The 144,179-nt window shown below is 41.9% G+C and overlaps 1 pseudogene; it reads left to right on the plus strand.

Moving 5' to 3' along the window:
- Window positions 1-62,166: 62,166 nt before the first annotated feature.
- Window positions 62,167-62,568, plus strand: LOC142430762 (DET1- and DDB1-associated protein 1-like; annotated as a pseudogene).
- Window positions 62,569-144,179: the final 81,611 nt, after the last annotated feature.

Consider the following 144,179-nt stretch of genomic DNA (forward strand, 5'->3'; position numbering starts at 1 on the left):
GAGCAAGAAGGTGAAGCAGAAAGAGAGGGTAGCCCAGCTCCAGGGAAAAAGAGTAGAAATTCCCAGAATCTACATGAGAAGGTCATGCCCACCAGGAGGCATCATCAAGCTGTGATCTGATTGACAGGCTACCCTCTACCCCTAGACTTATTTCCCAAGTTGAAATGAAACTATGTAGCTACTACATCTGTTTTCATGTGAGGTTTCCTGTTTCTGTGGATAAATCATTAACTTCCCTTTCCCCAACCTCCACCATAAAAACCTCATTGTCATCGAGTCAATGCAGACTCACATAGATACTATAGGACAGGGGAGAACTTCCCTGGTGAGTTTCCAAGAATGAAAACGTTTGCTGGAGTAGAATGCTCATTCGTTATCCTGTGGTGTAATAGGTGGTTCCAAACTGCTAGTCTTAAAGTTAGCAGCCCAGCTTCTACCCTCTTCACAAACGGGTTTGTTCATTCATTGTAGAGCCACCCACAATAGCATGCAACTAGAGTCCAAACAATTTCTTAGTTATACAAGCCACTTTCCAGTGGGTTGCTCACCAAAAATTAGTGATTGATCGGCAGAACTGGATGTGCCCAGCCACCGCTACCAAGTGCTCCAAAAGGAATCCCTTTAGAAAGTCCTGGAGAGAGTGGGAGAAAAATGGGGACCCAAACTCAGACTCACAAAAAAGACCCTCAAGGAAATGGCCGTTGGTCACTTTCATGTCCAGAACTGAACTCACCCCCTGCTAGGCTAACCAGTCATGTAAGTAAGATCAAGGACAGGATTTAGCTGATGGGGAAGATTGGAAACAGGAGAGTCTTGGACAAAGTGGATAGTGTGTTGTTGTTGTTAGTTGCCCTCAAGTAGGTTCCAGCTCACAGAGAACCTAGGTACAATCAGATGAAACACTCCCAAGTCCTGCTCCATCTCACGGTGGATTTTATGTTTGAGCCCATTGCTGCAACCAATGATCCACAAAAGGCTCTTCCTCTTTTCATTTGCCCTTTTACTTTACCAGGCATGATATCATTTTCCCAAGATGGATCTCTCCTGATAACATATTCAAAGTACATGAGACAACATGTCACCATCCTGATTTCTGAGGATCATTAGCATGTGTGGTCAATGCTATTGTTAGTCTTGTTAATTTCTGTACAAATCTGCTTGAAACAATGGATGACTACATGAATTGTGATAAGAGGTGTAAGGGCCCCCAATAAAATATTTAATAAAATAAATAAAATTCCATGAGACACTTCTAGCCTAATTGTAAGATTTTTACAGGTGCAGATTCTGGCAGTTATGAATAAATACCATTTTATTGTATTGTTATTTAAGTTCAAGTTATTTGGGAACTGAGTCAGACAACATATTAAATGTTGTCTGCCTCAGTTCTTGATATTAAAAATTTTTTTTCTTGTAGCTCCATTGTCAATATTGGTCTACAGTTTCTTGAAGTATCATTATCTGACCCTGGTATCAGAATATTACTGGACTCATAGAATGTGTTATTAATTGTTGTCTCTCAACCATTGTTATGTTTGTACCCAATTAACTTGAACTTAAATAACAATACAGTAAAATGCCATGTTGTTAGAACAAAGTGATCTGGTGTTGAGGGCGGGCTGGAGCAGAAGCCCAAAGTCCATCCACTTCCTCAATGTATGGCCATACAATTATATGTACATAAGTCAATATCTCTATTTTATGAATTAATATATTTATATATGTACACCCTTATGTTTATACCTCTATCCATAGTTTTGCTTCCTAGATCTTTTCTGTATTTCGTTTTACATTCCCCCTGTTCTACCATCACACTCACGCCTTTTCTGCCTCTTAGTAATGCCTCCCAGTTAAATTGCTATTGCTCCAACACCCCCAGAATCTCTAAGTCCTCCTCATTATTGATTTAATTTCCTAATTGTTCCTCTACCTATGGAATTGTTTGATAAGCACTCCCTTCCCCCACACTCCAGAACCAAGGCCCTCCAAAACCATTGCCTATATGGGTAGGCAAAACAACAAAAGCCGAAACAAAACTGAAAGAATAGATTGAATTATAAAGGGTGGAAAAACTAGCAAAAAACAAACAAACCCAATCCTAAAAACATACATAATCCCAGATCTGTCTGCTGACCTTTATGACTCTCTCCCCGCCGGTCCTGGGGAGTTTAGGGAACTTCTCCTCCTAGCCTGAAGTCTACTTTTGTGGCTCCTCAGGGCCTTTATGGCTTGGCTTGGCTCACATTGCTGACCTGTTCTGTTCCCTTATTGGTCCACCCCACTGTGGAGGGAGATGGGGGTCAGACCAGGCTCACTCCACACCATGTATCCCCAGTATGGTCCTCTGACAATGTACTCTCCAGCCAGTGGACATCATTTCTCAAGCTGATGTTGGCCTTACTGTCTTGTCTGTGTGCCCAGGCAGATTTTTGCAAATAATGGTGATAAAAAAATTACCATTCATTGTTAATCCCATTCATTCTATTTATCTCCAAATAAGACACACATAATTAAGGAGACATAATTAAGCTAAACAATCTTTATAATTAATTAATTTGCTTTAATTGGTAATTATGCCCTGTGGTGATGCTGTAGTGCCCTCTTAGAATTCAAAAATTACAAACATGAAAAAATTTAAGCAGTCTACACTGAAAGGAGGAAGAGAGAGAGATCATTTATAATATTTAAGGGTGGTTATGGTTGAACAATGAACAATGAAGTTTGACAAGAGTTTATTTACTGTTGAAAAAACCTTGTTTGATAAATGAGATTAACTGGAAAAAAAGTGTCACCAAGTATTACATTTTATAAATGCAACGAACACGCAGATCACGATGCTAAGCTCTGGGTTTTTGGGTGAGCTCTTATTGTAAGTTAAATATTGTACATGGTCTCTTACTTCACTTGGCTTTTGAATTCTCTCTGCGTACATTTTAGGTTCTTGTTTGCTAATATTTTCATGTGTTCACCTGTGTGCATGTGTGTCTGTGTGTGCAAGGTGTTCCCAGAGGTGCCAAGTGTTTCCTAAGAACACCTCCCACAGCAACTTCACCCAATCCACCCCGGGTTTATTCTGCCTTCATCTGGAACAGTAATTCTCAACCTGTGGGTCGCGACCCCTTTAGGGGTGGAACGACCGTTTGACATGTTTCTCCTGATGCATAACAGTAGCAAAATGATAGTTATGAAGTAGCAATGAAAATAATTTTATGAGGGATCAGTTATCAGGCATCAAAGAACAAAAAATCATATCATTGGCTTCACACCTCCATGACACCATCGTCGAAGACAAAGAGGTGCATAAGCAAATGTGGTGAAGAAAGCTGATGGTGCCCGCTATCAAAAGAGATAGTGTCTAGGGTCTTAAAGGCTTGAAGGTGAACAAGCGGCCATCTGGCTCAGAAGCAACAAAGCCCACGTGGAAGAAGCACACCAACCTGTGTGATCACGAGGTGCCAAAGGGACCAGGTATAAGGCAGGCATCATCCAATATATCATAGTGAATGAAGGGGGAAGTGCAGAGTGGAGACCCAAGGCCCATTTGTTGGCCACTGGAGATCCTCTCACAGAGGGGTTTAGGGGAGAAGATGAGTTAGTCAGGGTGCGATATAGTACCGATGAAGAATACAGCTTTCCCCCAGATCCTGGATGCTTCCTCCCCACAACTACCATGATCCGAATTCTACCTTGCAAGACTGGATAGAGCAGAGGATGTACACTGGTGCATATAGGAGTTGGAGGCACAGGGAATCCAGGGTGGATGATACCTTCAGGACCAGGGGTGTGAGGGGCAATACTGGGAGAGTAGAGGGTGAGTGGGTTGGAAAGGGGGAACCGATTACAAGGATCTACATGTGACCTCCTCCCTGGGAGACGGACAGCAGAGAAAAGGGGGAAAGGAGACAGGGCAAGATATGACAAAATAATAATCTATAAATTATCAAGGGCTCATGAGGGAGGGGAGTGGGGAGGGAGGGGGGGGAAAGGACCTGATACAAAGGGCTTAAGTGGAGAGCAAATGCTTTGAAAATGATTAGGGCAAAGATGGTAACAATGAGCTTTATACAATTGATGTATGTGTATGTATGGATTGTGATAAGAGTTGTATGGGCCCCTAATAAAATGATAAAAAAGAACAGAATTTTATGTTTGGGCATCACCACAATATGAGACACTGTATTAAAGAGTCGTGGCCTTAGGAAGGTTGAGAACCCCTGATTTTCTGGACTCACCAAAGGCTGGAGATTCCAATAAGGAAGGCTCCTGGAGTATAAATTACATCGATTTATTAATGATGCTGAAGTATTACAGGTGATTACCCTTTAATCTGTCCCTCGCCTTCCCTCCTTTATTTCCAGCTCCTGCTCAGGATCAGGACTAGTGCCTGGATGGACCTTATTTTAATTCAGGGTGCCTGTTGGGTCTCAAGTGGGTGTCTTTTTGTTCAAAACCTGAAATATCATTATTCTTATTCTGTACCCCTGGTGACTTAAATTTTCACTCACTTCTCTGTTATGTATTTATCCTTGAACTCCTGACTAGTTTTGCCCTAATGTTGCATGTGCTCTGGCAAACCAAGGGACTGTCATCTCAGTCTTGCATCAGTTAGAAGTTACAAAGTTGAAACTATTCTTTTCTGGGGCCCACATTCCCCAGTTGGAAACCTCCTCCCTGAGGCCCTATGCCACTTGAATCTCTTTATTTACACTGAGATTGGCCCTAGTTATCAAAACCTGAGATGTGTTGTTTGTAGGAGTGCTGGTGTTGGTGATGGCAGTGGCCCAAAGAAAACCCCTGAAGACTTTGAGGAGGTTGATACGGAAGTGTTGAAGTGGAAAGAAAAGATGTTTGGAGACTGTGGGTGATGACGATACTCTGGTGTCCACCTGATGTTTTCAACAAATGATAGTCTGTCCACTCTCTGGGGTACAGTAAATACAGGAGCCCAAGGCAGGGCAGAGACGTTGAGGGGCTGGAGGGAGAAAACACTGAGCTCAGAAATACTTGGTTTTCCTTTGATCTTTAATACACACCACTTAGGTCAAGTTCTCTCTCTCTGTAGACTAACATGCATATGAGTTCAAACAAAGAGCTACCCTAGCATGGGCTCAGGAGGAAAAGGGTTGTCTGGTCTCTATTACTATCTGTTTATAAGGACAGGGCTCCCTCACATGCAATCATTCTTCAGGCACTAGGGTAAATTTCACCCTTGGGTGGGAAAGCTATCAGTGCTCTACAGACAGGGCTCTAGGTCTCTTGGGAAAGCAGAGTTGTGGTCTAAAGATGCTATTTCTGTGTGTTCTCCTGTGCCTGGTAACAGTTCCCCAAGGTGGAGATTCAGATATCTGCCCTGGGTCTTTGGGAATTGTTGTGAATTCAAGTGACTGACGTGGACCATCTGTTTTTTCTGCAGGCGTCTTGTCCCAGGTGAAGCTTCAGGTGTCGGGTCCAGTACTGGTGAAGCCCTCCCAGAAGCTGTCACTGACCTGCACTGTCTTTGGTTTCTCCATCACAAGCAGTGGTTACTGCTGGCACTGGATCCGCCGGCCCTCAGGGAAGGGTCTGCAGTGGATGGGACTCATATGCTATAATGGCGGTACAAATTATGACCCACCCCTCCAAAGCCGGCTCTCCATCACTAGAGACACATCTAAGAATCAGTTCTCCCTGCAGCTGAGCTCGGTGACTGCTGAGGACACAGCTGTGTATTACTTTAAGTGCAAGGGAAACACAGTGAGGGGAAGTCAGTGTGAGCCCAGACACAAACTTCCCTGCAAGGAAGACACTGGGCAGCAGGGGGCATACAGGACTCACTGAGCACACATCCCCAGCACTAGACAGGCAGAGATGGATGACAAGGAGGACTCAGGTTTCCTTCCCTCTTTCATCTCTCAGCATGTCCATGGACAGTTTTTGTTTTTCTTTTTAAATCATTTTCCTGGGGGCTCGTACAATTCTTATCATAATCCACACATACATCCATTGTGTCAACAACATATGTACATGTGTTGCCATCATCATTCTCACATTTGCCTTCGACTTGAGCCCTTAGTATCTGCTGTTCATTTTCCCCTCCCTCCCCACTCTCCCTACCTCATTAACCCTTCATCATTCATAAATTATTATTATTATTTTGTCATACATTACACTGTCTGATGTCTCTCCCCACCGTTTTCTCTGCTGTCAATCCCCCAGGGAGGAGGCTATACCTAGATTCTTGTAATCAGTCCCCCCTTTCTACCCCACATTCTCTCCACCCTTCAGGAATCACCACTCTCACCACTGGTCCAGAAGGTGTCATCTGTCCTGAATTCCCTGTGTTTCCAGTTGCTATCTGTGCCTATGTACATCCTCTCATCTAGTCAGATTTGTAATGTAGAATTTATTACTCTCTAAATTTTCTCCTCACTGCCAACTTGAAAGGAGGAACTAGCATTGTCTGTTCACAGTACAAATATTAAAGTTACTCTAATATTTCATTGCCTTCCTATGGAACCCAGCTTCCTTCTTGAAAAACAGGTTATCATGGTAATTCTCACCCTATCCATGACTCAAAACCTTTGACAATAAAATACAGGCATGCCAGATTCATGCATGCAATGCATGATTTCAAATGTACTCAGTGACCTACTATCGCCCAGGGTCAGGTCTGTGAAGGTTTCCTTCTGTTTTGCTCCCTGTGCACTGTTGGCAGTGAATCGTGCAGTGAATGACTAATGATCTCTATGTCTGAGAAAACAATTGTGGTGACTTCTGGGGCTAAATTTGTGACATGTCCTTCGTGATGCTTGCTACCCATTGTCTCCCTGTATGCAGAAACAAGGGTTCCAAACATAGAGAGACTCCTGACACTGGGAACAGGTGAACTGGAATGACCTGTCCGGTGGGCGGAGTCATTAGTAAGATCACTCATTGGAGTCACAATAAAGGGAGCACTCATTGGAAGGACAGCTTTGATTCCAACGGATAGTAAATATGTCACAAGGGGAGGAAATTGCAAACTAATTTCTCAAAATGTTCTTTAGGCCGTTTTCAGCAGATGCCAGGGAATGAAGTCGTGATTATTTCCTCTCAGAAGCTGTGGTTTCCCCACCTTGTCAGCACCTTTCTAGGGATACCGTGCACAGTGACTCTTGGGAAACTTCCTGCATTGGCACTTGCCTTCTTTTCAGTGGAATGGGCTTTGTCTGTCTGTCACCAGAGATCCAAAGGCAGACTTCAGAATAATAAGTATAGATGAGATCTCAGTTTACACTCCAGGAAACTAACTAGGGCCATTTGTTGTCAAAGTTATAAATAGTTAATGCAAAAAAAATATTCTCATGCTGAGTGGAAATTTTCTTCACACCCTCTGATGTATCTTGAATCTTTTCATCCTAATAAATACTCAAAAATGCATATTTATTCAATAAATTTCCCTTAGAATGATCTAGAAAATATTTTCTATGCCAATATTATTGTCTGGAATCATATAATTATTAACAAAATTCTCAAGTAATATGGAAAGGATGAAGAAGAAGAAAAGATAAAGCTAATCCATAAGAAAAACAAGAACAAAGCATGGAGTCTTACAAAATAATAATGAAAAAAATTAACAGAAACTTAAAAAAATGAACTCAGGGCACAAAATTTGAGGGAAAAAAATCAATAACTCCACAAAGGGGAAAAAAAAACCAGAAATGCAATGCATTATGACAGCAATAAATGCATACACATCAATAATGACATGGAATGTAAAAGGACTCAATCACCTCTCAAGAGGCAGTGAAAAGCATAAATCTGCTTGATCCATAAATCTGCTGCACCGCGACGGCTTCATCTCCGACTGTGTCCCCGCCGACCGCACTGCCATTTGCATCTCGTGTTCTCCCCGCAGCCCGGATACATAGTATGACCAATAGGTGTTCCATATCTCAGCTATTTTCTATGGAAAACCAAAGAGATCAGATCCTGATCGCCACTGTTGGCTTTGAAGAACGGGACGTCTTTAGAGAAGCCTGATCTTCGGAGGCCTCATCGTGAGACCTTACAAGTCCGGATTCCGGCAGAGTTCCTCTATCTCATCTTGTTGCTGATTGAAGGTGCCCTCCCCTTCTCCACCAGTCTTCATCACTGGGAGGTAGCAGGAAGTCAGCATCATGGTTGGGTTCAAGGCTACCGATGTGCCCTCGACCGCCACGGTGAAGTTCCTGGGGGCTGGCATAGCCGCCTGCATTGCGGATCTCATCACCTTCCCCCTGGATACCGCTAAAGTCCGGCTGCAGATCCAAGGAGAAAGCCAAAGGCCATTGCGGGCCATAGCCAGCGCTCAGTACCGCGGCGTGCTGGGTACCACCCTGACCATGGTGCGCACAGAGGGCCCCCCGCAACCTCTACAACGGGCTGGTCGCCGGCCTCCAGCACCAAATGAGCTTCGCCTCTGTTCGCATCGGCCTTTATGACTCCGTCAAGCAGTTCTACACCAAGGGCTCTTAGCATGCCGGCATCGGTAGCCGCCTCCTGGCAGGCAGCACCACTGGTGCCCTGGCTGTGGTGGTGGCCCAGCCCACAGATGTGGTGAAGGTCCGGTTCCAAGGTCAGGCCCCGGCTGGAGGTAGCCCAAGATACCAGAGCACTGTGGATGCCTACAAGACCATTGCTCAGGAGGAAGGGTTTAAGGGACTCTGGAAAGGGACCTCACCCAATGTGGCTCGGAATGCCATTGTCAACTGTGCTGAACTGGTGACCTATGACCTCATCAAAGATTCCCTCCTGAAGGCCAACCTCATGACGGATGACCTCCTTTGCCATTTCATTTCCGCCTTCGGGGCCGGCTTCTGCACCACAGTTATCGCCTCCCCGTCAACGTGGTCAAGACAAGATATATGAACTATGCCCTGGGCCAGTACAGCAGCGCTGGCAACTGTGCCCTTACCATGCTCCAGAAGGAGGGGTCCCGGGCCTTCTACAAAGGGGTCATGCCCTCCTTTCTCCGCCTGGGTTCCTGGAACGTGGTGATGTTCGTCACCTACGAGCAGCTGAAGCGGGCCCTCATGGCTGCCTACACTTCCCAGGAGGCTCCCCTTTGAGCCTCTCCTGCTGCTGACCCGATGGAGCACCTCTGGTTTGTATGTCAGCCCCAGCCAGGCCCTGCTTTTTGTCTCCTCCTTGCCTTCCCTTTGTCTCTCTTCCTACCCCATCCCCTTGTCACCCCTCCCTCCTTCCCCACCTCTCCTCGCTCTCTCTGCCGCCTCTTCTCATAGCCCCTCCGTCCTGAAGGAGTTGATCCCATCCTGGCACCAGCTAGGACGCCATGCCCCAGTCCCTTGATAAGCTCAGTCTGAGTCTTTGCCCTGCCCCCACAACCCAGCCAGCATGCCACCCATAAAGCAAGCTCAACTGTGAAAAAAAAGAAACACAATTAAGACACAAAGACAAATATAATCTAAAAATCAAAGGTAGAAGAAAATATATCAAGAAAATGTAAATTAAAAAAGCAAGGGTAGCAATATTAATCAATTACAATTTTAAAATGTGTTACTGTCTATACAAATTAATAATAAAATAGGACCAAATCTTTAATGAGAGACAAATAAGGGCATTATATGATAAAAGGAACAAAAGAGCAAGATGATAAATAGTAATAAGTATATATTAATTTAGTGGCAGACCCTCAAAATATATTAATCAAGCTCTTATGGACTTAAAGATAGAACTACATAATTTTACAGTAATAGAGTTAAATACATCCACACTGGGTTTGACAGAACAACACTAAATATCAACTGGATAATAAATCAATACAGAAACAGAAGAACTAAATACCACAATTACTGACCTCTTAGACATGGAGGAAACATACTATCTGAGAAAACGTCAATGTACCTTCTTCTCATGATCATATGTACCATTCTTCAGAATAAACCATACGTTAGGCTACAATGCTAGCTTTAATACATTTTTAAAAATTGTGATATTACAAATAAATTTTACTTCACCGCATTATTAAATTATATATGAACAAAAGGAAGATAAAAGAATAAAATCTAACATGGAAAATGAGCAATTGTGTGCATTAAATTACTTGGAAATGGTAGGGGTTAAGATTTTAAATTCCTTACAAAAACAAAAATAAGCATACCAAAAGCTTTGGTATACTTCAGAAGCAATACTAAGAACACACGTTATGAACAATATATGAAGATATCAAAAAATAAAGCAAAACTCAGCATGGTAACACACACCTTCAACAATTAGAACAAAAAAGAGCTAAGTAAAACATCAGTCACCAGAAGACAATAAATATTAAAGAATAGAGCAGAAATAAATGAAAAGGTGAAGATAAACAAGCGGCCATCTAGCTCAGAAGCAACAAAGTCCACATGGAAGAACACACCAGCCTGTGTGATCAAGTGGTCCCAAAGGGATCAGTTACCAGGCATCAAAGAACAAAAAATCATATCATTGACTGCACACCTCCATGATAGGATCGCTGAAGACAAATGGGTGCATAAGCAAATGTGTTGAAGAAAGTTGATGGTGCCCGGCTATCAAAAGAGATAGTGTCTGGGGTCCTAAAGGCTTGAAGGTGAACAAGCGGCCATCTAGCTCAGAAGCAAAAAAGCCCACATGGAAGAAGCACAACGGCCAGTGCGATCACGAGGTGCCAAAGGGACCAGGTATAAGGCATCATGCAAAAAAAAAAAGATGTAAGTGTGTGTATGTATGTGTATATCTGTGTATATGTATATATGTATATGTATATATATACCATATTAAATGAAAGGGGAAGTGCAGAGTGGAGACCCAAGGCCCAAGTGTCGGCCAATGGAGATCCCCTCATAGAGGGGTTTAGGAGAGGAGATGGGGTAATTAAGGTATGAGGTAGTACCGATGAAGAACACAGCTTTCCCCCAGATCCTGGATGCTTCCTCCCCCCAACTACCATGATCCGAATTCTACCTTGCAGGGCTGGATAGGACAGAGGCTGTACACTGGTACATATGAGGGTTGGAGGTACAGGGAATCCAGGGCGGATGATACCTTCAGGACCAAGGGTGTGAGGGACGATGCTGGGAGAGTGGAGGGTGAGTGGGTTGGAAAGGGGGAACTGATTACAAGGATCCACATGTGACCTCTTCCCTGGGAGAGGGACGGCAGAGAAGGGGGGAAGGGAGACTCCGGATAGGGCAAGATATGACAAAATAACGATGTATAAATTACCAAGGGCACATGAGGGAGGGGGGAAAGGGGAGGGAGGGGGAAAAAAAAGAGGACCTGATGCAAAGGGCTTAAGTGGAGAGCAAATGCCTTGAGAATGATTGGGGCAGGGAATGTATGGATGTGCTTTATACAATTGATGTATGTATATGTATGGATGGTGATAAGAGTTGTATGAGTCCCTAATAAAATGTAAAAAAAGAAAAGAGGAGAAAAAAATGATTAAGGCAAAGACTGTACAGATGTGCTTTATACAATTGATGTATGCATATGTATGAACTGTGACAAGAATTGTATGAGCCCCAATAAATTGTTAAAAAAACAAAAAAACAATAAAGAGATCTTTTGCAGCAAAAAAAAGAGAAATAAATGAAAAGGAAACAGGGAAATAATCAATAAGACAAGTTAATTCTTTTTTTATTTTTTTTTATTTTAACAATTTATTGGGGCTGATACAATTCTTTTCACAGTTCATACATATACATATATCAATTGTATAAAGCACATCTGTACAGTCTTTGCCCTAATCATTTTTTTCTCTTTTCTTCTTTTACATTTTATTAGGGACTCAAACAACTCTTTTTTTTTTTCACCCTCCACCCCTCAAACAACTCTTACCACAATCCATACATATACATACATCAATTGTATAAAGCACATCCATACATTCCCTGCCCCAATCATTCTCAAGGCATTTGCTCTCCACTTAAGTCCCTTGCATCAGGTCCTCTTTTTCCCCCCCCTCCCTCCCCATTCCCCCCTCCCTCATATGCCCTTCGTAATTTATACCTCGTTATTTTGTCATATCTTGCCCTATCCGGAGTCTCCCTTCCCCCCTTCTCTGCCATCCTTCTCCCAGGGAAGAGGTCACATGTGGATCCTTGTAATCAGTTCCCCCTTTCCAACCCACTCACCCTCCACTCTCCCAGCATCGTCCCTCACACCCTTGGTCCTGAAGGTATCATCCACCCTGGATTCCCTGTACCTCCAACCCTCATATGTACCAGTGTACAGCCTCTGTCCTATCCAGCCCTGCAAGGTAGAATTCGGATCATGGTAGTTGGGGGGAGGAAGCATCCAGGATCTGGGGGAAAGCTGTGTTCTTCATCGATACTACCTCACACCCTAATTAACCCATCTCCTCTCCTAAACCCCTCTATGAGGGGATCTCCATTGGCCGACACTTGGGCCTTGGGTCTCCACTCTGCACTTCCCCCTTTATTTAATATGATATATACATACATATATACACATACATATATACATATACACATATATACACATACATACACACACTTATATCTTTTTTTTTTTTTTGCATGATGCCTTATATCTGGTCCCTTGGGCACCTCGTGATCGCACTGGCCGGTGTGCTTCTTCCATGTGGGCTTAAGACAAGTTAATTCTTTAAAAGTATTAACAAAGTTTGACAAACTACTGGTAAATTTATTAAATTAAAAGGAATAAGAAAAGCAAATATAAAGAATAAGTAATCAAAAGGCCAATATCACAACAGAACCAAAACTATGAAGATCACAACAGTGAATTTGAAAATTTAGAATAAGTGGACATATTTCTAGAAAAACACTACCTATCTTTATTTTTTAAAAAATCATTTGCGGGGGTGGGGTGGTGCTCATACAACTCTTGTCACAAACCATACATCCATCCATCCATTGTGTCAAGCACATTTGTACATTTGTTGCCATCATCATTCTCAAAACATTTGCTTTCTACTTGAGCCCTTAGTGTCACCTCCTCATTTTCCCCTCCCTCCCACTTCTGCCTCACTCATGAACCCTTGATAATTTATAAATTATTGTTATTTTGTCATATCTCACACTGTCTGATGTTGCCCTTCACCCACTTTTCTCTTGTTCATCCCCTAGGGAGGAGGTTATATATAGATCCTTGAAATCGGTTCCCCCTTTACATCCCCCAAATCCCTCAACCCTCCCAGTGTCGCCACTCACTCCTCTGTTCCTGAAGGGATCTTCTGAACTGGATTCCATGCATTTCCAGTTCCTGTCTGTACCAGTGTACATTATCTGGTCGGGCTGGATTTGTAAGGTAGAATTGGGATCATGATAGTGGTGGGGGGAGGAAGCATTTAAGAACTAGAGGAAAGTTTGTGTTCCATATTTGCTACACTGCACCCTGCACTCTTTTTCTCCCCAAGACCCTTCTGTAGGGGCATGTCCAGTTGCCTAGATATGGGCTTTGGCTCCCAAATCTGTACTTCCCCTCATTCACAGTGATATGAATTTTTGTTCTTTGATGCCTGGTCCCTGATCCTTTGACACCTCGTGATCACACAGTCTGGTGGGCTTCTTCCATGTGGGCTTTGTTGCTTCTGAGCTAGATGACTGCTTGTTTACTTTCAAGCCTTTAAGAAACCAGACGCTATATCTTTTGATAGCTGGGTGTCATCAGCTTTCTTCACCACATTTGATTATGCACCCATATGTCTTCAGTGATAGTGTTAGGAAGGTGAGCATTATGGAATGCTAGTTTAATAGAACAAAGTGTTCTTGCACTGAGGGAGTACTTGAGTGGAGGTTCAATGTCAATTGGCTACCTTAATATAAACTTATAAATATATGGACATAGATTTATTCCCCCATCACCATATATAAATATATTTACATATGTACATGCCTGCATTGTGACCTCTATAAGTGTCCTTTGCCTCCTAGTTCTTTCCATTATTTCCTTTTACTTTCCTCTTGTCCCACTATCATGCTCAGCCTCCATTTTGGATTCAGTAATCCTACTCAGTTACATTGTCCTTGATCAATCCCTATCAGGCGTCTCACATGCTTATTGCCACTGATTTTGGATCCCTTCTTGTACCCTTGTTCCCGGGTTTATTAACACCATTTCCTTTCCCCAACCTCCCCCTCTCCTTTGACGCCCCCCCCAGGACCATCGGTCACGTTGTTTTCTCCTCCAGATTGTTTATCTAGCCTATCTTACCTAGATAGACCTGCAGAGATAATAATACACACACAAAATAAGACAGAGCAAGACAAAGTGACAAAAGAAAACAAAACAGCAGCAAAAACAAAACAAAGACATAATAGTTCAAGGTCTGTTTGATGACGTTTAGGAGTGTTTTCCAGTGGAGTTTGATGGGGTGCCACGGCCTGGCCCCAAAGTCTATTTTTGGTACTCCTTTGGGACTTCCTTGCTCTGTACTCTTGCTGTTCTATTGCCCGGCCTTAGTGTTTTGCCTTGTTGCGGTGGGGTCAGATCGGGTGCCACTCCCACACTGTATCTCCAGTGCTGTCCCCTGTAGGGCTTTGGGTTCGTGAGGGTTTTCATGTCTCCTAGTGGGGCCGGTCATATGGTTCTCTCTGTGCATTGACTACTCTGAGCAAGGATATCAGTCCTCAAGGCTTGGTGGGTCAGGATGTGCTCCACTCCCTCTTCCTCACCCTTCATTGCTCCCATGTGCTTTGATCAGACATATCCCTCTCTCTGACCTGTAGCTTCTGTGCTATCTTCTGAAGTAAATTCTTCTGGGGGGAGTGGCGGCTTTCCATGTAGTTGGGATTGGGCCTGGGCCCTGAACACTATCTATCTAAGTTTAAAAAGTCTGATGTCCAAGATGTCAACTGAAAATTAAAAAAGAAGAAATAGATCATATGCTATAAAAAATGTTCAAACTATAAAAATGGTAGACCTCTATGACTGCACTGGAAAACAGTAATCACTGGTTGCTAGATTAATTTGACTCAAACATGCCCTAAATATGAATACACATATACATGTGAATATGTATGGAAGTACAGATATTAAATATCAATACAAATAAGAACATGAATATTAGTGTAAATATAATTGAAAATATAAACATGAATAACAATTTGAGTGTGAACATGAATATGCATGTCAATGTAAATATGAATCTAAATCTAAATACACATATGAATCTAAACATATATGTGAACATAAATATGAATATAAATATGAAAATTACTGTGAATATCAATATAAGTAAATATATGTTAAAGTGAATAAATAAATACAAATATCATTATATAAAATAAAAATATTTCATGATATGATCGCTGAGGACAAATGGGTGCATAAGCAAATGTGGCGAAGAAAGCTGATGGTGCCCAGCTATCAAAAGAGATAGTGTCTGGGGTCTTAAAAGCTTGAAGGTAAACACGTGGCCATCTAGCTCACAAGCAACAAAGCCAACATGGAAGAAGCACACCAGCCTGTGCGATCACGAGGTGTCGAAGGGATCAGGTATAAGGCATCATCAGGGGAAAAAAATCATACCATAGTGAATGAAGGGGGAAGTGCAGAGTGGAGACCCAAAGCCCATTTGTCGGCCACTGGAGATCCCCTTGCAGAAGGGTCTAGGGGAGGAGATGAGTCCATCAGGGTGGGATGTAGCACCGATGAAGAATACAGCTTTCCTCCAGTTCCTAAATGCTTCCTCCCCCCCAACTATTATGATCTGAATTCTACCTTGCAAGTCTGGATAGAGCAGAGTATGAACACTGGTGCAGATAGGAGCTGGCGGCACAGGGAATCAAGGGCAGTTGAAACCTTCAGGACCAGGGATGTGAGGGGCGATACTGGGAGGATTGAGGGTGAGTGGGTTGGAAAGAGGGAACCAATTACAAAGATCTACATGTGACTTCCTCCCTGGGGGATGACAACAGAAAACGAGGTGAAGGGAGACATAGGATAGGGCAAGATATGACGAAATAATAATTTATAAATTATCAATGGCTCACGAAGGAGGGGAGAGGGGGAAGCGGGGAGGAAGGGGGAAAAAAGGACCTGATGCAAAGGGCTTAAGTGGAGAGCAAATGCATTGAAAATGATGAGGGCAACGAATGTACAGATGTGCTTTACACAATTTATGTGTGTATGGATTTTGATAAGAGTTGTATGAGTCCCTAATAAAATTTTTTAAAAATATTTCAATATATTTGTAATATATTATTTGAATATATACTCAATATATTCAAAGTATGAGTATATATGTAAAAAGAAATACTTTGAGGGTCCCTTGTACATGTACACCAGATTTATTACTGATAAAAAACAGAAATCTTTAAAAAAAAGCTATTTCCTGACAGTGTATTTTAATGTAATTTAATGTTCACGTCAGTGTTTTCCTTTTCGAACATTTTTTGAGAACTCTAATCATGTTCTTTTAAATACCCTTTGCATTTGGGGAACAAAAATAAGACTGAAGGAGAATATCAGGGATGCCGAGTCGATAAAGTAAGGTTTCCTTACTTGCAGTCACTGATACTTTCAATATCTTCCCCCAAACCATAATTTTGGTCATCGACTTTTCAGCAGTCATCCCTACCCATTGTACAGATATCACAGGCATTTGAGGCAATTGATCCTCAAAGTGACATCACACTACCCTGTAATACAGGTTCCCTGAAGCAGATGTTTATAAAAAGGCTGCATGGTGCAGTGGACTAAGTATTAAGTTACTAACCACAGGTTATGGGTTCAAACCCAGCATCCACTCCTTGAGTCAAAGATTAAATTATGTGTGTCATAATATTGAGAGCCCTGGAAACCTTCTCGGTCTTTCACTTGCCTGCATCCCACTTGCTTCAGGAACCAGCTCTTGGGGAAACCTTCCTGTGGAGTTGTGATCCATGAGTTTAGCAAGCTGTTCCCTGTTCCCATATTGTATACCATTCACAGTGACACTCATATACAAATACCTGGCATCTTTAAATGCAGCTTCTCCACCAGGGGACTCCAGAACCTTCTTAGCCAGGGTGAGCTTTCAGAGGCAGCTTTATCAAAATTATTGGAAATAAACTTCCATGGGACTTTTGGTAGTTTTTAAAACAATGTTAACATTCCCAGTGGTAAAGACTCTAAATGTCTATAATAAAGGTCTTTAGGCTAAAGTACATGAGAGTTCACCTTTACAGTGAACTTTTAAACAAATGGCAGAACGCTGTTCAAGGATACAGAACAAAGGGCAAAAGACAGGTAGCTGTTTCCCACACTGCTTCAAGAGGAACCATATGAGCAAAAACCAGGATCACTCAAGAAAAAGGTAAAGGTGCACTAAGAGCATCAGTGAAAAAGTAGGTCCAGGGAGCAGTGGAATGCCTACTGAAATGCTTCAACAAGCAGATGAGGCACTGGAAGCACTCACTCACCTTTGCCATGTAATATTTAACACAGTTGTGTGGCCAACTGACTAGAAGTGATTACACACACACACACACACACACACACACAATGTCATGTCAAATTGAAGATATAGAAATGAAGAGGTGGATTTTGGAAGCCTGATGATAGCTCCTAGTGGGTGTGGCCTTATCACAAGGATGATCCTGGGAACTTCCTCTCTCTGTTTTCACCTTCTTGTTGAGGGGCCACTGGGAGACCTGCCAAAGCCCTGGAGATGCGTCCACCACAGAACTCTTCACCCACCAGGCTGTGCTTCCTGCACTCTGCATCGTTGCTTGTGGCTGTGTGAGTTTGACGAGGGATTCCTGGACTAGTACTGGACTAATGGACTTGATCTGGACTGGGATGTTTGTTTGATATACAATCACTCCTTGATATAAAGCTCTTTCTTATACCTATAGGAGTGTCATTACATTTTTTTCTAGTCACCCTGGCCTAACACATATACACACATGTACACAGACTGAGTGAAACAATTTTTCACACAGACACAAATCTTGGAATGACAGCTACAAACGGTGAAAACAATTTGCTTTAACTAAGATCTTTTTTTCAGGGCTTTCAGTGCTAGGGCCCTAAATATCGATGAGACCGGCCATGTATACAGGTGCCAGATCTTAACAAGTAGGGACAGAAATGACACTAAGGTAAGAATTAGGTCTTTGACTTAGCTAGCACCCATGACAACTCATGCCTACACACAGTCACAGGAGAATCAGTGAGACAAGATAGAGGGGGTTAACCTGGGTCAGGGCTATGGAGAAGTTCTTGCAAAGTTACTGCTAAACAAAGTATAAAATTCCCCTAACTAGTTTATATTTCTACCATAAAATCATAGCAGTTTGACACTTTAAGTTCAGACTCAGCTAAACTCAGCTTCTATCTCCACATAGTCAGCCTCTACTGAGTTATTTCTGGTCCCTGACTTGCAATGTAAAGCAATGTAAGGAGTGTCAGACAGAGCGAGGTTGCTGAGAGCACCCTGGCCAGTGCAGGGAGACACAGTTAAGAACGCACTCCCTGGTTATGTCCTAGATGGATATTGGGGAGCTAGAGTCATATGCTCTTAAGTCATACTTGGACATCAGAGATTTCTGCCCCAATTTTGTAAGCTATTCAGTTTGACAGTAGTGTACCTCTCCCAGTCAGGGTCCTTTCCCTGCTCCTGTAGTCCCACATGTGATTGTGTTTAATTGATCTGCCACTAATTGTTTGTGAGTTTCTTTTGAATTCTGCGAAGGAGCTCAAAAGAACTATGTGGGCAGCATAAGGAGATGCTTTCTGCCAAAGATATAGGTCAGACCTCATTTTTGTTGTTGATGATGTGTAGTGTTTTTGTAATTACTTTCCAAAGTTGTCATACTTCAAGAAGCCTATGAGCACACCTATTTATATATAATATATATACACACTTATATATATATATAATTGTGAAATTACTCAAACTTTATAAATTGCCAAGCAATCAGAATTTTCTTGTAACTTCCCAGATCCCTCTGTATGTATACTCTCTGAAAATTTCCTTTCACATCAGTACTTTGGATCCTTAGAGATACTACTGCCACTCCCTGGATTGTTTTGTTACTCAAATAAACTCTTTAATTTTTAACAGAAACCCCAGTTTTCTCTTTGACAGGAATGATGGAAGAGGAAATGGTATGCACATTCTTTCTCAAGGCTGTCTATCAATCACTGCTACATCCTGAAAGGAAGGAAGGAAAGAAGGATGCGAGGGAGGGAAGGAGGGAGGGAAGGAGGGAGGGAAGGAGGGAGAGAGGAAGGGAGGAAAGGAAAATAAGCAACAATATATGACAATAGATTTACCATCTTAAGGAAATTTTATATTTATTAATGTTGTAAATAATCTTTGGTGAAATTTTACCAATATTTATCACCAATAATTATTACCAATAATTTATTGCCAATAAAGGAACCAAGAAGAATCAGATTCCAGAATAAGAACAATGAAGTCATTGGACATTCTGTGTGAGACCACTGCCCAAACTCCTTGGCCCTGTGTAACACTGCAAATTTCACACTTCCCCAAGGAATTTCCCCTGGGAGATGACATATTGACACAAGATTATGAAATATACATACCTTATGTATTGCCGATACTTATTCTGCATTTTACTTCCTGATACCCTCTCTTTGTTGACCCATTTCCTCTGAGAATGGGTCCTACTATCATTTAGGACTAAACCTGCTGGGCACACATGCAGAGGAAAGACATTCCCAACCTCCAGGTCACCATGAAACAGGACTTTGGCCAAGGATCCAAAATGTGCTTGAAAGACATCAGATGAAATGGAAAGACATTTAGAAACAAGAAGTACAAAAAAGCCATGTCTTTTCAATAATCACAACCCCACCCTGTGCATATCCATGATTGTTCCTGTGAAACTGGTACATATCCATTAATCCCTAAATTTACTTACTGATCCTTATGCCTAAAAGTATAAATTAAAAAAATTCTCCTTCTCTTTTTATATTCCTTTTTTTTCAGGATCTTATCTTGAGGATTCTCCTTTTGGATCATTCCTTCCACTTTCCAAGTAAAGCTTCCCCATTTCATTGTCATCCAGCCCCTGCCTTTGTTTCTCAGCAGTAATTGGGTTGGAAACTTGGAACACATTTCCTTTTGATGAGTACATTTCTTTTAAAAAAATTTTTATTAGTTGGTTCTTCTTTTTTTTAAAATATCATTTTATTTTGAGCTCTTACAGCTCTTATCACAATCCATACATCCATCTATTATGTCAAGCACATTTGTATATATGTTGCTGTCATTATTTTCAAAATATTTTCTTTCTATTTGAGCCCTTGGTGCAGTGTGTTTTTCAACATGACATTACATATTCATTTCCAACCCCCTTCCCCAAACAATCATTCTACCAGGGCCTGTGTAGAATACTGTTGTGTGTTTTAACACATTTTTGCTTATTTCAGGTACCTTTGAATCTGTTCCAACTGATACCAACCTTCTGCAGAACAGAGCACGGTCTGATGTTGCGCCATCATCACACTGGTTATGCTTGGTCTCATGGCTACATCTGTTGCATCAATCCATGTCATTAGGGAGGTCCCTGTTTTTCACTGACCCTCGACTTTACTGAGCATGTAGTCTTTTTATCCAGGTACTGCCCTCTCCTCATAGCATGACCAACGTGTGTGAGGTGAAGTGCTACCATCCGTATCCTTACTTCTAGGAAATTCCATGCCTGTACTCCCTCTAAGATCAATTTATTTTTATAGTACCCCATGGTATTTTCAAAATTCTTCTCCAAAACCACCATCATTCAAAGTCCATCAAAGTATTCTCCAGCTTTCTTTACCCATCGCCCAGCTTCACTTGTATGTAATGTGAGCGAAAACTCTGACCCATGGCTATTTTCATGGGCTCCTTCATCCTGAATGTGACATCATAATGCCCTGTAATATATTAGACCCCTTAGGGAGGAGATATGAAGAGGCAAGTGACATTTTGAGGTTATGTATCTGGTTATTAAATGAAAGCTCGATGATTTAAAATCACTAGTTAGTCCTTGCAGAAATAGGAGGTTATCAGACCCAGGGTACATTTATGAACTGTCAAACTGTACCAAGAATCCCACAGAGAAGTTCTGTTCAACCATACAGGGTCTCTATGAGGCAGAAAAGACTCAAGGAGAGAGGGTTAGGTTTTTGAGGCAAATATTTCTTTGCTTGCTTGTTGACTTGCTTGCTTGATTCAATGATTTTTTTCCTCAGTGGAGAAGAGTTCCTGGTGTGTGAATAGCTCTCAGAGCTCACAATGAACAACAGAAAGAATAAGTGAATGAAAATGTGAAGTGTTCATATCAAAGAACACAGATACACCAGGACTCTGATTAATTTCAGCGAGCACACACTTCGATCTGGCAAGATGTGAAACTGAGCCTCTGCTTAGGCATCTGATAACCTCCATGTCTGCAAGCTGCCTTGGTCCAGCATGCGGCAGGAGCCAGTCTTGGAGAAAACTCCTTTTGGAGCAGCAGGACCTATGTGCCCATGGACTGTTCACAGTCTCCAGACCTTATCCAGCCAATGGTGTTCATAGGCAAATCACTAATGTGATTTCCTGTTTAAATGCTGTCTCCCCACCAGGGACTCAAGTGACTGCTGAATAAGGGTGACCTTGCTCCAAAATGTCTGCTTCCTTCCTCCTCCTCATAGTGCTGTGTCTCCCATCAGGTCAGTGTTGGGGGAAGATGGAATCCTACAAGGCATATTCACAGAGGTAGGGTGTTTTATGTTTATTTCCTATGTCTCCAGGTGGCCTGGTGCAGGTGCAGCTTCAGGAGTCTGGCCCTCAGATGGTTAGACCTTCACAGACCATCACTCTCACCTGCACCATCACGGGGGACTCTGTTTCCAGTACCAGTGCTACTTGGGATTGGATCAGGCAGCACTCTGGAAGCGGCCTTGAATGGATGGGAAGGACTTACTACTACAGCTCAAAATGGTACATAGAATATGCGCCATCTCTAAAAGATCGTCTAGTCATCAACCCAGACACATCCAAGAACCAGTTCTCCCTGCAGCTGAGCTCCGTGACTGCTGAGGACACGGCCATGTATTACTGTGCAAGGAGCACAGTGAGGGGAAGTCAGTGTGAGCCCAGACATAAGCCTCCCCTGCAGGGAAAACAGTGGGCAGCAGGGGGCGCACAGGACCCACTGAGCATAGACACCCAGCCCTAGACAGACACAGATGAAGACAGGGAGGATTTCCTGTTGGAATCAGGGCTCCACGGAGAGTTTTTCTTTTTCTTACCCTAAATTTTCTCCTCACTGTCCACTTGAAAGGAGGAAATAGTATTTTCTGTATGCAGAACAAATATTAAAGTGACTCTCATACTTCATTGTCATCCTATAGAACCCACTTTCCTTCTTGAAATACAGGTTATCATGGTAATTCTCACCCTACAGGCATAGCCAGATTCATGCGTGCAGTGCATGATTTCAAATATACTGAGCTCAGTGACATACTACCGTCCAGAGGCAGGTCTGTGAGGTTTCCTTCTGCATTGCTCCCTGTGCTCTGTTGGCACCGAATGACTAGTGATCTCTTTGTCTGAGAAAATAACTGTGGTGATATCTGGGACTAAATATATGCCATGTCCTTAGTGATGTTTGCTACCCATTGTCTCCCTTTATGAGGAAACAAGTGTTCCAGGCACAGAACGACCCCTGACACTGGGAACAGGTGAACTGAATGACCTGTCTGGTGGGCGGTGTCATTAGTAAGGTAATTCATTGGAGTCCCAATGAAGGGAGCATTCATTGGAAGGGCATCTGTGATTCCAAAAGATAGTAAATGTGTCACAAGTGGTGGAAATTGTAAACTAATTTCTCAGAATTCTCTTTAGGCCCCGTTTTCAGCAGATGCCAGGGAATGAAGTCAGTGAGGCTTTCCTCTCAGAAGCTGTGATTTCTCCACCTTGTCAGCACCTCTCTAGGCACACCGTGCACAGTGACTCTGGGGAAATTTCCTGCATTGGAACCTGCCTTCTCTTCATTTGAATGGGCTGTGTGTCTTTCAACATCTATCCAAAGGCAGACTTCAGAGTAATAGATATTGATGAGATCTCAGTTTACACTACAGGATACTTACTAATGCCATTTGTTGTAAAAGTTAAAAATAGTTAATGCAAAAAAAAATTCTCATGCTGAGTGGAAAATTTCTTCACACCCTCTGATGTATCATGAATCTTTTCATCCTAGCAAATATTTACGTCTTTATATGTCCGTATTTAAATCTCTATGACTACCCTTTACCACCTAGTTATTTCCTCTGTTTCTTTGTACCTTTCGCTTTTCCGACTACCATGTTCTGCCTTTATTTGGGTTTTAGGAATTCCTCTTGTTACATTGCCCTTGATACAGCCCTGCCAGACCTCCCACACCCTCCTTGAGACTGATTTTGGATCACTTGTTATTCCCTTGTCCCTGGTCTTTTTAAAACCCGCTTCCTTTCCCCCGACACCCCTACCCCCATGTCCTCTTGGAATTGTCATCCTCTTGTTCTCTCTTCTGGCTTGTTTATTCCACCTATCCCTTCCAGGTAGACATGCTATGTACTATCACAAGATCGAATATCACAGAGCACCAACAGAAAGTAAAACAATATCTACAACAACAACACGCATACACACACATACATGTGCACATAATCGTATGAAGAGTTCAGGGTCTGTTTGTTTTCCTTACAGGTGTTTTCCAGTCAAGTCTGATGGGGTTCCATGCCCTGGCACCGCCTCTAACCCTGGGGACTTCATTGCTCTGCTTCCCCCGCTGCTCTGCCTCATGCCCCCAGGGGCTGGCTTTGGCCAGGTGAGCTCATGGCGGGCACAATTCCCACTGTGTGTCTCCAGTGTTGTCCCCAATGGTTCTATGGGTCAATGAGTAACGCTGTGTCCCATGGTGGGGCCGGCCCTGTGATCATCTCTGTGCGTTGCTTTTCTGAGCAGGAAGGTTGTCCTCAGGGCTTGGTGAGCCAGGATGTGCGTCACTCTTTTCTTTTTTTCCCCTATGACCCCTCGTTGGCTCCTGTGTGCTCTGACCAGACCAGTCCCTCTCCCCTCTTCTTGAGCTGTAGCGTCAGTGCTGTTCTCTGCAGTGGATTCTTCTTGGGGGGAGGGTGGTGCTGTCCACTTAGTTCGTAATGGGGCCAGCCCCTCAGGCCTCTCTATCGGTTCTCTGCTTCATGTCAGTGTGTTGCGCTCTTGTCTTGGAGCTCCGGGTTGAAATCTTGTCTCTCTTTCCCTATGGAAATGCAATCAACACCCTCCCACTATGTGGGTTAGTTCCCTGTCCCCCCGGCTACCAATACCTTTTTTCCATTCTCCCTTTTAATGGGCTACCATATGTATCCCATGTGTATCCCTGGGTTTAGTCGGGCCCCTGCCATATTACCTGGGCCTCATTGCAGGGACGTATGTATACAACATCTTCTTCCCTATGCCCCTTTTGAATTTTTTTTTGTTGAGCTTACCTCAGAGGACTCATGTAGTACTTGTCCTTTTGTGCTTGCCTTACTTCACTTCGCATAATTTCCTCGAGTTCTTCCCATGCGGCGATGTGCTTCATGCGTTCATCATTGCTTTTTTAGGGATGCGTAATACTCCATTGTATGTATGTACCAGAGTTCTTTAATCTATTTGTCTGTTGATGGGAATTTGGGCTGTTTCCAACTCTTTGCAATGGTGAAATGTGCTGCGATGAACATTGGGGCACAGATGTCTGGCCGTGGTTTGTTTTTGGTCTCTTCTGGGTATTTTCCCAGTAGGGGGATTGCTGGATCATAAGGCAGCTCAATTGCGAACTGTTTTAGATATCGCCAAATTGATTTTGATAATGGTTGTACATACCTACAGGTCCACCAGCAGTGGAAAAGAGTTCCTATCTCTCCGCAACCCCTTCAACACTTGTTACTTTCTGATTGCTTGAATTAGGCTATCTTTGGGGGTCTTAGGTGGTATCTCATAGTTGTTTTAATTTTCATTTCTCTTATGGCTAGAGATCTGGAACATTTTCTCATACATTTATTGATCATTTGAATTTCTGCTCTTGAGAAACTCCTGTTCAGGTCCTTTGCCCACCTCCTCAGTGGACAATTGGTTTTTCTCTTGTTGTAGTTTTTAGTAATAAGGCCTTTGTCTGATGTGTCATTGCTAAAGATGTTTTCCCATTCTGTAGTCGCTCTTATTACTCGCTTGGTGAATTCTTTCGAAGTACATAAGTGTTTTATTTTTACTATGTTCCATTGGTCAATTTGTGCCTCCTCTGTATTGCTGTCCTTCCTGATTCCTGATAGTGTATTTAATCCCTGTGCCAAGGTTCCCAGGTTTGTCCTAATTCCCTAATTGATGGTCCTAATAGTTTGGGGTTTACCTCAATGTCTGTGATCCACCTTGAGTCTATTCTTGTGCACAAAGTGAGGTAAAGGTCTTGCTTCTTTCTTCTGCAGCTCCATATACATTTTTCCAGCACCATGAATTAAAGAAGGCATCTGCTTCCCATTTGATACCTTTGGGCCCCTTTTCAAAGATCAGTTGTCTGTATGCTGATGATTTTATTTCTGAGTTTTCAATCCTTTTCCATTGGTCTGAATATCTATCGTTATACCAGTACCACACTATTTTCACCACTGTGGCTGTGTAGTAGGTGCTAAAGTCGGGTAAAGCAAGCCCTCTGACTTGTTCCTTCTTCTTGATTTTTGTTCTTATGAAGCCTGATAACTGATCCCTTCTACACCTCGTAATAGCACAGGCAGGTGTGCTTCTTCCATGTGGGCTTTGTTGCTTCTGAGCTAGATGGCCACTTGTCTACCTTAAAGCCTTTAAGGCACCTGATGCTGAATCTTTTGATAGGCGGGCACCATCAGCTTTCTTCACCAATTTTGCTTATTCACCCGCTTTGTCTTCAGTGATTGTGTCGAGAATCAGTGATTGTGTCGGGAAGGTGAGCATCATAGAATGCCAGTGTAATAGAACAAAGTATTCTTGCACTGAGGGAGTATTTGAGTGGAGACTCAATGTCCATCTGTTACCTTAATACTAAACCTATAATATATGCACATAGATCCATTTCCCCATCTTCATATATAAATATATTTACATGCCTTTATTTAGACCTCGATAAATATCCTTTGCCTCCTAGCTCTTTCCTCTATTTCCTTTGACTTTATTCTTGTCCCACTATCATGTTCATTCTTCATTTGGGTTCAGCAATTTCTCTTGGTTACATTACCCTTTACTATGCCCCCCAGGCATCCGTACACCCTCCTCACCACTGATTTGGATCATTTGTTGTTCCCTTGTCCATGGGTTTGTTAACACCCCTACATTTCCCCTGCCTCCTCCTCTCCCATGTTCCCCTGGAACTGTCGGTCCCATTGTTTTCTGCTCCAGATTGTCCACCCAGCCTATCTTATTTAGACAGACCTGCGGAAATAATAACATGCACAAAAACAAGACAGAGCAAAACCAAGCAACAACAACAACACCAACAAGCCAATGACAATAAAAAAAGACAACTACAAGGGAGAAAATCTTGTAGGTAGTTCAAGGACTGTTTCTTGGCCTTTAGGAGTGTGCTCTGGTTGAGTCTGATGCTGCACCAAGCCCTATTTTGGTATTCCCAGGGGACTTTGTTGCTCTGTTCCCTTTACTGTTCTGTTGTTGCCCTTAGCATTTTGCCTCAGTGTGGTGGGATCAGATCGGGTGCAATTTCCACACTGTGTCTCCAGTGTTGTCCCCTGTAGGGCTCTGGGTCAGTGAGGGATGTCGTGTATCATAGGGAAGCAGGCCATAAAATCTTTGGTGAGGGTTAGCTGCTCTGAGCGGGAATTGGCATCCATCTTAAAGGGGCATTTTGAACCTATTTCTGAGGTGTGGTCTTGCAAGCATGCCCTCAGGTGCAATCATGGACCCAGGAAAAATGGCTGACCCCTTCTAGGAAATAGCTTCTCTCTCTCTCTCTCTCTCTCTCTCTCTCTCACTCTCTCTGTCATATATATATATATATATATATATATATATATATATATATATATATATATATATATAACATAGTTTATATATATAATAGTATATATCTATATCTATATATATAATAGTTTACCACCTGTGGCCATAATTTCCTGTTTTACTGTCATTTGCTTGTATACTTAGGCATTTATATCTTATGGATGAGAGGGATTATATTCTGGTAAAATCCTTATGGATCCTTATGGTTCCCATGTTCCTCTTAGTCCTTATGAGGTTTCACCAGTAACTTGTATAATAGGAAATCATATATATTTCCAAATATTATAATTGCCCACTGCTTTCCTCAGGAAAGTATATCTGCCCCTCAGTTATTATTCTAATAGATGGATACACAAGAGGGCACATTGCGCTGCTGATGAAAACCAGCCTAGGCCAACCCTCAACTCTAGGAGAGAGGTCACAGGCATGGGCTGCCCAGGTCTCTTCATTCACCAAACAGCTATGATTATACTCAACTAGCAGTGGAGTTTGCTGGCCATAGATTCCCTTGTTTCAATCTCAGTAATGAAAACAATATGATAAACAATGGATATGAGGCTGGGTTCCTGGGCAGGATGTCTTTACGTTTGCAGATGTCCAGGGCAAAGTGCAGCTGGTAGAGTCTGAGTGAGACATGAGGCAGGCAAGGGCCTCTCTCAGACTCTGTTGACCTGTCTCTGCATTCACCACCAGCAATTTTGCCATGAGCGGCATCGGCTAGTGCCAGGGGAGGGCTTCCAGTGTCTCTCAGTTACTGGTACTAAATCCCATATAGATTTGATGCATGGCTGAATTGCAGTCTCCAGAGAAAATGACAAGAACATTCCCCATATTCAAATGGTCAGGCTCAAAATGAAGCATATACCCTTGGATCAGAGTAACAAAGCAGCAGGAAAGGGCATAATTAAGCATCTGTATGCAAACCTCCCTATAGGGAGAGACTGGACTTCAGTGAGTGTTCAGGACCCTCAGCCCCAGGGCTCAGTTCCAGCAGACAGAGCAGAGAGGAGTTAAAAGCTGGCTTCCTGCAGTGTCTGGGGCTTCCTCTCTATCTTACCATTTCCCTTGAGGACTTCTCTGGAAGTGTGGGTTTGTATCAAACATTGAATTTGAAACATTTCATTGTAACATGAGGAAATGTCCTTTAACTTCCAAAGAGCAGAAAGCCACACATGAAGGCACATCATGCAGCGGGAACAAGGCAAAGCTGGAGAACCTGTCAGCCCTGATGCAAACCTGTCCCAAGTAACTGGTATACTGGTATTGGGAGGAGAGGATACAGGACGGATAAGATGTCTCTAAAATTTACTCAGTCTAGGGTAGACCAGCAAAAGCATATTGGTATCCTCAAGCCACAATTGTTCATCACCGTTGTCATGTGGGTCTAAAAACTAACCTGCCTAAGTCCTGCTGCCATCCTCAGCCACTGACTGAGAGTCAGGACAGAAGAGGGGATGGGCTTCAGAGGACACATTTGGGGCTTCTGGAGTAGTGTGCTCCTGTGTTTGAAGCAAGGATAGATGTTTTCTCTTGAGTAAAACTCTTCTGTACGGTTTCCCTTGTGGTGTTGATGCTATAGCCCACCAAAGTATTTACAATAGGTCAGGTTTTATATAGTATATTCATTTAAATAACTTTATTTCCTAATTTTAATTTAAATAGAAATGAAAATCAATAAAATTCAATGCAACTTTAACTTTATTGATTTTCAGGAGACACTCAGGCACCATGTTGTGAGGAAGTTCCATCCAAAGGAGAGCTCCAGGTTCTAGAACAAGGTCCTGGCCCTCAGTCCTGTATGCATTCCTAGTTGAAGCCATGGAAGCTAGTCAGACTTAAGACAAAGCCATCTTGGAAGAAGAGACTTGATCCATCTGGTGAGATTTTCAGTCGGGCACTAGATAAGATCTGGAATGGGACCTTCTTCTCTATGCCATCTTTTAGTCATAGAGTCAGAAATTTAAAAAGAAAGCAAACAATAATAAACTAGATATAATCTTAACCAACAATGTTTTATTCTTGTTTACCAATTAACATAGCACAACTTGAGCAAATTGGATTGGTTTTTCCCTGGGGTCATATTTTCTATTATTTCCACATTTAGAATATTGAGGTACTTAATTCACCTTGATTAAATGACTGACAAATCTCATCCCATGGTTGGGACACTGGAAAGCAATTCCAGTTCAACTGAGTTTAGAGTTCAAAATGTTGGTCCTTCACAGTTCAGCGAGTACTCATGAGCTCATTCAGGATAAGTTTAGTAGACCTGATAGGGACGTTATATACGGAGGGATAATGTCATCAAATGTCACAGAATAAGTCCCAGCCAAACCACCATCATGAAATGACCATGGCAGTCACATTCAGACAGGACGGTGACTTGGACTCGTGTGCAGCTACGTCACAGTGTGGAACTTACCCTGCTCAGCTAACAGGTAGCAACAGAAACTGTGAGTGTGGAGTTGGCTGAAATGACCATGATTAAGTGATACCATATCAGTCTGCAGTGGAGAAAGAAACTAACTCAATGATCTCTAAGTGATCAATGTGAGTGTCCTGTGATTGTATCCTTGGATTTTGGTGAAACCAATGATTCTTTGTTGGAAAGCGGTAACTGAGTGCCCTCTGCAAATTCTGGGTCGCAAACTTATTCTTGAATTTTCATGCTGCTTAAATATATATATCTATGTATAAATTAAAATATTGTAACCAATCAGAAAAAATGAGTGTGGTCAACCCTAATCTAGGGAGAAATAAATTTTTCTTTGAGGGAGGGAAATGAGGAAGGACTCTGAATGGGAATCGAGTGTTTTAACTGCGTGTTTACAAAGAGTGCTACTGCTTCCCGAGTCAATTTTTTTTTCAAGGATTTCATCTTATTTTTAAAATTTTTAAAAACGTTTTATTAGGGCTTATACAACTCTTATCACAATCCATACATATACATACATCAATTGTATAAAGGACAGCTGTACATTCTTTGCCCTAATCATTTTCTTTTCTTTCTTTTCTTTCTCCTTTTCTTTTTTTACATTTTATTAGGGACTCATACAACTCTTATCACAATCCATACATATACATACATCAATTGTATAAAGCACATCCATACATTCCCTGCCCCAATCATTCTCAAAGCATTTGCCCTCCACTTAAGCCCTTTGCATCAGGTTCTCATTTTTTCCCCCCTCCCTGCCCGCTCCCCCCTCCCTCATGTGCCCTTGGTAATTTATACATCGTTATTTTGTCATATCTTGCCCTATCCGGAGTCTCCCTTCCCCCCCCCTTCTCTGCCATCCCTCTCCCAGGGAGGAGGTCACTTGTGGATCCTTGTAATCAGTTCCCCCTTCCCAACCCACTCACCCTACATTCTCCCATCATTGCCCCTCACACCCTTGGTCCTGAAGGTATCATTCACCCTGGATTCCCTGTGCCTCTAGCCCTCGTATGTACCAGTGTACAACCTCTGCCCTATCCAGCCCTGCAAGGCAGAATTCGGATCATGGTAGTTGGGGGGAGGAAGCATCCAGGATCAGGGGGAAAGCTGTGTTCTTCATCAGTACTACCTCGCACCCTGACTGACCCATCTCCTCTCTTAAACCCCTCTAGGAGGGGATCTCCAGTGGCCGACACTTGGGCCTTGGGTCTCCACTCTGCACTTCCCCCTTCATTCAATATGGTATGTATATATATATATATACATATATACATATATACATATATACATACACATATTCTTTTTTTTTTTTTTTGCATGATGCCTTATACCTGGTCCCTTGGGCACCTCATGATCGCACTGGCTGGTGTGCTTCTTCCATGTGGGATTTTTTGCTTCTGAGCTAGATGGCTGCTTGTTCACCTTCAAGCCTTTAGGACCCCAGACACTATCTCTTTTGATAGTAGGGCACCACCCACTTTCTTCGCTCATTTGCTTATGCACCCATTTGTCTTCAGCGATCCTATCATGGAGGTGTGCAGCCAATGATATGATGATTTTTTGTTCTTTGATGCCTGATAACTGATTCCTTTTGGAACACTCGATCACCCAAGCTGGTGTGTTCTTCCATGTGGGCTTTGTTGCTTCTGAGCTAGATGGCCACTTGTTTATCTTCAAGCCTTTAAGACCCCAGTCACTATCTCTTTTGATAGCCGGGCACCATCAGCTTTCTTCACCACATTTACTTGTTCACCCCCTTTGTCTCCAGCAGTTGTGTCGGGAGAGTGAGTATCATAGAGTTCCAATTTAATAAAAGAAAGTATTCATGCATTGAGGGAGTGTTTGAGTAGAGGCCCAAGGTCCTTCTGCCACCTTAATATTTAACCTATAAATATAGACACATAGATCTATTTCCCCATCCTCCTATATATATTTGCATGTACATGTCTTTGTCTAGACCTCCATAAATGCCCTTTGACTCCTAGCTCTTTCCTCCATCTACCTTGACTTTCCTTCTGCCCCACTACCATGCTTCGTCACCACCTGGGCTAGAGTATACCTCTTCTCTAAGCAAACTTACTCTTGATCATTCCCCACCAGGCCTGCCACTCCCCCCTCTCTACCATTTTGGGTCCCATGTTTTTCCATTGTCCCTGTGTTTGTTAATACCACTTCCTTACCCCCCCTACCCCCCCACCCCAAGTCCCCCCGGAACTGTCGGTCCCGTTGTTTTTCCTCCAGATAGTTCATCCAGCCTGTCCTATTCAGACAGACCTATGAAGGCACTAACATGCACGAAAACAAGACAGAGGAAAACAAAGCAACAGTATACAACCAGACAACAAAACAATAAAAACAAACCCCTGACAAAGAACAAAACAAAACACTTCACAAAAGAAAGTCTTGTAGTTTGTTCAAGGGTCATTTGCTGGCCCTTAGGAGCGTTTTCCAGTCCAGTCTGTTGGGGCACCACGCCCTGGCCCCAAAGTCCACTTTCAGCATTCCCTAGGGACCTTGCCACTCCATTCCCTTGCCGTTTCACTGCACTCCCCCAGTGCTTTGCCTCGGTGTGTTGGGATCAGGTCAGGTGCAATTCCCACACTGTGTTTCCGGTGCTGTCCCCTGTATCGCCCTTAGTCACTGAGGGGCATCATGTCTCATAGTAGGGCCAGCCATGTTGTTCTCTCTGTGGACTGGCTGCTCTAATGAGGAACATCCTCCTCACGGCCTGGTGGGCCAGGCTGTTCCACTATCTCCTCCTGCCCCTTCATCTGCTCCCGTGTGCTCTGATCAGATATGTCCATCTCCCGGAGCTGCAGAATCAATGTCATTCTTTGAAACAAATTCTTTTGGGGGGAGGGGAAGAAATCCACTTAATTTTTGGAGCTATGGCCAGCCTCCCAGACCTCTCCTCTGGTTCCCTACTCCACGCCAGGATATTGCATTCACACCTTGCGGCACTGGGTTGAAGTCTGGTCCCACTTTTCCTGTGGAGATATAAGCAATACCCTCCCCTTGGGTGGATTAGTGCCCCATGCCCCCAATTCCCTTTTCTTCCTTATATTCATCCTTTTATTTTCCATTCCCAACCTCCTCCACCATTGTCTACCGTGTGCATCCCTGGGTTTGGTCTGGTCTCTGCCATATTACACAGTCTTCACCCCAGAAATGTATGTATACAGCAGCTTTTTCCCCTATGCCACTTTTGCATTAAAACAATTTTTTTTAATACTTACCTCAGCAGGCTCATGTTGTACTTGTCCTTTTGTGCCTGACTTACCTCGCTTAGCATGATTTCCTCCAGTTCTTCCCATGCCGCTATGTGCCTCATACGTTCATCACTGCTTTTTAGTGATGCGTAGTACTCCATTGTATGTACATACCACAGTTCTTTAATCCAATCGTCAGTTGATGGAAATTTGGGTTGCTTCCAACTCCTTGCAATTGTGAACTGTGCCGCAATGAACATTGGAGCACAGATGTCTGGCCTTGGTTTGTTTCTTGCTTCTTCTGGGTATATGCCCAGTAGGGGGATTGCTGGGTCATATGGTAACTCTATTTCCATCTGTTTTAGGTATCGCCAGATTGATTTCCATAGTGGCTATACATACTTACAGGCCCACCAGCTGTGGATAAGAGTTCCTGTCTCCCCACAGCCCCTCCAACACTTGTTGCTTTCTGATTTTTTGAATTGGGCTACCTTTGAGGGTGTCAGGTGGTACCTCATTGTTGTTTTAATTTGCATTTCTCTTATGGCTAAAGATCGGGAACATTTTCTCATATGTTTGTTGGCCATTCGAATTTCTGCCCCTGTGAAACTTCTGTTCAAGTCCTTTGCCCACCTTTCAAGTGGGCTATTGGTTCTTTTTCTTTTTGGAAGCTAGCAGTGTACTGTAGATTTTAGTAATAAGGCCTTTGTCTGATGTGTCATTGCTAAAGATGTTTTCCCAGTCTGTGGACTCTCTTATTACTCTCTTGGTGAATTCTTTAGATGTACACAAGTGTTTTATCTTCAGTATATCCCATTTGTCGATTTGTGCCTCCTCTGCGTTTGTTTCATTCCCTATTTCTGATAGCCTGTGTATTCCCTGCGCCAAAGTTCTCAAGTTGGTCCCAATTCCCTCATTGATGGCCCTAATAGTTTGGGGTTTAACTTCAAGGTCTGTGATCCACCTTGAGTTTATTCTTGTGCATGGAGTTTGATAAGGGTCTTGCTTCATTTTTCTGCATGTTGATATCCATTTTTTCCAGCACCACTTGTTAAAGAGGGCATCTGCTTCCCATTTGATCTTTTTGGGGCCCTTGTCAAAGATCAGCTGTGTGTATGCTGATGCTTTTATTTCTGGGTTTTCAGTTCTTTTCCATTGGCCTGAGTATCTGTCATTGTACCAATACCATGCAGTTTTGAGAACTGTGGCTGCATAGTATGTGCCAACGTCAGGTAAAGCAAGCCCTCCCACGGTGTCCTTCTTCTTGAGGAGTTCTCTACTAATTCTGGGCTTCTTCCCTCTCCATATGAAGTTGGTAATCAGTTTTTCCATTTCTCTGAAGAAAGATGATGGTAATTGTATCGGGATAGCATTAAACTTATATAGTGCCTTTGGCAGAACTGACATCTTAACTATATTAAGTCTCCCAATCCAAGAGCTTGGAATATTCTTCCATTTGTTGAGGTCGCTCTTGGTTTCTTGTAATAGTGTTCTATAGTTTTCCCTATATAGATCTTTTGTTTTTTCAGTCAAGTGTATCTCTAGATATTTCAGTTTGTGTTTGGCTATTGTGAAGGGTACCACCTTTTTGATCTTTTCTTCTGTGGTCTTATCCGATGTGTATAACAGTCCGATGGACTTCTGTTTGTTGATCTTGTATCCTGCCACTCTGCCAAACTCCTCTATTGCTTCGAGTACTCCCCTTGTGGAACTTTTGGGATTTTCCATATATAAAATCATATCATCTGCACATAACAATATTTGTACCTCTTCCTTCCCCAGACGAATACCTTTGATGTCACTTCTTTGCCTTATGCTGTTAGCTAAAACCTCCAGCACGATATTAAATAGGAGTGGGGACAAGGAGCATCCTTTTCTGGTCCCCTTTTTCAGTGTGATCGTGTTAGTCTTTTCTCCATTGACTACCACTTTGGCTGTTGGTTTTTCATATATAGCTTGTATTGTCTTGAGGAACTTTCCTTCCATTCTTATCTTCGCTAGTGTCTTAAACAGGAATTGGTGTTGGATGTTGTCAAATGCTTTTTCTGCGTCTATTGATATAATCATGTGATTCTTATACTTTTTCATGTCAATGTGATGAATAATACTAATGGTCTTTCGTATGTTGAACCATCCCTGCATCCCTGGTATGAATCCCACTTGGTCATGGTGAATTATTTGTTTTATATACTTTTGTATTCTGTTGGCTAGTATTTTGTTAAGGATTTTTGCATCAATGTTCATTAGGGATATTGGTCTGTAGTCCTCGATTCTTGTGGAATCCTTGCCCGGTTTGGGTATCAGAGTTATACTAGCTTCATAGAAGGAGTTTGTGAGTTTGCCATCTTTTTCTATGTTCTGGAAAAGTTTGTGTAGGATTGGTATTAGTTCTTTTCTGAATGCTTGGTAGAATTCTCCAGTGTATCCATCTGGTCCAGGGGATTTTTTTTGTTGGTAATCCCTTGATAACCTTTTCTATTTCTTCTATTGCTATGGGTCTGTTGAGATTCTTGATGTCCACCGAGGATAGTCTAGGGAGGGATTGTTTTTCCAGGAACTTGTCCATGTCTTCCAAATTGTTGAATTCATTGGAGTAACATCCTTCATAGTACTGTGTAACTATCCTTTTGATTTCATTAGGGTCTGTTGTAATGACCCCTCTTTCATCCCTTATTCTTGCTATTGGGATTTGTTCCCTCCTTTCTTTGGTTAGGTTTGCCAATGGTCTATCGATCCTGTTTATCCTTTCAAACAACCAACTTTTAGCGATATTAATTTTTTCCATAGTTTTTTTTATTTTCCCTCTCCTGAATCTCAGCCCTGATTTTTATAATTTCTTTTCTTTTGCTTTTAGTAGGGTTGTCCTGCTGAGTCTGCTCTAGTTTTTGTAAATTTTGTGTCAGCGTATCCATCATGAGTCTCTCTTCCTTTCTCAGGTGTGCTTGTATTGCTATGAACCTTCCTCTGATGACTGCCTTTGCTGTGTCCCATAAGTTTTGGTACGTCGTGTGCTCATTTTCGTTGGTTTCTAGAAATTTACTGATTTCGTCTCTGATCTGCACCAGTATGCACTCCTTTTGCAGTAGAGAGTTATTCATCCTCCAATTATTTGCTCTTATTTTCTTTGTCTTCCTTTTGTTGATTTCCAGTCTTCTGGCACAGTGGTCAGAGAGAGAGGTCTGTATTATTTCAATGTGCTTAAATTTATGTAGATTTGCCTTATGCCCCAGCATGTGGTCTATCTTCGAATATGTGCCATGGGGACTTGAAAAGAATGTGAATTTTTTTTATTTGGATGAAAAGCTCTGTAAATATCTATTAGGTCAAATTGTCTAATTGTGGAGATTAGCTCTCTAGTCTCCTTGTTGAGTTTATTTCCCTGTGATCTATCTTTCTCAGTGAGTGGTGTGTTGAAGTCGCCCAGTATAATTGTCGAGACTGTGATTTCTTTCTTAATCTTTTGGAGTGTTTGGTTCACGTATTGAGCTGGTCTCTCATTCGGGGAATATATGTTTACAATGCTTAGTGGTTCATTGTCTATGATTCCCTTGAGCATTATATCGTGTCCCTCCTTATCTCTTTTTATGGTTTTCACTTTGAGGTTAATTTAATCGGAAATTAGGATTGCAACCCCAGCTTTTTTTGTATTGCTGTTTGCTTGGTAGGTCCTTCTCCAGCCTTTGATTCTCAGCCTATTTTTGTCTGTAGCCTTGAGATGTGTCTCCTGTAGGCAGCAAATTGATGGGTTGTGTTTTCTAAGCCATTCTGCTAGTCTCAGTCTTTTAATGCCTGAGTTCAGGCCATTGATATTCAGGGTTATTACCTCAATGTGCGGACTCTGTGATGTCATTTTATACCTTTGTGTTGGGAGTTTTCCTACTTTCCTTTATCATTAGTATGTGTTTTGTGTGTGTTTCTTTCTTGACTTCTTTCCATCCTTAAGCCATTGCTATCTTGGGGCCTGTTTTCTCTTTGTTGTGCTCTGGGTGAAGTTGTTCTATGTGTTGGTCTCTTATTTGTGCTTGGTGAGTGTTGTTCTTCTGCCCATACTGAGTCGGCAAGGATCTTTTGTAAGGCTGGTTTTGTTGTAGCGTATTTTTTGAGTTTTTCCTTGTCTGGGAAGGCTTTTACTTCTCCATCGATCTTGATCGATAATTTGGCTGGGTAGAGTATTCTTGGATTTGCGTTGTTTTCCTTCAACTTTTGGAATATGTTACTCCACTCTCTTTTTTTTCATAGTTTCTGCTGATAGGTCTGAGCATATCCTTATGTGGTGACCTTTATATGTGATTGCTTGTTTTGCCCTAGCTGCTCTCATGATTTTCTCCTTTTCCTCAAAGTTGGATAGTTTAACTATTATGTGCCTTGGTGATTTCTTCTTGGGGTCCCGTCGTGCTGGTGTTCTTTCAGCCTCCTAGATGGTTGCTTGGTTTTCATTCATTAGGCTGGGGAAGTTTTCCTCCAAGAATTCTCTCGCTATTGTTGCAGATGACTTCTTTGTTGTGTCTTCCTCTGGTAGGCCAATAATTCTAATGTTGTTCCTTTTCATAGCATCAGACATAGCTCTTAGGCTTTCTTCAGCTTCTCTGATGCTCTTATTAGATTTTTGTTCACGTTTATTAAAGTCTGCTTGGCTGTCCTCCAAGACACTGATGCGGTTCTCTGATTCCTCCAATCGATTCTCAAGGAACATGATTTTGCTATTGTTTTTCGTTATTTCCTCCCTAAGCTCCTATATTTCCCTTTGGTGTATGGCTTTTATCTCCTCTATTGTTTCATCCTTTTTCTGTATTGTTTCCCTTATATCCTGCATGGCTCCAAGCAGAATTCTGAGAGTTTCTTTATATGGCCTCTCCATGTCTGCTTCTTCTATGTATGTTGATATGTTCAGCACATCTTCTGCCTTTGTCTTTTGTTTCTCCTGTTTTTCCATTGAGGTCATTGGGACTGATGGCTGTTTGCGTTGATTTGTTTTTGAGGGGCCAGGTGCCATTTTCTAGTCTCTCTCTGGAAGACTTATAGGAATGCTTCTTCGAACTGCCTACAGCTGATTTTGCTAGGTTATTAACATACCACTTTATCTTCCTGTGGCTTCCCTATCAGTAGAGTTCCCCAGATGGCAGGTCAGCTGCCTGCCCCAGTGTTGCAGAAGCTGGGCTGAAGTTCCTGCTATTGGTTTGAATATTGATAAGTGTTGGCTGAGCTGCCTTATGTCTCCAGGTACACAGGCCGGAACTCCCTGGTGAGGAGTCTGAGGAGTATCCCCTGGAGAGCAAGCAGGCCTTCCCCCCCCCCACCCCCCCCCCCCCCCGCCTTGGCCTATCTATGCAGGGTGGAGCTCACCTAGCTGGGTGTGACCCAGGCGCAAATACCCTAGGGCAATGGGAGTGTCCCGTAAGTCTGCATTGGAGTGTGAGAGAGCAGTTCAGGAACAAGAGGGGGAGAAAAATTAAAAAGTGAGACCAGACTGTGCCGGGGTACAGGGAAGCGAGGGAAGGAAAAGCAACTATGCAGCTGAGTCCCACTCCCTGCCTGTGGACCTGCAAGGGCCCACTCACTGCCCCAAGCCCCAGCGGCAATCCACAGCTGAGCCCCAAGAAGAGTCTCAAGAAAGCTGCTGAGCAGCCCCCAGAAAAGTAGGGGGAAAGAGAGCAGAGATGTTAACCGACGCCGCGGTGTAGCTGAAGCTTGATCCTTGCCTATGGAGCTGTGGGGGTTTGGGTTCAGTCCCTGCTCAGCCCACGCGGCGCGGCAAGCTGTGGCTGTGCCCCGAAAAAGCCCCTGCGCAGCCCTCCAAGGCTGCGTGGGAATATAGAGCAGAGACGCAAACAGAAGCAACAATGCAGCTGAACACCAATCCCTGTCGGTGGAGCCTCAAGCGTCTTGTCCCTGCCCTGAGGCAGGCAGGGGAAAACTGTGGCTTCACCGAGGCCGAGCCCTGCTACAGGCTCCAAATGGTCCTGGCTTGGGCGGACACAGCGGCTAGGCTAGTGTTGAGCCCCAGCCGGCTTCCACTGAGGTAAGCCAAAAGCCCCCAGCCCCTCAAAACCCCGTGGATCTGTGTCTACTTATCTTTTTGATGCGCCTCCTGAGATCCAGTGGCGTTGAATTTCCCTCTGAGCAACTCTCCTGGGGTGGATTCTGCGGAGTCCCTCTGGTATGTCCCGAGTCAATTTTATAATAGGTTATAAAATGAGTGAATCTTAGAATCTAGAGAATCGATTTGAGGTTTAGATCCCAGAGCAGTTATCAGAAGTCTGGACCCAGGGTACAAGTGAGGAGGCTGAATTGGGTTGGCAATGCTCACATTTTAGATGGACCAGAGTCCCCTGAGAAAGGAACATTGAAAACAGTGTCTGTCCAGGTATAAGGCATCATGCAAAAAAAAAACCAAACGATATAAGTGTGTGTATGTATGTGTATATATGTGTATATGTATATATATACCATATTACATGAAGGGGGAAGTGCAGAGTGGAGACCCAAGGCCCAAGTGTCAGCCAATGGAGATCCCCTCATAGAGGGGTTTAGGAGAGGAGATGGGTTAATTAAGGTATGAGGTAGTACCGATGAAGAACACAGCTTTCCCCCAGATCCTGGATGCTTCCTCCCCACAACTACCATGATCCGAATTCTACCTTGCAGGCCTGGATAGGACAGAGGCTGTACACTGGTACATATGAGGGCTGGAGGTACAGGGAATCCAGGGTGGATGATACCTTCAGGACCAAGGGTGTGAGGGACGATGCTGGGAGAGTGGAGGGTGAGTGGGTTGGAAAGGGGGAACTGATTACAAGGATCCACATGTGACCTCTTCCCTGGGAGAGGGACAGCAGAGAAGGGGGGGAAGGGAGACTCCGGATAGGGCAAGATATGACAAAATAACGATGTATAAATTACCAAGGGCACATGAGGGAGGGGGGAAAGGGAGGGAGGGGAAAAAAAAGAGGACCTGATGCGAGGGGCTTAAGTGGAGAGCAAATGCCTTAAGAATGATTGGGGCAGGGAATGTATGGATGTGCTTTATACAATTGATGTATGTATATGTATGAACTGTGATAAGAATTGTATGAGCCCCAATAAATTGTTAAATAAATAAATAAATAAGTACAACAAAAAAGAAAAGAAAATAGTGTCTGTGTGGTCCACTAACTTTTGAGGACTGGTTGCCTGGATGGATCTTATTTTAACCCAGAGTTAAAATAAAACCCAGACTTTTCAGTCACAGAGTTGAAACTTTTCCTTCATAGAGCCCCAATTCTCAAGTTGGAAACCTCCTCCCTGACTCCATGGACCCTTGCATCTGTTTACTTACATCAAGATTGACCTCAGCTATCAGGAGCTTGGAGGTGGTGTCTGTGTTATTTGTAGGAGTGCTGGAGTTGGTGATGACAGTGGCCCAAAGAAAACCCCCAAAGACGTTGGGGAGGTTGGTAAGAAACTGCTAGGGTGTAAAGAAGAAAAGGCGTTGGCAGAGTGTGGGGTGATGAAGATACTCTGGTGTCCACCTGTTGCTTTCAACACACTACATCTTGTCTACTCTCTGGGACACAGGACCTATAGGAGCCCAAGGCAGGGCAGGGGCTATGAGGGGCTGGAAGGAGAAACAGTGAGCTCAGAAATCCTGGGCTTTCCTTTGACCTTTCCCACACACCTCCTAGGCCAAATGATCTCTAATTATAGACTAACATGCATAAGATTCAAACAGAGTTACCTTCAATTGGATCTGAGGAAAATGGGAGTCTGTTCACCATCATTCTCTTTTCATAAGGACAGGGCTCCCTGATATGCAAATCAATCACCAGGCACTAGGTTAAAATCCCACCCTTGAGCACTGAAGACTATCAGTTCTCTTCTGATAGGGCTGTTGGTCTCTTGGGAAAGCACAGCTGCGGTCTAAAGATGCTATTGCTATGGATTCTCCTGTGCCTGGTGACAGTTCCCCAAGGTGAGGGTCTGAGACATCAATGGGGAATCTATGGGGATGACTGTGACTGCAAATGACTAAAAGAGAGCAGTTATTTTCATTTACAGGCGTCCTGTCCCAGGTGAAGCTTGAGGAGTCGGGTCCAGGACTGGTGAAACCCTCCCAGAAGCTGTCCCTCACCTGCACTGTCTCTGGTTTCTCCATCACCAGCAGTGGTTACTACTGGAGCTGGATCCGTCAGACCTCAGGGAAGGGGCTGCAGTGGATGGGACAGATATATTCCAGTGGTGGTACATATTATAACCCATCCTTCCAAAGCCGACTCTCCATCACCAGAGACACATCGAAGAATCAGTTCTCCCTGCAGCTGAGCTCCATGACTGCTGAGGACACGGCCATGTATTACTGTGCAAGGAGCACAGTGAGGGGAAGTCAGTGTGAGCCGAGACATAAACCTCCCCTGCAGGGAACACATTGGGCAGCAAGGGGCATGCAGGACCCACTGAGCACAGACACACAGCCCTAGACAGGCAGAGATGGATGACAGGGAGGATTTCCTGTTTTTCCTATTGGAATTAAGGTTTCCTTTCCTGTCTGTCGCCCCAGGGACAGTTTTTCTTCTTCTTCTTCTTCTTCCTCTAAATTTTCTCCTAGCTGCAGACTTTAAAGGAGGGACTATCATTCTCTGTTTGCAGAACAATATTAAAGAGATTCTTACCCTTCACGATCAATCTATCTGACCTGTTTCCTTCTTGAGAGACACATTATCACGGCATTCTCATCCTGTCACTCAAAATCTGTTGACAACGAAATACAGGCATGTACAGATTCATCTGTGCAATGCATGGTTTTAACAGTCCTGAGCTCATTGCTCTATTACAGCCCAGGGTCAGGTGTCTCACAAGGTGTCTCTCTGCATCGCTCCCTCTGCACTGTGGGTCGTGATTGACTATTCTTCTCTGAGAAAATTATTTTGGTGAATCTGGGGCCTAAACTTGTGATATGTCCTTAGTGATGCTTGCTGCCCATTGGCTCCCTTCATGCTGAAGCAAGGGTTCCAGGCACAGAAGGGTCCCTGACACTGGGACAGGTGAATTGAACAACCTGCCTGGTCAGTGGAGTCATTAGTCAGGTCATTCACTGGAGTCACGATGACGGGAACTCACAGTTGAAGGACAGCTTTGATTCCAAAAAACAGCAATTGTGTCCCAAGTGGATGAAATCACAGACTAATAGCTCAGAATGCTCTTTAGAATTGAGAACAGGGAAGATTTCACACACATTGTGCACATGTGTGCAGGAGGACCACTCTGTTTAGAGTGTCAGCAAGATAGAGAAATACCCTGAATCAGATGCGCACCCAGAGTGGCTGCCAAAAGGGTCTCAAAGTTCGGATCAAGAGGGGATGGTTCAAACTTGCAAGTTTATATATTTGTTCTATAGTACAGAGAGCCATTATGAGCAAAACCAACTCAAAAGCACTTAACAACATGTCTGATAGAGTGAGGTGCAGAAAATTGAGTTTAAGTTTGGTCAGCCAGGTGTAATTACGAAAGAAATATATATTATGCTATTTTTTAAAATTCAGAAACGGTTAAAATTTTAACATTTAAAATTCAATAAATATATAATTCCTAATTAATTTACAATTATATGGTTATTAAAAATTCGGGAGAAAATGTAATAAATAAGTAATAAATGATATATACAAATAAAGATCATGTACATATCCACTTTCCCTGGTAGTTTAGTGGATTTTACATTTGGAATGCTAATGGCTAGGTTGGCAGTTGAAAACCACTAGCCAGTCCAAGGAAGAAAGTTGAGGCTCTAAAAAGATTTACAAGAACGGTAAATTATACAATCCAAATCCATGGAAAGGGAAGTATCAGAGCTTCAATTGTGAGATTCTGGTGTGCAGAAGGCTGCGGATGACAGTGGAAGCTCAAAATTCCCTTACAGGAGCTACACAGGGAATAAGCCTCCTGTGATTTCTCTCTAACCGTAATTGAGGAATGGAAGTAATCTGGTGAACAGAGTATTACAGAGACATCTATAGAAGAATAAAGTGATAAATCTGACTTGAATGGTTAAAACTTATCATTTGATCTCCTTTTTGATACACTTTGTGCTTGTCTGGTTTTTAATATTTTCTGTGTTGAGTTTTTTTTATATAAGGGTTTCTGTTTCATTTTGTCATTGTTGGTAGCATTTTTTGACTCCTTATTATGTCTCTTTCTGTTTTTCAATTTGTGAAACCCAGGATGGGTGAATCTCCAGAGGCAATTACTAGAATAAGTGTTCCTAGGGGCTATGGCAAGGTAGTGGGGAGTAAAGGGAAGTTGAAATAAAGGAGTTCAAGAAAGAAGGCAGTGTTTGGAAGTTGATTGTGGTAGTGATTGTACAAAACTGTTTGATATGATTGAACTATAGAATGGTATGTTGAATGGGCTAGATCCTAATAAAATGTTGGAAAAATGTTAAAGGATCTTAGTTCTTGACCCAATGTTTTAAAATATTTTTTATTTTGAATATTTTAAAAAATACTTTTTATGAAATAATGTTGCACATGAAAAAGAGATCTAATATTAAATAATATTTTCTAACATATATTTCATAATAAAATTTGCCAATTTTTTTATTAAAAAAGATTTACAGTGTCTCAAACTCTTAGGAGCAGTTATACTTTGTTATAGAGGGTTACTATGACTCAGAATTCATTTGGCTTTTGTGGATTGTGACTATCAAATTTCTTAATATATCTTATTTTGGTTGTTACCTCCATTCGTTTGTTTTCTGCATAGTCTGTGTTTTGCTTTATCATTTTTAATATTATTATCAGGAACTGATAATAATATTTTTTATATTTTTTATATTAACCTGGTCTCCATAGAATTTCCTATTTGGTGTTTTTATTTTAACAATGCCATATATTCTGTGGAATAATTTATTATATTATTTATAATATCTTTATTAACATGTTAATGGTTTTCATTTCAGTTCATTTCATATATATATTTACTGTTTATGTTTCAATTTAATAGATATATTTATGAAAATAAACTTATTATTCCTTCCAGGTGTATTTTTCCCTTCTTTTGTAGTTTAAGGTCATCCCAACAGCAAATTTCTGTTAAACCAGTGTCTGAGGTCACCAGCAAAAGCACAGCTTACACACAGGCATTGGATGCAACAGCAGTTTGCTCACACAGAGGAGAGATAGAGCCGGCTCATCATCAGGAGTGGGCACCAGTCCCCACAGGCAGCGGTCTCACTCTGGGACCAGGGCAGGGATGGTGGTTTGCATACATTCCTTCTTTGCACTGCAGTTGAGGAACACTGTACTCTCCTCACCAGCCAAGATAAGGAAACAGGGCTGTTCTATGAGCTGAAATCTCCTGGGAGGAAGTGAGTCCATTTTTGTTGTTGTTTTCTATGTTCCATGTAATGTGCATGACAATCCGTTTGGGGAATGTTAGCATGTGTTCAGCAGAGGCAGAGAGTGTGTTGTAGGTCACCAGCTGCTAAAGGATGGTTTTGTGTCCAGAAGCCCTGGGAAAAATAGCCAACCTGCAAGGTCCTCACGTTCAAGAAGCCAGGCTCCCACGTCTGGGCCTAAAAACATCTGGGTCTCTTATGAACTCCGATAAAAACAGTGCAGAACTTAGACTGCCTGCTTCCTCAGTTTCCAATTCTACTTCCCATCCCTTCTCCTTTGGTGAATCTCTTCACTTTTTCATGTGCTACAATTATACAATAATGCATGGCTAGTGCTCTTGTTTTAAGAGTGATTTTAGTGCACTGAAACAAATAATATATTGAATATAGACTTTACTTATTCCATTGATAATACTTTTCATATTTCAAGGTTCTGACTTATATCAAAAGCCCCTTTCCTTTTCAATATTTTAAAGTGCATTTTGAAATGTTGTTGTACCCACAAGATTCCCATCAGTTTCTGACTATGTGTGAACAAATATATCTGTCATTTATTTTAAATTTGTTTTTCTCATGGTACATAGATATTCAAAAATATTTTCAGTGGCATGAGATTAATCATTGTTTCAACAATTAACAACATCTGTTAATTTCCTGTCACACTTAACAGAAATTGATGAAAGAACTCCGACTTAACCCTTCCACACTTTACCATGGAATAAATTACTCTATCGATTTCTTGTTTCACTTTTTTTGAATAGAATTCTGATTTAAGTACTTTTCCCCTTCCTCTGGAAAGAAAGCAGTCTAAACTCTGTTCATTGTCCCATTGTCTTTCAGCCAGATTTTTGAAAATCAGTATTTTATTGTGGCATATCTCTCAATCTCAGTATGTATATATATATCTATAGATCACACTTCCTGACACTGGAATCAATTCAGTGTTTGAAACTTGTAGCACTCTCTACATCCAAAGCTGTTCATTGTGAGGGAGAGTCAGTGTGAGTCCAAATGTAAAACTAACCCCAGGGAGAAAGCTGACCTGCAGGAATGCTAAGGACCCATCAGTGCTGGACCAAGTGAAGAAAGAAGTGAGGACAGGAGTCTGGATAAGGACTGCAGTGCCTGGTCAGCTAGAACTGCTGCGCTGACCACTATGGTAGCTCTACTGCCCATGGCAGGAAACCTGCTGAGACAACTCCAGGTAACACTCCTCACCAATAGTCTGAATACTTAGGGCCAGAGAAAATGTTGATGTGCGACCCACAGAAGTTGGAAGACAGTGTAAGCCCAGGAAACACCTCTCTTGTATGTGATGGGATGCTGTCAGCAGGGGGACTCTCAGAACATATTGACCCAACACCCACCCCGGGTACTAATTCATGGGAGGAAAACTGAACTTCTTCTTATTTCTGTGGTTTCTTTTAACCTTACAAATAGCCCTGTTGTTAGGAAACCTTTTCGTTCCAACTCTAAAAATGGAAGATAACATTGAAGTATTTTTTACCTCTTTCCAAATATTGTAAAATATATTGGGGGGAGAAGAATTTGGGATGATATACAGTTTTTTCCCTGTGTGTTCACATGTACGAAAAGATTCAGGTTGACCTGGTCTTGGTTCCAAAGCATGGTGAGGATAAAGATTGTCTTGAATTTCAATAGATCATTTGGGTACTTTTGATGGGAATGCACATAAAGTTACATTGAACATGAAATCTGCACAGATATGCATATGATTGGTACAGAGAAGACCTCAGAGAGAAGACTGTGTTCTCCCAAGGACTTCACTGGCATCGCTTTAATAATGAGTCCCAGAGCTACAGGCTCCATTCAGCCCTTTCCACCTTTGCATACAAGTTCACCTCCCACATGCAAATACCAGTCCCATGAAATCACAGCATACATGTACTTAAATTCGTATACCTTCTCACACTTGGGAGCATTTTCTGGGTGTCACAAATTTTATCCACATGAACATGAATTGTGTGTGGGTTTTCCTCTTTCTGGTGTCAATTCTGGGAGGTGAGTGCTTCAGAGATTCCTACATGAAGTCTGGGGATACAGCATCTGAGCACATGACTCACTGTGTTTCTCTTTATCCCCAGGTGTCCTGGCCCAGCTGCAGCTACAGGAGTCAGGTCCTGGACCGGTGAAGCCTTCACAGACCTTGTCTCTTACCTGTGCCGTCTCTGGATTCTCTTTAACCAGGTATGGTGTGGACTGGATCCACCAGGCTCTAAGAAAGAGACTGGAATGGGTTGGTGCAATGTGGAGTGGTGGGGTCACAGACTACAATCCAGCTCTGCAGTCCTGAGTCAGCATCACCAGGGACACCTCCAAGAGCCAAGTTTATTTAAAACTGAGCTCTGTGAATCCTGAGGACACAGCTATGTATTACTGTGCTAGAGACACAGTGATGGGAAGTCAGTGTGAGCCCAGACACAAACCTTAGTACATCATGTCATGCTTTCAGCAGATGTGACAGAGACAAGTCAGTGATGTTTTCCTTTCAGAAGCTGGGGTTTCCCTACCTTGTCAGCACCTCTCTAGGGACCACCAAGCACAGAATCTAGAGAATCTTCATTTATCTCAACTTGCCTTTTTTTTTTCAGTGAAATAGGCTTTGACTGTTTCACCTTTTATGCAAAGGCAGACTTCAAAGTAATAGGTATCGATGAGATCTCAGTTTACAATTCAGAGTATTAGTCAGTACTGTGTGTTGTCAAAGTTAGAAATATTAAAAAAAAACCAAAATCACTGCCATGTAGTTGATGACAATTTATAGTGACGCTCCTGTGGGTTTCTGAGATTCTAACTGCTTAAGGAAGTAGAAAGCTCTGTCTTTCTTCTTTGGAGTGGGCACTAGCATGCAGATCTCAGAGCAACACATGACCACTATGCCACCAGCCTTGTTATAAAAATATTAATGCAGGAAAAATTCTCATGTGAGCCCCAAATTGTCTCCAAGCCATCAGGTAGATGTTCAATGTTTTCATTCCAGTGAATGCTCTCAAGTGTACATTATGTAATGATTTGTTCTTACAATGATCTGGACCATAATTGTATACGTTGATATTGTTAGGCACCCTTGAGCTGGCTTCATATCACAGAGACCTGTGTTCAACAGGATGAAATGCTGCCCGGAAGTGCACTCAGAATCATTCCTCTGTTTGACTCATCGTTGCAGCCTTTGTGACAATCCGCCTCCTTGAAAGTCTCTCTCCTTTTCATTGACAGTCTAATCTACCAAGCACAAGACCATTCTCCGGGTCCTGGTTCCTCCGAACAACATGCCCAAATAAGTGAGATAAAGTCTTACTTGAATGCTTCCAAGAAGCATCCAAGATGTGCTTATTCCAAGACAGACCTGCTTCTCCTTCAGGTAGCCCATGATACATTTAATATTTTACTCTAGCACCAAAACCCAAATGTAGCAAATCTTCTTTGATACTTCTTGTAGGGTAATTGATTTTTATTAGAATCATTCTTGGTTATCTCAACTGTGGCTGCTGTTTCAGGCACTATAGATAATGTTCCGGGTTGTTACTAAAATCACACAATGGACAGGACAGCATCCTACAATAAATACTCAAGGATCAAAAAACAGCAGTAGTGCCAACATTGAAGAAATCTATATAATCTTAACTCTGGTCAACATGAAGAGAAATGTCCGTCTTCAGAAAGTAAAGGTCGATACATGTAAATTATACTTAGGTGAACCTGGGCCACGAAACTATGTAGCACAATGATTAAATGCTCAAGTTTTAGCCAAAAGATTGGCAGTTCAAAACCACTCAGTGAGTCTGTTGGCTAAAGACCTGCTAACAGAAAAAGAAAATTCTATTTGGACAGTTCTTTTCTTTAATTCAGGGTCTAACAACCATCCTGCACCCAAACAGCCTTGGATGCTTAAAGTTATTCCATTACCTACACAAGACATTTACTACCAGTAATTAGCCGAGACACAGTGAACGGCAACCTAAGAATTATTATAAAGACAGTGTATTGTTACATATTTCCCTTTGCTAGGTGTGTTTTCCAACATAAAATATACACCTTTTCCCCAGCACTGTTATTCAACATGGGAAGAATGTTGTGTGTTTTGATTTTTTTTTTTAAGATTTAAGTCCCACAGAGTCGGTTCCAGTTCTCAGTGATGCAATGCACAACAGAATGAAATAATGCCTTGTTCGGCACCATATCACAATGAATATTTTTGAGCCCATTGTTACAGCCAATGTGTCAATCCATCTCATGATGTGCCTTACTCTTCATTGATCTCCTGCTTTATCATGGTTGATGTCTTTCTCAAGGGACTGGTATCAATAATCTCACCATCCTTGATTCTAAGGAACTCACTGGCTGTTCTCCCTTCAAAACAGATCTGTTTGTTTTATTGTCAGCCAGCCCCACAGTACTTTCCTCGTTCTTTTTCAACACCACAAGTCAAAGGCCTTCACTTGTTCCTATGGCCTTGCTTATTCATAGTCCAGGGTTCATATGCATATAATAATATGGCATATATTATGGTTTGGATTCTAAAAGTGACATTTAAGAAACCCTGTAATATGTGCTTGTTGTTGTAGAGATATACACGGCTTTGGTGGTGCTGTGTGATAAGATTTGCTTGCTCACTAAAAGCCCAGGGATTCAAACCAGCCAGCGGTTCCCCCTGAGTGAGATGACTTCTATTCCTGTATATAATTACAGTCAGAGAAAGCCTAACGATCAGTCTTCTAAGGTTCCTATAAGTCAGAATAGATGCAATCACAGTGGGTTTGGTTTTGGAGGAAGAGATTGCTCATTTTGTAGCTTAGTTGCTTGGTTTACCAAGTTTCCCTCACCCAGACAAATCCAAGAACCAGTTCTCCCTGCAGCTGAGCTCTGTGACCCCTGACGACCACTGTGCAAGGAGCCAAGGAGAGGGAAAGTCAATGTGAGCCCCCGCACAAACCACTCTGCAGGACACCTGGGGCATGTGGAGGGGCAGGGGGTGTTGGAGGGACAACTGATGTAAAGATCAGCAGGGGGAGTTCAGGCCCAAATTAACAGGTGCAGGAACCAGAAGCAGATGTGTGTGTGAGCACAGATGAGATTTTCTGTTGTGTCTTGGATTGGCTTTTTTCCCACCGCTTAGCAACTGATTGAGAGGAAACTCCAGTAGAAACTCTTCTATTTTGTCTTAACTTAGAAGAGGAAAAACTATTGTGAAAGCAAATATACAGAAAAACAGAAATATACTCCACTAAAATAAGTGATAGTGATATAAAATGGGTAAGACTGCTGTTGAGTCAATGAAGACTCATAGAAATCAAACAGGAGAAAACATAATGTCCCCTTGGATTTCTGAGACTAAAACTTTCAATGATCAGAAAGCTTCATCTTTCTCCTGAGGAGTATATGGTGATCATGAACAGCAGAAGTTGCGATTAATAGTTTACTGTGTAATTCACAACACCACATGATCTCTGAGGTATGACGGGTGGGTAGTTCTGACCTTGCTTATCCCGGTCTGTTTCATTTTTTTAAACTTGATTAGTATTTTCTATTAAAATTTGGTCAGCAATTTCCATGCCCTTAAAGACAGATGCTGGGATCTTGTTCAGAATTGTATTATAATTATAGATCGCTTAGAGTGTGTTATTTTCACAAAGGCAAGCCTTCCTCTTCCTGAACATGGTCCATTATTCTAATTATTTGTGTGTCTTTTGGTACCTTGGAGTAGTGTTTTTCTTATAGTTTTCTTTCTATAAGACTTTTGTTTCTCTGCTTAGGTTTATTTCAATTTATTTTATCTTTTAGATGGCTATTGTAAATTGTAGTATTTTTTTATTTCCTTTTCAGAACTTTCTCTATTGGTATGTGGAAATCAAAATGATTTTCTATGTTGACCTTATAACCTGTGAAATTTTTTAATCTTTAAACTAGTTTCAATAATTTTCTTCTATGGCTTTGGTTTTTCTATGTTTAGAGTGATGTCATCAGCAGCTATAGAGCGTTTTACTTCTTTGTTGCTATTTTGGATGCCTTTGTTTTACATGTGTTGATTGATAGCTATAGTTAAGAGTTTGTGTTAGTTAGGGTTGACTAGAGAAACGTGTTTAAGAAAGAGCTTCATATAAAAGAGCAATTGTAAAAAAAAAGCTGAGAAAACATCCCAGCCCAGTCCAGATCAAGTCCCTAGGCCCAATATCAGCCCATATATCTGATACCAATCTACAAATTCCTCTTCAGACTTATGTAACACATGTGATGACACTGAATGCAGAAAGATCACATGCCAGTGGCTGGACAATCTTGTGGATCCAGTGGCGGTGGAAGCATCTCAATGCTGGCAGAGGGTTTCCAAGTGGTTCTTCAGCTGCAGGACTCTAGTGCAGCTCCATGTTTCTTATCAGCAGGAATGTCTCGCAGTGATTGAGTACGTATCCTGCCTCCAGCAAGCTATTTCTCTACATAGCACCCTCAAATGAGATTATCAATCTATGATCTGATTGACAGGCTAAACTCCACCCCTTCACTTTTAATAGTCTCAAGTTGACACCAGATTATGTAACTACCACAGAGTTTCAGCACAATTTGAAATAAGATTGGTATTTATTGATATCCTTATCTGGTTTCAATTTGAAAGGGGAATAATTTCACTCATTCTCCATTGAGTGCAATGTTTGTCATTGGCATTGCATTTTGCTGTTTTAAATCATATTAACTCAGTTTGGACTCACAGCAACAATCGAGAAAACAGAATGACAAACAAGTAATGTTTCATTTTCACAGATGTCATGTATGAGGCCTTCGTTGCTGTTACTGTGCCAATCTATCTTGTTAAAGGTCATCTTTTAAAAATAACCTTATGCTTTATCAACCATTACATTATTTTCAAAGTTCTGATTTTCATGATACATGTCCAAAGCACTTGAGATGAAGGAATCACCTCCTCACTTCTTTCAAGTAAGCATTATAAGAGTACGTTATCCAATATACAATTTTTTTGTTCTTCTGGCTGTCCATCCTACCATCAAATTATTCACCATTACCATAATTCAAATACACCATTTAATCTTTGATCTTTCTCATTCATTTTCTGACTTGCACATGTATATGAGACAATTGGAAACCACATAGTTTGCGCCAGGTACATCTCAGTCCTCAAAGAGTCATCCTTGCTTTGCAACCTTTCAGGAGGTCTGTGCAACAGCTTTGCTCAATAAACTGCATCATTTGATTGACTGTGGCTTCCATGAGTATTGATTGTAGATCCAAGCGAGGTGAACTCCTTCACAACTTCAATATGATCTCCATTTATCTTGCTATTTTCCATTGGTCCCATAGTGGGGAGTTTAATTTCTTTACAATGAATTTTAGACTAAAGTGAAAGCAGCAGTCCCTGATCTTTATCAGTAAGGTTTACAAGTCATACTATCTTACAACATGTAGTATTATGTCACTTGCATGACAGATTAACATGGCTTCCTACAATTGAACATGGAGTAAACACCCCAGTCCAATCCAGATCAAGTCCATAAGTCCATTATTAGCCCATATGTCCATTATCAATATAAAGTTTTTTCAGACTCATGAAACACATGCATTGAAGCCAAATGCAGGATGGTCACAAAGCAGTGGGTAGAAAGTCTTTGGGACCAGTGGCCTGGTAAGCATCTCAGTGCTGACAGGAGCCTCTCTGTAGCCTCTTCAGATTCCAAGGTCTGATTGCGTCCATGTGGCTTGTCTTCTGCAATGTCTCCCAGGGAGTGGCAGAGAGAGTGTCTTCCATCTCAAGGAGGAAGTACCAGATTTCCCAGAATTCTCAGGGTAAGGCCATGCCCATAGAGTCTCATTGGTTATCTCCAGATTGACAGCCTAGACTCCAACCCTACATTCTTAGTCCTTAAATTGACATGAGATTAGGTGACTACCACAACACTCAATCTCCAAATGGACAGTCTGAAACCCGAGGACATGCCCACGTATTACTGTGCAAGAGACACTGTGAGGGGAAGTCAGTGAGAGCCCAGACACAAACCTCCTCTGGTGGGAGGAGACTGGTCTCCAGGGGGCGCTCAGGACCCACAGAACACAGGACTCAGATCCAGAAGCAGATGCAGCAGGAGCTTCAGGGTTGGTTTCCTGTGGTTATATATGGATTCTTCTAAATCTTTCTCTAATTTAAAAATATTACTTCTGTGTCTACTCCTGATATCTGTAAATTCAAAAGCTATATTGTATCAGAATAATATATTCTGTCCTACTATGGAGAAGAAATGACTCTGCCAGGGGTCCCTTCATCAGAGTTCTCATGACGCTGATAAAATACTGGCCAATCAGACTCCAGGAAAAATGGTGTCTGGGTAAAGGTATCTCTTAAGTGCTTGACTATTGTCTGAAAATCTAACAGTATGTTTTTTCCCTCACATTTTGTGAGGTAACTGGCAATCACCTAGCTAATGATTTAGTTAAAAGCTAGGCAGTCAGTTTATTTTATATTGAATTATTTCTTCAAATGACACAATTTTTGTTCTTATTGCTGATTATTGTGTTTGCTGTTTTTTCCTAACCTTGGTGGTCTATTACTTGCACGCACGTGTGTGTGTGTGTTCTGGAATCCCATCTAAAAATACATAAACTCACCAATTGTATTTTATTATCTGTGTGCTAATATCTTGTATCTGTATCGGTCTGTCCTACAGAACCTGTAGCCCATGGTGGTTCAGAAACACACTAACTTATTTGTGAAAATTCAGGATACAGGGAGATCTCTAGGGTCAAATGGGATTATTCAGTTCTTAATGTCAGATGTTGTATCTTCACTTTCACAGTCCCACAGAATATCAGCACACTGTTTTGGTTTCACACAGAGGATCCCCATTTGTCCTGTTAAAACCCCAATTCTGGTGAGTTTGTTACTAATTTGTTGTATGATATCAGTAGCTTTCCCACTATCTAGTGACACACAACCTTAGGTGAGGAATTTCAGATATTTCAGTAAAGATTCGGTATAAAATGTGAGCTCAGGTGTAAATAACATTATTGATGACTTTGTGGATAAGAAATGTCTTCCTGGGTCATAAGTAAATTGATTTAGTGTTACATGTACTCTTTCCCCACTGGGATGACTCTTGAGTAGACATAGGAGTGTAGTTGTTGAAGAAAAGCTCTTCCTTTTTAGTGACTCGCAAAAGCCACTCCTATTTATAGTAATCATTGAATTGGGGCCAATTTTGGCTGAATTTACTGAGATCACTAGAGTCATCCGACCTTCAAACTTGTGAATATCTAATAATGTTACTATAATCTAATAGAGAAGAGAAAGTGTGTATCTTACAAGTTAAATGTCCTTGGATTTCATGCGAGTTTCTTATAAATATCAAAGTCTTTGAGACTAGAGGACCACTGCTTTGATTCCTGAAGTTCTCAATGCTAAGCCATTTGTCCCTCCTCAACCATCTTCCTTATCACTTTCCATGGCCTGGAAGAACAGGACTTTGGTCTGGGTGAATGGAGAAATCATGGACAGGACTATTTTCTCTGTGGAAACAGTCAACATTCTCATTCCAGATGAACCCCTAACTGCATTACAAAGGTACTTCTCACAGCCAATCTCCACCTAGTCCACCAGATAGAGTCTCATGACATATTTATTTAAATTTAGGTCTTACACTCTTTGGATAAAGCTCCTGGGAATCATGGATATCATTCCTGAGAATATGTCACTTTCTTCCTCTCCTTGGAGGTAGATTTCAGGTGAGTAGCTCAGGGATTGAAACCTGAAGTTTTGGGAATGCTTTATCTGAGCACAAGCCCCACTGTCTCCAGGTACAGCTGCAGGGGTTGGACCAGGACTTGTAAAACTCATAGATATTGTGCTCACTTGTTCTGTCTCTAGATTCTCTATAACCAGCTGTGGGTTGGTATGCTATGGGGTGGTGAGAGGGCAGACTATATTCCCACTCTGATGTCCTGAGTGCACGTCCCCAGTGACCTCTTTCATCGTCACATTCATTGAACACTGAGCTCCATTGCTGTGCAGGTTATTGCTGTGCATCCCTATGAAAGGAGGCTGGGAGACGGCAGTGTGACTCCAGAACTCCAGGGGAAGAAAGCGGTCTGAGCTGCACTCTGCTCCATCACGCTCTTGTCTGTGTATTCTTTGTTTTCCTTAAACATATTTTACATTATTGTTTAGAAGTGCTCCTTATTTTGTAATATAATTGTCTCCAAAAATTAATTCTTGCTTTATGATTTTCTTTTATTAGAGCATCTTCTTTGTGACCTTATTTATCATACTATTTATAACACATTTAATGACATTTCCTTAAATTTAGATTTAAGAAAATTATAACATATTTAGATTTTTAACATAATCACCAGATTTAGAGATTCATATTTAACTTTATAATACCCATCTCTGTGCCAAGTGTGAATAACATGTTGATGTCGTATCAATTATGACCCTTTTCTTATTCTTTTGTATTTTCCATTACTTTTTATGGATAGATGGGAACGTTCAGAGACAGTAAATATCAGAATATTATGTTATGTATGATGTTTTCCCTTGCAAACTGATTATAACCTAACTCCTGCTAGACTTTTATTGTCAAGATTTGTGAAAATATAGGCAATGCTCCATTTACAATTAACTACATGCAATGTCCATCAGAGTTAAAATTAGTTTTCACTAAAAATATCAAAGTATCAGATTCCTCTATAAAACTTCATTTTTGATTTGAAGTTTGGTTTTGTCTTCACTTGCACTCTCTCTAGAGAGAAACTAGATTTTAACTTCCCCGATGCACCTTCTTGTTACTTTTACTTGATGGTGGTCATGTTTGTGGCAGGGTTTGGACCAAGAGGCATTTCTCTTGTCTTTTGACTGAAGCTCATTCTTAGGCAGGCATCCTGAACCTGGATCTGAGCTATGGCTTTCTAATGGTTCCTTTCCTCCTCAAAAGGTACTGGGCTAGCAGCTATGCCTGTCCTTATGTATGGGACAAAGTACCTTTTCTTCCAAGTTGTTCATTCCCTTGCTGCAGAAGGTTTTCACCAGCGCTTTCAGCTAAACATTTTATGTTATTCTCCAGATTGAAGACTTCATGCTTAAACAAAGCAAGAGAGGTGGTTCTCATAATAATTTCAGACTTGTTCTGGCTTATATCAGGTGGGTATGGGATTTTATGAATTTATATCTAGACTTTCAATTGTTTTGTTCTGCTTAGAGTTAGGAGAGGTTGCATTTGAGCAGTGACTACTCTAGCCACATCAAGGGAAGAGAAGGAAATCTATATTTATTATCTACATCTTGAAAGAATGTTCTGCTATAAAACAAGTATTATCTTAAGTCTATAATCCTGGGAGATCCTATTCACTTTAGCACAAGAAATGTCAAACTATTTATTAAATGTTTCAGGTTAGCCTTTACAAAGTTTAAATGTCATCCAAGGCTTCTACTCCAATGAAATTAAGACCTTGGTCTTTTTTCTTCCTAATGGAAACTCTCCCTCTCTCAGAATATGATGTTTGTTGTTGCTGTTTTTAATGTTACTAGGTTTACAATTGTTTTGGAGAAAAGTTTACAGAATGGCCATGTTTGTTATTGTGATTCGTGATGTTAAGAATATGAATGCCTTTCTTCTCCTCTATTTTTATTTTTTAACCTGAATAATAGCTTTCTTAATAAAAATAGATAAAGTGTTTGTATATATGTATTCATGTTCTAAGATGTTGAGCATTAAAATCAATTTATGCTGGCTAGATAAAAGCTTATGGGTTTATGCCCACATATAAACATAAGTGAACTAAGCTAAGTAAATGGGCATAAATATGGTCTGAAATCATTTTTATAATAAATACCTTATGGTATATGAAATATATGGACAGGGCTGTGATCTATGTATCATGATCACATAACAAGAAATAATTTCCATCAAATCTTTCTAAGACATTCTTTTATGTGTGCACTATACATGTCTAAACTCATCATGATACAGACCTAGAGAACCTTATGCTGAGTGAAATTAGTCAATCTCAAAAGGGCAAATAGTATATTATATCACTATCAGCAAAAACATAAAGAAGAGCCTGAAACCTGTTCAGATTATGTAATTATTTACTATGAAACCCGAGGCATTGTTGTAACATGACTTATTAATGCTAATATATTATTTATTACTTGCTCAGTTGTATATCTTAAAAGAAATAATACTTCTTTAGTTGAGACTCCACCTTGAATGGGAACGTTTTGTCACTTAGCAGGAAATGTGAAAGACCAAATAGCTTCAGCTACCCAGAAGCATCTCAGCATTACCCCTACTTAATAGTCTCCTACAATGCTATTATTAAAGGAATGGAACTATTCCATTGAACTTAAAGCTGAAAGTCCTTGGTATGGGAGGCGTAGGTGACTGCTATCCCAAAGCCATAGACTTCAGAGTATGATCCAAGGATTTCAAATGGTAACGTCAAGAGCATCAGAGAGAATGGTATTAGAGGTTCAATTCTGTATCGATGTTGAAGTTCTTGACTTTGGACTCTCCCGTACACACCGCCCACCCCCCCACACACATCTCTCAAAATAAAAGAACCAAAAACCCTTCACCTGCCATTGCAGAGTTCTCAAGTGAAATCCAGGAGTTATTATATTTGATTAATGTTTGTTATGTAATGGGGCTTTGCTCGAGGGTGGGATAATTAATCTAATCTTCTGATTTTGCATCCTTCTTTTTTTTGCATCCTTCTTAAGGGGGAATTTTGAACCTATTTCTGAGGTGTGGTCTTATAAGCATCCATGTTTCTCCCTCAGGGGCAATCATGGACCCAGGAAACATGTCTGACACTATTCTAGGATATAGCTTCTATTTTTTATCCCTAATCTCGGCCTCCACTGCCCACCCCACCACCAACTGCAGTAGTTTACCACATGTGACCACAACTTCCTGTTTTGGTGTCATTTGCTTGTACACTTAGGCATTTATTTCTTATGGATGAGAGGGGTTATAGTCTGGTAAAAATCCTTATGGTTTCCAATGTTTCTCCTAGTCTCTATGAGGTTTCACCAGTAAACTTGTATAATAGGAAATATTATATATTTCCAAATATTATAATTGCCTACTACTTCCTTCAGAATAGTCATATCTGGCCCTCAATTATCTTTCTTATAACATGGATAGACAAGAGGATGCATTACGTAGCTGATGAAAACCAGCCTAGGCCAACCCTTCAACTCTAGGTGAGGTCACAGCCATGGACTGCCCAGGTCTCCCCATTCACTAAACAGGTATGATTATACACAAGTCACCGTGAAGTTGGATGGCCTGAGATTACCCAGTTACAATTTTAAGAAGAAAAAGATGATGATGAAAAGAGAGATAAACAATGGATATGTATGATGGTTTCCTGGGAAGAATGTCTTTGTTTGCAGATGTCCAGGGAAAGGTGCAGCTGATAGAGTCTGGGGAAGGCTTGAGACAGAAGAAGGCATATCTCAGACTCTCTTGACCTGCCTCTGCATTCAGCACCAGCAAGTATGGCATGGACTACATCGTCCAGTGCCAAGGAAGGGCCTGCAGTTCATCTCAGTTACTGGTATTGTTAGTACTAAATCGTACATACACTCGATGAATGGCTGAATTGCAGTCCCCAGAGACAATGGCAAGGACATTCCCCATATTCAAATGGTCAGGCTCAAAGTTAAGGACACAGCCTTGGATCACAGGAACAGACACAGTAAAGGGAATCATTCAATATGCACACCTTCCTACAGGGAGATAGTGGGCTTCAGTGTGTGCTCAGGACTCCCAGCCCCAGGGCTCAGTTCCAGCAGACGGATCAGAGAGGAGTTAAAAGCTGGCTTTCTGTCATTGACTGGGGCTTCCACACTATCTTACTATTTTCCTTGAGGACAACCCTGGAAGTGTGAGTTTTTATCAAACAGTGAATTTGAAACATTTCATTGCAATATGAGTAAACATTCTTCTATTACCAAAGAGCAGAAGGCCACACATGGAGGCACATCATGCAGCGGGAACAAGGCAAAGCTGAAGGATCTGTCAGCCCTGATGCAAATCTGGCCCCAGTAACTGGTATTGGGAGGAGAGGATACAGGATGGTGAACATTTCCCTAAAATTTGCTGAGTCCTGGATAGACCAGCAATAGCACAATTGTATCCTCAAGTCACAACTGCTCATCACAGTTGTCAGGTGGGTCTCCAAAACTAGGTCCTGCTGCCATCCTCAGCCGCTGTGAGTCTGGACAGAAGAGGTGATGGGCTTCTGAGGACACATTAGGGAGTCCTGTAGTAGTGTGCTCCAGTGCTTGAAGCAAAGACAGGTGTTTTTCTCCATTAAAACTCTTGTCTACAGTTTCCCTTGTAGTATTGATTGTATAGTACCCCAAAGTATTTATAAGGTATCAGATCTTGCAGACCAGTGGTTGTCCACTGTGCGTGCTAATTCTCCAACCCTTTAATACAGTTCCTGATGTTGGGGTGACACAACCAACCATAAAATTATTTTCGTTGTTACTTCCTAACTGTAATTTTGCTACTGTTATGAATCAAGTGACCCCTGTGAAAGGGTAATTCAATGCCCAAAGGGGTCGAGACCCACAGGTTGAGGACCACTGTTGTAGACCATACTAATCTAAAAATTCTATTTCATAATTTTTATTTAAATATAAATGAAAATCAACAATTTTTAATATAACTTTCACTTTACCTCATGACTTTCAGGAGACACTCAGGAACCAAGATGGAAGGATTCTCAGTCCAAAGGAGAGATCCAGGTTCTAGAATGAGGTCCAGGCCCTCAGCCCTGTATGCATTCCTAGCTTACAGCCAAGACAGCATGCCAGACTTAAGACAAAGCCATCTTGGAAGAAAAGACTCCATTCATCTGTTGAGCTTTTCAATCAGGCACTAGATAAGATTTGGAATGGGATCTTCTCCATGACGTCTCTTAGTCATAGAGTCAGAGAAACAAACAAAAAAATAACAAAGTAGTTAGAATTTTAACCTGCACATTTTTATTCTTGTTTACCGATTAACAGAACACAACATCAGCAAATTGGATTGTATTTTCCTTGGAATCATATTTTCTATTATCATTCCACATTTAAGAATATTGGGAGGGTTAGTACACCTTGAGTATGACTGACCAAATCTAACTCCAAGCATCATTTAAAACTATTGTATATAGGTTCACAGTGAATCAAAACTGACTACCGGTCACCTCACAATTATACAGCATCATGAAAACAATATCTGCTACATTTGAGGCTAGTGTTGCTGTCGCTGTATCAATGCACCTCCCTGAGGACTTTCAGAAGGAACTGTCTCCTCCATGGTCATTTCAGTAAACACATCATATCTTCATAGTATCAGACTATAGTATGAAGACACTGCCACCCATGACTATGGAAGAAACAGTGAAAACTCACGTCCTAAAAAGCCAGAAACCAAGGACAGAGGGAATGACTCTGACAATTTGTTTGCTGTCCCTTTTTTGTTGTTTTCACTTAGTGGTTAAAGTTTTGTGGGGGGAAAAACAACGTTTCATTTCCTGTGAAATATTTTCAGTTTGGGGCTGTTAATCAGCTCCACAAAATGGGAGGAAGCATTCTCTTTCACTCAAATCATACAATTAGGCCATAAGCGCGGTCACGGAGTCAATTCTAACTCATAGGGGCATTGTAGGGTCTGGATTGTAAATTATTTGGCGGCAGACCCTTTAATCATTCTTCCAAGAAGCTGGAATTCAGGTGGTCAATGCCCCACCCACCATGCACCCAGGGTTTCTATATGCTCATAGCAATTAAACAAAACAAAACTAGTACTGCTTTAGTATCCATGGGGGTGATTTTGATTCACTGTGTCCCATTGTGCCCAGTGCAGAAATGCATTTGTATTTTAAAGGCTGAGACCTTTGGGAACTAATTCACTAAGCCTGACTTCCAAGGCCTTCTGGGTGAATCACCAGCCATTTGGTTCGCATGCAGTGCTTAAGACCTTCTCTGAAGCTTGACTCATATGCCCCCGTTTTAGAATTTTGAAAATGCTGTCCAGGCCTCTTTTATCACTAAAGAATGTAACCTCTTTCCCCTCCACACCCAGTTTTGCCCCTTCACATTGTATTACTACCCAAATATCAATATCCTTCTGTTCTAAGAATGTGCCCTTTGTCCCATATTCCATTCCACCCTACTTCACAAAGTTAAGAAGATTAACGCTTATCTTAGCTTCCATAAACTGCTTTCTGAAAGGGAATGTTGAGTCCCAACCCTTCCCTGCTTATCCACTGAAAGATATGTACTATCCTCAACCCCTCCTGGTTGCCAAACTGGCTGTGGTTTCTGTGCTTCTCTTTCCTGCAGTTCCTCTCTCCCCACATGGTCAAATTATCCATTAGATATAAAGGGAGATAAGGGTCTTCCAGGACAAGGAAATAATATGCTGCAAGGCACTCAACCCTGTGGAAGATACTGACTGACTCACTGTGGCCAAAGGATCAACGTCCACCAAGAACAAGCAGGAGACCACCATATAGCCCATCTCTACCCAGAAGCCAATGTGCCAGGAACAATTTCCAAGACAACAGGACTTCAGAGAAAAAGAAGACAAGTTAGAAACTCTCCACACAAACAGAGCACACTAATATGAAGGGAGATAGGAGAACATTCAAAACACAAGACAGGGCATGACAACAATGAATCCACAGATTGTGATAATAATTCTGAAAACCAATGGACTCAATTCATACATTAAAAGAAAAAGCCTGGAAAACTGGCTCAAAGAACATAATCTATCAAATCTATTGCCTGCAACAGACACATCTTAAGTGCACAGACAAAAATAAACTAAGAATAAAGGGCTGGTGGAATGTATACCAAGATAATGGCAACTTAAAAAAAAGCAGGGGTGGCAATCTTAATCTCAGACAACATGAACCTCAACGTTCAAACCATTAAAAGAGACAAGGAGGGACACCACACAATGCTCTAAGGCTCAGTAAACCAAGAAAGAGTTAGCATATTAAATATATATGTGCCCAACAGTGGAGTGGCAAATTGCGTTAAACAAACTAAAAAGATGAAAAACTAAATCACGGATTCAATAATCAAAGTAGTTGACTTTAACACGCCGCTCTCAGAGAAAGACTGATTACTGGGAAAGAAGCTCAGCAAAGAGGCTATAGACCTAAACAATGCAATTAGGCCTAAAAAATGTAATTATGCAACTGGGCCTGATAGACATTTATAGAGTTTTCCATCCAAACGCAAAAAAAAAAAGAGAACATACTTCTCAAGCCCACATGGATCATTTTCAAGAATAGAGCATATGCTGGGACACAAGTAAATCTTGAGTAAATTCAAACACAGATGTTATTTAGACATCTTTCTCATGTCACCATGATATAAAGCTGGAGATTAATAAAAGGACGTCCAGAAAAGCAAGGGCAATCAATTGGAGGATGAAAAACAATCTCCTGCGACATGAATGGGTACAGGCCCAGATTAGAGAGGATATTAGGAAGTTTCTAGAAACGTATGAGTACAAGAATATCAGAACTTATGGGATTCTGCGAAGGCAGTTATGAGAGGTAGATTGATATCATTAAACACATATATGATAAAAAGAAGAGAGACTTATGTCAGGCACATCATCACCAAACCTCCAGCAACTAGAACAGAGTCAGCAGGACAACCCCTCCAATAGCAAAAGAAAAGAAATAATAAAAATCAGGGAAGAGTTAAACCAGTGGGAAGACAAGAGAACGATGTAAAAGATATATGCAGCTAAAAGCTGGTTCTATGAAAGGATCGACAGAATTGACAGACCACTGGCGAATCAGACAAAGGACAGAAAGGAGAAAACATCAATAGCCAGGATGAGGGATGAAACAGGATTAATTACAACAGACCCCAATGAGATTAAAAGGACAATCACAAAGTACTATGAAGATCTGTATTCTAATGAATTCAGAAATGTGGAAGACATGGATAGCTACTTGGAAAAAGAGTCCCTCCTTAGATTATCTCAGACAGAGGTCAAGAACCTCAACAAACCTATAGCACAAGAAACAGAAAGGGTCATCAAGAAGCTACCAACCAGTTACTGTGAGGTGGCAGCTGAGAAGGCGGCTGTGGTGGCGCCTGCAGCAGCAGCGGCAGCAATAGAGGAGACAGCAGAGGCAGCAACAGTGGCTACAGAAGATGGCCGATTTTCTGAAAGGATTTCCCTTCTACAACAAAAGCAATTTTAGCTGATTCCATGCTGACTCTGTGTGCAAAGCCTCGCTCAGCCTCTCCGGAGAGCATGTTGGGCTGCCTACCTTGTGTTCAGAGTGTGGGGACCCAGCTTCTTATCCGACTCTTCTTGGTCTCCCATAGAACAGACGGCCCTCAGTCTACCTGCCCACTCGGGAGTACCAATCTGAACAAATCATTGTGACCGAGAAAACCAATATCCTCCTGCGCTACCTGCACCAGCAATGGGACAAAAAGAACGCTGCCAAGAAGCGAGATCAGGAGCAAGTGGACCTGGAGGGCGAGAGCTCAGCTCCCCCCAGCAAGATCGCCTGGACCGACAGCCAGGACATGCACTAGGACACTTAAGACTCTCACTGCCCTCCCCCAAGCCTCCTGTCGTGTCTGCTCTGCATCATGCATCTGCGCCCGCCCCACCTGCCAGCCCACCCCACACCATCCACACTGCGTCCACTCTCCTAGGAGCTGATGTATTTATTTTCCTCGACTTTTTACTTATGCTGTAAAGTGTTCCCACCAATGGTTAAAGAGGACTTCAAACCCTGTAAAAAAAAAAAAAAAAAAAAAGAAGCTACCAACAAAAAAATTCTCTGGGCCAGATGGCTTCACAGCAGAATTTTACCAAGAATTCCATTAAGAGTTGACTCTGATACCCCAGAAAGTATTCCAAAACATAGAAAAGGATGACAAACTCCCAAACTTATTCTACGAAGCCAGCATAACTTTGATACCTAAACAGGGCAAAGACCCCACAGGTATAGAGAATTACAGACCAATATCTCTAATGAACATACATGGAAAAATCCTTAACAAAATATTGGCCAATAGAATACAAAAGTATATAAACATATCATGTACCACAAACAGGTAAGATTCATCCCAGGGATGCAGGGATGGTTTAACATGTGAAAAACCATCAATATTATATATCACATCAAGAAAAACAAGGTAAAAAAGCCATATAATATCCATAGATGCAGAAAAAGCATTTGACAACATCTAACACCCATTCCTAATTAAGACACTCACAAAGATAGGAATGGAAGATAAATTCCTCAAGCTGATACAAGCTGTCTAAGAAAAGCTAACAGCTAATATCATAGTTAATGGAGAAAAGACAAAAACAATCCCACTGAAAAATGGTACAAGACTAGGATGTTCCTTGTCCCCACTTCTATTCAATATCGTACTGGAGGTTCTAGCTAACAACATAAGACAGCAGAAGGGATCCAAATGTGAGAAGAGGAGGTGAAACCACCACTATTTACAAATGACATGATCCAGTATTGAAAACCCCAAAAGTCCCACAATGGGAGTATTTACAGCAATAGAAGAATATGGAAATGTGGCAGGATACAAGATCAACAAAGAGAAGTCGGTAGGATTGCTATACACACCAGACAGGGCCATGGAAGAGGAAATCAGGAAGGCAGTACCCTTCACAATAGCCAAGAACAAACTGAAATACCCAGGACTATATGTAACAAAATATCCTAAAGAACTATACAAGGAAAATTACAAAATCCCACTATAGGAAACCTAAAGCGACCTCCACAAATAGAAGAACATCCCAAGCTCATGGATTGGAAGGCTCAACATAGTAAAGAGACAATCTTACCCAAGGCACTTTACAAGCTCAGTACTATTTTGATTCAAATACCAACAACCTACTTCAATGAATTGGAAAAACCAATCACTATGTTCGTATGGAAAGGGAAGAAGCCCAGAATTAGTAGAGAACTCCTCAAGAAGGACAAAGTTAGAGGACTCACCTTACCTGATTTTAATATGTATTACATAGCTACAGTGGTCAAAACAGCATGGAACTAGTACAATGGCAGCTACTCAGAGCAGTCGAAAAGAATAAAAAGCCCAGGAATAAAAACCATCAGCATATATAAAATTGATCTTCGACAAGGGTCCCAAAACCAGCAAGTGGGAAGTATATGCCTTTTTAACAAGTGATGCTGGAAAAAATAGATATCCACATGTAGAAAAATGAAACAAGACGTTTACCTCACCTCCTGCACAAGACTAAACTCAAGGTAGATCACGGACCTAGAAGAAAAACACCAAACCATCAGGACCATCAAAGAAGGAATCGGGGGAAACCTAAGATCATTGGCCTTGGGAATGCATAGACTCACTGAAATAGAGAAGGGCACACACACAGGTGAACTGGAAATTGACAAATGGGGTTTAATAAAAATAAAACCCTGTGTGCCTCAAAAGACTTCACCAAGAGGGTGACAAAACAACCCACAGTCTGGGAGAGGAATTTAGTAAAGACATATAGGACAAAGGGCTCATTACTAAAATCTACAACACCTTCATGACCTGAAAAAAGAGAAAAACAGTTAACCCCCTACGGAAGTGGGCAAAATAACTGAAAAGAACTTTCACTAGGGAAGAGATCCAAAAGGGCCAAAAAGCATATGAGAGTGTTCCCATTCATTAGCCGTAAGAGAAATGCAAATTAAAACCATGAGATAGCACCTGACGCTCCCAAGCCTAGCCGAAATCAGAGAGCAACAAGTGTTGGAGGGGTTGTGGTGAAGCAGGAACCCTCTTCCATTGCTGGTGGTCATGTAGATATGTACAGCCACTGTGGCAAGCAATCTGGAGATACTTAAAGAAAATGGAAATTGATCAACTTTATGACCCAGTCATCCCTCTACTGGGCATATACCCAGAGGAGGTAACAAAGAAAACACGACCAGTCATCTGCACTCCAATGTTTACTGAGGCACAATTCACAATCTCAAAGACATAGAAACAGCCTAAGTTTCCATTGATAGACCAGGGGATTAGTAAGCTCTGGCACAAACTATGGAGTATGATACAGCACTGAAAAGCACAATCACATGAAACACGGCGTTTCATGGGATTGGAAGGAATCATGTTAAGTGAGGTAAGTCAATCTCAAAAAGACAGGTATGAGGCCCCTGAGGTAAGTACAATCAGCACTGCAGGAATAGAATAGACACTTATCTCTCAATACATGGGTGGGATTATAGGTAGTTGGGAGATCAGACAAAACCCAGGAAGGTACATGTGAGTCCAACATAAATAAGGGGAAAGGAGGCAGGAGAATGTGGGTGGGGAGAAAGTGAGATGATGACAGGGGCAGAACAGGGCACTAACCCACCCGAGGGGAGAGTATTGGTTGTGTCCCCACAGAATCGTAATGTGCATACAGAACCCAAGATGATGCGCCAAACCAGGGGGGCAATTAACAGTTGGGGGAATCCATAAAAAGACTGTTCTATAGGGTTAGCCCCAACCAGAACCAGCCTGACCCCCACCATGGAAGGGTGTGCCACCGAGAATGACTAGACATTTTGATGGGGGAAATAAACTGCCCTGCCATGCTCAGAAGGAAGCAGAAGCAAATGAAGGGGGAGGAAGGGAGTGGAGCGCAACCTGGACCACCAAGCCCTGAGGATAATAGCACTGCTCAGAGGAGCCATTGCACAGAGAGGACTTTATAACCTGCTCCATCATGAAACATGACACCCGCGCGGACCCATAGCCCTACATGGGACAACACTGAAGACACAGGGTAGGATTTGTGCTTGAGCTGACCCCACCAAAGCAAAACAGTAAGGGCGTACAGAGCAAACTTATCCCAAGGGGATATAAAAAAAATAGACTTTGAGGCCAGGGCGTGGCACCCCATCAGACCTGACAGGTAAACACTCCTAAAGGTCAACAGACCTTAGACCATTTACAGACTTTCCTTTTTTTAATGGTTTTTGATTCTTTGTGTCATTGGGTTTTTTTGTTACTGCTGTTGTTCTGTATTGCTTTGTTTGGCTGTCTTGTTTTTATGTGCGTATCATCTCCTCAGGTCTATCAAGAAAAGATAGGCTGGATAAACAATGTGGAAAAACAGGACTGATGGTTCTGGGAGGACATGGGAGATGGTAAGGTGGGGGAAAGGAAGTGGTGTTAACCAACCCAGGGAGGACAAGGGAATGGGTGATTCAAAATCAGTGGCAAGGATGCGGTAGGAAGCCTGGGAGGGTGTGATCAAGGGCAATGGAACGAGAGGAATTACTGAAACCAAAATGAAGACTGAGCATGATAGTGGGACAAGAGCAAAGCAAAAAGAAACAGAGGAAAGAACAAGGAGGCAAAGGGCATTTATAGACCTAAACACGGGCATGTATATATGTCAATATATTTATATATGATGATGTAGAAAGAGATCCATGTGCATATATTTATAGTTTCAATATTAAGGTAGCAGATGGGCATTGGGCCTCCACTCAAGTATTCCCTCAACATTAAAACACTGTGTTCTATTACTGTGATTCTCATTTGCACGACACACGTGCGGAAGACAAATGTGTGCACAAGCAAGTGTAGTGAAGAAAGCTGATGGTGCCCAGCTATCAAAAGATACAGCATCTGGGGTCTTAGAGGCTTGAAGGTAAACAAGTGACCATCTAGCCCAGAAGCAACAAAGCCTACATGGAAGAAGCACACCAGCCTGTGTGATCAAGTGGTGCTTAAGGGATCAGATATCAAGCACCAAAGATAAAAAAAATCCTATCATTGTGAATGAGGGGGAGTGTGGACCCAAGGCCCATCTGTAGGCAACTGTACATTCCTTTGCCGAGGGGTCACGGGGAGGAGATAAGCCATTAGGGTAGAGTGTAGCATCAAAGAAACACACAACTTTCTTCTAATTCTTAAATGTTTCCTTCTCCCCCACCACCCCCCCCCACCCCAACCCCTAAGCACTATCATGATCCCAGTTCTAACTTACAAACCTGGCTAGACCAGAGGATGTACACTGATGCAGATAGGAACTGGGAACACAGGGTATCCAGGACAGATGAACCCTTCAGGACCAGTGCTGAGTGTGGTGATACTGGAGGGTGGAGGGAAGGTGGGATACAAAGGGGGAACCGATTACAAGGATATGCAAATAACCTCCTCTCTGGGGGGGTGGACAACAGAAAAGTGGGTCAAGGGAGACATCGGGCATTGTAGGATATAATAAAATATTAATAACTTATAAATTACCCAGGGTTCATGAGGGAGGAGGAGTGGGGAAGAAGGGGTGTTTGAGGCTCTGATACCAAGGGCTTAAATAGAAAGCAAATGTTTTGAGAATGAATGAGGGCAACAAATGTACAAATATATTTGACACAATAGATGTGTATATGGACTATGATGAGTTGTACAAGTCCCCAATGAAATGATTATAAATAACAAAAAAATAAAATGAGAGCCCACGGATTGGGAATTGTTTTTTTTAACCAATGACACATCGGACAAAGCGCTAATTGCAAAAATATACAGAGCTCTGTATTCCCTGTGTGTTTCCAGTTCCCATCTGTACCATTATACATCCTCCGGTCCATCCGGACTTGCAAGGTAGAACTGGGATCATGATAGTTGGATGTATGAGTGGATTGTGTTACGTGTTGTATGAGCCCCAATAGAATGATTTTAAAAAATTAAATTTTAAAAAATATCCTTTAAAAACATATCTATACAGAACTCTATAACATCTCAACAAGAAAATAACAAGAGACCCAATGAAAAAATGGGAAAAATGTATGAACGGACAATTCACCAAAAATGAAGTACCTGTGAATAACAAACAAAAAATGTTCGCAATCACTAGCCTTTAGGAAGATGCAAATTCAAACCACAATGAGATCGCACTTAACCCCTACAATGCCAGCCCAAACCAAAGAAGGAAATCAAATGGTGGAGAGGATCTGGAGGGATTGGGATTCATATATACTACTGGTGGACTTATAAATACATACAGCCACTGTGGAACAGAATGAGGCACTACAAACAATCAGAACTTGAAATCCCATATGATCCAGCAATTAGTTATCATGGAATTCATAGAGAGAAATATATTTAAAAAAAACAACAACAAAGTAAAAGAGATAAAGCTCAATCCAAAAGAGGAATATTAAAAACTACAATAGATTTTAAATGGGTCAAAAAGGAACTCAAAGGATAAAGGGTTATATTTTAACTTAACTGCATCTGCGATTATCCACCTTCCAAAGAATTCTGCGTGAGAGCGAGAACATTCACATTCCTGCTCTATGGTCACAGTATTTCTCCAGTTAACGTAGTTAACATGGGTCAAGAGAGAGAGCAAATGTAAAATCAGATATTGGTCTTGATATCAATGTACGTAAGCATACAGGATGTCTACCAGGCTTTCCTAGTCTCTGTATTCATGATTTCCTGCAGGATATACATTTGCAGTCATACAATGTGGCAGACATTTTGTTCAACCCTTCTGTCCAATTAGTGCATCAGAGTTTATCTTATGGACTTTGAGGAACATCAAAGAAAATGTAATTGGATGCTGGAGGCACTTCCAGTCACTAAATGCATATACATTGCCACATTCCCTGTATACATATGGTTTCTCTGCTTTACAAATCCTCTTTTGTCACATGAATCCTTTCGAGACAAAGGCCAATCAGAACTACATCGGTTAAAATCCTAATGCAGTTTACTGATACATTGAGAGAAACCAAAAGAGAGTATATGCAAAGTAACTACATGGCCAGATCTCTCCTTCTGCAAGAGATCACAGGTATGTGATGTCATATGGCTCCCTGTGGAGTTTCCCATCTTAACTGAACTTAACACTTTTCAATTTTGTGTCTTTATATAAAGAAAACTTAGAAACACAGGTAAAAGTTTGCTATCCACATTCATTACAGCTACATGGTAACTATCCTACATGAAATAGTTGATGAGACATGAGCTCTTCATTTAAAAAAAAAAACAAAAAAACTTTTTTATGATTTAAAACTTTACAGAGTAAATTGGTTTTCCATTCAATAATTCATACATTGATTGTATTCCCAAGATATACCAGCCTTCTTCCCACTTCCACCCTCCTTATGTTTTTATACTCTTCATCCTTCTTTCCTGTTCCTTCTTGCTTTTAAGAGTTTGATCCCTAAGCAAATGCTGTCCATTTGGCTGTGCAGAGTTGATTATTCTCGGGAGTGTATGTTATTCTCAGATGTTATCTTTCCCCTCCAAGCCAGTATATTGTTTGGCTGAAAGCTGAAGCAGAGGAGTGGGTACAGGTCCCAGAGTGAAGAGTCACTAAAGCCCATAATTTGTGGATTCCAAGTCTCCATCAGACCAGTAAGCCTGAACTATTTTATGATTTTGTGTTTTGTTCCACTTTCGTCTACCACTCGACTTAGAACCCTTTTGTGATCCATCTAGTTTTTCTGGTCTCAGGGTTGTGGAGGATGAGAGTCGCTGTGGTCAATTCATCCTCTGGACTAATTGTTCCCATACATCTTCTATTTTCTTTATTCTTCTTTTACTGTACTTCTGTGCTGTCTCTGGTGGGTGGGGGTGGGTAACAAAGAGCATGCAGGTGGTGCACGCAAAACTGTCATCTGTGTGGATACTCTACTAGTTGGTACATCTCTGATCCAGAAACACCAGGTTCAGCTCTTTGAAAGAGAAGAACAATGAGATACCCATGCACCCTGTGGATGTCTGGAAGGCCCTCTCTTTGAAACAGTGAGCCATATCAGTAGAGAGACAGCAATGATGAACATGGGTCTCGATATGCTAAGTCACAATCGTCTGTTCCCATGCTTGGCCCAGGCCAAAGTCTACCACCTAACCTCTTCCTTTGTTTTGAAAGCTTTGCCACACTAACTCCAATGAAAGGTTTTCTTGTGAATTTTCTCATGTTTAACAAGACCTAACTTCTACATATAAGATTTCCCACAAATAATTCATGGAAAGGGCTTCTTTCCTTGGTGAAATCTCTGATGTACCTACTAAGGCATCACATTCACCACATGAAAGGTTTATCTCTGGTTTGAATTCATAGATGTGTTTTGAGATGTGCTTTTTGAATGAAGCCTTTGCTACATTCACTACATACATGGGATTTCTCTCTCTCCAGGATGAGTTTGCTGATGAACAATGGGCTTATTCTTCCTAAGAAAGTCTTTTCCACATTCACCACATACATGGGTTTTGGTTCCTGTGTGAATTCATAGATGAGTTTTGAGATCTCCTTTCTGAATGAAGCTTTTGCCACATTCACTATGTACATGGGGTTTCTCTCCAGTATGAATTCCCTGATGAACAGTGAGGTCCTTCTTCCCGATAAAGCCTTTTCCACATTCACCGCATACATGGGGTTTCTCTCCAGTATGAATTCCCTGATGAACACTGAGGCCCTTCTTCCTGATAAAGCCTTTTCCACATTCACCACATTCATGGGGTTTCTCTCCAGTATGAGTTTGTAGATGAGCTTTGAGATTTGCTTTCTGAGTGAAGCCTTTTCCACATTCACTACATACATGAGGTTTCTCTCCAGTATGAATTAACTGATGAACAGTGAGAGCAGCCTTCCTGAGAAAGGCTTTTCCACATTCACCACATAGATGAGGTCTCTTTCCAGTATGAGTTCGCCGATGATCAGCGAGGTTCTTCTTCCCAATAAAAGCTTTTCCACATTCACCACATACATGGGGTTTCTCTCCAGTATGCGTTCGCTGATGATCACTGAGATCATTCTTCCAGATAAAAGCTTTTCCACATTCACCACATACATGGGGTTTTTCTCCTGTGTGAAATGCCTGATGTCCTAGAAGGGATTTTTTCCAGCTGAAAGCTTTACCACACTCACGACATACATAGGGTTTTTCTCCTGTATGAGTTCGTAGATGCATTTTGAGATGGTTTTTCTGAATGAAGCCTTTGCCACATTCACCACATACATGGGGTTTCTCCCCAGTATGAGTTCGCTGATGAGCAGTGAGAAGACTCTTCCTGGTGAAGCCTTTCCCACATTCATTGCACACACAGACAGTCTGTGCCGCATGAGTTTTCTGATGTTTCTTGAGGTATGATTTACTGTGATAACATTTGCCACATTCTAAGCATTTATATAGCTTTTGCAGTTCGTGAGCTTTTTGATAATGTTCATTAAGTTTGAACATTTTATTGAATTTTTGCCCACAATATCTGCATCTGTAGGTCTTATCTAGTGTATCAATGATCTGGTGCTCATACAGCAAAGACTCTTCAATGAAGGCCGTCCCACGTTTATCACCTGGGTGTGGTTTGTCAATTTCATATGATTCCTGATGCTGAATCCACTGGGACTTCATGAGCCTGGATTGTTCACACTCAGGGAATCTCATTTCACTATAAAATTGCTCCCGTTCAACATGGCGAAAAGTTTTCTCATCTCCATTGAGCACAGCTGACTTCTGTACTTTGTTGCTCCTGTTCTGATTTAATTCCAGAATGATTAAATCTGATTTTACAATTTCTTCATGTAAGCCAAACATCTCATAATTTTCCTTGAGAGGAAAATTAGTTTTGTGCTGAGAAACCATACTTTCCAATGTATTACATTTATAGCACCGTTCCTTTCTGTTCATATTTCTTTCATGTTGCAAGTATTCGAGCATATGATCACCATCTTTCTGGAGTTCTATAAAAGAACAATGAATCTTTCCATCATCTTGATTTATAATTGACCTCTTAAAATAAGCATTGATACAAGGTAAATCTTTAGTGACAACCCTCTTATATGAATGTAAATAAAACACTATGCTTAAAGTTTATTGTCCACTGGAAGAAATACAATCATGTAAGCAATCCAAATGATAAAAACAGTTATTATAGAAACAAGGTTGGATATGAAATTAATGAATGAACACAGATTTGGTATTTGTTTAAATAAGGCCATGAAAATATACAACAAATGTAATACAAACAAGACATTGAGACCAATAGGCCAAAGTAGTGGTAAGGCTTGCTAATTTCAGTTGGTAGATGACAGATGTATTGATTCCATCAATCTTTACTGAGAGACAACTAAGTACTAGATAAAGCTGGGAATGTGAAAAATGCAGAATTTTCTACTTGGGAGAAAACCATTTTTACAGGTATATATGAAAGGTACTATGGCACAGCTACATATTGTTTATGTTTATGGAGCCTGTATTCTAGCTCACAGCACTCATCTTATAGTGCTGTCCTGTGGTGCAGGTTGCTGTGATGCCAGAAGCACTGCCACCCAGTATTTCAAATACAAGCAGGACCATCCATGGTCCACAGGTCTTAGTGGATTCTCCAGAAATAGGGACTGGGAGGAAGACCTGGTGATCAACTTCTGGAACATGAACCCCTCAGGTTTAATGGCAACGAAATAACACTGAACAAGTACTAAATCTTCAAAATACAATCAACAGTAATGATGTGGATGGAGGAGAGCTTTGGGGACCTTAAGTGGTTAACAGGTCATGACTGAAAATGAGAAAAAAATCGCTGCATATATCCTCTAATAATTGGAAGACCGGATATATGAAGTATTATCAAGAACAATTGCATGTTGTCAAAACAAAATGGAATGTTTAAATATTGATGGTATATGGCTTATTAAACTTTAATAGACTGGTACTGGCTATTTTTAATTAGATAATCAAGTGGTTTATAAGGCTGATATTGACAAATCCAAAATACTGGTGTCATATTCATCATCAAAAAGTACATAGCAAGATCTTCTCTGAAGTATAGTTCTGTCAGTGGTAGGTTAATATTCACATGCATGCAGGTAAGACAAGTCACAAGTGTTATTTAAATCTGTGCACCAACTGTTAAAGCAAACATAAAGTGTGGGATTTAGCCCCACAACCAAACAGGCCCTTAGAAATAGCATGTGCAATTAAGGAAGATGGAGACAGCAAAATGGGGTAGAGCGGCCTCATCTCCGATGTCAGAATAAGATAGCGAGGTCATTTAATAGTGAATTTATATAGTCGCAATGCGTGGCAGCCTCCAGATGGCACAAACACAACAGAATGGACAAATTGGATTGTGGGAATATCCTGATTACTTTTAGAACACTTCATGCTAAGTATCAGGCTGTAGGAAACTGAGGACCAAGAAGAGGGTGGATGGAGACAAATTCTTTATTCTCAGAATTAAGGAAGATTGCAAGGCCTAGTATCTGTGAAGAGGAAGGCATTCACATTTGTAAGTTGGAAAAGAGTCCCAGTCACATTCTCTGAATTAAAAATCATCCCCACAATACTCCCTTATTATAGTGTGACCTTAATGATACCTCATACAAGAACATGGCTAATTACTAGCTGCCACCAGCTTTAGCTATAAGAGCAGACCTGTTGTTATTGGCCACCCTGTTCAGGGGACAGTTACCCCTCCCCCCCACCTGCCCTCAGCACTGGACTTAAGTTGCTCACCCAAATAGTTCAGGGACCTCCAGGTTAAAGACACTGCCTACCTTGTTAGGTACATAGGTGTCTGTGTTTCTGTTTGTGTGGTTGGGGGGGGGGGTGCGGTGTGGCTGCATGCTCGAGACATTATACCATATATACTAGAGTATAAGTCAACCCAAATATCATAAAAACTGCATTTTACAACACATCTGCATTAAAAAGTGCTGAAAAACTAGGCATAAACATGAGTATATATGGTAAATTGGTGAAAGAACATTCTCTCTCCTGCTCAGACTTGACATCCTGGAAGAGGTGAGTGCCTTTCTATTTCTGCCCTTCAATTACACAACCATCCCTTAGGACCCTTCCAGAAGGCATTTAAGAGACAAAAGGATAGTTGGTTCCTTGAGTGATAGCAACAAAAGGAAGCTAATTGCTTTTAAAGCAAGGCATCTTTTAGCTGAGAAGCAAGAAGTCAGCCACCTGTAGGAGCTGTATTCGAACATCTGTAGTGGAGGGAGGTTAGTTGGGAAGAAAACTCTATCTGGAGATTTTGCGTTATCAGCTTTAGCTTTATCCTTGGGGCTTGTGGAGGTTTTCTTCTAACACTAGTACTGGTCTTTCAAGCCCTGTGGTCAGGAGTATAGAGATAAGGCTGCCTTATACTTTCATCCAGGTTCTGTTTTCCACAGTGAAAAAATTGAGGGTGGTGGAGGGAGAGAATAAAGGGGAGCTAATATCAAGGAGCTCAAGAAGAAAATGTTTTGCAACTGTGGTGGCAATTGTACAGTACTGCTCAATGTGACTGAATTATGAAATCTTATGATATCTGTTAAACCTCCAAATAAAATGATTAAAAATATATATATTGAAAATTTTGCATAACTTTTGCATCCTGACACTGATCAGCCATACAATCATGTGCAGCGATGAATGTAAAATTTGGGAACAATATGAGTAATTGGAAAATGTGGCTTTCGTGAAAGAAATGACACACAAGTTAACGGATAAAATTTCCTCAAATGCAAGTTGAAGCTAGCCAAAGGATTTAGATCACAGAGCGTAGAGACTATCTAAAGAATAAACTTGAGGATTTGAACACTGATGACTGAACACTAATGACCGAAGATCAGATAAGTTGTCGGATGACACTATGGACATCATACACATGGAAACCAAAAGAATACTTAAAAGACAGAAAACAAAGACAGCAATATTGAATATACTATGCACTGTTTCAATAACAACAACAACAAAATCAGTGGTGGAATATAGAGCCAAAATGTTCTTTAGAAGCAGCAAAGCATCTTTTAGGTTTTGGACCTGTTAAGAAGGTGTGGGCTTAAGAAGGCATACTGCATAGTAAGGAATATGCATCAGGCATGCATTTAATGAAAAGAAAATAAGAAAGAAAGAAAAAAGAAAGCAGGATGTTAATAATGTCCTTTGCACTTACAAAATTATTGGAGGAACTGGCAACTTAAATAAAAACTGAGCCATCTAGCTAAGAAGCAATAATGCCCACATGGATGAAGCACACCAACCAGTGTGATCACGAGTTATCAGAGGGATCAGGTATCAGACATCATCAGAACAAAAAAATTGTATCATTGTGAATGAGGGGGAGTGCAGAGTGGAGACCCAAAGCCCATCTGTAGGCAATTGGACATCCCTTTAAGGAAGGGTTGTGATGAAGAGACAAGCCAGTCAGGGTGCAGTGTAGCAAAGATAAAACATACAACTTTCCTCTAGTTCCTAAATGCTCCCTATATCCCCCCACCCCCATCATGATCCCAATTCTACCTTACAAATCCAGCTAGATCAGACGATGTACATTGGTACAGATAGGAACTGGAAACACAGGGAATCCAGGTTAGCTGATCCCTTTAAGACCACAGTGTGTCAAATACCAGGAAGGCAGAGGAAGGGTGGAGTAGAGAGGGGGAACCGATTACAAGGATCTACATATGGGTATGGACAACAGAAAAGTGGGTGAAGGGAGACATTGAACAGTGTAAAATATGACAAAAATAATAATTTATAAATTATCAAGTGTTCATGAGGGAGGAAGGAGTGGGGATGGAGGGGAAATTATGAGAAGCCGATGCCAAGGGCTTAAGTGGAGAGCAAATGCTTTGAGAATGATGAGGGTAAAAAATGTACAAATGTGCTTTACACAATTAATGTATGGATGACTTGTGATAAGAGCTGTATGAGCCCCCAGTAAAATGATTTTTAAAAAAATCTTACAGGTAGAAAAAAATTGAAGGTACAGTGCTAAAGAATATCCTAACTTGATAACAATTTTTTGCTGGGAAAATGATCTTAGATACCTGAAAATAACAGAAGTCACACATGTATTTCATCGAAAAGAGTAAACTATGGAAAAATTTGTCTGTTAAACAATTCCAACAAAGACGGCAATTTTACCATCTCCATTAGAAAACAGAAATAACTTATGTCACTAGAATCAAGAAAACATTAAAGGGAGAGGAGAAAAAATGAGAAAATGAAAACCAAACCTTTAGAGTAGTGGTTCTCAAGCTGTGGGCTGTGAAGCCTTTGGGGATCAAAGGTCCCTTTCACAGGGGCTACCCGATTCATAACAGTAGCAAAATTAGTTATGAAGTAATAACAAAAATAGAGAAACTCCAAGGGGGAAGCTAAGGAAACACAATGGAGACCTATTTATGGTGGGAGCTAAAGATCTATGCTTGCTCAATAGTGGAGAAATGTGTTGTATTCTGGGGACAATTATGTATTCCAACTTCTCTGTTTGGAGAGAGGCTTGCAAGATGGATTTCATAGTAAGGTAGAAGCACATAAAAGGGAAAGTTTGACAATCTTAAAGAAAATTATGGACACAGACATATAATAATGTAAATCAAATAAATGGAAATTTTAAAATCTAATTTCAGAAAAGCTACAGGAATACTTTTTGCAACTGGTAGGAAAAGTGAGGTCTCACATTCGAAGGAGCACACACTTTTATGTATTATCCAACACCTATGATGGATGTGAGGCCTTCTACCTGTTGAATCAACCTCCCCGGCCAATTCCCCTTAAGGTATTTTGACCACGCACCTGAAAAATTTCCACTATAGCTTGTCTCTAAAAACGACCACATTTCTCCTTGTTCCTATTGAGAGGAAGCTTCTGAGGTAACAACTAGATTACCTGTTCATAATAAATTACAGAATCTTAGACACACCAATTTTAACCTAAGGTTTGTAAAGCCTGCAGACTGTTGTGTTTCTAGGAAAATTATGTTCAAAGGAACACAGTAAAAGGTGTTCTTGCAAGAGTAGAAGACCTTAATCACTAACTTAGTACCAGAGAATGCAATGAGAATCTACCTCTTTAAGAAAACCACAGACACTGCAAAGAATTTAACACCTAAGATAGGAAAAGCCAGTGAGGAGGCCAATAACTCGAGAACTCTCCTCACCAATGGAAACCAGGTTGCGATAGTTCTCAGACATCACATCCTGATATAGGGTCTTCTGAGCAGAGTTCAGGAGCTGCCATTCCTCACGGGTGAATTTTACAGCCACATCATTGAATGTCAGTGATTGCTGTAGTAAGAGAAGTCTATTTAATGACATATTTTCCATTTGAAGATGAAAAAAATATATATACATATATATATATCTTACAGTAAAGAAAGCAAAACAGCAATAAAAGCTATTTCATGCTAATGCATTCCATAGTGTGTGGTAAACTGAGGACTTGGTAGAAAGCATTTGACCTTGTTTTCTACACTTGCAACCATGGGCATGGAAAACTAGTCTTATTTTCCGAAAGATCTCCATTGTTCTGATAAAAAAAATGTTTTCAAATACACGTTTTCCAGGCCAAATACTGTGCAACCAACAATAAACCTCCATGAAGGAGCAGAAGGAACTATCATACTGTGTTTCCTCGAAAATAAGACAGACCCATAAAATAAGCCATAGCAGAATATCTAAGTAATTGTGCAATATAAGCCATATTCCGAAAATAAGACAGTGAAAGGCGTGGCTATGCAGCATACCGCCAAAGAGAGTTAATGAAGATGGAAAAACCTTCTCACCTGCCCCATCGTGACAGCTGCTATCTCAGAGATGATGGGAGGGGTGTGGCAGTCCCATCAACCTGATTGCGCCCCACTGTCAGGTCCCGGTTGTTCTTTGCGTGCTGCAAGCTGAGGCAGAGAGGGAGACATAGACAGTGAATGTAAAAGTCTCCTCAGTGAAGTGAGGAGCAGAGCGCTCTGCTTTAGGTATTGTGTGTCTTCAGGGGGAAGAAGTAAAGCTGTGGCTGCCATTTTACTGAGCACTGAGGGTTGATGTTCCACAATAAGGTGACTTAACTATATTTGAATAAATGTAGATTGTTGTGCCATACTTAATAAAAATAAGACATCCCCTGGAAATCAGCCATAGTGTGTCTTCTTGAGGAAAAATAAATAGAAAACAGTGTCTTATTTTGGTGGAAACACAGTAGTAGAAGAATCATTTCTCTGCCTAGCTGCTTCACTGTGCTTGAAGGTTATCTGTAAATTAGAATAATCAGGTTCTGTAGCCAGTCAACCATAAAATGTAGCAAATGTCTGGGGAGGGCTCAGGGCAGGTTTGAGGTCAAGCAGCATTAGGTCAAGATGGTGACTCACCTTCTTGCTTGTCAAGTTACTCACTTATATTATACTCACTCACTTTATACCATTGACAATGTATATGCTAACTGCATGAGGTGCGTGCCTATGAATGATCTGTAAGCTCCGTTACATATGCCCACTTGAAAATACATTCACTCTCTCAGGCCTGATATGGGAAGAGAGCCCCTGTGTCCGGCTGTCTTCTCTCTGTCTTTTAATATTTGCCACAATTGCAATGTCACTCCTAAGGTTCGAGTGTTGGGGACCTCTGTACCACCAAAGTAATCCACCCACTCATAAAATTAGAATTTTGAGTACCAGTGAAATGAGCTGAATGAGCTAGAAGTAGCTGACTTATACTCACACAAAGTAGATAAACACCTGTTAATATCAATAAACAAGTTTACAGCACATTGTGCAATGGAATGTGGAGTCCTAGCAGCATCACCAGCGTACGAGGCTCTGTACCTTCAGTGGCACCCGCTATCAGGAACAGTGCAGAGGGGGAGGTCAAACAGAGCTCAGCTCTCCAACATTTTTGGTCAATTCTTACACAAGTCATTCCTCCCACAACACTCTTTGTCTCACTTGTGGGTTTGATAATCCATTGTGATGGCCACACAAAACTCATAGATCAAAGTGGACTATTAATGAACAAGGTAAAACTTGGGATCAGGAATAAGAAGCTATAACTCAGATCCCTAAACAGAAAATTCATAGGGTGTATGTCCCTTCCTGAGTGCGGGAAACTCTTAGAAACCACCTTAGGACAAGCATTTCTTGTCATTCTTAGGACAAATTCTTCTCAGCCACCTTAGAGCAGTATTGACTTAACTTTAACTAAAAGGTCCTCTTGCACCTGCCTTCTTTCATCCCATGCTCTCTAAGGGGCCCCTCCTAATCTGGCCTAAGCAGGGAAGGTGCTAGTTTGAACCAAGAAGCCATCATATCAAAAAAGAGAGAACTGCCTGCAGGTATTGTTGAGATGAGACAGTGGGACACTGGCCTGTTATCTGAACAGCTGATTTGGTTTTGTTAGCCCCTGCAGCCACATAGTTCAGAATGAACCCAGGGATTAGGGATTTGCCAGCTTGCAGACATTCAGGAGCCATTTCCATGACATCCTGCAACTGTAAGCTGCCTGTGTGACCTGATTTGGGAGCTTCCTCCACTCCATGAGCCAACAGTTTGCTGCCTGACATTTGATATTCACCAGTTTCCACATCCTGAAGAGTTATTTACCTGATGGCTATTTAGTTTTGTGAGATACTGCAGAGCAAATCAAGGAACACCTTGAACCTCTACCTCATAGGGATTGGTCTACTACTGCTCCTGCACAATGCACTGTAATATTCATGAGTACCAATGGAGATAATGCCGAGGGCAGAAGGGACACATGACAGAGCCAATTGTAACAGGTCCAGAAAGGGCTTTTAAGCCAAGATATGGGACAGGCAGGCAAGATCAAGAGGATGATATCCCTTAAGGAGCTGAGAGGAGCCTAGAGAGAAGAAACTATGAAATGAGCCTACCTTCAGGGGCTAAATGTCTGAAAGGAACAGAGAGAACAGGCCTGCCCTGAACAAGAGCAAATTTGCCTACATGGTTTTTTAATATGAATGCCAATGTGTAGCCTATTAATTCTGATACCAAATTACAAACTGTTACTGAATAAGATTTGTACTTGTGACTCTAGACTGTAATTTGCACATGGCCACTGTAAAAATTAATGAGCTGAGTAACAGAAGACTGTGGGAAAGATACTGGTGTCAGAACTGGAAAACTACTGGCAGGTACAGGTCTGTTTAAACTCTGCCTCACATGAATCAGGGCTGGTGTTGATGGGTGATTCTCCCTCCTACTTCTATAGTTAGAGGAAGTGAAAAGCTATCACCCATTTTTTAAACTACAATTGCTACAAGTCCCATTTTAGATGCATCAATGATAACGGGGCTGTTTGGGAGATGCATTGATGATAATTTAGATGCATTAATGATAATGGGGCTGTTTGGCTGTTCACCTTCAGAAAGAAGCATTAAGGAGACTTAATCAGAGAAAAATCCCATGGAATACTGGACGGTCCTAAAGAGGTGATCTTATTTCTCCTTAAAAACTAGGCATAATCAAGGATTTGGAAACAACCCAAATTTCCATCAACAGATGAATAGATTAAAACACTATGGTACATACATACAATGGAGTACTACGCATCCCTAAAAGCAGTGATAAACACATGAAGCACATTGCTGCATGGGAAGAACAGGAGGAAATTATGCTGAGCAGAGAAAGCCAAGCACAAAAGGACAAGTACAACATACGTCTGCTGAGGTAAGCTTAACGTGCAAAATGGTCATAGGAAAAAGCTACTATATACAAACATTCCTGGCGTGAAGTCCAGGGAGTATGGCATGGGCCAGATCAAATCATCCAGGGATACATATGGAAGCCAACTAAAAAGGGGGGAGGGGAGAATGAAAAAGACATTGGTAGAAGGGGAACAGGGCACTAACCCACCCAAGGGGAGGGTATTGTTTATATCTCCACAGAGAAAGAGGGACCAGACTTCAACCCAGTGTACCAAGATGTGAATGCAACATACGAGCATGAAGCAGGGAGCCAATAGAGAGGTCTGAGGGGCCAGCGCCAATCCCAACTATGTGGACAGTTCACCTCCAGCAGAAGAATTCACTTCAGAGGACAGCACTGAAGCTACGGCTCAGGGGGAAGGACATATCAGACCAGAGGACACAGAAGCAAATGAAGGGAGAGGAAGAGAGAGTGGAATACATGCTGGCCAACAAAGTCTGGAGGGTCATATTCCCACTCAGAGCAGCCAAAGCACAGAGAGAACCATAGGGCCAGCCCAAATAGGAGACACACCATCCCTCACAGACCCATAGCATTATGGGGAATAATACTGGAAAGAGTGCAGGAATTGTACCCAATCTGACCCTACCACACTGAGGTGACACACTAAGGACATGCAACAGAACAGAAACACTAAGGGCAACAGAGCAATGAATTCCCCAGGAAACACCAAAAGTAGACTTTGGGTCCAGGCCAAGGAACCCCATCAGACTCAACTGGAAAGCACTCTTAATGGTCAACAAACAGACCTTGAACTATTTACAAGCTTTTCTTTGTGTTGTTGTTGGTTTTATTGTCTTTTGTTGCTTTGTTTTGCTATGTTGTTTTCTGTGCATATTATTATCTCTCCAGTTCTCTCTAGAAAAGATAGGTAGGATAAACAGTCTGGAGGAGAAAACAAAGGGATCAACTGTTCCAGGGGGCGGGGAACATGGATGAAGGGAAGGCAGAGGGAAAAGAAGTGGTGTTAACAAATCCAAGGACAAGGAAACAACAAGTGATTCAAAATTGATGTGAGGAGGGTGTAGGAGACCTAGTAGGGCTTGATCAAGGGTAATGTAACTGAGAGGAATTACTAAAACCCAAATGAAGGCTGAATGTGATAGTTGAACAAGAAGTAAAAGAAAATAAAGAAAGGAAAAAGGAGGCAAAGGGCATTAATAGACACCTAATACAGGCATGTACAAATACATATATATATATATATATATATTTATATATGATGATGGGGAAATAGATCTATGGGCATTATTTATAGGTTTTCGTATTAAGGTAGCAAATGGACATTGAGCCTCCACTCAAGTACTCCCTCAATGCAAGAACACTTTGTTCTATTAACCAGGCATTCCATGATGCTCACCTTCCCGACACAACCACTGAAGACAAAGTGGGTGCAAAAGCAAATGTGGTGAAGAAAGCTGATGGTGCCTGGCTATAAAAAGATACAGCATCTGCGGTCTTAAAGGCTTGAAGACAAACAAGCAGACATGTAGCTGAGAAGCAACAAAGCCTATATGGAAGAAGCTCATCAACCTGTTTGATCACAAGGTGTCGAAGGGATCAGGTGTCAGGCATAAACGAACAAAAAAATCATATAATTGTGAATGAGGGGGAGGGTGGAGTGGAGACCCAAAGCCCATCTATAGGCAACTGGACATCCCCTTACAGAAGGGTCATGGGAAGGAGAATAGCCAGTCAGGGTGCAGTATAGCACCAATGAAACATCTAACTTTCTTCGAGTTCTTTCCTCTTTCCTCCCCCCCCCCCACTATCATGATGCCAGTTCTACCTTACAAATCCAGATAGACCAGAAGATATACACTGGTACAGACAGGAGCTAGAAACACAGGGAATCAAGGATAGATAAAATCCTCAGGACCAATAATGAGAGTAGAGATACCAGGAGGGGCAGGGGAAGGTAGGGGAAAAAAGGGGAACCTATCACAATGAAATACATATAAGCCCCTTCCTGGGGGATGTACAACAGAAAATGGGTGAAGGGAAACATGGGACAGTGTAAGACATGAAAAAATAATAATAACTTAAATATTATCAAGGGTTAGTAAGGGAGGAAGGGTGAAGGGGGAAGAAAATATTGAGAATCTAATATCAAGGGCTCAAGTGGAAAGAAAATGTTTTGAGAATGATGATGGCAACAAATGTACAAATGTGCTTGACACATAGATGTATGTATGGATTTTAATGAGTTGTATGATCCCCCCAAAAATGATTAAAAAAAACAAAACTAGGCAGAGCATGTCATTTGATTGATTCTCATGGGTTGGCCATAGAATAATGAATTGAAAGAATGTCATCCAAACAATTCTCAGTGATGTATTATGTTCAATGTCAATAGTTTAATTCAATGTCAATATGTATATGATCAATATATATATATATTCCTAATCTCCTGCCCAGTGTTGAAATCGGAATCAGAGTTTACTTATAACTTCTATGATTTCAAATTTCCACTTTTCCAGTGAACTGAATCAGTATTATACAGGCTTCTACAATTCCAGTAGGAAATACAGAAAAGTATAAAACGCATCAGAAGCTCCTGAGCCTTGGTCATTTTCTTTGGTCCTTATAACACTGCCAGCAACTGGGATGCTCTATGTTTGTCTTATGTGGATCAGCTCTAACGAAGCTCACAAATTTCAATCTCTCATGGGGACATCCCAGAAATAATAATACCCAAACCAGGCAATTCTTCCTCTTTATTCTGTGCTGCTATTGACACCCAATTTGCAGGCTGGTGAGAGAATACAATGTGAGTAATACATAACCTGTAGGTCCAGATGCTGTTACTGTTCTGTCCCTCTTCTTAAAACAAAGTCCCCAATCCTGTTAACAGTGCCCTTACTGAGTGATGGAAAACGTGCTTATACCATGGCCAATAAATCAAAAACTCTTAATTTTCAGACATGTGAGTAAAAGATGACTTTATAATAAAGAGACTGGACAATCAAATATACATGCCAAAAGAAGGGGGGGGGGGAAGCTGGATCCCTACCTGACAGCATACAGAACTATCAATTCCTTATTGCGTGACTCTCAAGGTGAATGAAAAATCAGTGAACTTCGAAGATGATTATGTTAATTAAAGCATCTGGAAACATTTTAAATGGCCTATATAAGAAGCTATTATAAACTGAAAGTGAATTTCTAGAGGAACTATACATTGTATAATCACTTTAGAAACACTTTAAAACTCACCATCATGTAGAGTAAGATGTATAAGAACCCAATAGGTCACAATAAAACTGCTGCACAGAGTTTCTGAGAGTCTAAAGCCATGACAGGCAGGTAGTGGGTTTGTACCTCTGACCATGAGGTTAGCAGTCCAACTCTTAATACATGTCAAAACCAGGGCTCCAAAATAAACACTTATGTATCATATTGGATTGAAACTTTATTTAGAGGAAAATGAAGTAAGAAGTATGCATCCCCCCACCCCAGTGAGTGCACTTTTCAATCCCAAGGTAAACAATGCTTTTAGTATAGCATTATTTATAGTACCTAATGTAGTTTGCTAGTTGGTCTATACAAGCACACAGTCTTTCTAGCTATGGCCCCTTAACTCCTTTCAAATATTTACATGGGTTTGTTGCCTGCCAATGTGAATGAAGCAAAGGAGCCCTGGTGGCATAGTGGTTACTGTTGGGCTACTAACCCCAAAGTCAGCAGTTGGAAACTTGAAAGAAAGATGGTGCTTTCTTCTCCCAAGAGTGACACGGCTCTCTAATCTGATAAAAAGATACAGACTTTGAAACTCACAGGGCAGTTCTACCCTGACCTATAAGCTCTCTATGAGTCAGTGCTAACTCGATAGCACTGAGTTTGGGTTTTTGGTTTAAGAGGATTGGGCAGCTTGCCCAACAATACATTGGTACCCTTGTGGCTACACAAATAAGATGTCTGAAAACCTAACATGGTAATTAGTCACACTGGGCATCACATTCGGTTTAATTGAGCCATTTCAGAAACAGAAACTGGGATCTCACTATCATCAAAGAAGAAGAGCCTGGATCCAAGATTCTTTTTTGGGGGGTTGGGGGGAAATAGTTTTAATTGTTGTTCAGAAATATCCCCCAAGGTCTTCCAGGCATGATCTTGCACACATCGGGAGAGTCGGGCAAGAGTGCAGGCCCACCAGCCAGCTAACCTGAGGATTGCCTGGCAAGCACACTCCAGTCCTGGCTCATCTCCAGTGAGTCTGTGAGGTCCATCAGAGCACTCCCCAGGGTATTATAGCTGTCCTTAAAGCTCTTCAATTCGAGGAAATGCTTGGCACGTTTACTCTTCTGACTGGAAGGAAGGTGGGGAGACTTCAGGAGATTGGGTAAGGTCTGTGGCTGCTGACTGGTGGGGTCACTGAGAGCTCCCACTTCCTGCTTTGACCACAGTGGCCAGCTCAGTCAGGGCCTCCTGATAGTGCAGGGACTCACTCTGGACAAAAGACCCCTGTCCCACAGCTGACTGCCTCATAGTCATGCAGCAGGGTATCAATAAGGGCCTTGTGCATATCCTTGAAAGGAGTAGTCTTGTTACAAGCAGGTAGGAATGGAAATTTCTGCCCTTTATGGAATGGGGATGCTGACCTTCCCTGTGAAATGGGATCTCAGAGGCAGGAATGGCGTGCAGAGTTATCTCTTGGACAGACAGTTGCAGCACTTTTTATTTCCCTGGGTTTCCAGCTGTGATAGCCTGGCATCATCATCTGCAAGGAGCCGGGATTCCTACTTGCAATCCAGAACTCTGAATAGTTGAATATCAATCTCTTCTTTCAGATCCTTGGGGGCATTGTGTCTCACAGGGACATGAGGGCCCCTCCGAGATTTCATTGCAAAATGCATGATTTGCCTTTACACAATAATAAATAGCAGTACAAACAGCAGGTTCCCGTAGGCCATTGCCAGCACGATATTCACCCCGGACAGCCAGTCACTACTGGACGCAATGGCCTTCCCACCCTACACAGAGCTGTTCTGGTTTACCCCATTGCCTTGACTCATCAGCCCGGGTTCGTCTGCGTTTCTTGGAGCTCCCCGGCCATTTCCTTATGGGGGAAGACTAAGTGAGAAAACATGGTGGCTTGCAGGGATGGGGGGACACATCCTAGATTCTCTAATTGAAACTCTTCAATCCAAAAGACAGAGAGCTATGATACAAGAGAGAAAGCGATGGGAAGGAGCAGCAACAGAGACATGGTGGTAGCAAAACAAAGAGACTGAGAGAGAACAATGAGATTATAGGTCACACAACAAAAGAGCTCAGTGCCTTTGGGCAGGAAGTAAGTAGGTGAAGTAGTGTACATCTGAGTACCTCTCTTGGGAACTAGACTGGCCAACCCACACAGAGCTGAGTGCATTTGGTCTGAGGCTAAGGGGCGGAGTGACCATTTATCTGCAGTGCTAAAAGAACTTTGTAACATTTGCTCATTCAGGACAGAGACCAGGAGGCTGCAGAGTCTGACCTTACCTGCAGGTATGTCTGTCAAGATTCTGTCTGAAAGGAGAACTGTACCTTGAGTCATTTATGACCCTAAATTGTGTGCTAGGGTAGAAAAGTAAACCCTATGTCAAATATAATTTAAGGAGATCATTTATTATACTTTGAAGATAACAAAAGGCACACGCACGCATGCACGCACGTGCACACACATGCACACACACCAGATATTTAAGGGAAGCCAATAGCATGAAGTCAAAATAACAACTGAGGATTCAGTCGGGACCCTGAATAAACAGGACATAGAACAAAAGACATTGTACGGATCATGATTGGTGGCAGATTAATAAATCACATGTACAGATGGGACTACAGCAACAGGAATGGGACCATGATTAGGACATGCGCATTATTAAAGGGACTTACAAGATAGGTCCAGGGCCTTTACACAAAGCAAGTCAAGGCAAGACTCATGACAATGGCCCCCGGTTTGTCCTCAGGAAGCTGATCTTCATCAAGGATACACCTAGGCAGGCAAGTGGAGAGGGTCTGGCTGGAAAGGAATGCAGGCAATCTATTTCAAAGGCATTTCCCCCAGGGGAAGATGACCTAGCTGCTTGGTTAATGATCAGATAGAATTTAATGGAGACTTAATCAAATTAGGGACACAGCAAATAGACATTGAGTTGTCACTGTCATCAGCAACCCAAACCTAAAACCCAACTCACTGCCATCGAGTGGATTCTAATTATAGAAACCCTTGAGGAGAAGATGAACTGCTGTTTGCTCACCCTGTTTGGAGTCTGGTGAATGGATTTGGTTCACAAACCAGTCAGAAGTTGAAATCCTCTCTGGTGATACTTCAATGTGCAAGACAGTAGTAAAAGATTTCTAGCTCCCTAGATTGGCTCATATTTCTCTGGCAAATCATTGATCTGAAACAGAAGAGGAGTCAATGTTGAGAAAGACATGGCAGATTCTTAGCCTGTACTCTGCGTACTAAGTAGTGACTACCCCCACACCCTGGGATCAAACCATGCTCCAATCTGAGGGTGTTTGCATTAAACAGAGTCCACTCTATCTTTACAGAGCAATTTTACTAATTTCTCAAATATCCTTTTAAACTTTGGATCCACATTCTATATATACAATATTTTCAGAATTAAATGGAAGTATTTAAAACCTCAAATTCTCAAGCTCCATTGAAGCTAAATATCTTCATTTCACTAGCAATCTAACTGAAGAAATGAGTATTTTATGAAGAACACTCTTTACTAACCTGTACTGCACCCCAGACCACAGCCCTTGATGTATTTGGCTAAAGTGATCCAGCTGAATCTTGCTCACATATGCCACTCAAATCCCTGCTGAGCTTTTCATCAAGTTTAACCCACCCCAATCCCCTTGCATCCTGTGTATTCTTTACAATATCTACTGTGTGTGAAGAAATGTCTACCATTGGGTAACCCATTTATGCACAATAGTGAGGTAAGTAGAGAAACTTACTGTAGATGTGGCCTACAAGAAACATAGGGACACCAATAGGACAACCCAGAGGTACCTTGGCCAACACAGAGATATCCTAAACAAGAAAATAAGCCAGGGGAAACCTTATTTGCTACTCTTTTAAGCTCTTGTGATAATGGTTGTCCAATTTTAAAGCCTTTTAGAAAGACTGCAGCCTACAGTCAAGGAATGGCAAAGGGTAGGTAGATGAATGCCAAGATCCAAGGTAAAGGCAGAAGCTTAAAAGAATAAGACGGATCCAGAAAAGAGATGACTGATCAACTATTTTGTCATCTTTGCCTAGATGCTGAATTCCAAGATCTAGGTAATGCTGACAGATGTCAAACAACACAAACTGTAGGAGAAGGCATATTGGCTTGGATTTTGGCTGTCCCATCTATAGAAGGGGGAAAGCTAGTGCATAGGCTTCAGCTTGTGAAACATGCTCCAAGCAGAACTAGTTTGGCAGGAAAACAAAATGAATGTAGTGAGAAGAGGCTACGGTGTGATAAAATAGGGAGGCAGTAGCCTGAGTGGCTAGTCGGACACCACTGACAGTGCCCTTTTGCAGCCCACAGGGTGTTTCTGAAGGAGAGATGTGTGAGGTTGCAGTTATAGGATAAAGGGTGCAGACTAGTGCTCCTCTGAAATGAATCAGAAAGTCAAGCGACTAGAGAAAAGCACAGTTGTTTGAGGCTCTCTCATGTATACCAGTCATCAAGCATACCTTGAACATAAGGCTCTCCATTCCACCAGGTCTTAAGGACAGGCTTCAACTCAGGGTTCTTAAATTGGTTGGCTGCAGAGTAAGGTTGGCTTCCATGCCCCTCCTTTAGCAACATTCTTAATCTAAACTTGACTAAATTTTAATTCCTTTCAGAAATACTGATAGCTTATGCAAAAGACACGAAAAAAACCTGAATAGTGATAGTAACCATCAAGAGATCAAAAGATACAAGAGGACTAACGTTGAGGACTAGGTTCACCTCACCCACATCATGGTATTGTCAATAGCCTTGTATGTATTGGAAGTTGAATACTGCATAAGAAAGATTGAAGAAGAATCGATTTGTTTGAATTATAATGCTGGCAAAGAATACTGTAATAACATTGGTCTCCAAAGCACAAACAAGTCTGTCTTAGAAGAAGGAAGCTCAGAGAGCTAGTTAAAGGTAAAGATAGAGAAAGTTCATGTTACATACTCTGGACAATGTTGTCAGAGGGAGCAGTCCCTGGAGAAGGATAGTGTATGTGGTAAAGTAGAAGGGCAGGGAAAAATAGGAATCCCCAAATAAATGGACTGACATCGTGATGGCAACAATGGGTTCATCCTAAATTGTGAGTATGGCAGCCAAGAGGGCAGTGTTTCCTTCTGTTGTCTACTGGGTCTCTATGATGTGGAATCAACTCACTGATATCTAACAACAACAACCCCAGAATCCACTAATCAGTACCCAAGACATGCACAAAATACCAGTGTGTTAGTTATGTTTACAAAAATTATTTCCATGGTAACGGATGCCAAATTTTCATGCAACATTTGTTGGAACATACGCTCTTATTAAAAAGAAGGAAATGTAAAAAAAGAAAAGAAACAAAAAGAAAATGATTAGGGCAAAGAATGTACAGATGCGCTTTATACAATTGATGTATGTATGGATTGTGATGAGTTGTATGAGCCCCAAATAAAATGTTAAAAAAATTATTAAGGGCTCATGAGGGAGGGGAGCGGGGAGGGAGGGGAAAAACAAAAAGAGGACCTGATGCAGAGGGCTTAAGTTGACAGCAAATGCTTTGAGAGGGATTAGGGCAAAGAATGTACAGATGTGCTTTATACAATTGATGTATGTATATGTATGGATTGTGATAAGAGTTGTATGAGCCCCTAATAAAATGCTTAAAAAAAAAGAAGGAATGGGTTTCCTGTGTGTAAGTGTATAACAAAGCCATGACAAAATCACTGAGAAATTCCTGCGCCTTTTTGATTTACACAATTCTCCTGGAGGTGAACTGAAGGAAATTCTCTAAGATCCACCCAGCAGGTCTTATGACAGAGTATTTCCCAAATTGGGCTCAAGTGTGAGGGCAGCATAAAGTCACTCAGGTGTGAGTGCCTATTTGTCTATCAAGAGTAGTGTAAATCATTTATCCCTCTACACCGAGGAATCAGCTACAAGTCCAGAAGATCCAGCCAGAGCAATTTATCTATGAGAGTTGCATGGGATTCAGGATACTCAAAAGGTCACTGAATCACTGAATCAAAATTAAGTTCCATGAGAAATTTCAAGGCTAACTGTAAGATAGATTAAAGTTGAAAATTCTGGTGGCTAGATATCAGAGTATTCAAACAATATGAATAAACACTTTATGTTTTGTTACATAAGTTCAAGTTATTGTGTACAAACATAACAATGGTTGTGAGAGTACACTACTAACATTTTCTTTAAACGTTTTATTAGGGGCTCATACAACTCTTATCACAATCTATAAATACATTATTTGTGTAGAGCACATCTGTACATTCATTGCCCTCATCATTTTCAAAGCATTTGCTCTCCACTTAAGCACTTTGCATCAGGTCCTTTTCCCCCCTCCCTCCCCAATCCCCCCTCCCTCATGAGCCCTTGATAATTTATAAGTGATTATTTTGTCATATCTTGCCCTGTCAGACATCTCCCCTTTTCTGTTGTCCATCTGCCAGGGAGGAGGTCACATGTACATCCTTGTAATTGGTTCCCTCTTTCTAACCCACTCTCCCTCTACCCTCCCAGTATCGCCACTCACACTCCTGGTCCTGAAGGTATCATCCACCCTGGATTCCCTGTGCCTCCAGCTCCTATCTGCACCAGTGCACATCCTCTGCTCTATCCAGACTTGCAAGGTAGAATTCAGATCATGATAGTGGGGGTCGGGGGGGGGGAAGCATTTAGGAACTAGAGGAAAGCTGTATTCTTCATGGATACTACATCACACCCTGACTGACTCATCTCCTCCCCTAGGCCCCTCTGCAAGGGGATATCCACTCTGCACTTCCCCCTTCATTCACTATGGTAAGATTTTTTTGTTCTGATGATGCTTTAAACCTGATCTTTCGACACCTTGTGATCGCACAGCCTGGTGTGCTTCTTCCATGTGGGCTTTGTTGCTTCTGAACTAGATGGCCGCTTGTTTACCTTCAAGCCTTTAAGACCCCAGACACTATCTCCTTTGATAGCCGGGCACCATCAGCAATCCTCTCCACATTTGCTTATGCACCCGTTTGTCCTCAGTGATTGTATCACGGAAGTGTACACCCAATGATATGATTTTTTGTTCTTTGATGCCTGGTAACTGATTGCTTCAGAACCAAGTGATCACACAGGCAGCATCTTCTTCCTTGTGGGCTTTGTTGCTTCTGAGCTAGATAGCCGCTTGTTTATCGCCAAGCCTTTAAAACTCCAGACGCTATCTCTTTTGATAGCCGGCACCTAAGCTTTCTTTACCACATTTGCTTGTTCACCCGCTTTGTCTGCAGCGGTTGTGTCAAGAGGGTGAGCATCATAGAATGTCAAGTTAATAGAAGTATTCTTACATTGAGGGAGTTCTTGATTAGAGGCCCAATGTCCTTCCGCCACTTTAATCCTAAACCTATAAATATAGGCACATAGATCTATTTCCCCATCCTCATATACATTTGCATATGTACATGTCTTTGTCTTGACCTCTATAAATACCCTTTGCCTCCCAGCTCTTTCCTCTATTTCCCTTGTCTTTCCTCCAGTCCCACTATCATGCTCAGTACCTACCTGGGTTTCAGCAATACCTCTTCGCTACATTACGCTTGATCATGCCCTACCAGGTCTGCCACAACCACCTTACCACCAAATTGGATCAATTGTTCCCTTGTCCCTGGGTTTGTTAACACCACTTCCTTACCCCCCCACGTCCCCCTATCCCATTTTCCCCGGAACTGTCAGTCCCGTTGTTTTTCCTCCAGTTTGTTCATCCAACCTATCTTATTTAGACAGACATGCGGAGATAATAACATGCAAAAAACACAGCAAAACCAAGCAACAATATACAATAACGCAACAACAACAAACCACTGAAAAAGAACAAAATAAAATACAACAAGAAAGAAAAGCTTGTAGTTAGTTCAAGGATCTTTTGTTGGTACTAACATTTTCGATGAGAAAAGTAATAACCTGATACCAAGGTAAGATGATACTTCAAGAAAACTGTAGACCAATATTGGAAATGGATCTACATGAAAAAGTTCTAAAATGATTGGGAACTGAGTCAGACAACACTTTAAAATAAATATATACCATGATTAATTGAAATCTGTCCTAGTGTTGATTTAACATAAAATAAGCACTGTAATATAACAATTAATGTAAAGAAATATTTTTACATTACAAAAAATTGATAATTATCAATTATTTAAATAGACACAAAACATACAAAACAAAGTCAAACACTTTTAATGTTCAGGAAAAGAAACCTTTACAAATCTAACATAAAATAAATATAATTCAATATGTTAATATGCTAATAAACATTCCTTTTAAAAAAAAAGGTCAAAATGTCAGACTTAGAGGAAAGAGAAAAAACATCACCCTACCTCAGAAAAATTACAAAAATATCCACTTTCACCAGATATTAAAAATTGACTGTACAGTAAGATTACAACAATCAGAATAAGATTTATGATTTTTTTTAGGGATGAGGCTGCCAAAGATTAATAAAAATTTCTCTAATCATAAATTAATGATTGTATGCATGAAATATTCAAAATATGCCATAAATAGGTAATAAATATAAAAACGCTGTAGGCTACATTTCAATATGCAAAAATAACTTTTGGTACTTAATTCACAAATCATTAACTGCTAAACAACAGCTGTCAAACTGTTAACCCTTATACCTTAACATGCTAAGCATCCGTACAATACGCTGATAATCTCCTCAAACACTGAAACCCTAACTACCTGACAAGCCCCTCACCATCCAGAATGGCTATCAACACCGGGAGCATTCCCTGATAGTTACCACCAATTTATTAAAAAAATTAGCCTAATTCATTTATCCCAATTTTTAAACTCAGGAAGACAACTTAGACTATATTCTATAACCTTAATCCTAAATTTATAACCCAAAGTCTCAAATTGAGAAACCAACTTCCAAAACTGTACTGTTCAAACAATAACTATACATCTTTATATCATAATACATAAACTCTAAGTAATTCAAAATGTAAGAGGTTAGGCAGAACACATTGTAAACATAAAGCCCTTTCATCTGTCCACTAACATCTAACTCCTGACACTTAGGTTCCATTTCTGTCCATTGGCTCTTGTTCTTGATCCAGGAACATTAATCCCAGGACCTAGATTCCCATCATAAGTACAGACTCTGACTCTAGCACTCTGCAACCCTAAACTGAACCCAAATCTAACCCATCAAGAAACTCACATTGTCCCACATGGAAGCAGCACACCAACATGTGTGATCATGAAGGGCCGAGGAGACCAGGTTTCAAGCACCAAAGGTGGGTGAAAAAAATATCATATCATCGTGAATGAGGGGAGGGCATGATGGTGAGCCAATGCCCATCTATGGATAACTGGACATCCCTTGCAGAGGGGTAGTAGGGAGGAGATGAGTCACTCAGGGTTCAGTGTAGCAATAATAAAGCTCCCAACCTTCTAGTTTTTAAATGCTTCCTCCCCCCCAACTAGCATGATCCCAATTCTACCCTACAAACCTGGTTAGACCAGAGGATGCACAGCGGTACAGATGGTATCTGGAAACACAGGGAATCTAGGATAGATGAACCCGTCAGGACCAACGGTGAGAGCGGCGATACCGGGAGGGAAGGGGGGGGTGTTAGAAAGGGGGAACTGTTCACAGGGATATACATATAATCTCCTCTCTGGGGGATAGGCAACAGAAAAGTGGGGGAAGGGAGACGCCAGGCAGTGTAAGATAAGATAAAATAATAATTTAAATTATTAAGGGTTCATGAAGAAGGGGGGAGGGAGGGGGAGGGAAAGGAGAACAATGAGGAGCTGATTCCAGGAACCCAAGCGGAAGGCAAATTTTGAGAATGATGAGGGCAACGAATGTATAGTGTGCTTTACACAATTGATGTATGTATGGATTGTGATAAGTGTTGTATGAGCCCCAATAAAATGATTTAAAAAGAAAAGAAACTCACATTGCTAATTACGTATGTGGAGCTGCTTCTCTGTGTCTTTACCTAAATGTAAGGAACTAAGGTAGGTAGACAGATAAAACCAGGAACCACAGGCACATTTTCAGTAAACTATTCAATCATGAATAGTTTCTGATTAGCAGCATGATTCATGATAGTTGACTAAATAAAGTGGTTCATAAATGTTCATGTGATAAACAACATCATGTCCATATCACAGGTCTCTTGTGGATCTTCCTTTTACTGTGTCCTAGCTTCAAGGAGACTTCTCTGCTATTAGACATACGCAGGGATGTGTTAACCAATAAGCAAGGAGCCTGCGGGTGCAGTTGTTCTGATTTACTAATTTGTAAATTCCAATTTCATCTGGTTTCTTCTTCAAAGATGTAGTGAAACACATGTTAAATAAGGCATATTAATTACTGGTTATTCTGTCATCGACCCCTTCCCTCCCCTCATTTCCAAGGGACACTCAGGTCATGAGAGATACAGGGGGCAGAAAATTAAAGGTACATACATTGGAACCATTGTATCCATTTTTTCAAAACTAAGATTGGCCTTTTACTCAGACCTAGGCTCAGAGAATGATTTTTTTGTACCCCTCAACTAGTGTGCGCTGAGAACTCTAAAATATTTTGATGTAACTTCCCGACATGATCGCTGAAGACAGAAGTGTGCATAAGCAAATGTGGTAAAGAAAGCTGATGGTGCCCAGCTATCAAAAAGATATAGCGTCTGGAGTCTTAAAGGCTTGAAGGCAAACAAGCGGCTATCTAGCTCGGAAGCAAGAAAGCCCACAGAGTAGAAGCACACAAGCCTAAGTAAATACGAGTTGTTGAAGGGACCAGGTAGCAGACACCAAACAACAAAAACCATCATTGTGTGATCACCTTCCCCACATAAACGCTGAAGACGAATGTGTGCATAAGAAAGTATGGTGAAGAAGGCTGATGGTGCATGGCTATTGAGAGATATAGTGACTGGGGACTTAAAGACTTGAAAGTAAAAAAGCAGCCATCGAGGACCTGATGCAGAGGGCTTAAGTGGAAAGCAAGTGCTTTGAGAGGAATTAGGACAAAGAATGTACGGATGTGCTTTATACAATTGATGTTTGTATATATATGGATTGTGATAAGAGTTGTATGAACCCCTAATAAAATGTTAAAAAATTAAAATTAAAAAAGCAGGCATCTAGCCCAGAAACAACAAACCCACATGGAAGCAGCACACCAACATATGTGATTATGAAGGGCCAGGGGGACGAGGTTTCACACAAAAAAGGCAGAGGGATATCATATCATCGTGAATGAGGGGAGTGTGTGATGGGGAATCAATGTCCATCTGTAGATAACTAGACATCCCTTGCAGAGGGGTAGTGGGGAGGAGATGCATCACTCAGGGTCAAGTGTAGAAACAATGAAACTCAAAACCTTCCTCTACTTCTTGAACGCTTCCTCCCCTCCAATTACCATGATCCCAATTCTACCTTGCAAACCCAGTTAGACCAGAGGATGCACAGCTGTGCAGTAGGGATCTGGAAACACAGGAAATCTAGGACAGATGAACCCCTCAGGACCAGTGGTGGTAGTGGCGACATTGGGAGGGAAGGGGGTATAGAAAGGGGGAACTGATCTTGGGGATCTATATGTAACCTCCTCTCTGGGGAATGAGCAACAGTAAAGTGGGTAAGGGGAGATGCCGGACAGTATCATATAGGATAGAATAATAATTTATAAGTTATTAAGGGTTCATTAGGGAGAGGGGAGTGGGGAGGGAGGTGAGGGCGAAAAAGGAAAATGAGCTGATTCTAGGAATCCAAGTGGAAGGCGAATTTTGAGAATGATGAGGGCAACAAATGTATAAGGGTGCCTTACTCAATTGATATATGCATGCATTGTAGTAAGAGTTGTATGAGCCCCAATAAAACGATTTATAAAAAATTATAAAAAAGAAAAAAATATTTTGGTGAGCGCCAACAAATTAACCTCAGAATACACACTTTAAGTGAAGCTGTATCTTTACACCAAACTGGAAACATGTCAATCCTATGGACACCCTGTGTGTCCAGTGCCAGGAACTCCCTGTCAGAGCACACTGGGGTTCTCTGCTCATGAAGAAGTAAGTCCTCAAAGAGTTACTCATGAGAACAACAGTAGGATTGAAGAGTGCAGTGTTAAAGAGAATTGAGCCAATAATAGGATCAATCACTGGGTGGGGCTTATTTGGGGAGAGATCCCCAAGTGGGACTCTTCACACAATAAGTGGAAAGTTGCAGCATCACCAGACATTAGGAAACAAGTCTCAGGGGCTGTCTTAGAGATGAAAGTCTTAGCACCCCAGTTAGTAAATATCTGTGGATGGGAGTGACTGCATAAAGTCTAATTGAAGGGTCTCCCTGTAGATTAAGCCTCCATTGAATTCTTTCTGATCATTAAGTAAGAATATAGTTTGAATTTTCCCAGAGGCAGAGGAACTTGGAAAGTGGACAACTTTTCCACCATTCTCCAGCCAATCCAAGGTGTCCTATATTCCTTAAATTTATCCCTAACTGTCTACATCTGATGGCACTGGACCAGTCTTTTAAAATGGTTTGTCTGACAGTGTATATGCCCCAATTATGGTCCTGTCCCTGCTTCTGTAGTCCTGTTAGGTAGCTTAGCCTAGGGAATTGGGAAGTTCGTTTACGCATGCCCAGGAGAGCCAGCAAAGGACAAAGCTGGATTTTCCTGCCAGTGGGTGGAGATGGGCGTTACACCTGGAGCAGCAAACATGGGCCAGGTTACTGCAATTCAGCCAATGGGATCGACCTGGGGTCGTTCACCACACCTCCCCCAGGAACCCTTAAGAAGGCAGGAACCAAGAGGGAGAGGGTCTTGCTTGGGTGGTCTAGTTGTCTTCCTGGGAGGGGAGAGATCCTTGTGTGTCCAGGAGCAGTCTCTGCCAGGCCGCATGATCAAAGGAATCCTATGGGTGCCGCGTCAAACCTGATGCTTCTTTGAACTTTCATTAAATTCACTTGGATCACGATCCCTGCTTCGGCATGAAATCTTTCTCGCGTGGAGCCAAGGACCGAGGCTGAAATCTAGTCCCGGAGAGAGAGACCTTACAGTCCCACTTATAACAATGATGTATTGATGGTCCACCAATAATGAACTTGTGAGTTTCCTTTGTTCCAATATTATCCAATTAGATTCTCGACTTCAATATTTCCTTGACCTACACTAATGATCTCCTTTGTATTCTCTTTGTCTCTATTATGACTTAATAAATGTTCTCCTTAAATTATATTTGAGATTGGAGTCCCTTTTGCAGTTTAAAACAGAGCACAAGCTAGTTTCTGATGGGTAGATATGAGTGAGGAGGCACACACAGATGTTTGAGAGTAAAAAGGAGACCCCATTTTAAATATAGTTTAAAGGGAACATTTGTTAAATCTTAAGAAATACAGACAGCACAAAGACACAAACATGTCATCTGGATGAGGGAAGGCACCAACAGGAGGTGGAAATGGCTTTCCAGGTTCACAATTGAGATGTGAGCTAAAGGGGGTGTGGGGAGGCGGCAGGGCAAAGGAAACCGACACAAAAGCATGATTGGTGACCAATCAATATATCACAATGACAGAGACTTCTTTGATATTGGTCCAGGGCCTTCTGACCCTGCAGTCAGGGCAAGACTGATAGGAAGTGGCTCCTATCTAGGAGACCCCCTGTAATGTCTCCAGTTTTACCTGTAATGACCTCCATCAAGGACACAGGCCTGTAAGCTTACAATAAACACCGTCCCTACCTGGCAGCCTGGGTCCAAAGCCCTCTGCCTGAGGGCCATGTTACCTACAACCTTGCTTCCTAGACAGAAAGCACTCAATGGAAGCTTACTCTGTGTGGGGCTCTGCAATCTATGTGAGGACTAAATCTATGCAGGGATCTGGGGCTGTCACTGCTACTGTGCCCTTTTGCAAAGCAAGGTGCTGAGAAGTTAAGCTCTACTACAGACCTCGGTCATAGGGGAGTGGCCTGATGACTGCAAAGGCCACTCTGGAGTAAAGGCCACTCTGGAGTACCCTGCTCTCGTGCCCCATAACTGACAAGGAGGGAACGGCCCCCAGGCAAGAACCCACCCTCAATCGCGCCTTTCTTGCGTGAGGGGTGAGGGTGAATGAGGGGCTCTGGGCAGGAAAAGGGGACCTGCATGTTCCCAAGACTGAAGGAAGAAAGGCTTGTAACCAGCTCAGAAAGGATTTAACTGGAAATATCCAAGCGGGTCGCGGCGACCTGAAAAGCGGGCAGACAGGATGCAGGAACTGTAATATCCGTGGGGACTGGGGCACAGCCGGCGATGCCAGGCCTGTAGGGGACACCGAGCCTAAGTTCAGCATAGAAACATAGGGACTCACCCTTGTGGGACGCTCAGGCTGCAACTCCTCAGTCAGAGGAAGTGAGTTTGGCAGGAAATTGCCTCACCTGGGTAGGGGTGGAGTCTTTCCCAAGGGGCGGGGTCTGGAGGTAATGAAAGACTCCTGTAGGGAGGGGCCTGGAAGTGAAGCTCAGGGCCTGGAGTGGCAAAGGATCCTTTCTTAGTAGTTTTTTCTTAGTTTGGAAGTTCTGCTAAAAGTTCTTCACTCTGGGTGACCCTGCTTGCATTTGAAACACCTTTGCATTTGAATCACAACAACACACAAGCCTGGAAAGAAAGAAAAACCGACAGAAAAGTTGTGAGTGGAGGGCATGCTTTCCAACTTCTTAGACTTCTGTTAATTAGCAATTCAGGAAGAAAGTACATCATATTAAAAACAAACAAAAATTGAATGGGCTGTCTTTCCTTTAAGAACAGTTGTAAGTAGACAGAGGTAAAAATGGGCACAATCCTGATAAAAATGGGCCTTGTGTTAGTGACAATTGAACACATCATTGAGTGGTTAAAAATTAGCAATTCAGAGAGAAAGAACACCTTATTAAATTAGCTGAGGAGGTTTCTGATCTATTTCATTGTTTCACCTATAATCACATGGGCTGTCTTTTTTTTCTTCATCTGAATTCATCTAATGTCCCATTCAATACCTTATGTACATTGGTTTGTCCTTGATAGTCAATGACCCACAAGATTTTTAGCTCCCCAAACTCCACTGTGGCCAGGATTGTTTATCATTGCTATTGAAACAGTCAGTGAAAAAGCAGAATTTTGCTATCACGAGATGCCAAAGGGACCAGGTATAAGGCATCATGCAAAAAAAAAATAGAATATATATATATATGTGTGTGTGTGTGTATGTGTATATGTATATGTGTGTATGTGTGTGTGTGTTTGTGTGTGTGTGTATATATACCATAGTGAATGAAGGGGGAAGTGCAGAGTGGAGACCTGAGTCCCAAGTGTCGACCACTGGAGATCCCCTCACAGAGGGGTTTAGGAGAGGAGACAGGTCAGTCAGAGTGCGATGTAGTAACGATGAAGAACACAGCTTTCCCCCAGATCCTGGATGCTTCCTCCTCCAACTACCGTGATCTGAATTCTACCTTGCAGGAGTGGATAGGGCAGAGGTTGTACACTTGTGCATATGGGGGCTGGAGGCACAGGGAATCCAGGGTGGATGATACCTTCAGGACCAGTGGTGTGAGGAGTGAGGCTGGGAGAGTGGAGAGTGAGTGGGTTGGAAAGGGGGAACTGATTAAAAGGATCCACATGTGACCTCATCCCTGGGAGAGGGACGGCAGAGAAGCAGGGGAAGGGAGACTCCGGATAGGGCAAGATATGACAAAATAACAATCTGTGGATTATCAAGGGCTCATGAGGGAGGGGCAAGCGGGGAGGGAGGGGAAAAAAAAGGAGGACCTGATGCAGAGGGCTTAAGTGGAGAGCAAATGCTTTGAGAGTGATTAGGGAAAAGAATGTACAGATGTGCTTTATACATTTGATGTATGCAAATGCATGGATTGTGATGAGTTGTATGAGCACCTAATAAAATGTTTTAAAAAAAAAGAAAAAGCAGAAGTTGTGCTCACAATGAAAAATGGTCAGGGATCATCAGGCAACCATGGAGAAATGGACTTAAAAGACTTTTTGACAGAGGAGAATTTCTATTGGACACTGAAATAGAGTGAATTTCTCTGCCATGGCAATGTGTTCATTATCAACTCTGGAAGAAAGCATATTTCAATTTAAAAACCAGCAACAACAGTTCTTCCCTCTTCTCTGTTGTCCCAAGTCTTAGTCTGCTTCTTAACTTAGGTCTATTTGTCTAAGCATTTTGCTGTGCTGCTTTCAGTTTGCAGAATAATGGATAAGGTGACCAATGGGGGGAGGTATTCTTGGGCTCTTGATTAAAAATTTGGTCTATATGGAGCAACAAAAATTTTCATAGAACGCAAAAATATTATTGTAATATATATTTTTGAATTTCAACATAAGTACAATTTACAAATACATAATACATTAAATTATGTATAGTATTATTTTGTTCTTTGGCATATTTCTCATTTGAGTGAATTTTTTTTAGTAGATTGTGTTGGATTGGGGAAGGGAACGCAAGCTCACCTTGGGCCCACGGAAGAATTAAGACAGGTTGAGATGCAAAAGCAGAAAAAGGAGTTTATTTGCTAGCTCAAACTAGGTCTTCCCTCCCTCCACTGCCCAGCGCAGTGGGGACCCAGCATCCAAAAGGGAATCAGCCCTGAGTTCTTTGTTTCCTGGGCTTTTATGGGGCCAGGATGGGTGGCAGTCCACCATTGCTGTTCTTTAAATTTATTGGAGAAAACTTCTGGCATCAGCGTTGTCCAGTGGTGGTTTGCAAGCAGTTTTGCTTGTATTTTCTTGACTGGTCAATTGGGGTGGTGGTCGCTGTCCCCTACTGGTCAGTATGGGACAGATGATGCCTTCTCTGACTGAATTACCTCAGTGTCCAGGAATCTGAAATTAGAGCTTAAGCCTGCCCCAGACTTTGGTTTTATACAGCCTGTCATGGTGCTGGTGCTGGCAGTTGTAAACCAGGACCCCACAATTGCTGTTTTGTTTGAAATGTCATTAAAATTTTCACAAGATTTTGTAAAATTATATTTTACACATGAAATTGCTTTCAAAGCCTCAACACTTAATTATGATTTTTCTGATGTCCACACTTTATTTAACATAGAAAAAATGCATTCAGTCGCAGCATTAGTTCCTGGTAAGGACAGCACGTATTCCACAATTTTTAGTGCATTATTGTATGGAACATGTTTTGTTTCAAAATGAGGAAATATTTCTAACCATTTGTTCTCTATTGTGATTTTTGCTGATGCCCAAGATTTAACCTTTTCCTTATCAATATATTTTTAATAATACCTCATTAAAAAGATCGTTTTCAGAAATAATACTATATGGGAAATTTTTAGTAATATGATCGAATGATTTTTGCACATTCCAATTCTTGTTTTAATGAAACCCAATGAAAATGTTAAATGTCATTGTAATGTACCGTCCACTCTTCTAAATAATCTATGCAGTAACTATAGAACTTTTTAACATGATTCATGATATCTGCACGATTTATTGCACCTTGTTCTTCTAGATGGCTTATACTATTATGGATAGTTAACAGAAGAAATTTATTTTCTAACTGCTCTTGACACTGAAATTTTAAATTATTAACTCCATTTGCTACTTTAATTACCAAAATTTGGTCACCTTCAGTAAATTTTATAGCATTTTGAAAAAGAGCTGCTTGATTGTGTTCAAACTCTAGCCAAAATTTTGAAGATTCTTTTTTTAAAAACTCTTCTAAAATTCTAGGACATTAATCCTGTGATAGAAAGTAGGATTTCAAAGGATGGATCATATATTTTCAAAATTCTTTTGACAGCTGGCAAAAGAGCTAAACAACACGTTCTACTGTATCCAAGTATTTTCTGATATTCGATTTCCGCATTTTCACAAAATTCTTTAAGCATTTCAACGTGCACAGTGTATCTATAGCAATAAGAATATATTTTAATAATAATATTTTCCACATCTACGGGCAACAAATCAGCAGCTGTTGAATGGCGTTATGTATTATGTATATTCCCTTCCCGTTCTCCCCCGCACCTTCCCTAGTTTGTTGTGCATTCTTTCCAAAAATCAGGACTTTTTTAAAATGCCACCGAAAAAAATGTTAAAAATTGGGACTGCCCGCCAAAAGCGGGGCTTCTGGTCACCTTAAGCACAGGTGACAAGACTGGGCAAACCCAGAAGGAAGCCCTAATGTTTTGTGTGCTAGCTGCAGCCACTTGCTTCCTGAACAACATTCACTTCTTCCTGGCTAGAGAAGCAACAGACCCTGGGGCTCACCTTTGAGCTGAAGTGAGAGTCTTAGGGAGGAAATAATGGAGGGGGTTTATGTGGGGGGAAGTCAGATGCTCACAGGCATCCTCCCTGAGAGTGATCAGTTGCCAGACTGCAGAGGGCCCCACTCCCTGCTGTTAAGGGCAATGGACACCTGCAGTCATCTATTTGGTTCCTGTAGGTGAAGTTCACACCATACTGATAATGGTTCCTATGGAGATCCAGAGAACAGGTCAAACTTAAGCTACCATCCTAAATGTAGGACCCACCCATCTTGGCACATGTTTCCCCCCAATCCCTTCCCTTCCTATTGCATGTATGTCCCTAGACCACCTCCCCTCACTGCTGTATAACATAGTGCAGCCCCTCCCAGTGAAGCATGTCTTTACCTCTAATGAGTGAGCTTGCACACCCGCCGGAGGTATATAAGCCTGGGTTAGCAATGGGTCTCTCTTGCTGGTCTCCCCCTGCCTCTCTACTCCAGTCCCTCTCCTCCCATTTCCCTTACACTAGTCCTCCTTCCCTTCCCCCTCTCCACATGGACCACCAAGGAGGGCTGAGGTGAGCAATGCTACCATGAATTGCGTCTGACTCCATTATTTGACTCTTCTATCTCTCTGGTTCTTGATGACTTTAATATAAGAGATATATAAGTATTGTATCTCCAACTTACAATTGTGCTTACTGAACCCGTGATTACTGTGGGGGGCTGGCACCCCCAACTCATACCACACAACACAATTTTAATTTTGTACAAAACAAATGGAATATTTTCTTCATCTCTTGGATACTCAAGTACACTTTAACTTCCATGTGGAGCTTATCCATGTCTGAGACCACGAAAATCAACCACTACAGCACCTGTCTAGTTTTGGACTATTTTTATAATGACACTACCTGCTGTGGTAAAGATGAGACATTATGGTTTATAAAATATAAAAAACAAAAGCCTACAGAATTTTACTCTGCTCCCTATGGTTCTATGAGTCAGAATTCACATGACAGCTCTGACTTTATTGTTCTTTTAAATGCATTCTCTTATGCCATATAAATAAAACCTTAGAGTGTTTGTGTATTTGCAAACCAGAGGCAAATACAAGAGATAAATCACTGCAACCGGGGTGCTTGGTAGAGGGGAAGCAAACAAGAGGAAAACTTTTTAGATTGACAAAGGCTAAAACAACGGGCTCAAATATAAGAAAAATCTGAGGCTGATCCAGGACAGGACAGTGTTTCTCCCTGTGGTACACGGGGTCACTATGATTTGGAGCTCACTTAGTGACCCCTAACGACCACCTCCCTTGGATAAGTACTGAAATGTTAGAGTGCTTCTTCTTTAAATAATCAGTAAAGTAATAATCATTCCAGAATAATTATTGAAAATATAAAATCATGGTTTTAATATATATATCTGCAAGATGAAGCAATAATCAAGGACAAATTGAACAGGGTAGTAGATTGGAATGAGGAACATTATTTATTTATTTATTACTTTAATGCCTGAGAAACTTTAAAAGAAAATTTTAAGAATACAGAGTATATGGGGTAAAATTATTTATAAAATATAATACAATAGGATATATTATAATGGTGTTTTAACAATAGCATATTTGATGATTACATAACTTTATTGGATTAGAAAAGTGATTAGATCATCCATCAGAGTAGTTTGGGATGGATTGAGTTTGAGAGTGCCTATCCTTGACTTTGAATTCATATTTCACCTTGACTCTGTGGGATTATTACCAGGGACGCAAATATGATTCAGTATTGAAAAACTATTATGTAATCAACTACATAAACAGACTAAGGATAAGAACCATATGATCATATTAATAGGTGCAGAAAAGGCATTTGACAATATCTAACACCCATTCCTGATAAAAACACTCAATGACATAGAAGTAGCTAGGAGAGATCTCAACATATGAAATGTATTAAAGGAAACACAGTCCGTGAAGGACAATTAGTTGACTGGAACTTGCTGAAAATAAGACACTAATTCAAACGGAAAGTTTCATCAAAAGAGTCATACAGAACCCACAGATTATGGGGAAATAAATCTTTAGCAGTGAGGAGAGGGAGAGCGCTGGGGAGGAGAAGGAGAGGAAGAGGAGATGACAACTGGACAACTGTGGCATTTTCAGGAATTCCCATCTTGATGCTCACTGGGCATGCATCAAGGGACAGGAGTCTCGGGTGTGGGTGCTGTAGCACAGGGAGCAGAGCCTGACATCCTTGTCTGAGGATGAAGCAGGTTGTGCAGGGTCTCCCCATTGTGGCTCTTGATTCTTCAGGGCTTAGGCCTGTTCTTTGAGTTGGGTGGTTGAGAGGCGTTCAGGTGGAAGCCAGGAGAGAGGTGGTCAAGTGGAGCAGATGGCATCAGATTCTGTCATGTGTGTGTCTCTGTGGCCCTAGCTGCTGGAGTGTCTCTCAGGGGAAATTCCCACATGGGAAACATGCCTTCCACCGACCACTTTTCTTATAGTTTGTCTTTCTGACTGGGCTTGTGTGTTGCTGGGATTCAAATGCAAACGTGTTTCAAATGCAAGCAGGGACACCCAAAGGGCACAGGTTTCTGCAGGGTTTCCAGACTAAGAAGAAACTACTAAGAATGGATCCTTAGTCCTGAGCCTTACCTTCAGGCCCCTCCCTCCAGGTGGCCCTCATTATCTCCAGGCCCCGCCCCTTCGCACAGACACCGCCCCACCCCCTCCCCAGGTGATAACAATTTCCTGCTGACACCACTTCCTCTGAGTGAGAAGGATCTGAGTGAGCATCCATGAGTTTCTAAGGGTAAGTGAGATTCTGTGTTTCTGGGCTGATCCAAGGCACGGAATCCTCCGCAGGCCTGGCGTCCCCAACTGTGTCTGGGTTCCTGGGGAAATTACAGTTCCCGCACCCTGTCCATCAGTGTTCCAGGTGACTGCGACCCCTGGGACAATTCCTGTTAAATCCTATCTGAGCTGGCTACAGGCCTCAGCCTTTGGGGCTGGGAATACTCGGGCGTCTTTTTTTGCTCAGATCTCTTCCTGCACCCTCAGCTCTCACCCCAGAAAGACGTGATTGGGGGTGGGTTCTTGCCTGGGGTCCGCTCCCTTCCATGTCAGGTCGCGGGCATGAGAGCATGGGGACCCCAGAGTGGCCTTTACTGAAAGGAGAGGCCAGCCTTGCAGTCATCAGGCCACCCCACTGATGACCGAGGTCTGTATTAGAGCTTAACTTCTGAGCACCTTGCTTTGCAAACGGGTACCAGAGAAGTGACTGCCCCAAATCCCTGCATAGACTAAGTCCTTATGTAGATTGCAGAGCCCCACATAGAGTAAGCCTCCACTGAATGCTTTCTGCCCAGGAGCCAAGGTAGTAGGTAGTCTGTCCCTCAGGCAGAGGGCTTTGGGTTGTGGCTGACCTTCACCTCCCCAAGCAGCCTAGGGAGGGGCAGTGTCTTGAAGGTTTACCTCTGTCTGTGTGTCCTTGATAGAGGTCACCAAACTGGAGACAATCCAGGGGACTCCTAGACAGGAGCCACATGCTATCAGCCTTTCCCTGACCGCATTAGTCAGAAGGCCTTGGACCCATCTTGTAAGCCCTCTAAGGATGGAATGTCTGTCAGTGTGATGGACTGATTGGCCACCAATCATACTTTTGTGACAGTTTCCTTTGCCCTGCCTCTCCCCCACATCTTCTTTCACATCTCAATTGGGAACCAAGGAAGCCATTTCCACCTATTGGTGGAGGCTTCCCTCATGCAGATGATGTGTCTGTGTCTTTGCGTTGTCTTTGTCTCATAGATTGAATAAATGTTCTCTTTAAGCTCTATTTAGAGAGGATCTCCTTTTTACCCCGATCTTGACTGCATGTCCCTCAACCATTTTGTTAGGTAGCATAGCCTAGGGAACTGGGAAGTCCATTATGCATGCCCTGGGGAGCCAGCAAAAGACAAAGGCTGGATTTTCTCGCCGGTGGGCTTGGATGGGCGTTATACCTGGAGCAACCCACCTGGGCCGGGTGATTGCAATTCAGCCAATGGGATCGACCTGGGGTCGTTCACCACACCTCCCCTGGGAACCTTTAAAAGGCAGGGACCTGAAGGGAGAGGCGCTCTTCGGCTCTTGGGCTCTTGGTCTTTTGGTCTTTTGGTCTTATGGTCTTATGGCTTGTCTTTCTTGGTGGTCTGGTCATCTTCGTGGGAGGAGAGAGATCCTTGCGTGACTTGGGGCAGTCTCTGCCAGGCTGCATGGTCAAAGGAATCTTATGGGTGCTGCGTAAAACCTGATGCTTCTTTGAACTTTCATTAAATTCACTTGGATCACGAGCCCGGCTTCGGCGTGAAATCTTTCTCACGCGGAGCCAAGGACCGAGGCTGAGATTTAGGCCGGAGAGAGAAACCTAACATAAGTGTTGCTGCGTGACTTGGATGTACAACATCGCGTGCAACTGAGAAGTTCAGGCTGAAGTGCTCCGGCAACATCTGGGAGATGGATGGCTCCTTGAGGCGACCCATGAAGACATCAGTAATGTATTCCCGTACCCCTCTCCTTCTTTTGGTGTTCGGGATTTTACGTCTGTCTCTCTGTGCTTGCCTTCTTGGGAGTTTGCATGTCTTCCCCAGGCTGGGTTGCTGGGATGGGGCTGGGACGCTGTTCCCTGAAGGCCATTCCCCAAGCCTCTTTGCATCTCTATTGCCCCATGCTGATCTCCCTCTAGGCCGCAAGTGGCGGCCGCCATTTTCCGGACCCCGTGAGTCACGGGCCCATGGCAACATAGCGCCGCCTGGTGTCCGCCATTTTTGCTACAGGTCAGTGGAGCACGTGACCCTGCCAAGATGGCGCCCACTGCTCCAACTGCATGGTGGGGCGGTGCCTGGTTAGCTAGCCCCTCCTCCGGTTCCAGGAGCTAGCCCCTGCTCTAGTCCCGGATCCAAATGTTCCCCTTTACCCCCTTTTCCCTTTTAGCTTCCCTTGGTCTTCCAAACATGCTGCATTAGTGTTCTACCCGTGTGGGTTTGTTCCTTAATGCCAGCTGGTCTTCTGTGGCCCAGGCCTAGGCCCAAGGCGTTCGGAAGCCAGGCCCGAGTAACTGCTAACTTCCGCCTTCTAATGATGTTGCCTCTGACATTTTCTGGAAAGGCTCCTAATACGGTTCCACCCCTAGGATGCTCCAGCCAGAGATCCCAATTCTTTAGAGGTTCCTGAGCTGCCAGATAGATGTCCCCCTTCCCTTCAGAGATTTGGAAGTCTGCTCCTGCCAGCAGGCGTCTCTGAAGGCCGGGGTGCCATGCCATGCAGTGGCCCTCATAGCTGTAATCTGGAAAGCAGTCAGACTAGAATGTCGCGACTGGTCTCTGACTCCTCCCTTGGGCGGGGGCACCTGCCTGAGGCCTCAGATTCACGACACTCCAGATGTGGGCACTGAATCTGCGATTACCCAACCTCGAGGCATCGAGCTCTTGGTAATCATCGTGTTGTTTGCTTTCCAGATGGGACAGACCAACTCGATACCGATACCCAGGGATTGCCCCCTCGGATGCATCCTGTTCAATTAGGAAAATGGTGGGAGGTGCCATTTATTACAGCATTCTTCCTTTTAAGGAGAAAGAAGGATCTCTGTGCCCAGTGCACCCAGGACCCCCTGAGGGACCCTGGACAAGAGGGAAACTGTTGCTTCAACCCTGAAGCAGCCCAGAGTATTCTACCGGTAGTAGAGGCAGCGGGGGAACACGGTCCCCAAGCAATTTACAAACCTTTCACCCAAACTGAACTCAAGCAAATTAAAAGTGACTTGGGCAGTTACTCTAACAAACCCAACAGTACATAGGACACTTCCAGTACCTCACCCTAGCCTGTGATTTAACCTGGAAAAATGTCGTGATCATACCAGGACAGACCATGACGGATTTCGAGAAAGAACGTGTGTTCAAAGGTGCCAGAAAGTTTGCAGAGGAATTACATGTGATGAATGAAAAATACCCTGTAGGGGAAACTGCTGTACCCTTCACAGACCCTGTGTGGAGTTACAGTGAGCCTCAGCACAAGTGGGCACGGGAACATTTTCTGATGTGCATCACGGGTGGACTAAAGTCAGGCAGGCAAAAGGCCATTAATTATGCCAAGGTGACAGCGATTCACCAGGGACCTACCGAGTCTCCTGTAAGCTTCTTAGAGAGGCTAAAGGAAGCCCTAAAGAATCATACTGCTGTAGATATTGATTCCTTTGAGGGGCAAGTCTTGCTCAAGGACAAAGTCCTCACCCAGGCTGCACAGGACATTTGCAAGACAGTCCAAAAACTAGTGCAAAGGCCTGAAGGAGCTACCTTGGAGGAGATGGTTGCTTGTGCCAACACGGCTTTTTACAATAGGGAGCAGGAAAGCGAGGCTCGAGCCAGGGAGAAGGAGGAAAGAAAGGACATTAGGCATGCCCAGATATTAGCTGCACTCAATAGCCGATGCCTGTCGAATGCCTCCCAGGTTTCCCAGACTTTTAAACCAGGTACCAAGTGCTACATTTGCCGGCAACCGAGTCATTGGGCTAGGAACTGCCCTGACCGGAACGAATCTCCTCAGACGCCATGCTTCCATTGATTGCAGACTGGCCACTGGGCTGGCCTCTGTCCTAAGGCCCAAAACCTGGAGGGGAGGCACCCACAGGCCAGCTGGCAGCTGACAAGGGAGGAGGAGAATTGAAAGCACCTGGTATGGACGGCCCAGCAGCAAGAGCTTCCTAGTGATTCCTGAATGTCCAGCTCGTCTCATAGGTCGAGACCTGCTGTCCAAGCTGCACACCTGCAGTTATCGGGCCTCATCCAGGTCCCTCTACAGCTTCCAGTTGTTCCTCACAGTGGAGGAGCCTCAGATTCCCCCACAGGAACCGTGGGAACAGACGGATACTCCTTTGAGCCACTGGATGGTCTGAGGATGATATTTCATCACCATCCCAGGACAGATGAAGGCTGCACAGATAAGTCTACCTTAAACCCCTCACAGCCTTTAGGCCAGTGAATACCTTTCCTCCTCCGTTCCTGTGTTCACAATGACCAAAGTCTGTGACACTAACCTAACTTCAAGGGCGCTGCCACCTTACAATCTTACCCATGTCTCAGTTAATCTGTTCACTTGTTGTTTGTTTGTTTTCCAGTTCTCAGGTTACAAAGGCCTCTAAACCTAGTGTGCCAGCTTCAGGACCACCGCCTCCAGAAAAACCCACCACGACCTTATCTATCCTGGGCTCTTAATGGACAACCCCTTCTAACAGAGTAGGAAGGGTATGGACCCAAAACCCCACTACGCCCTTTTGTCAGCAGGAAGCAGCTAGAGATGTCATCGTCCAGTACCCCAAAGATTTGGGTCCATATCTCTTCAGGGGGGAATGTTAGGTAGCTTAGCCTAGGGAACTGGGAAGTCTATTACGCATGCCCTGGGGAGCCAGCAAAAGACAAAAGCCGGATTTTCCCGCCGGTGGGCTTGGATGGGCGTTACATCTGGATCAGCCCACCTGGGCCGGGTGATTGCAATTCAGCCAATGGGATCGACCTGGGGTCGTTCACCACACCTCCCCTGGGAACCTTTAAAAGGCAGGGACCTGAAGGGAGAGGCGCTCTTGGGCTCTTGGGCTCTTGGGCGCTTGGGCTCTTGGGCGCTTGGGCGCTTGGGCGCTTGGGCTCTTGGTCTTTTGGTCTTTTGGATTGTTTTGCTTGGTGGTCTGGTCGTCTTCGTGGGAGGAGAGAGATCCTTGCGTGACCTGGGGCAGTCTCTGCCAGGCTGCATGGTCAAAGGAATCTTATGGGTGCCGCGTAAAACCTGATGCTTCTTTGAACTTTCATTAAATTCACTTGGATCACGAGCCCGGCTTCGGCGTGAAATCTTTCTCGCGTGGAGCCAAGGACCAAGGCTGAGATTTAGGCCGGAGAGAGAGAAACCTAACAATTTCTGCCCATCGGAGACTAGCTTGTGCTCTGATTTAGACTGTAAAATGGAATTCCAATCTCAAATATAATTTACAGAGAACATTTATTAAATCTTAAAAGAGACGAAGAGAATACACAGACACAGGAGATCATAGTGCATTTCAGGGAAACAGTCAAGTCGGGAATCTAATGAAATAAGATTGCAACAGAGGAAACGGTCACACGTTTCTGATTGGTTGAGCATCAGTACAGCATTGTTATCAATGGGACTACAGAAGCAGAGACAGGACCGCAACTGAGCCACCTTCATTGCCAGATAGAGCATTTTACAAGACTGTTCCTGGGTCATCTGAGCCAGGCAGTCAGGGCTCAACTGCTAAGGCATGGCTCATGACTATAGAATTCCCTGATTGGCTGGAGAAATGTGGATGGTATCCACTTTCCAAGTTCCTCTGCCCCCGGGCAAATTTAATCCACCTCTTTGCTTACTGATCAGAAAGAATTCAATGGGGGCTTAGTCTACACTGCCATCCGTAGCCCTTTACTGACCCCAATTAGTGTTTGGAATGGGTCCAGACCATGCAGCCCCCTCCCCAGCCTCTCAGAAAGAGGATGACCTGCTGGACTTGGCAGTCCCCTTGCCCCAGCTTTTCAGAAGAAGGATGATCTGCTGGACTTTGCAGTCCCTGCCTCCAGCATTCTGAGGAGGTTCTTTCTCCTGGAAGGGTCCACACAGCCTCTTCCCCCAGCCTTCTGGGAAGCAGGTCTGCAGAAAACCAACATGATTTATTCACAGACACATCCTGACTCAAGGCCTTGCAGCTGCAGCACTAAAAGCCTCCTTCCCCTTATGTCTCCTTGTCTCGGACCCTGTTCAAGTCCCACTGCCCCACTGCCAGGAGCGACTTCCTTGACCTAGCTCCTTGGGTTGTGGAATCTTCCTGCAATTTCTTTCTCCACCTAAAAGCCTTTCTTAACTTCACATTCCTGGCTGAATTCTATCTCTGCTTTGTGTCTCAGTCTTCACCTCTCAGGGTGCTAAGACTTTAATCTCTAATAGAGCACCTGAGATTTGTCTGCTGCTGCTCACCCTTTCCACTTGGAGTGTGAAGAATCCCACGTGGGGATATTTCCCCTTATAAGCCTCACCTCAGAGATTGGTTGTGTTAATTGCTCATCTCTCTAACACTGCGCTCTTCCACCCCTGACACCACCCCCTTATCCCTCTTGGCTCTTAGAGTATTTCTGGCCCAGATTTAATATCCACAAATTTTTTTTCTCGCCCCGCCCACCGCCCGCCTCCACTAATTTTTAATAGGGAATTTTGGTTTCCTTTGTCATCCTTTTGATTTACAGAATCCAGCAATTATTTTATTTATTTTCCGGTCCTTCTATGTATTAATCTGGAGAAAGTATAGTTTTTCTTCACCTGTAGTGTTTCAGTGTTGAAAATCCACATGGCAGTTCTACACTATCCTGTAGGGTCACTATGAGTCAGAAATGGTAGATTTTAGTGGCAAATGCCATCAAGGTCAGCACTCTTTTTCAAATATGAGTTACTTTCACAGTGACAGAGAATTTAAATCTGTCATTTATAATTTATCCTAGTGGATACAGAAAATGTTTTGAAATATCCTGATGTTTATTAATTAACCAGCTGAATTAACTTCTGTATTTTCTTGCTTATGTTTAATTGAGTTGGTCTCCATCCCCCACCCCACCCCTCTCCCCACAAGACTGATTTTAAAATCATTAATGGTGGACATACATCCACATCCTAGGGGCTGCATACTTTGACTGAAGGACCTTGAGTCTCATTTGCTAACCTGCTGACACTTGCCTCTCTACTTTTCCATTGCTTAAGCTTGCTATTTCTGCATTGGTCCCCAGACCCACCAGATTCAAAATTTTAGTGGGCTGTTGCCCATGCCCATATTGGATACCAGCAGGAAGTTTACTAGCTGCTCCATCCCCCCTCGTCAGCATATGTAGTTGTGATTGGAGGCGGAAAGTGTTCCCACCTGCCCAGGGTTTGTTGCTTTATAAACCAGAGTTCGAGTAGTGGGCTTGGGGCCCGGATGTATGGAACCCTAGCTGTTTCCTGGCAGCCAGCTCCAGTAAAGCTTTTCACCTGGTTCTTTCCTGTGTGGCCCTGATTAGTCTTCAGACCTGGATATAACAGTTTCTTGTAACCAAATTCTAAGTATGTAAATTATTTTTATCCTTTTGATTTATTTTTTCATAAGTTAGCTGTCTCTTTAATTTGTTTGCATTTGCTGTACAAGAAATGTGTCCTACTAATAGCTCCTCATTTAAAAAATTGTGTCATATTATTTCTAATACAACGCAACATCCAGATATATAATTCTCATATATAATAAGATAGGATCTTATTTGAAATAAGATACCATTTTCTCTGTGCCCCAGTGCATGGTAATGTTTGAATGTTCTAGCCTTTTATCCACGTGTTCTTGATAAGAGGCTTGTTTTGTCCACTGCACTGCGGTGGATTCTGTGAATGATGCCACAGCACCTTAAACTCCTCCTTGGGGTTTCTGGGCTTTAATAGTGTGTTACCAGATGGCCACCTCATAGAACACAACTGCTTTCATTTCATGGAGCTGCCAGTCCTTTAACTACAGGAGCAGTAGGGCTTCTTCACGGACTAATTTAGATAGGCCACGCTGACATATTGTTCATTATAGACATGGTGATTCTTAATGGGAATTATGTTTATTTCTGATTTAGTTATATTTTCAACACAATATCCATGTGCATACATAGATATGATATGTGCTCATCATGTTCAATTTCCCCTTTGCTTAGGTGTCATGGAGTTAGTCCCATCTTGTGTCTATGTCATGTGTTATAAAGGAGAACAGCTCCATATTATTTCTGGAGCATCATGATTGTGGAACCAGATCTGTTCTTTCACAGTAATGCAGGCTGCGTTTACCTTATCAATCCTCTGGGGAACAGTCCAATCTGTTTGTGCCACCTAGAAACATTCATTGTCCCTAACCCCCCAAAACTAACTCACTGCCACTAAGTCAATGCTGACTCAGTGTTCCTCTATAGGTGTCTGAGATCTATACAGGAGCAATCAGCCTCATATTCCTCTTTTATATCTGCTGGTGGGGTTGAACTGCCAGCCTTGTGGGTAGCAAATGAGGCCAGAATTCATTCCCCCCCTGGAAATGAACCAAATCAAACAGATGCCATCAAATCCACACCAACTCCTGGAGACTCCTGGTGTGTCAGAGCACAGGGATGTTGCATAGGGGTTTCAGTGACTGATTTCTCAAAGTGCATCACCCAGGCTTTTTTTCCCTGGAAACTCTGAGGAGACACAAACTTCCAATCTCTCAATGAACACCTATCCGTGTTAACCGTCTGTAATGCTCAGAGATATCAAAAACGAAGCAAAGCACACATGTGTGCATGTACACACACTTAGGAAAGCCAGAACCTATGTAAGTTGGAAATTTTTCAGAGAAGGAAAACTCTAAAGTAAAAAATGAGGTGGAGTTTCTAATTGTAACATGAGAAACCACACAGTTGAATTTGTAAAATTTGCAGGACCCAGAAAAATAAAGTCATTCTGTTAATTTTCAGTTATCAAGTTTGTATGTGAATCGTACATATATACTGTAACCTAACTGGTCTCTTTACCATAGCTAGAGAATAAAATTAGTATCAACTTTAATAGATCCTCAAGAGATGTTATATGGAAGCAGCTTAATATTCTTCCTGAATTTTCATGGAAGATAAACAAGTATCCTAAAGATTTACAATATTTGAGGAATTAATAAAAATGTATCACTTTATTCTGTTTAGCATAATCTATTAGGAACAGCTATGCAGTGGCATCAAAAGTTTCATGGATAAATTCCATTATCTTTATTCCATTTTTCATGACCTTTATGAAAGCCCCTTGTGCATTCATTGCATGAATGACTGGCTACCAATGAGCTCCTTCTATCTCAAGTAGACAATTGGTAAATATCAAACATTTTGCCTACCATATGATTCTAGATGGTCACCTTATGTGGTTTCAGAGTAAAACTATGCTTCGTAAGATTTTCATTGTCTAACTTCAGAAGTTGGTTGATTTCTTCTAAGGTTGCCTTCAGTCTCTAATCATTTGTTTGGTAGCTGAGCACTTCGTTGCTCTCACCTCTCAGGGACTCCATTTAAGGACCTGCATATTGAAGTGTGAGTGCTTGCAGGCAGAGCCCTGCGTTGCCTCATGTGTCAGGAATTAGCTTCCCGTACAAATTGGTGGGCCTTTCTGGGGCTGCTTTTCTTTTTCTGTTCGTCTTTTATATGTTCCTATAATACTTTATTGCATATGGGGTATATGAACAAAGGAACCCTTTTGTCACAGTGGGTTGAAAATTGGGCTGCTGACTGCAAGGGCAGCTGTGCACGCTCACCAGAAATGTGCAGGAGAAGATGAGTCTGCCTGCTCCATTAAAGATGTGCAGGCGTGGGAGTCCTACAGGGAGTTCTGCTTTGTGTGATAGCTCTGCTGTGAGTTGGACCAAACATGCCAAACATGGTGGCAGGGAGTTATGTGTGGACAACGCCAGACCTTCTTCTTGACCACTTCTTAGCTATTTGAGGCTAAATGCAATTAGATTCATGTTTTTGTGGACTCTTGTGAAGTGCAAAAAAATTTTTGTGACAGTTTTGGGAAGTGATTATTTGTGGAGGAGAGTTGTTTTGGAACATGCTAATTTTTCATTGATTTCAGTCTTGTTTGCATTTCTTCATTGAAGTTTCAGTGATACACCTTTCTGACATCCTTTATCCTTATTAAAATTTATTTGGTCAAACTGTGGTTTGCCTATCCTTAAAACATAACAAGTACACCCCCTCCTGATGCCCAGTGGTCTGGTATTTTCTCCTCCTGGACCAAAGTCTTTTGGGCTATCCCTTAGTTAAGCCCATCACCTCCTTCAAATCACTGTTGTCAATGAATTTCAATTGATTAGACCACTAAGGGGAGATGATTAAAACCACCACTGAACAAAGGGCCCCATAGGCAGGTACAGAAAATGATTTCATAGTAGAAATATGCTGAGAGAGTACCTATGTTCACCTACCCTCTGTTTTGAGGACAGACATTTGTTCTGGGTCCTAACTAGATTAATTAATTGGAGGCAATGAAGAGAATGCCTTTCTTGATGTTAGTTGCCATCTAGTTTTCTCCAATTTATAACAGCACTGTGCACCCATGGTGAGGTAGTGGGCTGTGTGTTGAGTTGGTGAGGTAGTGGGCTGTGTGTTGAGTTGGTGAGGTAGTGGGCTATATGTTGATTTGGTGAGGTAGTGGGCTGTGTGTTGAGTTGGTGATGTAGTGGGCTGTGTGTTGAGTTGGTGATGTAGTGCGCTATGTGTTGAGTTGGTGAGGTAGTGGGCTATGTGTTGAGTTGGTGATGTAGTGTGCTGTGTGTTGAACATGTGCCCACATGTTCAGCCATTCAAAGTCACTAACTGCTCCACAGTAGACAGATGAGACTTTCTACTCCCTTAAAGAGTTGTGGTTTCAGAAACACACAGGGCCTGTTCTACTCTGCTCTGCAGGGACGTTTTGAGTCAGAATTGACCCAATGACTTTTTTTTTAAAAATGTACAACAGAAAGAAAAACATGCCCTGTGACCTCCGTACTCTGACTTTAACATGGTCAGCTTTTTTTCCCTGAGACTGGAATGGTGACTTTGGGCTCTTCACATATTGGTCATAAACCTGAAAGTCCTCCTCTGCATTTCTTTTCACTATTGCTTCTTTTGTTTTACTTTCTTGCTAGTGCTTCTTCATGCACCATTTATTTTTCTCGTGTGGGATTTTCCATGAATGCTTATTGCTAATGAGCTTTTCATTTAGTGACTGACCATGGAGCGTCCCTCTCCTGCCCATGAAGACCTGGGTTCTCCTTGACTCCTTTGCTTGTATGTTTGAGAAATGGAAATTGAACTGAGCATTTGCAAACTCATCACAGAACTTCCCCATGTTGTTAGAATTTCCTTATCATACCAAGGTTCACTGGGTAGTGTTTCCTAAAGTGATCATTTTATTTTTCCTACACTAGCTCGCAAAATGTACATATGCATGTACTTAGGCCCCACCTTTGTTGCATTTCTCATACAAGTTGTTACCATTTGACCTTGTGCTTTTGTTTTGTAAGTTGCTTTGGAGTTATTTTCAGCTCATAGCCACCTCATGTGTCCAGGGTAGAACTCTGTTGGGTTAGGAATGGTGTGCCCTCTCAGAACAGATTGATCTTGTTTTCTTTGGATTTCCTCCTTGCTTTTCCTGGGTGTTATATTACTTCAATCAGTCTAATAAGTGCAAGAGTCTGCGGTAAGCAGTATTGTCTGAGAGTCCTGCCTTTTCCATGACAAAGAGTTCCAGTTACCTGAATTGAATAGATTGTTTTCTTTCTCTCCTCTTCTTGCTATTCAGAAGATGTCTAGATCATCTCTGTAACTGATGACTGACAGAATACAAACTATCGGAATATGAACAGAAATGCAGTTGACAGGCACTTAGTTGTAGGTAGACACATGGACCTGCATGCTGACTCGATTCAACAACTTACTGTTACGGAGTTGCGCCCAACATAGACCACTGACCCACAAGCAGTTGTAAAGTAACAAAGCAAAACTTTTTTACAGAAAGACAAATAGACAAAAAGACAAATCCAGATTTGGGCTACAGCATGGCCACGCAGGGTCCAACACTGCAGCGTCCGGCCAAATTTTTCTTTCCCTTTTATACACTTGAAACCAGCAAGGCGAGCGGGTTGAGCAAGGAATGGGAAAGGGTGTTTACACAAGAAAACAGGGATGCAGTAATTCAGCACGTCCTGCTCAGCTTATCTTGGACCAGATGATTTTGCACAACTTCTTGCTCACATTTAGGAGTAGATAGTTGTAAGGTCACAGTGACTTGCTTTTCCAAGATAACATACCTTTCTTAGAATGGGGGTGGCACTTAAGCTTTTCAAAATGGAGTAACTTAAGACAAATTATTTTATTCTATTAAGCCGTAACAATTACCATTTGATCAATACTGAACATGGACTTAATGGTTCATGACTTTCCTCAGCTGTATCCCATTGGAAGCAGCATCTACTTAAAAGAAACAAAAGGACTAAATGAACCAATGTGTCCAAATCTCTTTGGAAATGTAAGGTTTATTGGGGCGCGAAACAGAACCAAAGATCCAATTGGCAACGTTTTAGAAGCAAGCTTTATTGAGAAGCTTGCGGGTGGGTTCAGCAACTCAGGGTATTGAGCTATTGAAGCCGCGCCCTACAGGTGCCGAGGCAAAATTTTTATAAGCCAGAGAGAAGGCAGAGGGGTGGGGGATTCCTGTTGTTAGCAGGTGCAGCTGGCGAGCTGCCTGGGGCTCCTGGTGTTCTGGGTACATGCCATGCTGACCGCAGTCCTTATTCTGAAAATGGTGTTCACTGAGGGAGGGGAAGGGCAGCAAAGGGTAAGTTTGAGAGCTAAGATAGAGGTGTTGGATTCAAAATGGAGTTCCTCCTACGAAGACCAGGCAGGAAATTGCTTCATAAATGCATTTGACTGTTAAAGTGTGTTAGGATTCAAGGACTTACACACCAGGATTTGAGATTCATAGTTGCTGAATAAATGCAGTGTTTGATCATGAACATGTTGTGTGAAAGAGGCCCTAGTGGTTCACTGGTTTAATCGATGGGCCGCTGGCCAGACCCTCTGTGGCTCCAGCATACCAGGCCCATCAAGGGAGGCCAAGGAGGCTGCGTGGGCCCGTGAAGATTTACAGACTTGGAAACACTAATGAGCAGTTTCATTCCCTTTCAGAAGGTCAAAATGAGGTAGAATTTACTTGACAGCCCTACATCTTGTTTTGGTTCATCATAAAGGAATGGAAGGCTTTAAACATGTCACCTGATGCATTGCTGTAGATGAGATTTTGAAAGGCTTCTTGGATCGACATTACTTAACACTGTTGTAGCAGAATTGGAGAGTGACTGTGGCAGTTCATGTGACTTATAGCTAGTTGACGATGCCGTGAAATATTAGTATCCAAGTGTAGCCTCTTCTATGTTTTTTTTAGGTGGCTTCGTGTCCATTCCAATCCCCTAAAACCCTCTATATAACAGCATGACACACTGCCCTGTCCTGCACCATCCTCACAAATGTTCCCATGTTTGAGCCCCTGTGTCGATCTATTTTGTTGGAAGGCCTTTCTCTTCTTTACCTCTCTCTACCTTACCAAGCACAATGTCTGGGGAAACAGAGGATTTCTCCCAAGTTGTCTCCCCCAAATAAATGCCAAACTTAGCTGCTTGTTACATGTGTCAAATGACTACACTTGAAGGTCAACATATGTAGGTGGGGATATTCTCCCTAAGGGTTATCAGCCATTCAGAACAAGCAGACACCACTGTTTATCCCACAACAAGCAGGGCCCTGTCTCTTCTGATAAGGAGAATAGTAAATTGTTTCTCTGAAGGAGAACCCAGGGAGGTCAAACCCACTCAAGGGTGATCAAGGTTAGGCTGCCATATTGAGTTTAGGGAGCTGCCCTTGTCACATATATACCCTTAGTCCCTCCCCTTCCCATTATGTGTTCACCCCTAGCTCATCCCCTTCCTGTTACACCTATGCCCATTGTATATCCCCGCTCCTATTGCTTGCAGTGCCTATAGTTCAACCCCTTCCTGTGATGTCTGTGGTTACCTGTAATCAAGTCCAATAAGTAGATATAAGCTGCTGTTAGCTACGTGTTGGGACCGATACATTGATGCACTTCTCCTGCCCTCGGCCCACGCTGTATGTGGACCTGTCTGGTAATAAGATCATGGCCGTCTATGAGGTGAGCATGCTACTATGAAATGTGTCTAACGCCATTATGTCAATCTCTTACCTGTCATGCTCTCTATGACTTTATTATAATCTTTATGTATATTAACCGTACAATTCGCTTACTGAACCCGTGATTAGTTGTGGGGGGCTGGCCTTGCTCCCCACAGATGTCCTTCTCCAGGGACTTGTCTCTCCTGACAAAATATGAGAACAAAAGTATGACAAGTCATGGAGGCCAGTCCCACAGCTGAGAGAATGCTGGTGGTCATCATGTTCAGCTAGTCTGCCTTCCATGATCTGCAAATGTGAAAAAATCTTACAGTGGCCCGTCTCAAATCCTGGTGTGTAAGTCCTTGAATCCTAACACAGTTTAACAGTCAAATGCATTGAAGTTCAGTCAACTTATAAGAAAATTGGAACCTAAATACATTTTCCCAATCAGCAAAAAGGACATGCTATTATGATACTGAACATATTGTGCTCTTTTGTCAGTATATCCTATGAGCTTAGTGTGTATTGATGTGTGTATCCAGTATTTTTTGAGGGGAGCAGGCGATAATAATTACATGACAGTAGCTTTCTGTCTCAGAGTGGGAAGATTTTGAGGCTATCTATATTCTATTGTTAACTTTCACTCTTGCACTGTTTCCCTTTTCAATAGCTTAGCCTATCTCCACAAAGGTACAAAATACACAAGAGGGCAACCGTAGAGTGACTGAATAGTAGGCGAGTAACATAGAAACACTACAAAAATTTCATAATCCCCCAAATAATCATCTCTTTCAGTAGTTAATATGCCAGCTCTTGATCATGTAGAATTCTCCAAGAGGATACCATGAATTCAGGGCTTTGGGTTGCTACTTTGCTAGTTCATACCTGCAGCTCTCCAATGGCTAAGGAGGGGCTAAAGGGAAAAACAACAAATTCTGCAGTGCTTCCTAGTTGTTATCTTGCTTCCACCCTGTGCTTCATGTTTTGATAAATATTCTGGTTGGTCCTGTGCAAGGAGGTGAATTTATGTCCTCCCTAAAATGGAAAGAGGATGTGGATGTGGAATTGAGGCTATTATTTTTTATCATTTGTCTGATTTATGTTATGTGTTCTAGCTGTTTTCTATTCAGAACCACATAGAGAAGACTAAGTTTGCGGTTGGTCACAGACAAACTGTACAGAGATAGACACATAATGCCAGAAGAATGCAGTTGTTGGGATAGCATGTAATTAGTGAGGAAGTATGTGTAGTGCAGTGGTTCTCAACCTTCCTAATGCTGCGACCCTTTCAGACAGTTCTCATGTGTGCTCACCCCTCAACCAAAAAATTAATTTCGTTACTACTTCATTACTGTAATTTTGCTATTGTTAGGAATTGTGTGACCCCTATGAAAGGGTCGTTGGGCCCCCAAAGGGATCTCAAGCAACAGGCTGAGAACCGCTGGTCTAGTGGGTGAAAGGACGAGGCTGGTAGCTAGACCCTGATGGTAAACCTTAGGAGAACAAGACCCCTGTGTCTAATCCCCATGTGAGGTCTCTCTTTCCCAGGACTGTTATCTTCATGCTTTCACATAGTGGAATGCATGGTACCTTGCCGAACCAGAATCTATGGGATGTTTTAGGACACTGTGGCTGTTGAAGAGGTAGCTGTGGACTTCTCCTAGGAAGAATGGGCATTGCTGGATCCTTTTCAGATGAAACTCTATAGACATATGATGATGGAATCTTTTAGAAACCTGGCCTCAGTAGCTGTGAGTATTTTCATTAAAAAGGAAAATGTGTGTGTGTGTGGGGCATATTTATTGATGCTACTGTAGTATGTCAGCTGAGTGATGGGAATACTTGTTACATAAACGAGTGTGTAATTTCCTCTCCGCAGTGTGCATGTCATGCTTCCCCCATGAATATAAAGCTCTTAGTGTTATACTAACATCTTACATCCCTGGTATCCCCTTTTCTCCTACTCTTTTAGATTTTTTTCTTCTTCTTCCTGGTTCAGCAATGTCACCTAATTCATGGTTGCTACATGGTTCATAATTGCTGATGCAAAATATTCATATTAATAAGACAATTGTAAAAATAAAGGTATATGCTAGTCTGAGTGCTTCAAGACGCAAACTACAAGATAAAGGAAGTATGTTTTAGTTTAAACTCTTGGTTTAATGTTACTAAGTGCTATTGAGTGGCCCTCTATAAATCAAATCAACGCACTTCCTGGTCCTGGACCACCTTCACTTTCTATTTTTGCATCTGTTGTTACAGCCTGTGTCACTCCATCTCAGTGAGGACTTTCCTCTTGTTGTTGCCCTTCAGCTTTACCAAACATGATGTCCTTCTCAGGGATTGGTTTCTCCTCACAATGTGTCCAAAGTATCTAAGACAAAGTCTTGTCATCCATGCCTCTTAGGAACATTTTCACTGCACTTCTTCCAACATAGAATGGTTTGCCCCTTTAACACTCCATGGTACAATATTTTTCTTAGTAGTCCATGGTACTTTGAGTATTCTTCTCCAGTACCACAATTCAAATGCACTGATTCTTCCTTGGTCTTCCTCAGTCAGTGTCCAACTGTCATATGCAGATGAGATGATGGAGAAAATCATGACCTTGGTCAGGCACATTTTAGACCTGACAGCAGCACCCTTGCTCTTCAGTACTCCGAAGACGTCTGTGCTGAAGATTTACCTAATGCAATACGCTTTTTGGTTTATTCATTGCTGCTCCCATGAACACTGATTGTGGATCCAAGCAAGACAAAATATATGACATCAACTTTTTCTTCATTTATCATGATGTAAGTTTTGTTCCAGTTATGGGGATTGTTTTCTTCTTCATATTGAGTTGTAATCCATACTGAAGACTACAATCCATGATCCAGGTGTCTCAATTCCTCACTTTCACCAAGGGAGTTCGTTTCATCTGCATATCAGAGGTTGTTATGTTTTTCTCTAATCTTGGTGCCACATGCCTCCTTATCTTCTCTATCTTCTGTGGTCACTTGCTCAGCACACAGATTGAACATTTACAGTAAATACATACAACCTTGACATACACTCTTCCAGAATTTAAGCCACATAATATTACCTGGTTTATCCATGAGCACAATTAGATGTTCTGGAATTCTCCTCATTCTCAAGGTTATCCACAGTTTATTATGATCCACACTGTCTTTGCATTGTCAATGAAACACAAGTAAACCTCTTGCTTTTATTCTCTGCTCTGAGCCATGATCCATTTGACACCAGGAATGCTATGCCTTGTTCCACATCCTCTTGGCTCTGGTCTGAACTACTGGCAGTTCCCTGTCAATATGCTCCTGGAAACATTGTTGGATGGTCTTAAAGAAAATATTACTTGCTTGAAATATCATTAATGGCATTCTATATTTTGAGCATTTTATGGGATCACCTCTCTTACAATGGACACAAATATTGTCCAATCAGTTGGCCAAATAGCTGTCTTCCAAAAATCCTTGCACACGAGAGTGAGTGCTTCCAGTGCTTTTACAGTTGGCTGAAACAAATAATAGAAGTAGGAAACCTCAAATAGAATTTAGGCCAAAGATTACCTTGTCTCCTACCTGAATAGTGCCCCAGGTCCATAGGTAAGATGTGAATAAAATACATTCCATATATCTTGTTGTAAATTACTTAATTTTCAGTAGATACAATCTATATGGGAGTGGAAAAATATCAGCAATGTTCCACTAAGTATCTGGGGGAGGAACTTCTGTAACCCACAGTTCTTGATGCCATCTCCAAGGAAACACTGAAATATTCTAACCAAGGCACGTGAAAGGTGACCCAGAGAAGTAGAAGAATCCCTTATACTTCTTCCCCGTTTTCCCTCAGGAGCAGCCCCACATGGATGTTCCCCGTTCTCATCACTAGAGGAAACTGAAAGGTGCACTAGATTGGGAAAGGCACTGCTCTGCATTTTCTATTGCTGCAGTGCTTATACATGTGTGTGTGTGTGTGTGTGTGTGTGTTAATTGAGGCATTCTTTTGCCATTCTCAATAAGCTAAAAAACCAGCTGTGCCTGATATCTGGGTCATGAGCCCTGAAGAGTTTCTCCTGGATGTCAGGCTGTACTATGTAAAATCAGAGACTTGTCATCTACAACCACAGTCCCTTCCTTAGAGGAGTCTCCTACAGTGCCCTTCTGGCATCCTGAGTGCTGCCTTTTCTGTTCTCTTGAAGGAGGGTCTCTGTTTCAGTCTCTATCTCCTAGTCTCTGTGTTCCCAGGTCAGGGGTAGCTCTTTGTCTGGGAACACAGAAGAGCTGGAGTGGAGGGAGTCTCTAAGATCTCTCTCATGTCTCCACTAGTATCTTTACCCAGGTATATCTGGTACAGCCTGAGCTACAGGTGAAGTGGTCTGGGGTAGGAGGGCACATTGAATATCCCGTGCAAAGAATCTGGATAAGAATTTTCCAGTAGCTATTGGATCATCTGGATTGACCAGAAGTCAGAAACAGGCCTGTAGTGGGTGGGGATGATTGATCCTGAAGATTCAAGAACACACTATAGATCCTCATTCTAAGGCCACATCTTGTCCAAGGACAACACCTCAGCACTGCCTTCCTGCAGTGAAACAGCGTGAAGGTACCAGACACGGCCATGGATTAGTGTGTGAGGGACAGAGCGATGGAAACCACATCTTGAGGTGCCAAAAACCCTTGATAGGCACAACTGCAGAGCAGAGCTCTCAGAGCCATTTCAGCAGGTGCCTTTCAAATGCACCAGGAGAGGAACCACTGTCTCCCACGTCCTCAGGAGTGAGAACTAGAGAAGCCCAGCCCTGGAGTGACCACTGTTCCACAATGCTATGGGGCTAATATCTCCAACTATTTAATCACTGGAGCTTTTCAGAATCTGGGTACTCTGATGGGTCACCCTGAGTCCAATAAAAATGCTACCCATGATTGAAACAATAAGATGCCTGATTATAAGTATACCCAAAACTGTAATGAGTGAAAATGCCATGACACCCCCTCACCATCTTCCTCCAGTGCTTCCTTTCATGCCAGCACTATAGTGTTCAGTTGTTGTTTGACCACTATGAGAGGAGGATGCACCTTCACAGGCAAAACATCTAGCAAAATTGTAAAGACTTAGTGTGGGCTGAAATCAAGTACTAGAGCTCCACAGAATCTAGACTCTAGATTCTAGAGCTCTCCATATTCAGAGACTAGACAGCCCAGAAGAAGATTTCACTGCAAGAGTTCACAGAAGAAGAATGTGGGATGGGGAGAAATGGAGGAGCATGGGAACACCACTAAATGACCAACTTGCTTGAGAAGTAAGGCAATTTATTATGTACCTGGACCAGATTGCTGTCACCAGACCACTCTCAGAACTCAATAATATATAGCTGTGAGCAGGTATTTGCATCAGGAGAATACAAAACAGGCCACAAGATAAAGACACACCAACATTTGGGTGTAATGTAGGTGTGAACAAATACGTATATAGGACACTTCCTCACGCTTCCACTTCAGCATGCTTCATACCTACCATGTTATCACCAGCCTGCATACCCCACATCCCGTTTCTTCTGAAATCTGAGAGATCAGAACCTCTCATTATTTATGGAGAAGACATTCAAACAGTAGTGGATACACATGATCCTGTAAGTACTAGGATAATTCTAGAACCATGTTGGAAGAAAAGGGCAATATTTCTCTAAGAATGTACCGTTTCCACTTTAATGCAGAGATCACCCTGCCCCCTTCCCATGCTTTGCTTTCTGTCTTTTGTGTTGCTTTCCATGACCTTGATCATCTGGTATCTGTAATTCTTACCCCTTGAAGAGTGCTTACCAAAAGTTGAACTGAGAGAAGATTCTCTTTGGTTTCTTGAGGAGATGATAGGACAGAAATTAGAATCAAAGGGACCTAGGTATGCACATCATTAACTTTCTATGGCATAATGGGCAATGGGTTGTATCTCGGGCATGAGAAATATAGTGCGTGCAGAGTGAAGGGTCGAGGACTTCTGGAGAAAAATGCACATATGTTCAGAAGAACTCTGTGGACTAAGAGTTCAGGGGAATATAGAGGCATTTTGTAACTATATAAAAATTAATTTAGTATTGTATGAGTGTTGGCATAGGCAGGGGTTCTACCAAAGAATTAAAACTGGGACTAAGGTAAAAAGAAACAGAGCTCCTTTCTTCAGTCTCAAAGTTATCCGTGGAACTTAGTACACTACCCACCTCGCATTTCCTCCTAGTTAAATTTGGAACAGAGAGCCTTGGTGGCAGAATAGGTAAGTACCCAAATACTAACTGTGCTAGATACATAATCTGGTGTCAATTTGAGGATTAAGAGTGTAGGGGTGGAGTGTAGGTTGCCAATCAGGATATAACAAAGGAGGTCTATGTGTGGACAAGGCCTTCCCCTGAGGATTCTCGAGATTCCACTGAGATGCTTACAACACCATTATATCCACAAGACTTCTAAACCAGTGCCCTGTGATCTTCCTGCATTTGGCATCATAGAATGTGTTTTGTGAGTCTGAAGAGGACTTTATAGATTGGTTTTGTACATATGGGCTAATATCGGGCTTATGAACTTGATCTAGACTGGGCAGGGATGTTTCCTTAATGTAGAATTACATTTTGATATAACACTCTCTCTTATACACATGTGAGTGTCCGTGAATTTGTTTCTCTAGTCTACCAAGATTAATACACTAACCAAAAGTTGGGCAATGCAAAACCAGTTGGTATCTCAGTTGGGAAAAGATCTCATGGCCTGCTCCCATAGGGATCACAGACTAGAAAACCGTATGGGGCAGCTCTCTTTCATGAACAGCCACTCAAAGTGTCTCCTAAAGCAGTGCAGGCTCTTGGTTAAGATGTTTATAGTTCCAGCACCACAAAACATCCTTCAATGATGTAAACTGGGTTCTATCCAGGAAAAGATTCCATCTTATTTTTGTTCTTGTTTCATAGAATATATATATATAATTGTGAACATTTATTTTTCCACTTTGTGAAATAGGAAATAAGTTTCACAACTATTTTAATCATGAAATCTCATAAAGTATAATATTGAAGAGAACTAGGTTGGCATTTTGATAATTATGAATAAGCCACTGACATCACGGTTGTTGGTAGGTGTACTTGAGTTGATATTACACTCATCACAACACCATTTGGTAGAGTACAACAGCCTGCCTCAGTTGAACAGAATGCCAGTTTTTCTAAGGAAAGTAGCTTGGTAGATTAGAAAGATGAACATTTTTCCAACAGGCAAGTGCTTAAACTTCACATCAATGATAAGACTTGAAATAATAATAAATTTCAGTACTATGTAATTGGAAAATAAAAAGACTTGAAGTAAAGATGAGTTTCTTTAAAATTTTGTGTTTGAAAATAATGACATTTACTTCTACCTGAACAATTAGTTGAATTTAAATCCTGTCAATTACTTTGGGGATATATAGATATTCACATAGGATATCATTCCACTAAATTATTTTAGACAGTTGATAGACAATGAAAGCCAAAATACAAAAAAAGATATACATTTTGTTTGGTGATATTTGAATGCAGTGAAATAGTCTAGAAGTCACTGTTAGGTTAGCTGAATTGAAAATGTTCTTAATCACACACATATTTATCTGCACTACCCAGAGGAATAAACCTAGTGAAGTAGATGTATATATGTATGGAGATTGATATCAAGAAATAGCTCCCATGATAAATGAGGGTTCACAAGTACCAAATCCTTGGATTAAGTGGCAGGCTGATGTCTTATGTGATAAACGATACGAAACAAAACAAAGCCTCACTGTCATCAATCAAGCCAATTCAGACTAATAGCATCCCTACAGGCAGGTAGATCTGCTTCTGTGAGCTTCAGGGACTGTAACTCTTTAGGGGGATACAAATCTCAGTCTCTCTTCCATTTAGTGGCTGGTGGTTTCAAACTACTGACCTTGAATAATATAGGGGCAGGTGGAAGTCAAGCTTCTAAGCTAACAGGGATTATGAGGGCTAGTGAATCCTAACCCTGCGGGGCAGGTGGAAATAATCAGAGATCAAAGTATGAAATCCTGGTTATTCGGGAACATAGTTGTGAACTGAGGACCATGTACTATTTTTGTTTGCAGTCCTGATAGTTTCTACTTCCCAAAGTTCTCCTTCAAGGTCATGATCTACAGATTCTGAAGAAATTCCATTTCAGGGGAAAGGCAATATTTTCTAGGCAGAGAGGTAAACTTAGGGCAGAGAGACAGACAGACACAGAGGCAGAGGTCAATAAAATCTGATTTATGTTGACATGAAGATATTTCCCTGCACAATAACCCTTAAATTCACCTGACTCCAAAGATATTTTTGGTGCAGACTATTCGCCCAAGTTAATGAATGTTTCAAGGTGTATGACAAATAGCACCTTGATTCCAGTTTCATCATCACTCAGTGTTCATGGACCATTGAATTCCTTTATGAATACTTTTGAATATTTAATATTTTCAAAAAGAGTGAATGGACATTTGTAATGATTAAAAATGTGACCATTCAGCGAACCCTGGAGAGTCGATGACTCTTTGATATTTATTGGTCTAATTCTCCATTTATCGTTATCTGTCAATCTTTATGAATAAAATTCACTGCCATTGAGCTGATGCTGACTCACAGGGCCCCTTAGGGCAGGGTAGAATTGCCCTCATGAGATTCCGAGACTGGAACTTGTTAGGGGAGTAGAAAGCCCAGTGTGTCTCCGATGTGTGGGTGAGGATTTTGAACTACTGACCTTATGGATCACGACCCAACATGATCCATGGTGGTGTAGTGAGTATGTGTGAGGCTGTGTTCTTTAAGGTCAGTCGTTGAAACCCAACAGCTGCTGTGCAGAGAAAGATCAGGCTTTCTATTCCCATAAAAAGTTAGTCTCCGAAACTCATGGGGAGTTAAACCCTGTCCAACAGGTTCATTATGAGTCTGAATGGACTCAGTGGCAGTGAGAGATCTTTCTTTATATCTATTTATTATCTCCACATATCTAACATAAATTATTTATCTTTGGGTGTGTTCACCAATCTATCTTTTATTTTTGAAGCTACCTGTCAGCATATCCATCCACACCTTGGAGTATAAGTTCATTTACCCTATTCCTACAGCTTTCCTGGATCCATAACTATATCCGGATGCCTGAATATGTCCTTATGTGGATAAAGAAAACCATGGACTAGTTGAAGTGGAGAACTCTAAGAACTGTCTACTCCCAATGGTACTCTCAGCATCATTCTCCCCGCAGTGTGATTCTCTAAGCCAGGGACCTTCCTTCTCCTTATTTAACCTTTACATACAAATGCATGTACCATATGCAAACCCCTCTTAGGCAGCCACATGAGAACACTACACACGTGAACTTAAACTCGGGTTCCTCCTCATCCTGGAGAACAGTTCCTGGAGATCAGGGACCTCATGCACAGGGACATGAAATGTGTGTTGCTTTTCCTTTTTCTGATGGCAACTCCTAGAGGTGCATGCTTCAAAGGTTACCTGTGAAGTCTGGAATTCTACCTTGGAACAGATGGTTCAGTGGGTTCTCCCTGCATCCAGGGTCCTGTCCCAGGAGCAGCTGCAGGAACCAGGCTCAGGACTGGTGAAGCCCTCGCAGATCCCGTCCCTTACCTGCACGGTCTCTGGATTCTCTTCAACCAGCAATCTTGTGCACTGGGTCCACCAGACTCAAGAAAAGGGGCTGATGTGAGTTGGTACGATATGGAGTGGAGGGAGTACACATGATGGTCCAACTCTCCAGTCAGAGTCAGCATCACCAGGCATACCTCCAAGAGCCAAGATGATTTAAATCTGAGTTCTGTAAATTATGAAGACACAGCAGTCTACTACTGTGCAAGAGACAGGCATAGTGATGGAAAAAAGTTTGAGGTAAGTCAAAACGTCCTTTTGGCAGCCAGCAGGGGCTGATGTGTTGGGGTCCCCAGTACACACTCAGTTTAGTGCCCTATCTTCTCAGCAGATGCCTTGGAAAGCAGTGAGGTGTGGGATTCTTCTCAGAAGCTGTGGTTTCCACACCTTGTCACCATCTCTCTAGGGACTCCCAAGCACAGTAACTCTAGGGAAATTTTATGACAGGGACCACTCTTCTTTCATGGGGATGGACTTTGTCTTCCACTGATCATCTCAGAAATTATTTCAAAGCAATATTTCATTGTGAGACTTTGGTTTTCAGTTCAGGGAACTAAAAAGCATCATTAATGGCTAAGTTTAGAAACAATGAAGAATTGGTTCAAACATTTATCATGTTAAAACTAAATCTTGGGTAAAGGAGTAATGGAGGGAAAAAAAAGTTGCTGATAACAAGGGCTCAATAGAAAGTTAGAAATAGAAACTTGTATAGAAAGAACAATGGCAACCTATGTACAAATATGCCTGAAACAACTGATGTATGGATTGTAATAAGAGTTGTAAAAAAACCCAATAAAATGATCTTTATCAATAAAAAAACAAATCTTTCCCCTACCTTCACATATATCATCAATCTTCTCATTTCTATGAATACTCATCAATCTACGTTACTGCAATATCTTCTTTAGAATGACCTGGGTAATGTTATACACATTGATATGAACACTTGCACATTGCAGAGGAAATTTTTTTTCTCCCAGAGACACCTTTCAATTCTTGAAATTTATCTCAATTTGCCAAACCTAGGGAAGTTCTGCTGGAGGTAGTAGGTAGAATCCAGGGATTCTTATTTTTAAAATCACAAATAATTTTACAACCCAAAATATCAATTATGGTAAGATTAAAAAACTGTACTACAGTCTTAAAACTTACCACATAAGTACAAATGTGCGTCTGCAGAGTAAATGAAAATTTATGAAAATTATACTCATTACAATCTTCACCAAATCAAACTAGAACCCTTAGTATTTTATAAATATGTAGATATGTTATTAATAAATTCACAGTTGTATTTATCCACACATTCATACAAAATTTAGCCTAGCCAAGAAGAGCTATAGTTTATATGAGTTAGTAAAATAAATTCTGCATTCATGTGTCTTTGCCAAATAAAACATGCTTAAACATGCCTCTGCTCTCAGTGGCTGTCTGTGGCCACATTTCCTCAGTAACACACTTCACTTGGTTTCATTAGGGTGGCTTAAAATCCATCTGTCTGTGTGAAAGTCATGAAAGAAAGACAGAAAGATAAAGAAAGAAAGTAGGCCAACAGGAATTCTGTCTTCTGCACACAAGACAGTTTTAAAATGGATCAAGCATAAATAATATAGTGAGAAAATTCACATATGAGCCAAGAGGGGGAAAAAGCCAACTAGAACAAAGGAAGAAACTGGATGATATGAGGTACTAGTGGAAGAAGACTGTTGAGGTACCATTGAGGAGGTGACTAATGAAGTTGGAATCCCACATGGTTCAGCATTATAAATTTTTAAGTGATAATTTTGATTTATTGATTGGTGCCAGAAACCAGTACACACAGATCAATGAGCTCAAAAAATGATATTATACAACTGCTTTTTTTAAAAAATTGAAGTAATGAAGCCCCTTTTATGTAATGAAACTTAATTATTGATAATTCTTGGATGCATCACTATGATCCAGAGAGAAAGATACAATGAAAACAGTTACTTCTGAGGGAATAATCTGTGTGATATTCAAGGCATAAAGGTCAATTCAGAATATGAGAGCAGTTTTTTGGATTCTAACAGGTAGGTCTGGAGTGAAATTCTCATGACAGAGAAAATTAAAAAATATGAGCAAGTTTAAAGAAAATGAAACGTGACATTACTGAGAAAACACCCTAGGATGTTGCACAAATGATCTTTATTTTCTCATCTATCTATCATGACAATGCACCCGCTCATTCTTCAAGAGTAGGAAAGGTTGTCCATAGAGGATTTTGTTGAGAAACGTTACACCATGGGCACTGAAGAGCTGACCTTCCCTGCATATTTCTGTGTGTCCCCATAAGTCAGAGAACATCCTTGAGGCTTGTGGAACTTTGATTCTGATGTGCTGTCAATCAAGGAGGATAGAATTCTTTGGGGGAAAGTTTAGAAGAATAGCTTTACATTTTAATTTTTTGTTTAGTAAAAATGTCTAAGATTGTGGAGAAATATATTTTGTCTACATTTGTGTGGGTATATTGTGTGTGTGTGTATGTGTATGCTATAGCTCAGAGGTGGAGCAATATGGCAACCGAGTAGCACACATGGGAGGAACTCCACAAAGATCAGTGGAAAACAACCTCAAGAGGGATATCCTCTACTTCCAGAATGCAAGATTATCAGCATAAATTTAAGTATACACAAATTTAGTAAAAGATCAGCAACATTTGCTGATAGACTCCCCGGTGATATCGACCCACAATACTAGCCGACTGGGTGAAGATCCCCAAATCTCTAGACCTAATTTTCTAGTCCAGGAGCTAGCTTGGATAGTGGAGCTGCTATGATTTAGGGACGTAGGTCTACAAGACCAGCCTGAGGCTAACATAAGCACAAATAGACTTGGCTTTCAGAACAAGTCAAGAGAGCTTGAGTCAAATGCCCTAGAAGCCTTAACTCCCCAATAACAGAGACAGTACAACATACCTGTGGTAGTTACATAACATGGGGTCAATTTGACACTAAGGGTGAAGGGGTGGAGTTTAACCTGTCAATCAGGTCACAGCTTGATGACCTCATTCGGAGATACCATGGAGAAAAATAACTCACTGAAGGTCAGACACATACTCTCTGATTTGTCTTCCTCCTGACAAGACATACGGAGCTATGCTGATGGAGCCAGAGACCTGGAACTGGAAGAGCCATGTGGAGACCCACGCTAGCGCTGAGAGGCTTCCACCACCATTGGTTCCACAAGCATTTACACACCCTGGCTTGTGATCTTCCTTCATTCAGCATCATTGCATGGCTGTGTGGGTCAAAAGAGGAATTTATGGACTAGTATAGACATGTTGGGTATTATCAGATTTATGGATTTGATCTAGACTGGGATATCATGTTTTTGTAATGTACAATTGCTCTTTGATATGACATTATCTCTTACACACGTATGTGTGTTTCTGGATTTGTTTCTCTAGTCAACCCGGACTAAAACACTACCCAAGAAATGTGGCAATCACCCAACAGGGCAGCCTGCAGTAGTCACAAATAGTGATTAGACTAACCCTCCACAGAACCTGGGGCAGGTGAGTTCCAGGTTAGAGACATGCAGGCAGTTAGTTAGGGAATGAACCACATCAAAGCAGAATGTGGCTCCTATATGATGTTCATGCTTAATAGGAAGCATGCACGCCAGATTCAGCACTGGTCTGAAATCTCTATTTTCTGTCTCTCTTGTTCAGCAAGATGACATGATTCAGGAATGTTTATGCTTCCCAATGCAAATCTGTTCACATTCTCAATATGTCATATTCATGGATAAGGACACTCAATACAAAGGAAATGTCGATACTACCCAATGTTATCCTTTAAATTCAATTCAATTCTGATCCAAATGCCAACTTAATCCTTTAAAGAAAGGAGGGGGTACAATTACTGACTTTATACGGAGAGTCCAGGATTAACAAGAGACCCAAAAAGAATAAGAACAAGGTAGGGCCTCACACAAACCAACCTTAAAACCATTACAGCCACAGCAGTCAAAACAGGCTGGCACTCAAACAACGACAGGCATGTTGACCAATGGAACAGAATAGAAAATGAATAAACAATCCATCCACATGCAGGCAACTGAACTTCAATAAAGGTCCAACGGAATTTATAAGGGAGAGCGACATTCTCTTCAACAATGGTGCTGACACAATTGGATCACCACCCTCAGAAGAATGAAAGAACCAAAACCTCAGCTCACGTACAGAAATGAACACAAGACGATCAAGGGCCTAATGTCAATCCCAGAGCTATAGAGCCCATCTGTAAGGAAATGGGGACACACATAAGTGCCCCATTGCAGGGCGTTCATACACTATCAAGCACAGCAAAAGGAATACACACAAAGAAGACAATATAGATGAGAGTGACTTTTTAAGAATCAGACATTTGTGCATCAAAAGAAAAAAAGTGAAAGCCAAGCAACAAATAACAACAAAAACATTCACGTAATGTTAAGCAGCAGCTTTGTATGTCTATTCTGTGTACAAAAGTAGACAACTGGAGCAAATATGACTACATTTTCCTTGGAGCCATAGTTTCTATCATTTCCACCTTTCAGAATTTTGAGAGACGCAGTGCACCTTGATTAAGTGACTGACCAAGCCTAACCCTAGGAGATGGGGGACTGTGAAACCCACCCAGAACATATGCGTCTAGAGCTCAATGTGTTGCTGCTTCAAGTGCAGGAAGAACTCGGAAGCTCAGTGAGAACATGTGTACCAACCCTGTTAGAAAAGTGATGTGCAGATGGGCCAGGTCATGAGGGTGACATTTAAGGAGACCCCTATGAACCACTGCTATGAAATTATGAGATGATCATGGCAGTCAAACTCAGAGATGGAGGTGAGCTGAACTCGTGTGCAGCTACATCACGGTCTCAAGCTTAAATCGGTCATACAAGCTCCAAGAGCAGATGGTGAGATTGGGGGTTGGTGAAATGAACAAGATCAGGTGAGGCTATGCGACTGTGCATATGAAAAGGGCAGCTCAATGATCTCCCAACGAAAAATGCTAGATTGTCCTGTGCTTGAACCCCTGGATTGTAGCGAGTACAATGTGTCTTCATTTCAAAGCAATTGCTTATTCCCTTCAGCAAATTTGGGCCCAAAGCTGTCCAGGTGACCAACACCTCGCGCTTGGATTTTGCCATTGTAAAATTTACGTTAATTTGGAGATATATAGATGCCAATTCACCTAATTCAACCCTAAGTCTGGGGGAAATGTTTTAAATTTTGTTGGGAGGAAGGAAGCTGAATGGGGATTGAGCTTTAAAGCTGCATGTTTAGAGACAGTGTCACAGCTTCTGTAGTCAATAATATGAACAGTTTTTCCAAAATTAGACACTCCTTGAGTTTAGGGAATACATTTAAGTGAGATCCATGAAGAACTGTGATGGGACTGAGCCCAGAGCACAAAGAGAAGCTGTCTTTGTTCGAAATGCTTATATTTCAATTGAACCAGAGTCCCCTGATTAAGGGACATTTAAAGGATGTCTATGCTTATTCTTTAAATTTTGAGGATCAGTTGCATGAATGGACCTGATTTTAATGGAGAGTGCCTAATGGGTCTCAAGAAAATGTCTTTTGGTTCAAGATCTAAAACACTGTTCTTGGTTCTCGTTCTTACTCTGGTTCTTAAATGATTATTTTCCATTCACTGCTCTACTGAATCTTTATACTTGAAAGCATGACACAGCTGATTTTGTATCATTTTGGATATTCCAGCAAACAAAGGGTATGTGTGTGTCTCTATTCAGAATCTTGCCTTTTTTAGAGACTACAGAATTAAAATATTGTCTTGTCTTGGCCCCAACTTTTCTAGGTGACACGTTCTTCCCAGAGAAATTATGGCACTTGAATTTCAATTCTTACAATGACATTGACCTCAGTCATTAGGCTCTGGGATGTAGTGTGTAAATTACTTGTAAGAGTGGTGGGGTTGGTGATGACTGTGGGCCAAGGTAGGAAAAATCCTGGCTGCATAAGATTAGTAGGGAGACAATGCTGACTGGAAACATCTTCCAGAGGCTTCAGGTCATATGTGTATACATACAATGGAAAGCTAAAAGGGAGATATGTCCTTTGGAACCAGCATCTGACTTACCCTTTCCTGGTCTTCTGAATTTGGACTAACTAGAATACACCACCACTTGATTCATTTCCTCAAACTTCCATGATTTTCTGTTGGACTTTGCAGTGCTATGCAGAACCCCGAAACATGAGGAAATATCTTCACGGGTGGAGTGGGTGGAAATTGGAAATGAATGGCTTCGTAGAAGAGTTGGATGTTTGGGGCATTACCAACCCCAACTCCTTATGACTAATCTGGTATTAATGCTTCTCAAAGATGTTATTTCCACACAAGGAAAACTACTAAGGACTATGAGAATGTTGATTCAGAGGTGTCAAGGTGCACAGAAAAAAAATGGGTCTTGGAGAGTGTGAGGTTTGAAGATATCATGGGGTGCAATTGATAGTTTCAACAAATGATATCCTGTTCACTCTCTGGGGCACAGGACAGGGGAGCCCAAGGCAAGACATGGGCAGTGAGGGGCTGGAGGGCGAGAACACTGCGCCCAGAAATTCTGGGCATTCTTTGAACTTTACCATATACCTTTTGAGAGAAACATGCATATGAGTTCAGTTACACTACAGTGGACTCAGAAGGAAGAAGGGGTCTGAGCTCTGTCACTTTCTGTTTATAAGGACAGGGCTCCATCACATGCAAATTATTCTTCAGGCACTAGGGTACAATTTCACCTTGGACTGGGTTATCCATCAGTTCTCTTAAGACAGGGCTGTAGGTCCCTTGGGAAAGCACAGCTGTAGTCTAAAGATGCTATTGCTGTGTGTTCTCCGGTGCCTGGTGACAGTTCCCCAAGGTGGAGATTCAGATATCTGACGTGGGTCTTTGGGGATGGTTGTGACTTCAAGTGACTGACAGGGACCGTCTGTTTTAGTTTGCAGGTGTCCTGTCCCAGGTGCAGTTTCAGGAGTCAGGTCCAGGACTTGTGAAGCCCTCCAAGAAGCTGTCCCTCACCTGCACTGTCTCTGGTTTCTCTATCACAAGCAGTGGTTACTGCTGACACTGGATCCGGCAACCCTCGGGGAAAGGGCTGCAGTGGATGGGATGCATATATTATGGAGATAGTACATATTATAAGCCGTCCTTCCAAAGCTGACTATCACCAGAGACACATCGAATTATCAGTACTCCCTGCAGCTGAGCTCCATGACTGCTGAGGAAACGGCCATGTATTACTGTGCAAGGGAAACACCTTGGAGGGAATTCAGTGTTATCTCAGACACAAACATCCCCTGCAGGGGAGACACTGCGCAGCAGGGGGCGCGCAGGACCCACTGAACACACATACCCAGCCTTAAACAGGCACAGATGGATGACAGGGAGGATTTCCTGTTGGAATTGGGCATCCTCTCTTAACTCTCAGTAACCCTAAGGGCAGTTTTTGTTTGTTTTTTCTTTAAATTTTCTCCTCTCTTCAGTCTTGAAAGTAAGAACTAGCATTCTGTATTTGCATCACAAATATTAAAAGTGACTCTGATCCCTCATTATCATCGTACATGGCCCATTTTTCTTCTGCAGAAACAGATTTTTACGGGCACTTTCACCCTGTCCGTTTTTCAAAACTGTTGGCAATGAAACACAGGCAAGTGCAGATTCATGAGTGCAATTCATGATTTTAAATGTCCTGAGCTCGTTGCTCTATTACAGTCCAAGTTCCAGTCTCTCACAAGGTGTCTATCTGCTTTATTCCCTGAGCACTGTGGGTCGTGATTGACTAATATCCTCTATGTCTCAGAAAATAATTGTGGTCTTCTGGGCCTAAAATGGTGGTGACCTGTCGTTAGTGATACTTGATACCTAATGTCTCCCTTGATACAAACACAAGTGCTCCGAGCATGGAGCATAGACCCCTGACACTGGGAACAGGTGAACTGGAATGACCTGCCTGGTGGGTGGAGTCATTAGTAAGATCATTCATTGGCATCACAATGAAGGGAGCACTCATTGGAAGGACAATTTTGATTAAAAAATAGCAAGTATGTCACCAGAAGAGGAAATTGCAGACTAATATCACAGAATACTCTTTAGAATTGAGAACAGTGTGATTTCTCACATATTTTGAACCTGTGATAAGGGGATCCAGATCCTAAAGAACACCCTGTTTGGCAGAGTGTCAGCAAAACAGAGGAAAACGCTCAGGTAGATGCACAGACAGAGTGGCTGCAAAAGTTTTCTCACACTTAGGAGGAAGTGAGGCTGGTTCAAGATGTGGCAGTTGTATTTTTCCGGGTAGACTAAGGAAGCAAAGTCTTAAACAGGCATATTTGTATAAGAGAGAGTTTTATATAATTGTACATTAAGAAAGTATCCCAACCCAGTCCAATCCAAGCCCATAAGTCCCATGTTCACCCATATGTCTGATACCAATCTATAAAGTCCTCTTCAGACTCAAGAAACACTTGCAGTGACACTGAGTGCAGGAGATTACAGGCCAGTGGGTAGAAAGTCTTTGGATCCAGTGGAACTGTAATCATATCATCTCTGGCAGGGTCTAATGTGGCTTCTTCAACTTCCAGGGCTGCATGCGGGTAGGTCCCTGTGGCTTCATCTCAGGGATATCTCGCAGGAAGTGAGCAGAGAGAGAGAAGTGTCTCTCACCTTTAAGGAGGAAAATACCGATTTCCCAGAATTATCAGGAGAAGGCCATGCCTACCTAGAGGCCCCATCTGATTGACAGGCTAGACTCCACCCATACACTCTTAATCTTCACACTGATAAAGGATTATATAACTACCACAGCAGTTTGTGTATTTGTTCTGTTGTACACACAGCCATTATGAGTAAAACTGACTCAAAATCTCCAAACAACATCTCTGATATAGTGAGGTTCAGAAAATTGAGATTAATTCTGGCTAGCCAAAAGTAATTACCTAAAATAATAATAATATATTACACCCTTTTATATTCAGAAAGTATTAAATTATTTAATATTTAAAATTTAATACATATACCATTCCTTATTAAGGTTAACTATGTATCTATCAAACAATCAGGAATAGGTAATAAATCCTATATACAAAGATTATAAACAACTCTACCCTCCCTGGTGGCATAGTGGATTTCACATTGGGATGTATGTACAAGGTAAGCAGTTCAAGACTCCCAGACACACCAAGGGAGTCATATGAGGCTCTACAAAGATTGACAAGGATTGTAAATTATACAATCCAAATCCAAAGGAGGGAATAGTGTCCGAGCTTACATTGTGAGATTCCGGTGTGCAAAAGGGTGTGGGTGACAGTGGATGCTCAAACTACATTTTCAGGATCTACACAGGGACGATGCCTTCAGTGATTTCCTTCTCATCCTAACGGAGGAATGGGAATAACCTCGTGATCAGGCAGAGTACTGGAGAGATGACTGTTGTAGATTAAAATGATAAATCTGCAGAGAAAATAACTAGAATTAGGAGTCCTGGGGGCAATAGCAAGTGAGGTGGGAAGCAAACCAGAGTTGATATAAAGGAGTTCAAGAAGGAAGAAAATGTTCTGATTGTGGGAGAGATTGTACAACACTGGTTAAGATTTTTAACTATAGATTGGTATGATGTCTGGATTAGGTCCTAATAAAATGGTTTAAAAGAAAAACCTAAAGGATTTTAATTGCTGAACAAATATTTTTAAACATTTTTCTTTTGAATATGTTTAACAATTACTTTTATAGGAGTGGTTGATACCAAGCAGCTCAAGTAGACAGAAAATATTTTGAAAATGATGATGGCACCATGTGTACAAATGAGCTCAATAAAATTGATGTATGCCCCCAATAAGCTGATGATGCCCGGCTATCAAAAATATAGCATCTGTGGTTTTAAAGGCTTGAAGATAAACAAGTGGCCACCGCGCTCAGAAGCAACAAAAGCCACATGGAAGAAGCACACCAGTCTGTGTGACCACGAGTTGTTGAAAGGATCAGATACCAAACATCAAAGAAGAAAATATCATACCATTGTAAATGAGGGTGAATGCAGAGTGGAGATCCAAAACCCTCCTGTAGGCAGCTGGACAAACCCTCACAGAAGGGTCGCAGGAAGGAGAAGAGCCAGTCAGGTTGCAGGGTAGCAAAGATGAAACACAACGTTCCTCTAGTTCCCTCCTCCCCCCGCCCCCGCTGCACTATCATGATGCCAATTCTACCTTACAAATCTGGCTAGACCAGAGGATGTACACTGGTACAGATAGGAACTGAAACACAGGGAATCCAGGACAGATCTCTTCAGGACCAGTGGTGAGAGTGGCAATTCCTGGAGGGTGGAAGGAAGGTGGGGTAGAGAAGGGGAACTGATTACGAGGATCTACATATAACTTCCTCCCTGGAGCATGGACAACAGGAAAGTGGGTGAAGAGAGATGTCGAACAATGTAAGATATGAAAAAATAATAATCATTTATAAATTATCAAGGGTTCATGAGGGAGGGGAAATGGGGAGGGAGAGAGGAAAATGAGGAGCTAATATCAAGGACTCCAGCAGGAAGCAAATGTTTTGAGAATGATGATGGCAACAAATATACAAATGTGCTTGACACAATGGGTATGTGTATGAATGGTGATAAGTGTTGTATGAGCCCGCAATAAAATGATTTTTAAAATTACTTTTATAAAATAATGTTGCACATTAAAAAAGAAATCTAACATCGATTTAAAACTATCTATACATATTTCATAATAAAATTGGCAAGTTTTTTCCATGGTAAGAACCTATTCACAGTATCTGAAACGCTGAGGAGCAGCTCTGCTCTGCTCTGGAGGGTCACTGTGAGTCTGCAGTCACTTGGTGCCAGTGTGTTATGGCGATGGACTTTCTCAATTAGCATCTTATTTGGGTTGCTTAACTCCATCTGTTTCTCTTCTGTGTATTCTGAATTTTGTTTAAATATATTTAATACATTGTCAGGAATTGCTCTATTTTCCCCATGTCCTGTTCTCCATACTTGGTGTTTTATTTTGATTGTGCCATCTTTTTTCTGTGACATCATTCATTATACTATTTATACTATTTTTATTAACATTTTAATGGTTCTCCATTTAAATATATTTTTACTGGTTGTGCTTCAATTTAAAAAGTAGATTTATAAAAATAACTTTATTCTTCCTTCCAGTGTCTTATTCCCTTCACTTGCAGTGTAGAGTCATCCTAACAGTAAATTCCTGTTAAACCAGTGTCTGAGGTCACTAGCAAAAGCACAGCTTGCACACAGGCATTGGATGCAGCTGCAGTTTGCTCACACAGGGTAGAGACAGAGTCGGCTCATCATCAGGAATGGGCACCAGTCCCCACAGGCAGTGGTCTCACGCTGCGGCCAGGGCAGGCATCCCTTGTCGGTGCTGCAGTTGAAGAACAGTGCTCCCTCCTCAACAGCAAAGATACAGAAAGAGGTTGTGCTAAAAGCTGGAATCTACTGGAAGGCAAGGAGTTGGTTTTCTTGTTGTTTTGTATATTTCATGGAATGTGCATAACAATCCGTTAGCAAGTGTTCAGCAGAAGGCATAGGGTGTGTTATAGGACACCCCACTCAAAGGGTGTGTTTGGATCCAGAAGCCTTGGGAGAGGCATCAGCCTGCGAGGTCACCACATCCCAGTAGCCTGACTGACACATTCGGTCCTAAGCCCACCTGTGTCTGCCATGGAGCCCAGGGAAGGGCCGCAGACTGCACGTGGACCACCTGCTTCCTCAATTTCTGATTCTTATCGGGGTTTATCTCAGATATATGTTGTAATCCGGGGAAACATACTTGATTTTTTTTTTAGTGTTTCTGGAAATGAAAAAAATTATTTGTGTTTAAGCATCACTCTCCTACTCTTGAAAACATGGACCTTCCCCACTCCCCTCCCCCACACCTCCCCACTTGGAGATAACAAGTGAGCTACACAGGGTGGGTTGGTGTGCCTGGCCCGCCCCCAGGCCCTCCCAGGGCCCTCAGGGTGGGAGAGGCTGAGAACTCTCTGCATAAGATGAGTTTGTTCAGTTCATTTTCACATTGGTAACTCACTGTACCTGGAACACACTTGGAGTTTTTCCACTAGATGATTTTAAAATAGAATCAAAAGGGATAGTGCACCTTTCATTTAAACAAAGTCTTTCCAGACTAAAAATAGATTTATATATATATGTATATATATATGTATATATATGTATATATATATATATATATATAAATCTATTATATATATATGCCTCCCTTTCAGTCCCCCCATCCTTCTCCTTTCCCCTACCCCTTGCCCCTCCCCCCAATTGTCACTATGGAGATTGGGTCCAGGGAAACAGCCATTCTAACTTCTTGGGTCTCTTTCTGGGCTTCCCAGTGAGTGTGATCCAGATCTGAGGAGGAAGTGCTGGCAGGCAGGCATGTCAGGATGGGGGTGGGGTGGCTATGCAGGATGGAGGTTTCCATTCCATTGAGGGTCCACCACCAAAATGTTTTTTTTATGGTTTACAGTAAATGAAACTCAAAATTGATGAACATATAGAGATAGCAAGTAGAAGAAGGGCTTCTGGGGGATACAGTGGTGGGTGGAGGTGGGGTCAAGGAAGCTGATAGCAAGGAGTTCAAGGAAAAGGATGTTTCCAAACTGATTGTGGTAGCAGTCATACAGTACTGCCTAATTGATTTGAACTGTGGAATGATCTGATATCTGTATTAGCACCCAATAAAATGATTTTGGAGGAAAAATAAATTAATTAAATATTACCTAAAGACACTTCGATTTGCTAAAAATTATTAATTCAAATTTCTGGCTTATATCATAATCTCTTTTCAAGTTCAATATTTTAGCTAGTTTTCTGAAATGTCCTTGTACCAGCAAGACTTTCTGTAATTTCTGATTATGGGTGAAAAAAACCTATATGTCATGTTTTAACTAATTTTACTCATGGTCAATATATATGCAACAAAATAATATTTTCAACATTCTTCTCATGCATAATTCAGTGGCATTAGATTTTGAATGTGTTCAACATTTACCAACATCTGAAAATTTTTCTATTACTCACATAAGAGAAGGCCAGAAAAAATAATTTTGGCTTTCCACTGTCTTTGATAGCATGGAATAAATAACTTTAAATTTCTTGCTTAAAATCTGGCTTAATGATGTTTACTCTTCCTGTGGAAAGAATGAAGCATAAACTCTATTCAATACCTTCACTGTCTTTCAGGGAGATTTCCTTAACCTGTATTGTATTCTGGCATATATCCCAATATCAATATCTATAGACCATACTTCTACTATAATCAAATCAGAGTGTTTTCCATTTATAACACTCTCTTCCCCATGAACTCTTGGACCAAGTGCAAAAAAAGTGAAACAGGAGCCTGGGTAAGTACTGCAGTGCCTGGTCAACTAGAACTGCTGTGCTGACCACTATGATAGCTCTACTGCCCATGGCAGGACACCTGATGAGACAACTCCAGGTAACACTCCTGACAATAGTCTGAATGCTTATGACCAGAGAAATTGTTGCTTTTTCATCCACAGAAGTTGGAAGACAGTGTAAACCCAGGAAACACCTCTCCTGTGTGTAATGGGATGCTGTCAGCAGGGGGCTCCTCAGAATACATTGACCAAACACCACCCTGGGGACTAATTCATGGGAGGAAAAATGAGCTTCTTATTCTGTGGTTGCTTTGAACTTCACTAATAACCAAATAACCCTGCTGTTAGTAAACCTTTTTTATTCCAATTCTAAATCTAGAAGCTAATGTTTAAGTATCTTTTACTTCTTTCTAAATATTCTGCAATGTCCTAGGGGAAGGAACTTTATGGAAGACAGATACGTGTTTCCCTTTGTGTTCAGATGTATGAAAAGATTCAGGAAAGCCTGGTTCTGATTCCATCACATGGTGAGGAAAGAAATTCTCTATAATTTTACCAGATCATCTGGGTACCTCTGGTGATAATGGATATAAAGTTCCATTAAATGTAAAGTATGAACAGATGTTTGTATGGTTGGTAGAATGAAGACCTCAGAGAGAGGGCTGTGTTCTCTCAAGGACTCCACGAGCATCGCTTTTCTAGTCTGAGTCCCAGAACCAGGGACTTCCATTCAGCCCTTTACACCTTTACATACAAACGCACCTCCCACATGCAAATACCCAATAAGAAGCCAAATGAAACCACAGCACGCATGGACTTAAATTCGTATTCCTTCTCACCCTGAAGAGCATTTTCTGGGTGCCACTAATCTTATCCACATGAACATGAATTGTGTGTGGGTTTTCCTCTTTCTGGTGGCATCTCTGGGAGGTGAGCGCTTCAGGGATGCCTACATGAAATCTGGGGATGCAGCATCTGAGCACATGACTCACTGTTTTTCTCTTTATCCCCAGGTGTCCTTGCCCAAGTGAAGCTACAAGAGTCAGGCCCAGGACTGGTGATGCCCTCACAGACCCTGTCTCTCACCTGTACTGTCTCTGGATTCTCTTTAACCAGCTATGATGTGCACTGGATACGCTAGGCCCGAGGAAAGGGACTGGAGTGGGTTGGTGCTATATGGGCTGGTGGGCGCACACACTATAATCCAGCTCTCCAGTCCTGAGTCAGCATCACCAAGGACACTTCCAAGAGTCAAGTTTATTTAAAACTGAGCTCTGTGAATCCGGAGGACACAGCCATGTATCACTGTGCTAGAGACACAGTGATGGGAAGTCAGTGTGAGCCCAGACACAAACCTCCTTGCAGCATGCCAGGGCTTCAGCAAATGCAAGAGAGAAGTCAGTGAGGCTTTCCTCTCAGAAGCTGTGGTTTCCCCACCTTCCTGCACCTCCCTTGGGACCACCAAGCACAGTGACTCTGGGGAACCCTTATGCATCTGAACATGCCTTCTTTTCATTGGAATGGGCTTTGTCTATCTTTCACTGTCTATCCAAAGGCAGACTTCACAGTAATAAATATTTATGAGATCTCAGTTTAAAATTCAGCGTACTAACTAGTGCTGTTTGTTGTCAAAGTTAGTAATATTCAAGGAAAAAAAACGGAACTCACTGCCATCGAGTCCATGCCAATTTATAGTCATGCCAGTGTGGGTTTCCGATATTAAAGGCTGTAGATCCCCTTGTCTTTTTTTCCAGGATCAGAACACTTCTTCTTTCTCCCAAACAGTAGATTGTGATCTTGAACTACAGTTCTTGAAATTAATAGTCTATTGTGTAATCCACTACACCACAGGATATACTAGGTATAGAGGAGTGGTTTTGACCTTGCTTATTCTGAGCCTATTTCATTTATTTTAAAACTTGATGAGTAATTTCTTTTAAAACTTGGTGGTTAATTTCCATGTCCTTAAAGAAAAACTCAGGGTCTGGGTCAGAACTGCATTACAATTATAGATTGCTTAAGTTGTGTTATTTTCACAAGTTAAGGTTTCCTATTCACGAACATGGCCCATTATTCTGCTTATGTGTGTGTGTTTTGGTATCTTAGAGTACTGTTTTTTAGCTGTTTTTTTTTTGTACAAGACTTTTGTTTCTCTGCTTAGGTTTATTCTAATTTATTTTTTCTTATAGGTGGCTAGTGTAAGTAGTATTATTTTCTTGATTTGCTTTTCAGAGCTTTCTCTATTGGTACATGAGAATCAAATTTATTTTTCCTACGTTGACCTTATACCTGTGAAATTGATTAACCTTTCAATTAGCTCCAATATTTTTCTTCTGGGGCTTTTGGGTTTTCTATGTTTAGAATGATATCATCAGCTATTATAGAAAGTTTTCTTTTTTGCCAGTTGGGATGCCTTTATTTTATATTTGTTGATTGATAGCTGTAGTTAAGAGTTGC

The sequence above is a fragment of the Tenrec ecaudatus genome, chromosome 17 (assembly GCF_050624435.1).
Source record: "Tenrec ecaudatus isolate mTenEca1 chromosome 17, mTenEca1.hap1, whole genome shotgun sequence".
NCBI classification, from domain to species: domain Eukaryota; kingdom Metazoa; phylum Chordata; class Mammalia; order Afrosoricida; family Tenrecidae; genus Tenrec; species Tenrec ecaudatus.